Genomic DNA, 144179 nt, shown 5'->3' on the forward strand with positions numbered 1-144179 from the left:
ACATGTAAATTGTTGGATGCTCCAATAATCTTTGTTGCATGAAAATAAATGGTTCTATGTCTAAAAAGCCTAATGTCGTGCAATAGTTTGCAATAAAAGCGATTGAAAAGTAGGTCAGCGTATGTCTCTTCAGTCACGAGATGAGCCATCGAACGTTGAGCGCCATATTTATTTTTATCAAACCTATTTCAGCTGGAATCTAATTCTGCCTGACACATGATGTAATGACTCAAACAAGACGTAATTGAGCAGAGCGACCACAAGAGGGCGCTGCAGCCTGACACTAGAACTGCCATGCAATTATTTTTATTCTGGGACACATTTAAATCCACGTTCAAAACGTTTTCCTAAAAACCGTAATCAGAATTGTCCTTTAACTTATCAGGCATGTTTATTGTGAGCTTTAAGAGGAAATCAGTTTATCCAGCTTAAGTGAGTGCCTCCAAATGATGTAAACAGAACTACATTGAAATGAAAGCTTCCAAATTGAATATATTATCAAGAAAAAACACATTTATTGTGTGAGACTGTATCAAGTCAAGTCTTTTCCGTTGAAATAGTGTTTGTTTATCATTAGCTTGACTTAAAAAATGATAACAAAGTAAATGAAGAATAAAATTAATTGAATACGACCAGGCAGATTCTGAGGCAAAGAGAGATCAATCAAATGAATAAATATTTCCTATTTATGTTCCGGTACAATGAAAGGGAGTTGCATGCAATCACGTTTCACACCATAAACCTCCACGTCTACACTTTGCCACATATTGATATTGATAGACACTTAGAGGGAAACTTCTACAGCATATAGAATGAGTTGAATCATATTTGTTGCCGACGGCTACATGAGTATATGTTGAAAAGAAAAGCAGCTGACCTTGACTGAAGACACGTAATGTCACTGTCTGCCAATCAGAGGCAATGTTGCTGTGAGGAAATGGAAATGTCTTTCTTTCCTACCTCGCTTGTCTTATCTCTTATTATTTGATTGAGTTATGGTTTAGGAGAAAATAAATAGGGGAATTGGACATTAGTCCTTGACCTCTCTGTCAGCTTTCATCACCAACACAATTGAACATCTTAACTCCCCTGAATGCAGCTCTGATTGACTACACTCTCTTTACACATATGTATCGTCTATAGGGGCACTATGAGACAGGTGCTGACACATTGCATAGCAAAACAACTTCCCCTAAATGTTTTTATTAAACATAAAACAAGATGCTTAATATGTTAAGGTTTAGTAATATAGTCTATTTGTTATTGTTGTGTTAATGACATGGACCATGCAGAATAAAACTATAAAGCTGTAGCTTCTAATCTGAAAGCAGCTACAGTATCAGTGTCTGCACAGATAAGACACTTACTGTAAAATGACCAAACAAGGATTGCTACAAAAAAACAATCAAGGAATATAATATTTCTCTTCAATTTATAGTAACATAACTTTATTTCAATATCATGTACACTTGCAGTATTTTTCATACTTTCCCTGGGATAAAATCTCTCTTATGTAACCGGCTGTTTTTATGTGTACAACCTGGATCTGTAATTATGTTTGGAGTGATTATTACTAAATACTTGTATTATTGTATTGTGTGTTCCTGGCAATTTAAACCCTGTTAAACTGATGGAATAACTTAGTCTTATATAAAGTTTGATTTATAGCTAAGTACAATGAAACCATACCTGTTGGGTTGGGACAGTCTAAAAGGTGCTAAATGAAAAGTGAATGTCAGGACTGCAGCGGTATAAACAGTTATTCAAACAGTTCCTTTTTTTTTATAACATAGTTGTATTTATAGATTCAAATCAAATCCACAGATTGTTAAAAAAGGCAATTTCTTTTCCAAGAGAAATCCAGAAATCATTGCTCCTCTAATCTAGCTTCATGTGGAGCTGCGAGTGGAGGGATGTTGGTGGGAGGCCAGGGGGGGATAAGGGACAGGGATTCTGCTGCCAGCTGTCTCTCCAATCTCCCAGAGGAGACCAGATTACATAAAAAGCCTTAATCTGGGTTTAAGACCCAAGCCAGCGGTGCAGGTCCTCTCCAGGGGCAGGAGGGGGGGACAGGGAATAAAAAAAACTCAAAGATCGACGCCGGGAATCAAGCTAACATAGATGGCACGGTACTCATCCCCTTTCAAGGCTACACATTGGGTTTTGGAGTGCTTATGCTCCAAGATTTATTTGAAAAGTTGATGACTCTCATAGCTTTCTCTTTGATACTCTTGAGACTATTTTAGCACAATAATACAAATGTCTTCACTGCAAATAAAACTCAGAAACTTCCGTAGATTAACAAAAAACGATTCTGTTGGACCTCGGAGACAAACAGGGTCAGCGTTAAGAGCTGCGTTTGAATAGTGCACCCAGTCTGTGTTTTGCTCTTGTAGCATAATAGAATTAGGTCAAGGCCCTGTGAATCATTTGCCCCAATGGGCGAAAACCTTCCAGCAAATCGGCAGTTGTTTGAAATTATTCCTGCATTTTAAAAGCGAACAAATATCCACATAAAAGCTCATATTTGTTCCTGCTCGGCGCCCCCTTCGGATCATTTGAAACATATTGCACATGCATTAATTTTCTTGTCTCTTTGTTAATCAGGCAGGAAGTTGGCGGGGGGAGATGAGAACCACAAAGGGATGGCAGGGAATGTTTCATGACATCTGACGGGGAAAGTGGGTCATGCTCGGTGTTGCAGTGCTGCTAGCCTCCTCCTCTATGGCGGCTATTGAATTAATCACGCTTTACGCTCGGCTGGACAACGCAGTGCACAAAATGGCTCCCCCTCCACTCGCCTCCCATCTCTCTCTGCGTCTGCTCGCCACAGAAAAGACTTGTGCATTGCTCTTGAAGAACTTATATCTAAGGTCTCCTCTCTTTTTATCTCGTTATGCACTCCCAACAATAAGGAGATGCTGCTCTTATGCAGAGCCGCTGATGTGTAAATGATGCAAAAACACTTAACGCGAGGTCGAGAGGAGAAATCTGCAATGTGAAAGTGCATTTTCAAGATGTGGAAAGATTGAAAGGGCTAGAATTATTGATCATTAATGAATATTGTTGGTTTAAATACATAATATACTGAGGACTATCTGCCTCTTTGCACTCCTGTCTTTGACTGAAGAAGGCAAGTATTGCTACAGATATGGACGTATCTCATTACAGCACTCACTGCGTATATAAAACTAGATCCCTCTTGCTCAACTTGCGTTGGCCTTTTGTCCATAGTCGATTCAGTTCACAAAGTGAATGATGAATAAAACAGCAGGATTTATCCCAACATATTTAATATAATGTAGTTTCTCCTACAGCGCTGAGGCAACGTTTCTTTGTCATTTATGGTCATATGAAGACATTTTTTAAAAGGTTTAAGATGCGTATGTGGACAGGAAACAAATCAAGCTATTGCTGCTTGCACTTAAATTATGAATGATGTCACTGTTGGTGTAGGTAATGCAGTCCAAATATCCAGTATGAAACTTGTGTATTTTATTTAAAAATGGTACCACTTTGTAAATATGTTTTCTGCTCAAGCTAGGCACTGATAATTATTAAACATTTTTTTAAATCATCCACATTGTTTGATAGAATTGTCATTGATTCTGATCCTAATTTTAGACACTTATCAACAAAAACACTGAAAATCCACCATGAACAATAAATAAATGATATGAAAATATATTAATGTTATAGACATCTGTGAAATATTTACACTAAATGTATTCAGTCGTACGAGAAGAGTTTGGCAACATATCAGAGGTTTTAATACACAGAGATGCAGTCAGTTGTCAATATAATGGAGGACAGAGAGACACATCTGAAATCCTGTAGGAAAATCATTAAATGGACGGCCGGCAGTGTAATCTAGGCCAAAGCCGCCGTCATCTGTTCCACCCTAATCCACATATCTACAGATATGTCATTATGATGTTTTGATATAAACCCCCTGACTTTACGACAGAGCCTGAGCTGTGAGGCCGAGGTTAAGAAAAAATGAATCTGTAGCCAAAGAGCAACATTTCTCATTCGTAGCAAAATTGAGCAATACATTTTAAATGAGAGTCTAATGGATAAACATTGTTTTATCATTGCAAGGAAAAATGAAAAAGCTGCATGAAATGAATGAAAGATTACATTTTTAGGAGCGTATCTGGGAACTTTTCTTTACTTACTAAATTTGGTATTTCCAATGTTTTTGTGCGTGTGACGATTCAGTATTGCTAAGAAGACTTGCCCAAAAACGTATCCGAAAACAAAGTCGATCTGTACCATTCACAAGCTACAAAAACACGTGTGACGTTTAACAGCTAACTTTTTGAAGGCTTTATTCTTGTACTGTTGATAAACAGATGTGTTCTCAATCATTCAACGCAACATCATACTGAACATTTTAGATTACTTTTATGTAAGCTCAGGTTCAAGTCCAGTTTGGCAAGCAGCTGTTTTTCAGTGAAAGATGGTGAGTGAGAAAATGTTGGCTGAGAGAGAAGTAAGGTTGTTTTCAGGGTAAAAGGATATGGACAAACTGCGTACAGTTGTCAAATGACGTGCTTTTACTTCTATTCTCCTACCTTTCTGACGGTTTTCGTTATATTTGAAAGTCCAGACTTTATTACAGAGTTCTTAATATCCTCATCGCAGTTTCACTTCAAATACAAGCACCTTTTCAAAAAATGTAACAATGAAAACCATGTGTTGGTAAATAAAGACTAAATGCACACACATATAGGTGGCTCTATAGGACAAGTCACCATATTTTACCATTGTTTTCTGACGGTTTAGATAATGTATTAAAATTGTTTTACTGTGTTTTTCATGTTGAAAATTCTCATAAATGTACAGTTGGTCAGAATTATTTGTTTCCCTTCTTTTAAAAAAAAATCATTTATTGTTAAAGAGTCGCTCAGGCAGATAATGAAATGGACCAAAAGAGGAGGTTTTGTAATGTAGCCAATATGTTCGACCCACGTCCGGGGAGATCTCCTAACATACATGTTTGTGCTCCAATTAAGGCTGAACAAAAGGGAAATTAGAGCGCATGTAGGGCAGCAGAGGGGGAGTGCAAAGGGTGACCTCGTCGTTCCATATGTTTTCACGGGATCTGCTCAAAGCACCTCACTTCTGCATGAAGGAACCTCTCACTTTCAGACCTCTTTTGAACAACCCCTAAGTTTGTGACTGGCAAAGCAACAGGGGTGAGGACTGACAGGAGCAATGAAACAAAGGAAGATAAATAATTGGTCGCTCCTGTCAGAAACAGTAACTGAGGGAGATCTAGAAGAGGAGTTCCACTGAGGATTGGGCCCTCAGTTTGCTGGGATATGAGCAGCTCTTGTCTCGTCTGGCGCAGGCTTTTGTTGAATGCGGTGCTGTGCAGCAAAGTAGGGGGGGGGGGGTAGTCTACCCCACTGGCCTTCCTATACGCCACTATGACAGTGCTCTCAAGAGCTGTCAGCCCACATCAGCAGCGCAGCATCCTGATAGCTCAGCCTAAATCACAATCAAAACCACATCCTCACCACTACCAGTCAAATCAGAGAACGCAACGAGGAAGGAAGGCCAACTTTAGCCAAGTTAAAAGTACCTCGTGTTGGCTTCAGATAGTCCAAGTGAGATGGGTGGTCGGGGGGGCTGTTTAAGTGAGTCGGCAGTGGCACAGCTTAAAGGGCTTTAAGGGCACACCATGTTGTGCTGTGAATGCGGTGCTAAGAGCAGAGCGTTAAAGTCGGCCATTTTAGATTTGCCACAATTTGTAATGTGAGATCACTGCTTGTCACAAAGTCATGGCTTCCATACGGCAAGCTTTTCGCCGAGCAGTCATGCAGAATGGCTCCAATGCCCTTTTCTGAAGAGATTCCTCCAAAACCCCTTTGGCTCTATTTGAGTAATGCTGTAAGAACATAGATTTTTGACTGCGTTATTACCAAACAAAGGAGTTATTTATTGCCGTATTTCAAGTCGATTACAGCATTCGAGGTAACGACGGATGTCATTTTTGGTCTTTGACTGGCCGAGAATGAGGCCATCAGCATCACTAATATCAGTCTGACGGTAATTGGAATAACGAGCTTTGGGGGGGCTAATACATATATTTTCTATTGACCGTCATGTTACCAATCCTGCAGTGAAAATGGTCAGCCGGCTTCATTGTTAAACCGCGGATTTCCACTTGTTCATGTTTCACTCAGGGCTAATTCTTCAACAATAAATTCCCTTATGCTTGAATCTGAACAAAGACAATGACTGATCAAGAGACACCCAATAGCAAAAACCGACAGTCCATAAAATGTACTATTCTCTTGGGAAACCCAAAATATTTTCAGACTTCATGCAGTGCGCCCCGAGGATAACTTTGAACATTTTTTTAACTTAATCTGCTTCAAATAACCAAATTACATAACGCGTCAATAAGTCGATCTGTGTCACACCTCATTATCAGGATAACCATTATGCCTGACCGTGGGTAAGTTATCAAGTTAATTAATTATTGATAGCATTACCCGGCTCAACATGATCTTGTATTTCATGCAAGTTTTTAGCAGTTGGATGCTTTTTAAAGTCCCCATGGAATGTGTTGTAAAAAAATGTCTACTACCATCCTTGTAATAAAGACCAATGCTTACCTTTACCTAAGCTTTACCAAAAGGAATCTTTAAAAGGCCGTAAAAAGAGAGTTTACCTTTCTGTAGCGCAGGATACAGTAGATGACGACCACCTTCAGCGTTGCAAGATTAAAAATCGCAAAGAGAAAAGGTTTTTTTCCCCCCTCTGCCTTTCGCTTTGCCCAGGACAAACCGTGCCACCCTATTGGTCCAAACCACGGGGTCACATGAGCAACCACAGGAACACGTGACCGTTCTCGAAATGATATGAAGAAATGAAACCGGCTGGCATCCTCAATGAGCACAGTCTTGGTTGCGGCGGTACGATGCTCTGTTTGCCGTATTGTTCGGTGTCAAGTATAAATAGGCCGAATTATGAGGTGTAATCTGGGTGACCATCACCCACCGCCCTTGTTTGACGCCCCCATTCTCGGCTGCAACAAAAGGGGGGCATGCCCAGTGAGGCACGTGGGCATTGAAGGGGCACGTCTGGGGACGAGGTGAATTAGAAGTGTAGCTCCGGGGCAATCGTTCATCCTGAGGGAGGGTCGAGTACCCCTGAAATTCAGCAAGATACCGTCCTTGCCATTGTTGATCACAATCGACACACAAATAACCCAGCTATGTTCAAACAATCTTAAATTCAACGCCCCCAAAAGTGCTTTCTGTGCAACTTTTTGGTGAACCTCAAAGAAATAGAGTTTAAACCAAATAGAGTTTAAACCAAACAAAAACACGCACACAGCCCCAACCGTGCACAAACACACCACTGTTGCATGCGTACCCTCTCTAGCCTCTCTGCTTTTTAATCTGTTTCTATCCGTGAATGTGTGTGCACAGAATTACAGAGCTTTGGAGGCATCCCATCCAGATTTTCCAATCCAGCACAAATCCAGCCCCCATGTCAGATGGACAGTTGTGCGCAGGGCTTAATCTGACATTATTAGGCTGCAGAACGTTTAAGGAAGCTGCCAGGGAAAAGCAAACAGTAGGGTGTTGCTTTCTGGATTAGGGGCAAAGCAGAACAATAAAGAACGTGTTTCACCTCATGGTCAATTGTTATTTAGAACAGATGCTCTCCATGCAAAACCCAGTCCTATATCTAACAAAATAAAAGGATTTGTAATGAGGCTCCAAATATGCATGTGCTCTTAATTTGTTGTACGTATACAACGCACACTAGCCATGCCTTTACCTACCCAGCCAACTGTAAAATAGCCCATGGGATTAACTACAAATAGAGCATTAAATTTGCTCCACATTGAGGCAAAGAAAGAGTGTGGTTAAAAAGAGTGACACGTCAGAGGAGATTTGCTTTACATTTGAACTCATCTCCAAAACACAAAAACAAAACTGGTGGCAATACTTAGAAAAAAACAATAATTTAACTAACATTTTTTTGAGTAAATCCTTGTAAGTGCTATATGTAATCTGATATTAATTTCTGAGAAGTGCCATTTAATCTGTTTGAAAAGTGTTACGATGGTATTAAACCTAACATTAAAAGAAAAATATATAGTTCTCCATTGACTAAAACAACAGTATTTCCAAACCAGGCCAAAATGTAAAAATAGATCTTATTTGATGGCTATCCACTCTCATTCAGGGCCTTTTTAATAAATCACTGCTTTAGGTCAATGGTCAAACTGCTTACCGGTTAAGATGAAGGGAAGCTCCTTATCAGGGGAAAGAGGTGCAGTCTGGGAGTTTAGGACCAAGATGGCAGATTATGGGCACACTAAAGTCCAGACAGCTACCACCGCCCTATAAATTGAATAACCCCCCGCCCATGGCCTCCAGCAAGGTGATGAACCCAGCCTGGTCCAGCATGCTTCCCCCCCATTACCAAAGCGTGTCCTCATAGCCACCCATGTCCTATCAGCGTGCCAGGGTCCTAATGGAGGCAGAAGGGCGTGAAGGAGAGGGCGAGGTAGATCAGTGACAGTCAATTCAACTGATTGTTGGATGCAGGAGAGGGGTGACAAAAAGGGCCCGAGTTGACCTTGTTACTACCCATGCAGTGTGAAAAAACGTGTGCGAGTGAATGAAGATTTCCAAGAATTTTATATCATTTTTAAAACTGTATTCCATAGAGTTGGTAATTCAAGTAGAATTTGAACATTTGACCAATGAGTACTTTTTCTAGAAAGTCATTGAAAGTCCCGTGTGAGGCAAAGTAGGAGAGTCACGGGTCGTGTTGGCTTTGAGCTATGTCTACCAGACTTTTCAATAAAATCAATGCTCATGTTCCAGCATCATGTAACCATTGGCTGCCATAACACTGGACCATAGAGGCCGAAATGGGTATCAGTCCAACAGCTGTTTATATAAATTGCTTTCAATTGAGTTTTAGATCTTTTCATTCTGCATAAATCATACATTGGATCAAAGACATCCTGGTTACTGTTTTGTCTTATTACTGATCAGGCAAATAAGCTATTGAAAATGTATCACAAAACATATTTTGGTCCTGTTTTTGGAGGAAATATGTCAGAAAATCATAGCTTAACTTTAAAGTATGTAGTATAAACGTTGGTGTACCACTAGGCACTGTTCTGGGCCTGCTGCTTTTCTATATCCACATTATTTGGCATAAAACTTCCTATCTATGCGGATGATACTCAACATTATATTTCTGATCCTTAATCTCAATGGTATCCATATCAATTATATACAAATATTAGAAAGACTCCAATATTTAACAAAAACAAGTGTATTTGTTTCTTCTTTATACTCAGAATCAGAATGCCTTTATTCGTCCCACAGAGGGGAAATGTACATTTGTTACAGCAGAAAAGAGCCAAAGACAGCTTAATGTTAACTAAGAAGCATGCATAAAAAAATGATTAAAGATAAGAAATTACACAATTTACCAAAATACACATCCTTTTTTTCCCAATGGGGAAAAGTGTACAGTGGCGGAATGTATTGTTTTATAATGTGGCTGTAGTGATTGCTCTGTCGGTCTAAAGTGCAGATTAAAAACACAATATTTGGGCCACAGTCAGTGACCATTTTGACTTAATGTGGCGGTCATCTTCATGAGCGTGGTGGCAAACACTGTAATACATCAATATTGGAGCACTTCAACCACTGTGCTGTATCATGACTTCAATTTCTGTGTATTTGAAATCCCAAGATTTCAAAAGCATAACATCTTCTAATTCATATTAGTTATCTAGTTCTTCCATTATTTTAACTTGCACATTTCGGCAAAGATTGCTTTTTTATCATACCAAAGCTGCGCGTCATTCCATATTTAACAGATAAGCAATTGAATAAAAGTTATGGAAGAGCAGTCAGATAAATAAAATAGGTAACAGACAAGAACATTCAAACTTTGGAGGAACCTTTAAGGTATAATTTAGGTCTTTAAAAAAACTCTTCCTTGTCTTATAGTGCAGGACTTCTGCTAAGATGTCAAACTATAAAGATTTTTCAAATCACATTTAAATGAAAAATTCCATAAGGCTCTGCATGAAAGAAGATTATTCAGATGCACTTAGTATTGTGGATAAAGGCAATAAACACAGTGAAAGGAAGCTCTACTTAAACATAAATAAATATCGTCTCAAAAAGAAAGACGAAAGCCCTTTTGAACCCTTTTCTGTTTGGTAATTATCTAACCATATTCTTTTATGTTGACGGTTTATCCCCGATAGCCATAACTGCAGCACTCTTGTGTCGTGGGGACAATAAACCTCCTGTAAGTGTTCGACATGCTCTTAAAGCCCCCCCGCTCTTAACTCTAAAGCTGGACCACACAAAGCAACTCTGTGCCTAATGGAAAATATCGCCTGACCCTCTACACTGATGTGGTCAATGCAGCCAGTAATGGGTACACTGCCTCCTGGCAAAAACCCATGATGAGTGGACTTGTGTTTGGTGAGGAACTTTGACTCTCCTGCTTTGTTTGTGTACAAATAACTAGATGCAGATGCAGGATACAACATTCATTTGTTAGGAAGTGAAGTTTTTGCAAAGAAAACACATCACACCCACAAGGGCAAAGGTATTACACATTGATGAGCAACAACACTGCGTCACCAAGGGATGTTGTATTCCCATAATCAACAAGCTGTCTTCTGAGGGGCGATGCATTCAATATTAACCTCGGTTTTCTGTAGAGAGTTTGAAAATAACAGAAAATGAGTCAAACAAAGTTATTAATTTCACTTGTTTGTACCACTAGAAACCTTTACTTGACCCTGATGCTGCCAAACACTATTTGACCTCTCTCTGATCAACAGACATTCATTTGTCTCTTAAAATGAGGGAAGTCGAACCCAAAACTACAGTGGAAAGAAATGCAAGACACCTTTCCAAAGCTCATATGAAAATGGAGGAAAATAAAATTACAGGAGCACCTCAAAGAAAATAAATCCAGTTCCTCTTTTAATGTTACCGTGTTTCCCATTTAAGAAGATAGTTATAATATAAGTTTTGCCATTTCTTGTGGACAACTCAAACAGAATCTTTTCAAAGAAATGGCACTAACTGTCTTTTTGCAGCTCTAGTTTTGAAATTGAAGCAGATTACATTTCCCTCAGTTGACTTGCTCAGCAGATATAACAACAATAGGATGTTGTTGCCTTAATGTTTATTGTGTTTGCCCCTTCATAGATACACCTAGGTGTTCAAAGTTATCCAGCATTCCTTTGGGTGTCTGCTTAGATCCCAGGATTACCCTGGTGGTAATACAGGTCAGAACATTGGTATTGAGTCATAACCATTTCTGCACAACGGAAATCTATTTGTATCAACACAATGCATCGACACGTGTCCTCCTCGAACAATCCCAACAGGATTTAGACTTGTACCATCGGATGGGATCTGACATGTTAAGATGCCGAGCACATACAGCTGGGAAATCAGATGAGGATGATGAGCAGGGCAACATGTGCTGAACTATGGTGATATGAGCCAGGGGATTATGGGTACGGCAACCGGCCGTGCAAGAATACACATCTGGGATGGAGATGATTTACAAACAAAGGGATCTGATGATGGATAAATTGATGCAGATGGATGTATGAGTGGGAAGACCACGTACAAACTCATGGACGACTGGTGCATTGCAGTGGCAGAGCAAACCATTTTTCTTAGCCCGTCTAAAGAGCGCAGTGATAGAAATGGGACCTGACCATGCCAGAGGCTGGAGACGAGACACACACACACACACCCACACCCACACACACACACACACACAGAGGAACATCACTGAAGGACGCTTGTTTTTGACGCTAGCAAAGTTAGAGGGCCCACGAAACACACACACATTCGAGACAACCTCAGGGGCCTCAAGTGGCAGTGGAGTCGACTGAAACATCCAGACTGCTTTAATTAAATATGTATGGGCTGCAGATATACTGTAAATGCAAGAAGTACACACAGTTCATCAGGCGTTAATAATTGAATGATATAGGAAAAGGTGGTGCTATAAATAAATAAAACAAGGGTTTTTGGTGAATAGTTGGGCATGATGCTGTGCTTATTATAATAAAATATGTTCTTTTATATATTTAGACATGGTATTTAGGCTGAAGGGCTACAACTGTTGATCCATCAATCTTCTTTTTATTTTCTCAGTTACTTTTTCCCCCTGTTTTGTTATACGAGACGATACGATATACTTTATTGTCCCCGTAAGGACATTTGTTCTGGACTCCTTCCTGCAGTTCCGCATACATGTACATGTACATAAAGTATTCTTAGGTAAAATGTTAGATATTGCACATGTATAGCAAAATGGAAACCACTAGAACAATCACCCAAGTAGTGACTCCCATACTTCAAAAACAAAGCATCTCTTTCAATCAAAGGACAAAGTAGCTGAAAATACAATACAAATTAATAAAATACAAGTTTAGTAAGCCAGAATTGCTACCATGGTCCATTGGGTTTTTTAATAAATACATCTGGAGTTTTCAGGTTTTTTTGGCTGCAGTTCCTGCTGAGAAAATGCTCCTTTTATGATGAAAGATGAAGAGATGATACATCCTCGTATGTCCTTGTTGCTAAGCACTTGTTGCCATGCTGTTGCTAGCGATCACCTGTCAATCAAACAGTTTGAGGGTGACTGTAAGTGCTTTTGGATCTTTATGTAGAGGGAGCTTTTTATAGGTGTCACTGCAGCATGGCCCCCCACCGTGATTAATGATGTGACATATTTCTCCACACACACACACACACACACACACACACACACACACACACACACACACACACACACACACACACACACACACACACACACACACACACACACACACACTTCCCCGGCTGCCTCCTAGCTGAAGCTGCCAGTGTGGCAGAACCAGTTGCTTTGACAAAGGACACAAGTTCCCCTGGGTGTCAGTAGGATGAGGCCTTGATGCCCTGAATACACTGGAAGTGTCAATGTTTGCATGTGTGTGTTTGCATGTGTGTGTGTATGCAAAGGGCCTGGGTGAGCTTCTTATTCTATTCTTGTGAGGATCCAATGTGATCACAAGCATAGTAAGGCAATAAGGAGGGATGAGAAAATGGTTAATTTAAGTTATCGTTTAGTGAGAGTTTAAGGTTAAGGTAACATAATATGAAGTAACTTTTAAGCGAACACATTTATAGATGTTCAAATGGGAATTAGCATGCTCAGGCAGATTTAAGGATCTATACAACCAAAACGGAAGTATAAGATCCCAGAAGAGAAACACAGATTTAGGAAAACCAATCTGATATATGAAGGGTGTGTGGAGTGTCAAAAAGTGTCCGACATTTACAGTACAGTTTAGTTTCATGGAGAGCCTGAGTCACTTTAGTGAAGTGGTTTAGCTTAATGAAGTTCAGCTGAGCTAATGAGTGGGTGCTCAAAGTCTTTGCAATTTAGTTTTACAACTTTGTTGATCAGGCTTGCAAAAGAAATGGTATACTGCCATGTAACACTTTGTAAAGGTCATTGGAGTGAATTGTACCCAGCTACAATAAATAGTGAAAAAGATACAACATTTGCACCTTACATAGCTGCACCTCAAGCACTATCTTCTCCACTGAGGGTGTCATTGTTCTACAGCCATTGGATTCTAGAATGATCAATCACTTCACATAGCTAGTTTACGCAAACTTTAACAACCTCCCCAATAAATAAACAACTTAATATATAGTGGAAGGCTTTCTTTTACGGCATTATGTAGTCTCAAATATAATCTCTTTAAACTTGATCAGAGTCTAAAATTAAGGAAAGATGAAAAATGACAAAGCTATGGAAACCCTGTCTAAAATGTGCCTCGAATCACACCAAACATCGAAGAAACCAATTGAAATGCAAGAAACGTTTCCGCAAGTTCGTCTCTGTATGAAATATAATGGGCTGTTCCATGCTTTAATAAACCTGAACATTGAGATGATACCCTTGGTGTGTTTTCCTTTGATCAGGCATTGAACTACCAACCGCATTGTGTCAAATGTGCGTGGTGTCCTGCAGGATGGACGCGGATGCAGCACCATATGTGGAGCTGCTCTCTTAGCTTCTGCATGGCTGGATTTCATCATTAAAAAATACATTTTAACGAGGCCTTTCATTTTCAACTGTTCCCCCTCGAGTAAAGAACCAGCGCTTTTCACGGCTGCGTAAATGTACAAAAAAATAAAAAATAAATAAATACAACTCAGGAAGCTAAAGTCTTGCCAGGATAGTCTTTGATTTAAAATAAAAATAAATTAAACCTCAGCAGGGAGTGATCGTAATTCGTAATTATTGCCGTCATCATCATTACGTGTTGTAATTTGCATACACATCTCTGAGGGTTACTGTAAGGTTTCAGAAAAGCACTCGGCCGTGGATAATAGGTATGAACCCTGCAGCTCAGTGCTTTTTATAACAACGACATGTTTTCATTATTTACATTTCATTGTTACAGAATGCCCCACCGCGTTTGTTTAATACAGATGGTCTTGTACTGTAGATATAATAGGAGCTCATGTGAATACTCGCAATTCATGTTAAAGGGTCCTATTGTGCTCATTTTCAGGGTCATATCAGTATGTAGTGTCTCTGCAGTGTACACCTAGAACACACTACAGGAAAGGGAACACCCCAGAAAGCAGAATAGGGCCTCTTAGATCATGGCATATTTGGCGGAACGTTTTTTAATCTTAGCTCCGGACATGGCCATCAAATGTTGTATATTATTTATTATTCATTTTCCTCAGAGGATATATTCATTACAGCGTGGGTGATCTCCAGATGTGCCACCATGAGGTTAACATTTATGGGTTTGAATTGCCTTACTTGACAAATATGAAAAGGATTTCCATGATATTTACTTTACACATTTGGTGATCCATTAACTATTCCTCTGATACTAAAACATCCAATGGATCCCATCAGCTTTACCCGTTCTTTACGTTTATAATTTATAATGTGAGATGTAGTGGTGAGGCCAATGCCTATACAGTAGAACTATTGTGCCACTGATGCTCAAAGAAAAGTAGATCATTTGCAGACCTTGTTGCTGGTTGGGCTTTTAGGACGTAAAAACATATAAAATAGACATAATAAAGACTCTGCAAAAAGTGTGCATTTTGTATTTCCTGTTAAATATTTTTGACTGCAGCTGCTTGCCCGCCTGATATGTTGCTTGTGTTTCGTAGACAGCAGCCTAGAATAATCTTACTGTATATCTGCGCAGTGATGTGCTTTGGCCTCGTTTCACTGGGCTTCTTCTGGAGACGTGTGCTCTGCTGGAGGGAGACGTGATCTGAAGTTGGTTGACTCATAATCTTGGTACTGCCAAAGGACACAATGATATTCTGCAGGCTGCTAGCTCCCCTTGGTGGAGAGAGTTGGAACATGTGAGTAAACCAGACTCATGTTCAGGAGCAATGAGGAGAAACAGAACTCACACTGACATTTGGCGTCACATTTACAGACGTTAAATGATCAGTAAAGGTAAGTATAATAGGTCAAATTACTTATTATCTTATTTTATCATATAATAGGACTAAGATCAGCCTAAATGAATAAAACATCCTTTAAAAATGTTGTCATAATCAGCTTTAATTAGAAAAAATATCGTTTTTATTCACCTTTAGACCTTGAGAAAAAATTGTAAAAATGTCAGTTATTCAAAATCAGAGGCAAGCTTTAATCCTTTGGCGCTGTGTCATAACTTTAGGGTTTGTTCCTTCTGAGTAGTACACAGCAGAAACACATTAGCATAATAAACAAGGAAGTAAAACTGCATTTTATGCCTACAAGTCCGCCTGGGAGCGGACGCAGGAAGCAGCAAAGTGAAACTTGAACAACAATAAAGCAGCTGTAATAAATGATATTGTTTTAGTGCTTAAAGGCATCAATTTGGACCTTGGGTAAAGTTAGGAATTCATATGAGCACAATGTGTGACCTACAGGCTGGAAATCCTCTGGGAAGTTATTAGATGTTAAAGGTCAATCAAATTACATTCCTGATATCATTTTGAAATGCTAATCCAATCATAGCAGAGTAAACAAACCCCTGCTCAAATCTGTAAACACCACCTTTCTCAATGAATGCAATTTGATGTGGTTAAGTGTATATAATCCTAATTACGTTTATTTTCAAAATTATTTAAAATGGACAATATAGCTGGAAAATGATGTAGTTATAAAAAATATATATTTATAGAAAAAAGTGCTCAATAAGAAAAACAAAAGACTGCAATGAGGCCAAAATAATCTGACAAAATAGAATAAAATAACTAACAATAATAGAAAATATGAACAATTAGAAAACAGATAAGATATGGGAGGAAAAACTAGATTGTACAATGTTTTTATGTTATCTTTACCTTTTATATCGGTTTCAAATGTTACTTGCGAGCTTCAAACTTCCCTTTCTTAACTTCTGTGTTTCTTTTCTTCTCTCTGCCTCTGTGGAGCTCAGAAGTATTTTCCTCCTGCAGATGATCCAGATGTTTCCAGGGGGATCCCGAGGCGTTCCTTCATCAGATGGGATATGTAAACCCTGCAGCATATTCTTCTGTTGTCATGCTGTTTCTGTGCATTGATTATTTATGACATGTTTGGGATCTGTGAGCCCATAGACATTCAAACACCACTGCCTTGGTATTCTTATTCATATTTATAAGACCTTTCCATATTTAGTTAATATATGAAAAAGTTAAAGTAATATAAAGTGTAACAAATTCACATTTAATATGCTTGACTCCAAAACTTACTAAGAAAGTGATATAAATATGTAAGCACTCCAAATATTCTGCCTGCATACTAACAATGCTTGATTGAGTGTGCACAGCTAAACTAAGTATGGGTTGTGGGGAGGCAGCATGAAACAAATTGTGTCATTGCATCATATTCAAATATGTCAATTTCTTACATCTCTAGCTCCATTTTAAGTCACTTAATACTTCTCCACTACATCTCAGAGCGAAATGTTGTCAGATTTTCTCTAAATAAAGTTTAGGTCCTTTCAACTTTCTATTTGAAGCTTGTTATGACATTTTTGGTGCCATTTGATCCCAGAAAATGAAGAGCGAAGGAGCTCTCACTGCTTCTGATTTTGAATCAATATCTAATGTCAGAGATGTCAAACTGCATGACTTTGCTGTGAAAAATAAATCAGAGGCTGACTCGTAAAAGGCCTGACCGGAAGATTAATGATGTGTGACTGAGGGGGCAGCTTTTAAACAAGGTATTGTTTTTTCAAACCGTTTCTGGGACGATGCCAGTTTACAGCATCGAGAAGGCTTTGCAGAAGGTCGGGAGCACGACCTCTGTTAAGAGTCCATTCACAAGCAAGGTCACCTGTTTTATAGCTAATAGTATAGAGTATAACCTCATGCTTTTAAATGAAAATATACCACCATGCCTGGTCATTTAACCTTAGGGAATTCATTGTGCTTCTAACAGGGCTATTACAGTGTTATGACAATAATGCTTCAGCGATTTATAGTGGCAGAAATAGAGTTTACAATCTTCTTCTTGTACTAACTGTTATCTTTTTATGTCAGCAGTGGGGGTCAAAACGTCTCCAAAAGGGCACAAGATAAATCTAAAAAGATTATTAATCTTTTGATATTATAAAATAAAACTGTATTGATGCTTTGGTGACATTAACCAACTACGTTAATTCTTCTTTAGAACCTGTACTATTAAGGGGATAATCAATCATTATAATACAATTGATAACATATTGTATTCTAGGAAGGGCCTTTGTTCAGGATGAACTTTGATAATACCTTTGTTTTTACTTAAGTAAATATTGTTTTGGATTACTTTGACTTGTAACAGAGTGTTTCTACATTGTGTTTTTGCTTTTTGTACGACCTCTTGAGTACTTTGTCCATTGTTGCTAATAACCTTATCTGTAAAATAAAGGTAGTGAAAAGAACAATATTTACAGTAGTGTTAAATTAAAAAAAGTATGCAATACAAGTAAAGTAGAATACTTCACATTTAAATAGATTTAACAAAAGGCACCTGCTTATAGCATTATTGTAATCCAATACCGTCAAATGGCATGTCAAATGTAATCTGATTACATAATCAACAGTTGCCACCCAGAGTGTCACAGCATGCAGGTAATTCACAGTGATGAAATATGCACCCCCTCTCCTCCCCTTCAGTGTAGTGACAGGATGAGTCTCCTGAGTCCTGTGTGTGTGTGTGTGTCTTCTTCTCTCCCTTTTTATTAAATGCTCTAAAAACAAAAACGCCTGGATGAAATGGTGCTGAAACTGCCGCGGAGGAAAAGCACATTTAATTCGTCTTCAGCTGACATTTGGCGCAACACCGAGCACACTGGATGCACGCAGACCGAGGACGGAGTGGCGACAAGGGGCGAACTACCTGTTAGCTTCTCCCGGCTGCAGCGCGGAGGACTCAGAAGTGTGCTTTCATTTTGCCCATTTTCGCCTTTTCTACTGACTTCTTGGATTAAAACCGACGCGTTAGAGACGAAGCTGCTTGTTTTAGATGGAGGTAATGTGGGGACAGTGGTGACCCTGTGGGGAAACCTACAGTAAAACAGGTTAAAGAAGGAGAGAGGAAGAGGATCCAGAGGAGCGTGTGTTTGCGGAGACAGAGGAGGGTATGCCCGGCTCTCTGCACCCGGACCTGCGGCTGCTGTTACTGCTGGCCTGCTGCCACACACCGGGGCTGGTCGGAGCGAGTGAGTATGTTTACCATTTTCCCACTCATGTTCAATGTCAGATGGCATCAGACGTGAAGTGCAGAAACAACGCGTCCAGGTGATATTGACCTATATATGATACAGCTGTGTTTTAATGTAGAAATACACTTAAAAAATGCAATTTGTATCGCATTCAATTAGTAAATCAGTCTGTTATTAAGCAACACGGTAACACTTTACAATAAGGTACACAAAATGTGCTTAGTTACTGCTTAGTTACTGAGGAACTACTAGATAGTTAATGGTTAGTTAATGAGTTCCTCAGTGGACTGCGATTGAGGAACTGATGGTTAGTTACTGGTAAACAGACTGGGGGTACTGTATTAATGAATCATTCGTTAATGGTTACTTAATGAGGAGTTCCTGGGAGACTTTGATTGAAGCAATGGTCCGCTGCAGCAGGGCACTTTTAAACCTGCCATCTTCGGCTGGCTTGGGTCCCACACTGGATCAACTGGTGGAGGTGGATCCGACTCACGTTTTACTGCTTAAGTCATCATTATTTACCTTACCATTACTTAGGCCGTTTGGGTACGGTAAACTCAAGGAACTCAAACAAAAACAGTAGTTACCCATTACCTAATGATTACTTTACCGTTACTAAAACAGTAGTTACCCATTAACTAATGCTTACCTTACCATTCCTTAAGCAGTGTGTGTCCCCTCAAGTAAAGTAATGCATCAAAAACAGTAGTTACCCATTACCTAATGATTACCTCACCATTATTTAAGCAGTTTAACAAACAAACAAACCCTGTGCACTCAAGTTTACATTTTTATTTAAACAACAATCCAAAGCACACTAATAACAAAAAGGAGGTTGCTTTCAGAACTTGTGAAAGCGGCGTATGTCATGCAGCAATCTGCCTAAGGGGCCATCTTTGTGTTTATTTGCCAGCCAATGTGTCCACTCGATCAAAGCAAGATGACTCTTCAGAGTCTTCACTGTGCGGTTTCCTCGCAGTCTCCAGACCTGTGACTTGTAAGTTGACCAAGCCCGCTCAATGTTTTGGGTGTGGGCTCCTGTGTCTGGGTTCACAAATGAACGGCTGTGGTTCACAGAGAAATGAACAAAGCCACTTTCTGCGATTGCAGTGATGTATGCCCTCCACATGTCCGTTATCACGTGGTCCCTTGGCGAACGTATTTTGTGACCAGAGGAATTAAGTGGCGCCTTGATCTTTGTTTCACCAGCCTCAGGATAGGTCTTCTCCTTGTTCCTGTGATGCCCAGCATACCAAAGACCCATTTTCTCCTCCTCCACGTAGGACCGAATCTTCCCCTACCATAAAGCAGTGAAAAAGGACAACACAATTATATAAAAATAAACATCAGTAATTTCAATTGATAAACAAAGTCAAATGTGTTTGTTATTTGCGTTCTTTTACAATTTAAAAATATTCACTTCCTTTCTCAAAAAAGAAGAGAAAAATATTAAAATGTAGTGGTACAAACAGAAAAGGCTGTTTAATTTTATTAAGTTAAAGTTTGCTTATTTTGCTGCAAGAAACATGAAAAGGTGATAGATATTGGAATTAGATGATATATAAATAGATTATGCACTTTTAAAATGTTAGTAATAAAATGTAAGAATATGGATTTATTTCCTTATTGATTAATGATCTGATTGGATGAGATACTTCTTAGCTTCTAAATTCTTTTTTTCTGTTATTTGACTGTGTATACACTGTGGAGCTGGCTCTCTCTAATGTATACTCTGTCTTGGAAGCCTAAGCATGCCAGTCATAAGGGTGTTAATGACACAATTATAAAATTACATTACTTTGCTCAGTCATTTGTTAATCTCTGACTTTAAAAGATATGTTGTTATTTCACCTTGAAAAACAAAGTTTTTAGTTTTAGTGAGGCCAAAGGCTAAGGCTCTGTAGTTTATATACACCTTCCTTTTGTGGTAGAAGTTGCTTTCGTCCAGCATGACAAATTAATTTGGTCCTCCAAGTCTCTGCTTTCCCCTCCTTTCTCTCCTCCTGATTGCACTCTTGCAGACCTTCCTCAACTTCTGGCTCATTTTTGACAGCGTGCGACTGCTTCCTGCCACGCCATCCTGCAGCATGTCAATTTGCCTTAGCTGCAGTCCCTGGGAAAATCTGTTAAAGATCAATATAAAATTACTAAATATGAACAAAAACATATGAAGACGAATGCATTCAGCACCAGTGGCTATATTAATTATATAATTCACATTAGACATTTGTTATTACTCAAAATGAAACAGATAAAATTAATTAGCAACATTCAAATATTCTATCAAGTTTCCCTATATCAGAGCATCTACGCATGTATTTTTAAACTATTAGAATAATCACACATTGTGAACCAATTTTTTTGTTGAGGAACATTTTGAATGCAGGAATTTTACTGTAACAGAGTATTCGTACACTCTGGTACTTCTACTTTTACTCTAGTACAAGATCTGAGTACTTCTGTTTTACTCAAGTACAATATCTGAGTACTTCTACTTTTACTCAAGTACAATATCTGAGTACTTCTACTTTTACTAAAGTACCAGATCTGAGTACTTCTACTTTTAATCAAGTACAAGATCTATACTTATACCACCTGTTTATAGCCTATGAAAAAAACTATTAGAAAACGAAGGCTAAAGCTAATGTTAGCAGATAGTGACAATGTATGCTAGTTAGCTAGCTCAACGATTCCTTAAATAATATTGCGACAGAAACATTTTTCTGTTCACATCACGCTCTGCCGCTCCAACAGGGAGCTCTGCTCTGAACACCCGAACGGTAAGGCGATATGGGTCCGTTCTTATTGTGCATCCATGGGTAAAGGTAAAACCTTTATATATACAGTCTATGGGTAAAACGCATGTAGTACTGAACACGTAACATGAACGTGCCGGGCGACGCGGGCCCGTGGGTTAGATGCGCGTTCATAATGCCGAGGGAAATAACTCTCGAATATTGTCATCAGAGTCCGGCGCAGTTCCTGGGGGCTTGGTGTGAAAGCGACGCCAATGTGCCCCGCCACACCTCCAAGCCGCCTGCGTTGTGAATTGCCAAATAACTAGCGCTTAGTCCGCTAGCTCAATGCTAACATATAATGGATAACGGAATTGACGCGTCAACATGCTTAAAATAAACGTAATACTTACAGGCATTCATTTGCTGTGCTCTGAGGAAATGACTGATATTATTGATGAATTAATATTACCTGTACATTTATTTCATCCAGCTGAACAAGGATCATTTGCTCCTCTCAAACAGGGACAAACACCTCACTGACTTCTTCGTCGTTTTCCCTCTGTGTTTTTTACGTCGGCACTTCCTACAAAAGACAAATCGTAAATTCATAGTCCTTTTTTCCTGATAAAGAACTTATCTTTGTAACATTACATATCAGTAAACAGAGGAAGTCATCGTTAAAACTCGTGCTAAAAATGTAAGACTTAGCACTGCAGTCCGTCGACGTTTGAGTGTTTCTCCAGTTTCCTCCTTTTTGCAGAGTTTGCATTTCATTTTTCCTTGAAGCAACTCCCTTTTCATTAAAAGTCTATTTGGTGTGCAGTGTCATGATAACCTAAAACCATAGACTACTGCGGCGTTACTACTGCGTTACTGCGGCCCGTCCACAAACCCTAACACCCAGCGTAGTTCAACACACATCAAATACGACCGCACCAAACACCTCTCCCCCTTCCACCTCATCCACACACATAACCCCCCAGCACACACACAAGCCACTTTCACCCATCACTGAAATACTGGACGAAGAGGAGTTCCCACACCTTCCACAGGCTGAGGCCCCCCACAACATGACGGCATTCACAGGCCCAACTCCCTCCTCCAGCCGGACTCCAGAACACCGGAACACCCCACCCTCCACCTCCCCCCCCTTCCTACAGGCCATTTCCTGTCATCTCCAAACCATCACCGCCCACTACCCCTGCCCGGCTCCCTCATCCGCTCCTTGCTCCTAACCCCAACCCCCCTCCCCCAACAGCTACATTATACACAATCCCTACCGACGACCCATCCTCCCCCGAGCACCCCATCAGCCAGTTGCCAGGACGGACCAGCCCAGTCCCTCTGTGTCACAGAAGGGTCAACTACCACGGAAGATCCCCCTGCTACCTCTGCCTATCCGCCATCCCCGTGCTTTTACACCTCTACACCACAGGATCCATCTCAAAACACCACCCATAATCACCAGGACCGTCTGCAACCCTAACCCTAACCAGCCACCTCCGCTGATGCAGCCCCCCAGAGCTTCGTCTCCGCCACCACCACCTCCCCTACCACCCCAGGCCATCTCAACCAGGATTGCCAGGGGCCCATTAGAAGTGGAGGCCCAGGTTTATACACCAGCAGACATACACACACCCCAGGCAACACCCCTCACAGGCAACACACACACACAACCAATTCCAATGTCTCAGTCGTCCTCCCTGACACCATTTCTCCCATCTGCTCCTCCGCAACAGTTTGCGCTGGTCCCCACTGGGACTCCAATCAGGGGCAGGCCCCATCAGATCCTAGGTCCGACCAACTAACAGGAGGGAACATGATGACAGAGTCACAAAAGGTCAAACCAACCAACAATGCGACTCACTCTGATCCCTCCTGTACACTACCTGATGGGGCCCAGCCACCTGCTCACCCCCCTGTGGGGGCCAGCGCTTCTGTCATCCCTAATCCGATCCCCTCCACCCAACACCTCTCAACTCCCCACTCCCTCAGCCATGTATGCATGCAGATACCACCTACAAAAGAAAAAATCTGATTGGTCCATTCAAGTAACCAAACCGATACTCTTCATAGGGGATTCAAACCTGGCCAGAATCCCTAAACACTCACACTCCAACATCCAATTGGACAGTTACCCCGGTGCAGCAGCGTATAATATTATGAAATTACTCACAAAGACAGCTCCCATCCCCACAGTCAAAATGGTCATCCTCTCTTTTGGACTCAACAACAGGGAGCAGGATGCCCACCGCACCACCCTCAAACAAATCCGATCCATATTCCGACTGGCCAAAACAGTCTTCCCCGGAGCGACCCTCTACTTCCCACACATCCAATGCTCATCCTCCTTACCCCCCACGCATCAGTACAACCTGGACATCATCAATAACACCCGCTTCACTGACGCCAAACACCTTGCAGGCATTTCAGACGACATCTTCACCACCAGACAAGACATCATACACTGGTCCCCGGAATCAGCTTCACTCATTTTTCACGGCTGGCTACAACAACTACAACTGAATTTCTGATTACTCCCAAAACCAACCCGGGACACACCACAAACCCACTCACACAACACCCACCACACCCGGACCTGGGGTGGAACTCACCATCAACCCTTCTTAACTTGTCCAAACTGTTCACCCCCTCTGCAGCTCAACAACAGTTACTGCAGAGGGGCCTCACATTCGTCCCCCCGCATTCGACTGGGAGGAACTTCATAGGGACCTACACCAGTACCATAGACGCATCAAACTAATCGATTACTTTGACCCCAACACACCCCTCCAACCCAGACTCTTTATGCACCCCTCCAACTGGGAACCCCTTACCTCACAACTACACACCAGCACACAGACACTCATACACACAGATCTACAGGCCCTGCGCACACATCGGCCCCCACCGGACGTCCCAGACAATCTGACAGGGGCCGAGCGCAGGGCCCTCACACACAGTGGCGACTGGTCATTAGGGGCAGGTGGGGCACAGCCCCACCTAGTGTCAGCAGAAAGTATTACAAATAATGATTACAAAAAATGCAAAAAAAATATTAAAAAAAAATATAAAATATATTTTAAGATCATGTTTAATCATCTGATTCGTCTGTACATTGCTGTTTTAGTCTGTGTTCTTCTAATTAGTGTGTCTACAGTCACAGTGTGTGCCTATTGAGCTGTTTAGAGCCATGTGGGACAAAACCTGATCATGCCCCTCCCTCTCGCTGTGAAGTGAACGGTGACTGTAAAAACTACACTGCGCATGCTCAGAGTATTTTCCTATTTAATGTGTGGGGCAAAAAAATAATGACCATAGGGGCACTGAGCTGCCATCCCCACCATACGTCATCTCACATCATTCAGAGCTGTAAGTACGTGTGCCGCGAAAAAGTGTGGTGTGTGAAGAGGAGACGAGAGAGCTGCAGTGACGCATCCTAAAACCAGGAAGTAAGCTGCGCATGGCTTCCCTCGACAAAAAAGCAATGAGGTTTCTCCATAGGATTTTAGAAAATAGCTTGAAATAAGATCTGTAGGAAACGTACCTGTTAGATAAATGCACGTTTTGTTCAGCCGGATAACATCCACATGTCTACCCTACTTTTATAATTTTTTTATCATAAATCTATCGATTAGATTTATGATAGACTTTTGAAACTACAAGAACATAAGGAGGACTTTTACAAAAAAGTTATAGACATTTTTGTCCAGAAGGATAGGCAAATGGACTTAATCTTCAAGTCAAGGTAAGACCGCAATTTTATTGAAAATGGGATCTTACTAAGAGAGAACAATTCAATATTTAAATGATAAAATTACATTTTTTGGGTATCCTTTTGTTGAACTGTCTGTTTAAAATTAATCGAAGCATCAGACAAAAAAAGCTTTTGAAAATAATATTATATTTTGGTTTAGGTCAAAATATAATATTTGTAAACCTGAAGAGTCAGTGCCAGTGCCTCACCAGCCATGAACCTCACTGCACGTCACTGCAGAAGCTTATATATAGACATCTAAGTTTTTTTGTGCCCCACCACTTTTGTACATATAAAAACGCCACTGCTCACACAACTCGCAAACACCAACATCATCAAACCGGCCGATAAGGGCTCCAAAATAATAATCATGGACAGACACTCATACATTACTGAAGCACACAGACAACTACACAATGAGATACATTACAAACTTATACCAACATCCATACAACTACAGACACAGCAACTACTTCGGCCCATCATCACCTCTGTTGATAATTTGTGATCTTCTCGCTCCCAGGAAAGAAACTTAAAATAACGAGACTAATGGAGTCTCTGAAAAGGTTCAAATGGGTAGTTTAATTAAGTAACGTGGTTAAAGAACAAGCATGGTGAATGGAGAGACAAAGCCGGCGTTGTCTTCAGGGAGGCTGCAGCGAAGAAAAGGGACTGAGTTATCTTTCGTCCTGCCTTTTTATCCACGTCTCGTTGTCCCCCGCTGTGCAAATAGTGGGTGGCCCCCTACTCATTTGCCGGTTCGATATCGCGAGAGCACAGATGATTTCGACATTGATATTCTCTGCCTACTTCCTTAAGCATTTTCTCCTCATTATCTCTGTCATGACTTTCTATTTAATACCTTATAAACAGCTGTAATCGTTAGTTTAGAAGTCCTAGAAACACTTTCACGACATGCTACGTACTGACCGGATATGAAGGATTTTCAGAATAAAGCTTGGCATTGAGACTTTGAGAACTTCCGGGTTTTTTTCACAATAAAACAGCTTTTAAAACTGACGATATATTTTAGACTAATTATGCTATTAACATTGATTTTAATTTCTAACAATCCCTCCTTTCACACCTTTTAAGGTGTGAACACAATACTGAAATTAATGAGTTCTTCATCTGTAAACATTGATTTTAATTTTCTAACACCTCCCTTTACACCAACAAATTCATCTCCTCAAAACAAAAAGACTACCTCTTCGGCCCTGACAATCCACGCACCCGCCTATTTTACCTTCTTCCCAAAATCCACAAGGATCCCTCCACCTGGACTATTCCCTATGAGGTTCCCCCCGGTCGACCCATCGTCTCGGACTGCAACAGTACATCCTATAACATCTCCCAGTACGTGGAACACCACCTAGGCCCCCTTTCTATAAAACACCCCAGTTACATCCGAGAAACATACCATTTCCTGCAATTGATCAGACCCATGGTCGTCCCGAATCAAGCCTATCTATTCACCATCGACATTGACAGCCTGTATACCAACATCAACACCATCCTAGGCCTGCAAGGAGTGTCCTCCACCTTCACCCACAACCCGGATCACCTCAGACCAGACTCCCACGTCCTCCAATTACTCTCCATCTGCCTCAACAATAATGATTTTACCTTTAACAACCAACACTCCTGCAAATTCACGGGATGGCCATGGGCCAACGCTTTGCACCCTCATATGCAAACATCTATATGAGCGAGTGGGAGCGAGAGGCCTTGGACAAATGCACCCTCCTGCCATCCCTCTACCTCCGTTACCTGGATGACATCATCGGCATCTGGCCCCATCCCATTACCTCCATAACCACCATCCCTCCATAAAACTCAAACACACCATACATGCAGATGAGATTAACTTCCTGGACACAACACTCTTTTTCCAACCGCTCAACCACACACATAAGAAGATATACACCAAAGTGTACTTCAAAGCCACAGACACACACTCACTCCTTCATAAATCCAGTCATCACCCCAAACATACATTTGCCGGAATAATAAAATCTCAAATAATTCGATTCCACCGCATCTCATCCAAATTTTCTAACTTTGAACATGCCACACAAACACTATTTCACAGCCTCCGCACCAGAGGGTATTCCCAACGGTTCCTCCGCCGGATAAAAACCTCCACCTTGGCCTCCCTTGCTCTCACTCGCTCCTCCACCACCAGCCAGTCTCCATCCCAGGTCCGACATCCGGGAGAGTCCATACCCCCAGTCCCCCCTATACATCCTAACCCTAACCCCCTAGCCCTAACCCCTAACCTCACCATCCCATACCCTAACCAGGGTTTGCATCCCCAACCCCCCTGCCCTGACCCTTCCCATTCCCCGACTGGGACCGTGGACCTCCCGGAACCCCACATCCGCCCTCACACACGCCCTTCTGACCCAGACCCCCACTTGACGGACCCCCCCAGACTCATCCCCCTGGTTTCTACCTTTTCACACACACTACCTCCAGGCTACATCACACCCTCAAACGCAACTTCCGGACATTATAATCACAACACCCACACTTCACCCACCATAGGATTATCCTAGCACACAGAAAAAACAATAGCCTCCAAAACATACTGATACGCTCTAAATGTTCCACACACATAGTCGCACCACACGCACCTCACAGCCAACACTACGCCCCCAGAGAATTCATACACAACCATTACAGTCAAACTGGCTTCCCCACCCTCGGCTCCTTTTCCCTGGAAACCACCAACGTTGTATACATCATTACCTGCACCACCTGCCATAAACACTATGTTGGAGAAAACCGGTCATTCCATCCTCATCCGACTCAAACAACATCTGTATAACATCAGAGAGGGTCGTCTCACAACACCACTGGTCCATCACTTTCAGTCCCATCCCGCTGTCAGCATAATCATCTCAGGTCTGGAGTCCAATAACTGCTGGACTATTGGGCAGAGGAAGAGGGCGGAGAAATTGTGGATACAAAAACTGGGCACCACCATCCCGAGGGGGCTAAATAACAGCTGACAACACCTAAACATTCTCATACCACACAAACCACACATTACAACACCCATCCACAGACCAATAGGCCAGTGCACACAAATCATAACCATGAATCACAAACCCTAACCATAACTCAAAACCAGCGTAGTTCAAGATGTGCTGCCGCTGCCGGGCCAGACCGGAAGTTGAAGCACAGCGAATTCCGCCGTGGAGCGCACGTGTTCACACGATTCAAACCAATAGTTTTGATGTTTTGAATCAGGTATTTCATCTTCCTTGTTAAATTGACAAAGCACAGCTTCTGTATCTTCACTGATATACAATTAAAATATTAAAACCGTAATAAAGTGTTAATGCGCTGCAAATCGGGATCCGGCTGGAGCACTACGCAAGACACGCCCCTTCATAGCATTCACGTGCTACGATTGGCCATGAGCCTGTCTCGTGCATCTCGGCTGAAAATGGACATGAGGAGAAACAAACGAAAGAAGATGGGGTCCCGCAAGCGTTTCTTGTCAGAATGTAAGTATGAATTGAAATTTCTTTTTTATTTGAAAAATTAGTAACACTGCTTTGCGAAATCATCTCAATTGACACATGTATTACACTTTTTGTTCTGTGCTATCTGATTTGAGGTTGCTAGCTAAACCACGAGGACCCACCGTGACACAGTTGTTACATAATAATAATAATAATACATTACTAGGGATGGGTACCGAGCCCCGGTATTAAACGGGCCCCGGGGCTGAATTATTAAAGACCGTGGTACCGTTAAGCTCCGACATTATCGGTCTTTTTATCGGTACTGGAGACATCTAAAAAATATGTCATGTGTATTATTGCTACACAAACATTATATTGCAGTTTTAGTGTCGCCAACTCCGTTTCTAATACGCAAAAAGACTGCAAAATGCGTCATTTTTAGTATTTTCGATCTCTCCAATCCAGACGAGAGATCTCTCTCCCCCGCCTGCTTGCGAGGGGGCGGGGCAGTTTACACACACGCAGCTGCTACATGCAGCAACACACACACACACGGAGGAGATGGCGGAGAGAACGCGCTCCGAGGTGTGGTTAAACTTTACCCGTCTCGCTCGTTGCCTAAAGTGCAATAAGAGTTTAGCATGTCAGGGCGGTAACACGAGCAATTTGTCTAAACATCTTGCAAAAGTGCACCACGTTCAGACGGAGAAATGCACCGGGTTCGACTGTCTCTCTAGTAGCTCTGTAGCCCCATCCACGAGTAACGTTTCCACGTCAGGTGTTATGTATGCTAGCAGCAACACACGGAGCTAACTCAATGATTCAAACATGGGTTAATGATTAGAGGGAACTGAGTTATTTAGTTTGTTAAAGTTTCAGCCATTCTGTTCACAGTTCTGTCATCAGATTATTTAATATGATTTGTTAAAACGTTTCTGTTGATGTGAAATATTATGCATTTCATTTAAATAAAAAGCAATGTTAGTTTTGTTCACAATTTGTTAATTTTCATTTAATCGTTTATTTGAATAGGGACAATGCACATTAATGAACACTTTAGACAAATAATGCTTCAAGTAGGGTGACAGAAAGCCACAAGTGGGACAGAGAGTATATTTGTGTGGGACAATGTGGGACATGTAAATGTAATGTTGACGCATGAACTGTCAACGGGGGGGGGGGGGTACACTGTGGACCTCTGTCGCCTGTCAGCGCAACTTACATAATGCCGTTTAAAACATAATCATAATGGCAGAAAAGCGTTTTGGCCAATCAAAATGAAATATGCGTGCGGGACATCGTCTCAATTTGCGGGACGCACCAAAAGTCGTGAAAATGCTGTGCAGTCCCGCGCAAAGCGGGACATCTGGTCACCCTAGCTTCAAGTGTAAATATGCCGGATTTTAGCTTTGAGCTAATTTCCATCCGTCGTCCCTGACATACAACATATAGTTAGTTTACCTCATTTTTCTCTCCAAAAGAACCGATAAGAGTACCGTTAAAAGACCGGACCGATAAGCGGTATCGATAAAAGTAGTAGTACCGTTAAAACCTTAACGATACCCATCCCTATACATTACATTTATCAGGGTTGCCAACTTTGGGTACCTGGCTGGAGTGAGATTTTGATATCATCGGTTTAATTCGGTTTAATTACACATATGCGCACGAAATGACTGCTATCGTGTCAGCAGCGGGACCTTAGCATATATATAGGATATATATACAATATATACAAATACACAATAATGGACACAGACTATAAAGGGCACACAGTTTCATTCACTAATGAAAGTCAAACATGTTTGTTTCCACTGTTTTATTGTGTGCCTGTCGCGATAAGCAATTCATTGACTTATCGTACGATAAATAAAAATGAACTCGATAACTTTTCTGACCTCGATAAATTGCCATTTACATGAGGATGTGACAAGCAGTTTGAAAGGATGTACTTGAATTATTATTATATATTATCATTATGTCAGTGGTCTAAAATGGTCATACAACCGTGCCGACAATATTATCGTTTATCGCAATCATTTCCGGGAAAATGTATCCAACAAAATTAATTATCATGAGAGGCCTATACATGAAACACACACGCACAAACAAATCTACAGACTTACTCCAAACTGCCAAATATATTAATTAACACACTCACTCTCATATACTCTTTGACTCTATTTTGGCCTAGTAGAACAATAAGCAGCAGACTTTTACTTTTTTATCATTTCTACTGGATCTTAGATCTGCGCATGCGCAATACGGGTCGGCAGTTGCGGCTCCAGAGTATTTTTGTTGGGTAATCTATGGTAGGGCTAACCCATACAGTGGTGGGGCTCAAGTCAGTATCTGCAATGTAATTACACACACGCTCCCCCCGACAGTGAAACGCCACACGTGAGGTTTAGATTATTTCCCTGTCTCTCTCAATCCAAATTGAACTGTATGTAATAAAAAGGCACATTTGTCTTGTAGTAAATAAAAAGGGCGACCTGGAGCCAATCCTGCAATTTCCCCACAAGTGAAAGAGTTGACATGCTGAAAACCCAACCCCTGCAGGGGGGTCTGGGGGGATTCTCCCCCAGGAGATTTTTTAAAATACTAACATAAAATACACATTCTGGTACTCTCTTGAGAAGAAAAATAAATAAATCTATTACTACACATTTAAAAAAATGAATGTCTTTTTTGTTACTTTGTTCTGAAAGCTGAACCTGCTGCTCCTCACAGAGAGAAGAGGGAAGAGGCTGTGTGAATTACTTTACATTGTGGATAAGGGTGGATAGCCCCCATTGTTCTGTGTGTCAAAATGAAAGACAGCCCACACACCTATCAATCATCAAACCGTGGGGTCTTATTTCATTACGTGTTGACTATCAACACGTAATGTTGTATCGATGTATAGAGATGTACTACCGCAAAAGTATCGGGACTTCCTGCAACAACACCACGCCGTTATCGTGATTCTGATTGGCCAGAAGACATTATCAAAGATGTTCTATTGAAAAGACGATCACCGCTCCAGCACTTCAAATATTGCAGTACCCATAAGGATGCCTTATACATGCCGCAGTTTTTGCGTGGCTGTGTCTTTAGTTGTAAGCCCATTGGCGATCTGTTGTTATTAGCATCTGGTTAGCTAGCTAGCTATAAAGAGCTTTTTCTACAACCAGGTGGAAGAGAGCTCTCTCCTGACAGACTGAGAGGCTCAAATAACCTCAGCTCAGTGAGGTTAAGGCACACCTTGATATGATCATTATAGTTATATAAAAAAAAAGAGACTAAATGAAAAACAGGTATAAAATACTTTGACAGTAACAAAAACGTTTTAAAAAATAACAAGAATACAGTTTAAAAGGGGAGTGATTTGTAAAATATCCATAAAGAAAAAGAGAAATCTGCTTACAGGTCTGTTTCATATGGGTATTGGGAGATGTGTCCATAGATCTCTTCATTTTGCTCTCAAAGTGCACCAGATTGATGCATTTAACTTCAACATTTAAAAACAAATTTGCACACATCTTGTGTCCATATCTTTCTGTTTTGGTACATACACAACCGTGTATGCATGCATGCGCGAGTCATGGTAAAATATCTGGATTCAGAGGTTGCTTTTTCTTTGCACAGCATGAAAGAAAGGCGAAATGAATGGGCTGTGATTTTAGTTTTTTTAAGCAGAAATTGAGTTCAATAATTTGTACGGCCCTTGGAGAAAGTTGTAAAAATTGAAATGGCCCTTGAGAGAAAAAAGTTCCCCACCCCTGATCTAAATAATAATAAAAACCCTTGTACTGATTTGTAACTTAACATCTCTGTCTCCTATTGATCAGAGTATATTATAAAGAATAGCCAGTTAATTGAAGCATTATGTCAGATGGTATATTACGCTGTTTTTTCTGTTTCGAATAGTTCTCTCTTTTTTCACCATACGTGTGTTTGCATCCCTGAATATAAGTAGGCCTTTAATGTTAAACAGAACATGCTGTGATGTCGCTCTGTTCAGAGTGACACCAGTGTTTCCAAACAACTCCATCTCTGTTGGTCTCTGCACGCTTACATTAACCTGCAGTGTCAGATTTTTCAAAAAAAACAGGGAGAGCAGCTTCTCCAAACTGTTCCATTTAAAGGCTGCTGAGACATGAGGATGCCAGGCTGAAACTTGGCAATATTGATGCATTATAAATTAGAAACGGAGCAATCTCGATATAGCGTTAAATCCACATTGTGGATCGTCTTATCAGTTATCTCTATTAAACATGATTGGATAAAAGTAGAGCTGATTGCCCAAACCTAACTTCTGTATATAAAAGGTACACACCCCAAACACAATGGCTAACATTTAAACATTACTTTGAGCAAAGCTACACGACGAGTAATACCTTTACACTACACCAATTCATTACACAATTTTGTATGTAAGGATTACACTACCACTATATAACACTAGTACAATAATATTATCAATACTAATAAACCCATATCCAAACTGATTTCTGCACTACAGACATCATTAGGATAGGCAATAACAAAGTACTGTGTTTAAATAGTTAAATATTTGTCTTTTTTTCTGTTTCAGTCCTGACCCCAGAAGACGCCATAACCCGCTACAAGCGTGTTCTTGAGGCTGTAAACAAGGGCAACAATAAAACGGCGGCTTACAGAGCGGTAGGAGTGGACCGCAAAACCATTGCCGACACTGCAGGAATTGCAGAACTCCATGCTGTGAACCCGGGCATCTTCCAAGATATCCGGGGAACACTGAAGAAGGGGGAAACCCTTCTCCGTTTCTCGGAGATGTGCAAGTCTGCCATAAAGGACCAAAATTTAGAGGCGAAGGTCCAGGACTTAAAGACAAATGGAGGACTATTATCCATTAATCCAAAGGGGAAGGAGGAAGGAATGGATGTTTTTTTGCTTTGCACTTGTTTTTAGTTTTTTTTTATAAAAAGTTGTTTTTTTATTTTATTTTCATTTTCTTTTTTTTTATGTTCATCCTTGTTTGAATAAAAATGTAAAACTTCAGTGGCTGTAGATCCGTCATTGTCATCAACAGTGTTTGTTTGTTTGTTTGTTAAACTGCTTAACTAATGGTAAGATAATGGTGAGGTAATCATTAGTTAATAGGTAACTACTGTTTTAGTAACGGTAAGGTAATCATTAGGTAAAAAAAACTACTGTTTTTGATGCATTACTTTACTTGAGGGGACACATACTGCTTAAGGAATGGTAAAGTAAGCATTAGGTAATGGGTAACTACTGTTTTTGATGCATTACTTTACTTGAGGGGACACATACTGTTTTAGTAACGGTAAGGTAATCATTAGGTAATGGGTAACTACTGTTTTTGTTTGCGTTCCTTGAGTTTACCATACCCAAACAGCCTAAGTAATGGTAAGGTAAATAATGATGACTTAAGCAGTATAACGTGAGTCGGATCCACCTCCACCAGTTGATCCAGTGTGGGACCCAAGCCAGCCGAAGATGGCAGGTTTAAAAGTGCCCTGCTGCAGCGGACCATTGCTTCAATCAAAGTCTCCCAGGAACTCCTCATTAAGTAACCATTAACGAATGATTCATTAATACAGTACCCCCAGTCTGTTTACCAGTAACTAACTAACCATCCATCGCAGTCACTGAGGAACTACTCATTAACTAACCATTAACTACCTAGTAGTTCCTCAGTAACTAAGCAGTAACTAAGCACATTTTGTGTACCTTATTGTAAAGTGTTACCGTGACATTTTTAACAGTAATAACAGGCTGTAATACCAGTAGGAGAAGCAATTGGACTGGAGTTAATCCTGCAGGTGTTTCTGAAATACATCCTGTCCCTTATTGACTTATCCCTTGTTAAGCATTTTTTTCTTATTTTTGTCTAGCGTATTCTAAATGTCACCAGTAAACAAAATGGACATTGCATTATCATGGTTATCCTTATGCTGGATTTTGGAGAAAAGGGGAATTCATCTAATGTACAGCGTTCACTTCTTGAACATTGTCAATGTTCATACTGTAATTTGAGGAAAGCAACAACAAAATGATGGTTGTTTTCCATGTTTCAGTGCAAAAAAAACACCTTCCTGCGTAGTTTTCTCTGCACCGTTTCATTTATCTCCTTAACACCAATGGTCCAGTCAGTATTAACATCATCAACTCAACAGGTAACTACAATTCTAAGGAGGAAGCTTCTAAAAAAAGGGTTAATATGTCAAGCAGAAATATGGGTTAATAAAAACACAAGTGTAAACATCATATAGCTTGAATGAAGAGAATAAATTAAATTAATAATGTAATCATATTTAATCACATAAAGTAACTGAAGGGGTTAACACAGGCCCAGCTAGAAATTCTTTGATCTAAAAACATTCTGAGAATGTTACATTCATTGTTCTAGGAATGTTTTCAGCGGGAAGTTTTCTTTTGGTTCCCAGAACGTTCTTCTGAAAGGTAGGATAACGTTCTCTAAAAACATTCTTAAAATGTTTTTGATAACATTGTTAGAACATTATGCCCTACTATTCTTAAAACGTTTTCAGCAGAAGCTTTTATTTTGGTTCCCAGAATGTTCTTCTGAAAGGTATGATAACGGTCTCTAAAAACATTCTTAAAATGTTTTTGATAACATTGTTAGAACATTATGCCCAACTGTTCTTAAAACGTTTTCAGCTGCAAGCTATATTTTTTTATGTTGCCAGAATGTTATTATTTTAGAGAAGGATAACATGCTTTATGTTTAAAACATTATGCAAATGTTCTGTGGTAACAATTTACTACAATATTAAAAATATTGGAACATAAAGACATAATATTCCTGTAATTGTTCAACTCAAAATTCCTGGGTAAGTGGACTGACCACTGTAACTATTGGAATTTGACTATTAATACATGTAAAAGGATGATATAGAAAAGGGGAGCTGGGAGTGGAGGTTGGTTATGGCAGCAGTGGGAAACAGTTGTTCCAGGGTGGAGAGGCCTGGCTGGTCTTGGGAGTGTGGAAGGCCTTGGGTTCCTCCTGGGAGAGACACAAAAATGAGTGTCAGGCAAAAGCAGGCAAAGTTGTCAAAGAATATGCTGGCAAAAAGCTAGAGCGGCACGCAACAAACCGTTCACAGCAACAATCCGGCAGGGAATGAGTGCAGGCTGCAGGCTTTCATAGTGTGGCTGATGAGCAGGTTGCAGGTGTGGTTGATTGGAGATAGCTCCCAGCCGTGTAGAGCAGACCAGCAGGCAGGGGGGGGGGGGGGGGCTAATTTGGCCGTTTTCGCATACTTTTGATTTGTCTTACTAAACCCCATTAAGAAATGTTTGGCATGCCAATGTTTGGTATCTTTTTTTTTAAGGACAACCTCACCTATATAACCTGATAGTTATTTTTTTCATTTTGAGATACTATATGAACATTTTGGACCCAAAATCACAAAAAAAATTAAAAACGGATTTTGAAAATGATATTATTTTTTATATAGGTAACACAAACATGCACAACGAAACTATTTGAAAGCTGGAAATATATACATGGGATGTCACTATGATAATGTGAAAGTTTGATTGAGGTAGCATGAACCTATATACACATTTTATGAACAAATAACAGGTGTATCCATAGGCGTTTTTTCCTAATTTCTCAAGTTCTGTCAACAGTAGGCACAACAAAACATTTAAAAGCTTAAATAATGTACATTGGATTTCATTCTGATAAGGCAAAAGTGTTATTATAAATATAATACAAATATATATATACACATTATGTACAAAAATCTGTTTTTTCTGTCTTTATCTGTGCCACGCTTCAAAGCAGTTTCTGTCAACAGAGGGCAACATCACAGGCTCCTCCTCCTCCTCCATGTCAACAAACAAGCTTATAGCTTGACTCACGTTCAGAGTTCTCTTCATCATAGTTGAATCTTCAAAACTCTAAATCTATCTAACTATATCTAAATTCTCAATGTTTGTCTGTCACTTTACTTCAATCGCCGTCTCTCTTCGTCTCCCGCCGTCTCCCGCCGCCTGTCTTCGTATATCTTCGTCTCTCTCCATAGAGTGGCGAAGTCACGCCCACCTACTTCCGGGTAATGGGACCTTATTTCGGAAAAATTATTCATTGAAGTCAATGGGGAGAGAAAACTTATCTTTCGATCCCGTTTGAATTGTGCCATGAATTACACATATGATGTTTGTCAATCTTAAAAAATAATTTCCATGTCAAAAAAGTCACAGTTTGTCGTAAAACTGTTGAAATATAAGACTATGAAAAATACGTAACTAGAAAGACTACAAATCCCAGAGTCGCGTAAGTGATGTCACAATTGTTTTCCTCCACCATTCAGATACCTAAGATCAGCGCAATATAGATATAATCTATCTATATGGCGCTGGCTAAGATAAGATAACTTTAACAAGATGCCTGTGTGCTTAGTACCAGGTTGTTATTATACCAGCAATGGGTCTTGCTCGTTCTTTTGCTTCCCGTCTGATGAAAGGACCAGGAGTGGCTTGATCAAGTTAGCTACCTAGCTAGTAGCTAGCACGTTAGTTAGCATTACAGCCTTGTCATTTTTATTAGCCTTAACATGAAGTAACATTAAGTAACCCAAAATGTTAAACAGTAAGAGTAGTAGTCATATTTCGTGAACCCTTTGAATAGTACTGTCACCGGTGTGATCACTCTATAATACACTATTTAAGCCCGGGGGAGAAATGCTAACGCTAACGTTAGCATCGGCGATCTTCTCTACTTCATGCTATCTGCACAAATGGTTGACATTAAACATTAAAACGACCAGGCAGTTCAGAGAGAATCAAAGGAAGGCAGGCAGGCAGCTTTGCATGACATTCTTCAGGACGTGTTTCATTGTGGTGATAGTGAGGATAGTCAAATCAAATCAAATCAAATCAAATCAGGTTTTATTTATATAGCACATTTAAAAGCGATTTTTGGTCGAGCCAAAGTGCTGTACATGTAATAAAAACACATTACTACAAATCACAATAAACGACAATAAATTACAACAGATATATCTTAAAAACAAAATAAAAATAAAACACACGGAAAAGTCAGGAGTCGTGCTCCGCTCTAACTAGAAAGCCAGAGAGAAGAAGTGTGTTTTTAGTTTAGATTTAAAAACCCCTAGGGTCTAGTCAATCGTTTTGTTGACAAGACAGTAGTGACGGCCATCTTGGTGACGTGTGTTGTTGACCAGAGATGTAGTTCATTGAGCGTTTCACACAAACAAATGTGTTACTTCACAGTTTTACGACACATTTTTTTTTTTTTTACTTGCAAAATTATCTTTTAAATTGACAAACATCATATGTGTAATTCGTGGCACAATTCAAACGGGATCGAAAGATAATCTTTCTCTCTCCATTGACTTCAATACATAATTTTTCCGAAATAAGGTCCCATGGAGCTCCACCGGAAGGGGAGGGACTTCGCCACTCTATTCCCTGCCGTCTCTCTTTGGTTCCCGCCGTCCCTCTTCGTCTCGTTACATATCACTCCGTTTACCTGATTACCTCACCCCCTCCCTGGTAAATACATCCTGTTGAGCAGGATCTACAATTTCCAGTATTTTCCATTTTGTAAAATGATAAAATACGGCGAAGATATTAAAATATGTGCTTCCATTTTTCATACTTTTGAAATATATTTGTATTAACTTTATGTCATCGTATCTCCGTGTTTACTGGGTCTTTTTGCATGAAACAAAGACTGGCATATAGTTTCAAGCCAGTACTTTAGACGGAAACACACACACACATACATCCTGTTGAGCAGGATCTACAGTTTCCAGTATTTTCCGTTTCGTAAAATGATAAAATACGGCGAAGATATTAAAATATGTGCTTCCATTTTTCATACTTTTGAAATATATTTCTATTAACTTTATATCATCGTATCTCCGTGTTTACTGCGTCTTTTTGCATGAAACAAAAACTGGCATATAGTTTCAAGCCAGTACTTTCGACAGAAACACACAGCAATGTTGTCCGGACTGTTGTTTTTATGCGGCACCGGCTTGAACAGGTCATGTGATCTGATCACGCCGGCGTGACGGTCGACTCCAAAGGGTTAAGGGACGGGCAGTGATAGTCGGTCCGTTCTTCTATATGTCTGTCTTTGGTTTTCTAAGTGTTATTCGATCCATATGACAATAGAGATATGTGCATAAACAACAAAAACACTTCGGGTATAATGTTCGAACAATGTTATCACCAAACATTTTAAGAATGTTTTTAGAGAACGTTATCCTACCTTTCAGAAGTACATTCTAGGAACCAAAATAAAACTTCTCGATGAAACCATTCCTAGAACAATGAATGGTAACATTCTCAGAATGTTTTTAGAACCAACAATGTCTAGCTGGGAACTCAGACATGCCTACGCAAACATGCAATATCATGAATTACATGCTTGTTCTTTTTTTTAAAGGAAAATGTGGTGACATCAGATTTTTTTTAAACATCCTTTTCAAACAAATGCAACAAGTTTGTATTTTAAAGCGCACTACAAATAAATCTGACGTTGACCATGACCGTGTTAATATTTCGCATCCCAGGAACGTTTTATAAAAAAAGAATAACCTCCTGAAAACATTATCCAAATGTTGCTTTCAAAATGTTCTTCTTTGGTTATCATGTAACATTGAGGGAATGTTTTATAAAGAACATCTTTAATGTGTTAACCCAACAACGTCCAAAACACATCCTTAGAATGTTGCAGGCAAAACGTTCCACCTTTGTTAACATATCACATTAAAGGAACATTTTATAAAACCCTTTCTGTCATCTCAGGCCTCAATAACATCCTGAAAACATTTTCAGAATGTTGCTTTGAAAATGTTCTTCATTTGTTATCATGTAACATTGAGGGAACATTTTATAAAACCCTTTCTGTCATCTCAGGCCTCAATAACATCCTGAAAACATTTTCAGAATGTTGCTTGAAGAATGTTCTTCATTTGTTATCATGTAACATTAAAGGAACGTTTTATAAAAAAACTTTCTGTCATCTCAGGCCTCAATAACATCCTCAAAACATCCTCTGAATGTTGCAGTTAAAACGTTATGTCTTAGTTAACCTTAAACCTTATAGGAACATTATTTGAAAAAATAAACATCCTAAAAAGGTTCTTTGAACATCAGATGAAAACGTTTCTTTAAAACCTTATTAGAACCAATAGGTAACGTTAGCCAAAGTTGTGAGAACGTTCCTCGCTAGCTGGGGGGGGCAAACATGATGCCCAGGCCCAGCTTAACGTGTAGCTTCATCTTCATCTCTTTGTCTGGGTGATCTGGGGTGAGTCTGTGCATATTTCAACAAGACAAAAGCTGTTAGTAAACTGTCAAAACGCTTCATTGAGTCTACGAGGGGGAAAGAGTCTCAATGCAATCTCTCTCTCAATCTTGTTTAATTAGAAGGAATGCTTTTAAATCATCCAAACCACTGCTGACAGTCCTGCTCACTTTGTTTTTTATAATGTTTTTATGAAACGCAAATGAAGCCAAATCTGCATGCTTCTCCTTCACTGATGACCAGGAGGTGGATAATCCGTGTTTACGAGCCTCTGTATTGATTTAGCCAATGGAGTGTGGCATTTATATTTCCCCACATGGCCCTTACCGTCTCTGCTCGCCACATAAACATCTTAGCTTAACACAAGCTCAGCATTCATGCTCTTCGCCTCGAGTTTAATGAGGATATTCATTCATGAAAAACAACTGGAGGGTAACTTGAAATAAATCAGGAGGAAATGTTACCTCAGGCAGGAGGAACAATATGTGTGGAGAATATTTACCTTTAAATCTTTCTCCAGAGTGTAAAGAAGGATTTCTGAGACATCCATCAAAGAAAATGGAGAAAATCATTCCTCTTTAGATGAAGAAGCTCAAATACCTGAGCCAATGCAGCACACAGCTTAGACATGTGCCAACTGGGAACATAAATGTTTTAATTGAAAAGATTCAGGGCAAAGAGCTTTCTCCTCTCATTGTTGATTATCTTTTGATTAATTCCCTTGCTCTGATCTTCTCTGCAACCTGAGGATTTAAATTATCCCTTTCTTTTTTTAGGTGGTTTCACTTTTGCAGCATCACTTCCTTTGATGGTTCTTGTGGGATGTGGCTATACTCTACAAGCTGAGAGGGAATTACAATTCTCTGGTGATTGCTGACACTTGGGTCCAGTTCAAGCCGCTTTCAGATGACTTGGAGAAAGTTGAAATTTAGAGTCTAAGCATGTCACGGCTTACTGTGATATAATCCTTTTCATGGAAGGACTACAGAGTGGGTTTACCTGGCACAGACCCAGGGGCCAGAGGGGGACTGAAGTCAGTGTTCTAATGTTTTAATTGGATAATCAATCAAACGAGGGACACAGAACACCTACAAATGACCCAAACAAGAAGCATAACTACAACAAAGAGCCCCAAGGCCGCTTTAAAACGAGACAATACTGCTGCAAAGACATGCAAAGGACACAAAACTGCCAGAAACAAACAAAACAAAACAGAATGAAGAAAGAAAAAAAACAACAACAACAAAGAGCGGTAACATAGGTAGGTGCAAAACGTTGACACTGGTAGAAATGTTATCACCAAAAGATGCAAAGTTACCAGAAAGAGAAACAAAACAGTAACAAAAGAGGAAAAATGAAAGAAGTAAAACAACCGAAAGAAGATGGAAAATGACAACAAAAAGGGTTAAAACAACAACGAAAGCATGCTAAACCACGACACATTAACCTCTTAAGGACGAGGGTCCCCCCAGTGGACCCCACCCCCCCACCGTTTTCTTTCGAGACTGTGTCTCAGGGCTTCTTAACATTTATGAAACTATTAATGTGTAGCACCAGATTAACGGGAAGAATCTCAGCTAACTGAAGATATGAACCATTTTTTACCAAAACAAAACACAAGGGTATACCAAGCCTCTGAATTAGCAGTAAGCCAAAAAATGCTAACGCACTTAGCACAGAACTCAAGATAAAGATACCCGTTATTACTTATCGTAACTGCACATACAATATATCCGATTAAAGCTGAGACTCCACAGATTATATAGGTATAGTATCATCACTGAGCGATCCGAACTCAACAACTCGACAGGGGAAGCAAACACAGACATCACAACACGTACCTTTACGGAGCTTTTACGGGAGATCGTCTCACCGTAGCACCGTGTCAATCTGATCAAAAGACGTGTTCAATGGCATTAAAACGAGAAAAAATGCGGCTGAATTGGTTGATCCATAGGTTAATAATGTATCTGTCGCTTTGAAAAAATTATTTATAATCCATCATTCCATTTTTATGTAAATATTGGAGAAAGAAAGTTAGCTGCTAATGGTGTATGCAGCTTCCGGTTTTGGCCACGCGTCACTCTCACTCCTTATTTGTTAACATGTTGGTGTGTAGAGAACTTTACCTCGATTCCATTGGCTCTAGCGGTTATAAAGAGATTTAATTCATCAAAATCGAGCAAGGGGGGCCAGAGATATGGAAAATCCACCCAAATGACCCCAGAAGTGGGTTTCTTTTTGCTAAATCTCTCTAAAAAGGTCAAATTTCACTTGTTTTGCATCAATCTTGATACAGGGTACTGATTATATGTTGTACTTTGGATTCCTAAAGCTTTTAGTCTACTAACCCATCATCCAAGGGTAGTTTTCACTATAAGTAAAAAAGAATTTTTGGACGGACACTATAATTTACAGTTTTTTACTATGTTCAATCTGAATTTTCTTTAAAATAAAAAACATCTATATTGATTCTGACTTCTCTACATCCAACTCACAGGTTTATCATTACTTTGAGAACAAAGATTATTAATGTAACCATTTTAGAAGGGAAGATATGGTCATTTGTTCTGGGAATGTCATTTTCGAGCCTGAGACCTGAAAAACAGGGTTAACACAGGTTAAGACAAAAGGACCACAACAATGCTCAAAGTGATCCCAGGCAGAAATATGTACCACAAAAGATGCAACATGACCAGAAACAGAAGTAAAACAACAGCAACAACAAAAATCTGCAAAGTCACCAAAAAGAGAAGGAAAAGGAAATGGGTCAGTGTATGTTTTGGTCATTGGATTTTCTTTTCACAAATGGAAATTCAAAAACAAAAAACGACTGGATATTTGATTTTCGTTTTCAAATTGAAAAACCAAAATTGAAATACAAGACGTTTTTCTTTATCACGGTCAAAAAGGGATTTACTAAACTTAAAAAACGGGATGATTTTCATTTTCTACTTCTCAAAACAAAAAATAAAATCACTAGAAAACAGAAACAAAAAAAAAACCCGTTTTTTCATATTCTGCTACCGGAAGTTACCTTACAAAATAAGAGCACAGACGAAACTCACGGAAGTGATTTCAAAACAAAAGCACTCGTAGGCTATGCTAAAATCACACTTTGAATCACTACAGTATCCTGTTGAAGGAACTGTGATTATTATAAACAAGGAGAATTTAGCGATCACAATGAAAACGGCCAAGATACACTTTGAGCCCAGAAAATGAATGTTATTAAGGGCTGTAAATATAATAGGCCTATTTCTAAAATGGACAACATTGTTAGGAGATTTCAACTATACAGCGATTCTGCACTGCGGTCAACTCAGCCGTCTGGGTGACCAGGGGCCTCATTTATAAAGAGATATACGCTCAAAAAATGGCGTACGCCAGTTTCTACGCAATGTTTGCGATTTATAAAATACTAACTTGACGGGAAAATGTGCGGTCCTCCACGCAAACTCTAACCCATGCGTACGCACTAAGCACACAAACGGGAGAGACGAGAAACTGCGACACCGTTGGCAGAAAGAAGAATGGAGAGAAATATGTGGAAATAATACCATAAATAAAATGTTACCTCTCATTTATCAAATATGAAGAATTCATTTTCAAACATTGATTAAAGCCAATCTTAAAATGATTAAACAAACGCCTGTTTGAGACTCCTCAGTGCACACAAAAACATAACTTGGAGAAATAAATAAATACGGATATGTTATTTAAAACCACCTCGAATATGTTGTGTTATGAAATGTTTTCTCATAAATGATGCGGTAAGCAGGAGGACAGAATTACGTCTAAACTGACGCCGTTTTGCATTTCTATAGGTTGTAGATACGAGCATGGTTTTATATACTATCACGTTTAATCGTGTTTTATGCCGTTTGCCAAGACTTGATAAGTCGCTCGTAAAACACAGGAGGTATGGAAACTAAGAACACCATATGTGGTAAATTGTACAGCTATATAACACAACACATTAGTTGTATTTCCTTTAACTGGTGGATTATGGATATATAGTTGCTGATCGACAGCTGGAACACAAATCACCAAATACAACAAAAATAATTCAGATCCAGTCGTCATGACTCCACTCCGGAGGGATTCCCCGATCATTTCGTACAGTTTCTCATCAAGGGGGTGTCTCCTGTCCCCGGTACAAACACACTGCCTGAGGAAGGTTATGTGTATTTTTTTTGTCATTAACTTTTTTCGGACCACTTATTTATTTATTTTGGTGACGATCCGACCTCCATGCTGCTACTCTGGTTCAAACTGCATCCACCAAACAATATGATTTATCTCCACCTCCCCACAATAACCAAAATCTGACACGGTGTGAGATGTCTTTTTTAGCTGTTCTATCGTAATTTCCTGCGATCTTCTTCATGGAGTCAGTCAAAATGAATGAATGAATGGGCGTTTCTTTGACTATTTATAGGCAAATATGGGCGTTACGAGTCGATTGTGATTTATAAAGGGAAACAGGCGTAGGAAGTGCCGTACGCACTTCCCTCGCCGGTACGCAATGTTTTGTGAATCGGAAAATGGCGGAATATTGATGTACCTATTTTTGTGCTTTGTACTACGTAAGCAACCTTCCCACGTCAATCCTACGCAAGGCGTTATAAATGAGGCCCCAGATGTCCCGCTTTGTGCGGTATTGCACAGCATTTTCACGACTTTTGGTGCGTCCCGCAAATTGAGACGATGTCCCGCATATTTCCCCCCGCTGACAGTTCACGAGCGTCCATAGTGTCTCTCCACCCCCCCCGTTGACAGTTCACGCGTCGACATTGCATTTACATGTCCCACGGGCCACATTGTCCCACACAAACATACTCTAGAGCAGAAGTGGCTTGACACAGTAAAATTACTTCAATGTATTGTTGGTAGTAATATCCTTCAGCAAAGTAACACACTTTGTCACTCTGGTTGCCCTCTTATGATGCTGCTGTCTTTTAATATATAACTATTTTTCAGCCGCTAATTCGTTCCTCGCAGATTCTTCAGCCTCATCCTTCCATCAGTCCCAGTCAACGCTCAAAGTGTGTCTTGGCCGTTTTCATTGTGATCGCTAAATTCCCCTTGTTTATAATAATCACAGTTCCTTCAACAGGATACTGTAGTGATTCAAAGTGTGATTTTAGCATAGCCTACGAGTGCTTTTGTTTTGAAATCACTTCCGTGAGTTTAGTCTGCGCTCTTATTTTGTAAGGTAACTTCCGGTAGCAGAATATGAAAAAACTGTTTTTTTTTTTGTTTCTGTCTTCTAGTGATTTTATTTTTTGTTTTGAGAAGTAGAAAATGAAAATCATCCCGTTTTTTAAGTTTAGTAAATCCCTTTTTGACCGTGATAAAGAAAAACGTCTTGTATTTCAATTTTGGTTTTTCAATTTGAAAACGAAAATCAAATATCCAGTCGTTTTTTGTTTTTGAATTTCCATTTGTGAAAAGAAAATCCAATGACCAAAACATACACTGACCGAAATGTATGCAAAGACATGATGCATAGAGTTTAGTACCGTAATCACCAATTGGTTGTAAATGACCATAAAGAGAAAGCAAACTATCATTTTGGAATGAAACAACTCTTTTTGTGTCTCTTTCAGTCTTTGTAACAAGGAACCAGGGGTCTTTTACATTTCTGTGCCCAGGTGCCCATTGTCTCTGAACGCGCCCCTGCTCATACTGTATCTTAGTTAGCATGCACAGCATACTGGAGAGGGGAACCATTAGCTAGATTACACTGTGGCAGGCGATCAGCAAAATGTTCCCCGGCTCTGATTTACGGCCAGTCCACGACTACTTCCCTCCAGGAGGAACCCACAGACTGAATATGTGAAAAAACATGTAAACAGCGGCTGTCAGGAGGTTGTTTTTGTTTTTGTAACTGGTGGAGATGCTCATTGTCATTGTGTTGCTAGGAGCTGCAGAGAAGTCACATACTGTATATGAGGGTTGGAAGCTTTTGTTTGTCTTATAGAGCAGTAAAGGAAAACAGCATTGTTTTTTATTTAGAAACTGCTTCCATTGTGGAATATCTGAGGACAGATACAAGAGTTTAGGGTCCTTTATTTGACTTGTATTAAGAAGTATGTGGATTTATTATAACTATTCTTGAAACATGCATCATTTATGTAAGGGGGAATTCTCAGGGAATGAGCTACACAAATTCAGAGATGTTTTCATGAATTTCTAAGGTAAAACATATCCAATCTTTTTGTAAAATAGGATTCTAAGATAACATTTAGCCTTCGGTTTCATTTCATTTCATTTCAAACCTTTATTTAACCAGATTGGTCCCATTGAGATCATAGATCTCTTTTTCAAGGGAGACCTGCAGCAAATAGGTTCCACATGAAACATAAAACAATAAAGGACATCATACATTATAATATATTATATATTTGTTATTACTACTTGACATTATTTCGATTTTTAGAGAGCACATAAGCAAATACCATTATTATTCATTGGTGATTGAATTTTGTTATAGTTTGTTGCAAAGCAAAACAACATAAGACATTTTTATAAATATTGACTAAATCTTATTGACTGAATTCATTAATTTAAATGTTGAATGAATCCTTGATCCACCTGCAGATTTATTATAAGAGTTACAGTAAGTGTATGATGATAGCATATTTATATATCATTGGATTTGAGTGTTTTCCAGCTAAGGGGAGACATTACAATCCCAAATCTAGCTAAATATAAAACATTAAGGGACTGAGAAGAGGCTTAATGCTCCCTGAAGTGTTTAAACACTGATGAATGAGCATAAATAAATAATTTGGGCAGAAAAAACATGAAGGACAAACAAGCACATGCGAGTAATGATAATGAATAATTTCATAATTTAATCAATATCCATATTCTCCTCCCTGTTTTCCTTCCACCATTGACCTTTTTTCTCCTCCTTCTCCATCCATCCATCTCACTCTGCCCTTCGTCTGTCTTTTCTCTCCAAATGAACTCTTGATATCAACCTGATATAATTCCTCTCTCTTCATCTAACGTAAGAAATCTACCCTTGTGGGGGCGCGCTCATGTGATTGGCTTAGAATTGAGGAGACATCTGATTGGCTATAGATAGAAAAAATTACAAGTACGAATCGGGTCACCGTCAGGGGAGTCTCAAAAAACCCACACACGAATGCACAGCGATCCATGCACAGAAAGCGGTTTGTGTTTGCAGGTGCAGGGGATTTAAACGGAAAACAAATATGTGAGGATCAAAAATACATATGTAAAACTTTTTTCTGTATTTGGATTTTATTTACATGTATATGAAACGGAACACATTTGTGTGTGCATTGAAAAACACAAGTGTGGATCCAGAAATACAAGTGTGAATCCTTCTGTGTGCATGTGTGTATTATGAGACTGTTCTGAGCCCATACAGATGAGAGCGGCTGGGATTTAGCCGCCAAATCCTTTGGATCCTCTAGTGTCATTGGCAGTGACACGGAGCATGGTTTTTATGAGTGTGTGGGTGGAGGAGTGAATATTTCTGCGTGTGTTATTTTCATGTACATATGAGAATACCTCCTGTGGTTACATTACATTACCGCAGGTTTAAAAAGACTGTATGCATGTGGAAAGTGGAAATTGACACAACAGGAATGCTGGATATTCCTAGGAGAATGGAGAAGAGAAAGGAGGAATAACTTAATACAATTCAAACTAATTGACGGTTCAAGCACAGGCTGGTTGTTGTGAAGCTACTTGAGGCAACTTTGAATTACATTTTTATTTAATTAAATCCAGGAAGTTTAGTTTGGGTTATAAAACTGGAGTCAGAAAGCTTAAGAAGATTTAATGAATCAGTCTGTTTAAGCTCCTAATGTTCAAACCTTACACATGAATGAATCTACAGTTACTGATTTTTCTGTAGTAGAAGAAGAACCATTTTGCAATAACATGTTGCATATTTCACTTCACTTTGGGCAGCCTCAAATGAATCTATTTCTGTTTGTGCACCATGACATTCTGCTTCACCTTTTTTCATAACCTTGATTGCTCTTCAGGCTGAAAGGAAGAAAGTCGTTGCAGCCATGCTCCAAAATGTTGCAGTAAAATTGGAATAAGGTTTTAATTGAAAATCACTTACTGGGTGTAATGTTTGGGTGTCGACGTACTTTTGGCCACAAATGCAATGAAAATCTGTCAGAAACGGAACAGAATCTGCTCTAATTTATGGTTTAAGACCGATCCTTAGAATCAAAGAGCTTCTTTCTGCAGCCACAATTTCAACACTCTCAAAACTGACAGGAATTGATCAGCACGCAGTCCAATATCTACACCCACAGCATCAGGAAATAGACCAGAATGCATCTCAGCCACAGGACAGATTGGGTAGTCACAAATGTTGCTTTTTCTTAACTGAAAAAAAAGACTCCCACATAGTTCCTCTCGCTGTGCAGCCATTCACGCCTCCGACATGAGTTCAACAGGTTTATGAGCCCTTCTTTGGAAATGCAGGAAATCACGGATTGAAGGAGCTACAGATTATTTTGTATGAATGTTAAAGGGAGTATTTTTCTTTAATGATGAGCCGGTTCTGGCTGGTGTCCTGCAGGGAGCTTGCATAATGAGCTGGGGTTAGCTTGTTAGCCGGAGATAGAGCTTGACATTTACGGTGATATTCCACAGAGATTTTGTTTACAGTTCGGTGATGTTTTCACTGCTGCTGTCATTTATTTTGTGTTTGTGAGAACTTTATCAACAGAACTTCAAGCTTAAAACATCATGTGGAAAGAAATAAAAAATACTCAAATGCTATTAAAGAAAATTCAGAAGAATTGCACAGAAGCCAAATTAATTATAAAAAAAACCCTTAGCATGATACATATTTTTTACAACCGCAACTTGACATTTTTTTATCTTAAAATATAGCACCGAGTTGGTACACTTAATGTCACCGTTAATAATTAGAAGCCACAGAGCATTTTTCATTAATTATTTGTTGTCTGCGTTATCTTGTTTTGTAAAGTACCCTTAGATGATTTAAAAGGCGCTTTTAAAATGTAATATTATAATTATCATAATTATAAATAAATAAAACTCGCCGAGTTTCATGCTGGCTTCCTTGCCCACTTCCTTTCACTCTTACTTCCTTGCTAGACTTGTGGCTTGCTTCCTAGCTGGTTTTCTTACTTACTTGCTTTCTTTCGGACTTCCTTTCTTCCTTGCTCTCTTCCCTCCTTTGTTTCATACCTTCTTCTTTAATGCCTTACTTGATGTTTCTTTTTCTAACATGCTTGCTTGTTCGTTGCTTTCTGTCTTTCTTTTTTTCCTTGTCTTTTTGTGAAGTTGTTTATCCTCGAGCCTCACAATATGTACAGTAAACCCTTCTTATCACCAGATGTTTTCCATCAATCAAAGTAAAAGGTTATTATTATACTACTAAATAACCTCCTCCCTTCCCCCTGTCAGTGGAGGTCAAGCTTTTTGTCATGATTTAATTATATAAAACAATCTGTCACACTCTCACTGGGTCAGCAAAACCTTCAGATTTCCCATCAATTTCAACGTGCCCCCAGAGGAACATTAATATAAGTGTGGAAATCCAGCGTGTGTGTTTATCATGTTTTGCACAGGACCACATATTTCAACCATTTACTTTTAGACACTTTAATCCACAAAGACAGGAGATGGGGAAGTGTCTTGCTCAAGGACACGCTTGTAGGCATGACAGAAAATCAGTGTGTGTGTTATCCACATATCGTACACTATATATAGACGTGAATCAACCTTTTTTAATGTTTTATCGTAGCTCCTCTGTTTGACTTTCATCAAACTTTCATTTATGCAGGGGACCTAATGATTTGTAATTATATTATGAACAATAAGTAGACAGAAAAATCAATGTTGACAAAAAAGAATGTGTCCCGTAATTTACATTTGTTTTACTGCCACTCCGAGTTTTAAATGTCACCTATTATGCAACATGCGCTTATTATACATAAATATGTGTCCCTGGTGTGTAAGGAGAATCACAAAGTGTCAGCAAATACAACCCTCTCTCTTTTCCTCCTTACCCACATCTCTAAAAACGGGGGAACAACGGAGCTGATCCAGATTTGCTGCGGTCATGACGACATTACTCAAATGTGGGCTGGCTGTACGCCCACGGCCCTATCAGAAACGTTGCTGTATCTGAAACAATGCGTGATGTGTTTTGGAAGTAATATGGTCTGTGTTTACATTAGCAAGCATCGCTAACACTCAGAGCTAACCTGTACTGGAGAGTTGATGTGGTTTGGAACATAATATGGCGTTTAATCACGGCAACATTTAGCTGAGAATCTGGGTAGAAACCAAATTCTTCACAGTGGAGAATGCTCTAAAGGGGCATGGCCAGCAGCAGCTCGGTTACATTTAAAGGCCCAGACCCGGAATCAGCACTTTAGCAACAGGGCTGAAATACAGGGGTATGAGGCATGCTACAATGGGTGATCTGTTATTTTGAGCAAAACATTTCATAGACATGTTTTTTATATATCTATCCTTCGGTTCCAAGACCAAGTCCCTACAGACTGAGCCACTAGGAGACCTTTAATCATGATGAAAAAAGGTTTTGAGACAGTTATTTTAAGATACATTCATTTTCGACCTTTTTTAAGTGTTTGACTTATCATCTATAGTTCGATTTATCCTTTATATTTGCAAAGGACTTATGAGTTCTGATTGCCATATTTAATAATGTTTGATGTGTTTTTGTCATGTTTTACTGTTTTCATCTGTTTATGATATGCTTTTTAGGGTGTCCTTGAGTGTCCTGAAATGCAACAACAAATAAAATGCATTATGATTTGTTGTTAATTATTATTTTAGCATGGATAATGTGATTAGTTTACTTTTTGACCATGCAGCGTTTGATCTGCAAACTAGATGCACAGACTCCAAAGTGATGTCCCTAACAAGTCATAACATGTTGTGTGTATTGTGTGTGTGTTTGTGTTAACAGCGGTGCCAGCAGCCCCGGTGAATGTGTCGGTGACCCAGCTGAGGGCACACTCGGCCATGGTGACCTGGAACATCCCTCAAGGAGACACCGTCATCGGACACTCCATCACACAGCAGGTACAGTACAGGAGTATCATAACTGTGTGTGTGTGTGTGTGTGTGTGTGTGTGTGTGTGTGTGTGTGTGTGTGTGTGTGTGTGTGTGTGTGTGTGTGTGTGTGTGTGTGTGTGTGTGTGTGTGTGTGTGTGTGTGTGTGTGTGTGTGTGTGTGTGTGTGTGTGTGTGTGTGTGTGTGTGTGTGTGTGTGTGTGTGTGTGTGTGTGTGTGTATGCACTAAGCTCAAATATAGATTTTTCTTAATTGGTTTAAAAAAAAGCTTGGAAAATAATAACTCAATTTGTCTCACATCAAACTCCCCCTGATCTAACCCTCATCTGGTTGACGGCCAATTCATTTAGCAGGGAAAAATAATTAAGATATGAATTACGCATTTCTAAATATTGGATCGGTGCCATGCCCAGGGGCTACAAAACAGCTTAGTAAAGCTGTTTAGCTTGCAAAGTTGGATTATGTTTTATTATTTTGTGGTTGTCTTTATCTTCTTGCATAGGGGGATTATTTCTTAAAAAGCTGAGTCATTCAGGAGATCAGTATCTTTAAGTCCCAAGCGGTGTCTCCTTTCAAAATCTTTCATATGCATTCACTTATAAACATACAACTGGTTAATGTCAAAGCCGGCTGCTGGATGGTATGGGTACTTGTTAAAGAAAAAAAGAAGAGAATCTCCTGATTACAAAAGTTTCCAGCCAGAAAGACCTTGAACTTTTCAAAGCAAGAAAAAGCTTTATAATATAGATACTCAAAGTGTAGAAGTAAAAAAATACTCTATGTATTTTACCCTTTACTTTGGGTATAATTAAATTATATATATTATTAAAAAAGCAAAGTGTGATTTTCAAACTTGATTGATCATTTAGATCAATCAAGTTTGCATTTCTTCTTCTTTTTCATGACATTACATTTATCCGCTTGTGTTAGTAATTCTTGAACCCTGAAAGCAGGACAAACTGAAAAGAGTCAAGGGAAGCTTATAAAAGTTAACAGCATTTAATTACACAAATGATGCGGTGATATACAATGATGGTTGGACCAACAGCTGGCAGGGGGGAGTTGGTGGCTCCCCCCCTGCCAGCTGCCCCTGCTCAACAGCTGTTGGTCCCGTCCGCGTTGGGTCAGCTGGGAGCAAGGAAAGAGACCGATTCCTCCTGTGGCTCCCGGGTAATCAACTGTAGTCTTCTCCTATTGGCCGGCGTCGACGGGGGCGTGTCCAATGCAATTTCTGCCGGTTTCTGCTGCTGAATTACATAATTCTGATGTCTGTGGTTATTTAAACATTCCCTAATAAACGTTATTTCAGCGTCAATAAATGAGTGTTAAACCCAGTATGTTTAGGGTACAACATCATGTAATTTCACCTTCAATTCACGGTTTGAAAACGTAGCATTTCGCCACATGCTAATGCTAACCGGAAATGACGAAATTCACTAGCGGAAAAACGGAAGTCATGTGTGAATATTCGGTTTTTAGAATAAAACAGATTTAAATTAAATACAGTGTATTTAATTCAAATTACGCCATATCAACATTGATTTTAATTTATTACACTTGTATAAGCCATCAATTTCAGATATGTGTGGCTTTTCCAACTGTTTATCCTTACTTCTATCTCAGTATAACAGTTCATCTGTCGGTTTAGCTCTCTATTACTACGAGTCTGCTATTTCATCTAATAGTGCTTACTTTGTCTATTTAAAATATAATTTTCCATTACTTTAAGCTACATTTTCCCATTTTGAATCTATAACTCAAAGCTTTTTCAACCATTGCATTTAAGTTCTTCAATCATTTATCTCTGTGCTTACAGTTTTTCAGACACAGCGAATCACAATTACACCTCAATATGTGGATCTTTTCCTATAATCAAAATGTCACGTTTGTTAAAACAAGTTGCGTAACTAAACTTTTTCCACACTCCCCTCACGCATCTCCTCCCTGAGGTAAAAGTGCACCTTTTTGGAAATGAAAAGACATTTACATAAATCACCACATTTTGTTCCTCTCTCATCTCCCAAAGCTGCTAACTCAGCTTGCTTCATTCTTATCTGTGTTTTTACCACCCACACTTTGGCAGGAGGCAGAGCAGACATTATCTGCTCTGATTGGGAGTTGTCTCCATTAGTGGACATTATTCGGCAAGGACTCGTCTCACGGAGGGAACATTCATCTTTTTTTTGTTTAAGTCGTCTCTCGTCTGACTCAGAATCCATCAACCCAGTGGCATTTGCAAGAAAACCAGGGGATGCAAAACACAACCTCGGAAGGATTTTATGTAAAAGCAAATATTAATAGGAGATGTGATGGAAGCAGTTATCTGTGCAGGAGGTTTTATACTTGTTTTGCACTGTTAGTCATCAAAAGCTGCTGTGGATGAGGTTGAAAATGTGCAAAAGTGCTAAAAGAAAAAAAGTGCAGTTATATAAAAGGATGCACCAGGATTTTCTTGCTTGCGTTAGGAGATTATTTCATATGTGAAGTGAAGGAGGTGCAGGACGAGTCTTGAAAAGTTGCATCAGAAAGTTCAAAACCCCACAAGCTGCTGAGATTCACACATTATGCAACATCTCTGTCGCACGCACGCACGCACACACACACACACACACCATGTATACATCACTTAAGGGGACATTACATTGACTTACATGCATTTCCTGGAGACTTATCCTAACCTTAACCATAACCAACACATGCCTAACCCTAACCCTTACCCTAACCAAGTCTTCACCCTGAAATTAATGATTCCCCTCATGGGGACCTCCATTTTGTCCCCATAACGGAGGCGAGTCCCCACACGTGACTGTGTAAACAGATTTAGGTCCCCACAAGTATAGTAATGCTAGGCCACACACACACACACACACACACACACACACACACACACAGTAAGTTACCCAATTTGAAATTGTGTCGCTCTCTGAGATGCATGATAATCCTTATTCTGATTCATGAATCCCAAAGTGTCTGAGGTTAATGTAATGTTAATGGCGTAATTTCAACTAGGGATGAAGAGGACTTTTATTCCCTTTTAACACTTTTCCCTGTAAGACTGGTTTTTCCTGTAAGACCTTTAAAGGAAAGATGTGTTTTGCCACTTTAAAGGCAATGTTAAAAAAAGCAGATTGTCAGGAGAGCAAAAATTGTGGAGTTTACCCACAAGGATGAAAACGAGGCAGAAATGTAATAATGAGCATTAATCCTCAGGAAATATTCACACTGCCCTTAGCTTTAGACCATGTGTTGTCTAAAAGGATGCAGCCATCACTCATAGCTTTAAAAAAAAAAAAAATATGTCCTCCTCTGCTAATTGTCCCCGGTAAAAAACTAAACATGAATGTGTGCCTTATTACTTTATTAAAAATACATCTGATTTAAATTTCAGTTAGAGACAAATAAGTAAGGACCAGGCGATTTGAATTAGCGTTCTGTGTGTCCGTGTGAGTGTTTTACCACTTGTCTCTCAAGAGTGTGTAGGTGTCTGCTGCAGTGTGTTTGTGCAAGCAAGCATGAATGTTATTTCTTTGTTTTAGTATGGCATTTTTTTATTTTATTTTTATTTTGAGTTTTTATGCCATCACCAAAGAATCCTGCAGCTGAGTCACCGGTGTTGATTAACATTTAGCCTCGTTAAAGATATATTATTAATGGCCGTTCAGTGGGACAATAAAAGCTTCCTGGAGGAGCAGGAGACAAAACGCTGAGTCTCTGGTGATGCTGCAGACAGCTTGAGAGCCTCGAGCGGGCTGCCAGCTTCCTGATTTATTGACTCCTCTTCAGCTTTTAAAATGCAGAGCTCTGCAGCCACATTTGCTCACTGAGAAACTAGTGTCTCATTGAAAACTACATTTTATCGCCCAGCACTGGCTGCATCGTTGACTTTAACCTTGTAAAATAAAAAGGTTTAAAGATAAATTCACTAGCAAGGACCATGCCACAAACAGTATGGTGTTTGTAGGTTTAATACAAGAAGTAACAATTAATTGATATGGAGGGGGTGATGAGATGATGATGATGACGAATGACGTCTGTTGGTCTAGTCTGGGTTAGGGTTAGAAAAACAATTTTTTTCAGTTTTCTGGGTGTTTGTTACAATGGAGCATTGTTATCAGTCCACTCAACCACCTGATTTACACCCTGCAGCTCAGGGTTGTCTGTGTTACTTCGCAGAGATAATAATGCAGTATCATCAGAGTACTTAATGATGAATCGCAGTGTAGAGAGTAAAAAGCACAGCTGAACTCACGCAGCCCTGGGGGGCCCCTACATTGATTGTGATGGCAGATGACAGGGTTTTGTTCACTTTCACAAGTTCCTCTCTGCCGGTGAGGAAAGAGGCATACCAGTAAATCAGGTATGGATTTACTTTTTGGCCATTTTTGACACCAAGATGTCCACTTGTATTGTGTTGAATGCTGATGAGAAGTCTAGGAAGAGGGCTCTTGCATATGTTCAAGGTTTATCTAAATGTTTAGTGATATGAACGAGAGTAGCAACAGCATCTTCGGTGACACATATGCTAATTGGTATGGATCAAGTTTGTCTTTTGTTGTACTAATAAGAAAACAGAGAATAATTATTTCTAATGATTGCATGATGACTGAGGTAAGGGCTATTGGTCTGTAGTCCTTATGTTCTTTTGAGCATGGAATTTCGGGCAGTGGTTTTATGTGAGAAGTTTTCCATGAAAGAAGGATGGTGTGCGTGTCAATGGAAGCCTGAAAGATCGGTTGCCACACTGGAGCCAGCTCAGTAGCAACGTTTTTCAGCAGAAAACCGTTGCACCCTTCTGGCCCAGCAGCTTTCTTGGCTTTCATCTTTTGTAATGTCCTTAGTCACACTGTAAAAGATGGCTGTGTTATTTACAGTGTTTGTGCACAGTAAATTACTGTATACCATTTTAGAGTATAATACCGTGTTTCCAACCAAATATTACAGCAACTCTGGAGTTACTGTAGAAATATCAGTAGTAACGTCCCAACCGTATAAAATCACAGTAACCAATGATGTACTGTAGATAATCACAGTAACCAACAATGTACTGTAGAAGATCACAGTAACCAACAATGTACTGTGTCAGCTCTGTCTTTGGTTGTTATTGTTGATGTTTTAGATTAGTTATACTGTGCTCTGGAATGATTGGTGCAGATGTATATATAACTTGTGGCTGGGGTACTAAAGGATCTGTGTTGATATGAAGTGTTTTCTTTTCCTTAATTCCGTTTCCAAAATATGACTGCTTGCCATCAGATCCTGTAGTAGAGCTACTCGGAACACTGGATTTCTTTAATGCAGCAAGAACCTTCATTTTGGCCATGGTGGCGGCAATGTCTCCTTCTAGGTCCAGTTGTTATTTTCTTCTCCTCAGCTCATGTTCCTGTTTTTCCAAAGCATGTTTCTTTTGAAGTAGATTTTGTAAAACCATCAGGGCGGCCACTTCCGCCTGAGCTTTTATATAAGCAGATGCAGTGCTTGATAGGCCTGCTCTGGATCTTGAGCCATGAAAAGTCAATTTGCTATTTCCAATATTTAACAAGCTGTCCACTCCATCCTCATTTTCGTTGTTATCACTCATTTTGCATGTTCCAATATGCACACAACAGTATTCACAAATGTCAATCTTGTCACAGACGTGGTGCCTGATCAGTGATCACAACTGTGCACGTTACAAACAATTCCGGAAATCCAAACCGTCGCCGATATCCAGAGGTGGGAGTAAGTCCTACATGTGCAAGTCATGAGCAAGTCTCAAGTCTTGACCTACAAGTATCAAGCAAGTCCCAAGTCACTGTGGTGAGAGTCAAGCAAGTCAAGTCAAGTCATTGCTCAGGTCAAGCAAGTCAAGTCAAGTCATACGAAATTCTGATGAATAAGCCCAGTTTCCGCATTTAAATCAGACAGTGGTTATGAAAAGTTGAATTTTATTTCCAACATTAAAGTTAAAGCTTATTTTCACAACGGAATAGTGTATGAAATAAAAACTAATGTATAAAAATTAATTGAAAATAAATTAAAATATACATCCAAAAATGTAAACATTACTGTCATACTAAACATTAGGCTACATCAAACCATGAAAGGTTATTCAAACTATTCAAGTATTATTATTGTAGTATGCCACTAAATACTTACATAACTAAACATTACATCAAGCCATGGAAACGTATTCAAACTATTCAAGTATAACGGTTTTCAAGCATGCCTGACATTTATGGAACATGGATGTCTCTTTGACTTTGTGGCAAAAATACTAGCTAGTGTGAATATTCCTGAACCAAACCAGGTGGAATTTCACAAGCAGCAAGCTGGTAACGATTTTGCTGCATAGAAACACAAGGTGAATAGCCACTTACAATGCTGCATTGCATTTGTAAAAAATTTAATTGGTTAGCACTTTGTCACTCAATTGTGAGCGATGGGGTCGCATTATCACCCCGCCATGGCTGAACACACGTTCAACAGGTGCACTTGATGCAGGGACTGCCATAACTTTAACCGCCACCTTGAACAAAGAGGGGAGGGTGTGCCTGTTCATGGCCCAAAACTGAAGGCAGCTTTGTCCATCACAAATGTCCAAATAGTGGTTCAGCTGAATTTGGGGACTGGAACTTGAGTCTTTCTTCTGTTTTTTGCGGTATGCTGAGAACAGCCCAGGCTGGCTGTCTGGCTCTGCCATTGTCATTTGGTCCTGCTCATCGGTGGTTGGGGTGGTCGGGGTGGTCTTGGTCACCTCTTTGAGAATCCAGTCTGATAAACAGGGGTTGAATACTGCATACCAACAGTCATAACAAGTGGGTTATCATAAGAAACCATGTCCTGGCAATCTATGTCAATTTATTTTATAACTCATCTCATCTATGGTGTGATATTAAGTTAGATTACCACCAAAAATATAACATACTTTTTATCATCATAGTCACAGCCTCCTTGATGTTTTCAGTGACCAAAACATCATGGGTCAACCACATGGTGCCAAATGAGGGATCCAGCAGAGCAGCTTTTAGGAATATAGGGTCAGAGAAGGGTAAGGTTGCTCCATCACTCTCTTCATCTGCCATCCTCACATTGACAAAGATCCCTCTGAATCTTCTTTGGAGTGATCCTTGCAGCCCACGGATCAAGCCACCCAAGTAGCGCACTTTCTCTTTTTGATTTTCCAGGTGGTGATTAAGAGAAAGGATAGAGGGTACCACAGCACTTATGGTCACAATTTGTTCTCCTTGTGTGAGGTCTGTGGCTTCCCCAAAAGGCTGAAGAACATCCACTAGTTCCCCAATCTGATTCCACTCTCTAGCTGTGAATACTGTCTCTTTGTGTCCCCCATCTTCAAGAACTGTAGACAGTCTCAGGTGGTCACAGTTGAGCACTGATTTCAGTTGCCTCAGTGTAGAATTCCAGCGTGTGGTAACAGAGGCAGGGATTCCACGCTGCCCAAACTCCTTCTCAAATTTCTCCTTGAAGGTGGTGCTTGTATGGAGCAAGGAGCTCAACCTGGAAGCTTTGGCGAGAGCTGCATTGATTAATTTTGTCTCTTTAAGGCCATCTCCTATAACCAGTTGAAGAGTGTGTGCAAAACACTGAAGTCTTGTCTGGGTTTTTGCGCTCAAAGAATGTTCAACCCTCTCTTGCTCTTCCACTGTCAGGTCATTCCATATGTCAGAATCATCAAGGTCATCTTCTTCATCTCCCTGTCCTGGAAAACATGTTGTGAAAGCTTTTTTCATATTAGCAGCGTTGTCACAGATGATGTGGTCAACTTTTTTCTTGATCTGGTACTGTTCACATATTTGCTCAAACTCTTCACAAATTCTTTCCCCTGTATGGGAACCTTTGAAGCGGTTGCACGCAAGCAACTGGGATCTCATCTGAAGATTGTCATTGTTGAGGTCGATCCAGTGTGCTGTGACTCCAAGAAAGCCTCTCATCCTACGGTCTGACCATATGTCTACAGTCACTGACACATTATCTGCCTTTTCTAATTCATTTGTTAGCTTCATTTGCCTATCTGCCACCAGACCGTCAAGCTTTGATGTAATTGTTCTTCGACTCACTGGAGAGTACCTGTTGTCCACTAGTGACAAAAAGTGATGAAAGCTTTGATGTTCAATGATGGACAATGGCATGTTGCAATTTATAATGAGGTCTGACAATATTGAGTTTGTTATGGCTTTCTGCTGGGGGTGGTTGCAGTTGTATAGCGGCACAGTCCTTGATTCGATGAATTGGGAGATAGGAGGCTGGCTAGGATCACCAGGCATTTTGGTTTGAATGTACTCTTCATATCTGTAGACAGTAAACAGAAGAGACAGAAAATTGATTTAACCCACACTATGATCTTCATTACATACACAGTTAATCATTTGAAATGATTTAGACTGATGACAATCATATTAGATTAATATTAATCCTAGAACTGCAGACAATATAGCTAGGACTCAGTCAAAAAGTCTGTTCAAAAAGGCAGAATTCCAGGTAAGAAAATCATAGAATGGCATTTGCCATTACACATATTTAATTTAAATGTCTGTTCACACTAGAACCGCCAACAGCGTCAGCACCTACATAGATATCATTTTCAAATCATTTAATTTGTTCCTCTTCATAATTTCCTTATAAACTAAGTAGGACGATTTAAAACTCACTTAATTGGGTTAATTTAGAAATTGCTTCAGTTTATCATCATAACAGATCAAAAAGTTCAGATTCATTTTACAATAAATCAAGGAATGATGCACTTCTACAAACAAAAACAACATAATTAAAACATTTTTAAACAAACTACTAAAAGTAGATGAACTACATTATTCAACAGTTTACAGTAACTTCTGATAATAACACAGGGGAAATAAACGAGGCATCTCTTTTCCTCTCTCTCTCTCCCTCTCCTGACAGCACGTCAGTATCAGGGTTAGTACAAATGAATCCCTTGGCGGTTCTAGTGTTCATTTACCATTTTGTCTTCTCTTTGTAATGCTTAATCGATTTGAAACCAAGTCTCAAGTCTAACGTAACTTAAACTTAACGTTAGCTTCCTAGTTAAGCTAACACAACACATGCACGTACCTTTCTCTGTGGGTCTTTTTATAGTGACAATGAAGTTAGATGTGGTGGTGGTCGTGTCACTGCACTTTATGCTGCAGACCCTGCATACCGCTGTCCTCTTCTTTTTGGCGTCATCTACAACATAATCTTTGAATCCAAATTTCACAATTTTCGGAGTAACGCTAGCCGCCGCCATGTTAACTGCCGTCTAGTGGGTTGCCAGGTTTGCGCGCACGGCGCTATAATCCCCCAATCACATTTCGAAAAAACTAAACGTAATAACTCACTAAAAAAACAAACGCAAATATTTTATTTTAAAAAGTCAAGTCCTTTCAAGTCATCGGTCTCAAGCTTAAGTCAAGTTTCAAGTCATGAATACCAAGTCAAAGTCAAGTCAAGTCTTTTATCAATGTTAGTCAAGCAAGTCTCAAGTCAAAAAATATGCGACTCGAGTCTGACTCGAGTCAAGTCATGTGACTCGAGTCCCCACCTCTGCCGATATCGGCATAACCAGCACGCACAAAACAGGCCAAATAACAGTCCCCAATGGACTAACGGCAGCACTTCCAAACTGTGTTCCAAAATAAAAATACACAGAATGAACGCAATTGTGCCTTCCGCCTCAACTGGCTGTGATGTTCTCCAGTCAATCAGTTTCCGCCTGCGGCCACGGTGAATTGTGGCTTTTCCGTTCCACTCCTATGAGGGGGAAACTGTCCAAGTGTTCAAACTCCGTGATCCCGAACGTCCTGGCTTCGTCTGCTTAGGATCCGGTCCATTCCGTCCCGTCTTCGGTGCGGCGATCCTTTTCTGTTGACTAATGTAGCGGCGCAAACTCCCTATGAGTTATGCCGCTGAGAGGCTAAAATGTGCTCTTTGCTGTGACGCGTTCCATATAAGAGTCCGAAGTCATTCATAGTCCATAGCGTTTAATAAAAGGCAAACAAACAATGTACAACTCCCGACCTGACGGTCAACAGAAAGTATCAGAGCGCCATTCACCCTCTTCCTACATCATATTCTCCAAACCGGCATCCAACAGGTGACTAAATACCAATAAACCACACCCACGTGACCATTGCCGGAAGTGATAAACAATAAGAATTAAACGCGATGCAAACAGAAATACAAGATAATAATACAAATAATAAGTAAGGCAAAAACAAGCATTTTGGCTCCTACAGTAACCATCAATGTACTGTAGCAGATCACAGTAACCAACAATGTACTGTAGATAATCACAGTAACCATCAATGTACTGTAGATAATCACAGTAACCATCAATGCACTGTAGATAATTACAGTAACCAACAATGTACTGTAGAAGATCACAGTAACCATCAATGTACTGTAGATAATCACAGTAACCATCAATGTACTGTAGATAATCACAGTAACCATCAATGCACTGTAGATAATTACAGTAACCAACAATGTACTGTAGAAGATCACAGTAACCATCAATGTACTGTAGATAATCACAGTAACCATCAATGTACTGTAGAAGATCACAGTAACCATCAATGTACTGTAGATAATCACAGTAACCATCAATGTACTGTAGAAGATCACAGTAACCAACAATGCACTGTAGATAATTACAGTAACCAACAATGCACTGTAGATAATTACAGTAACCAACAATGTACTGTAGAAGATCACAGTAACCAACGATGTACTGTAGAAGATCACAGTAACCAACGATGTACTGTAGAAGATCACAGTAACCAACGATGTACTGTAGAAGATCACAGTAACCAACGATGTACTGTAGAAGATCACAGTAACCAACAATGTACTGTAGAAGATCACAGTAACCAAAAAAGAAAGAACCAACCGAAAAACGCCATTTCTAGAATATCTAGAAATATCTCATATCTTAAATAAACCAACATATTTTTCTTAATATACATAATCTTGATGCAGTGTAATTACTAGTTTGTCCATACTAGATATTTTATATACTTAGTAGATATATATTTTTAAGACCCTATGTCTTTGCAAACCGGAAGAACTACAACTGTGGTGCTTCCGGTTTCTGAGATAATGATTTTGGGGTTTTCATTAGCTGCAGGCCGTAATCATCAAGATTTACAAAAAATAAAGCCTTGAAATATTTCATTTTGTGTGTAGTGAATCCATATAATATATGAGTTTCACTTTTTGAATTGAATTAATGAAATAAATTAACTTTTCCACAATATTCTAATTTATTGAGATGCACCTGTATAGTGGCTTGGCCAAACCAAGTTGAAACCAAGGGATAATTAATAGTAACAGAATACACAAAGGACACTGACAAAAACCCAAATCCCCCCTTTAACATGGAAGCAGGTGGTTTGTCCCCATCTGTCCCAATTGGCTCCTTGCAGTATTTATGAGTCCTCAGCGCTCGGCCACGCCCTTTGCTGAACCAGGAAGTAACCTCCCCCAACAGCCACGGTAACTCAAGAGACAAAGAAAGTAATTAGGCTTGTTTGAGACAAGCGAGACCTGCGCAGACCTACGCAATTGCGATCAACGTCTTGCTAGTGCGTTGCATGATGGTTAGTCATTTTGTCCGACTTGCTCTGGAGGCTCGCCTACATGAGACGTTGAAATCTCGCGGGACAAAGACGCCCGCAGACTTGAGAGCGAGGCGCGGCGAGGCGCGGCGAGGCGGCGCAGTTTCTCTCCACGGGCTGCGGAAGCGAAATGCTTGATGGGAAACGACTTGCTGGTATCTCGAGCTGAGCGCTCATTGGTGGGTTTTACCCCGTGCTGGGGATGAAACTCTCCATTGGCTCGGCAAAAGTGTGTTGTTGTTTTGTGTCAGTTTTACGTCGCCACTTCCATTCACATTTTTCATCATTGTTCCACAATGTTTATCATCATGAAATTAATATCTATATATTTTATACTATACTTGCACTGCTTACCGTTGTCATACTTTATATATCTTAGCATATTCATACAACACACTGTTCATACTAGGCTAGGCTACTGTGTATATCTAGTGTATTCATACCCCTCACTGTTTATTCATCATTCAATTCATTCTATATTTTATTCTGTAGATTGTGTACATTACTTTTCACTTTACTGCTTTGTGCACTCCTGGTTAGAAGCTAAACTGCATTTTGTTGTCTCAGTACCTGTAATCTGTGCAATAACAATACAATTGAATCTAATCTTGAGCAGGAACAAATGTATTTACTTAGTACATATCTGACATTAACGATTAAACACATTTGTGCATGAAGAGAGAAACTTGCTCTGTCATAGGCCTACTGGGTCAGGCTACAAGGAAGTGGAGAGGAAAATATCACAAAGAGAATACTACAGGATTGCTGGGAATATACAAAGTTCCAGCAGCGTGGGTTTGGCTGGACAAGTAAGGAGAGAACGAGGGCATATGGAGTGGAGACCATAAAGTTTGCCAAAGCAAGCCCATTTAGCCGTGTTCCCCCATGGCTTTCCCCAGAAGCTAATATAGATTGTGAGTATCATAGAAAGGAAAAAAGAGTGGCAAATAAATGAAGTGGGAATTAAAACGAGTATGTACCTGAATGAAAAGTATTACAATTACCTCAAAATGTATACAGATGGATCTAAGAAGCAAGAATGCGTGGGGATAGGCGTGTATATACCAGAATTCAAAATATCAATCTCAAAACGAGTGTCACATAACTTATCAGTTTATACAGCAGAAATACTCGCAGCAATTATTGGGCTACAATGGGTTGAAGAGGTCAGACCTGATAGGGTGGTGATATGCACAGACTCACTCTCTGCTTTGAAAAGCATACAGTCGACAATAACTGTTAGAGAAGATTTCAGAGAAGGGGAATAGATGTGCAGTTATGCTGGGTGCCTGCACATGAGGGGGTTCAAGGGAATGAGCATGCTGATAAGTTAGCAAAAGATGCGTTACAGAAGGAAATAGCAATACCAGTTTCACTTGGAAAAGGAGAAGGAAAAGCAATAATTAAGAAGAAGGGTATGGAAATATGACAGAAAAGGTGGGAGGAAGATCAGAAAGGGTATACATGGTATAATTCCACAAGTGGTGATAGGATGATATGGTGATACACACTCTTGTACAGTAGGTGGCGGTATGCACCTTAAAGTTGTTTGCAATCCGCCAAAAACCGAGAGAAGAAGAAGAAGCAGACTCCGAGCTGTCCGACTTCAGGCGAGCTTTTTGAGACCTTCCTCGGCTGCAATCGGCTATTCTCGTCTACTTTCGAGGCGAGCCGCAGCTCGTCTCAAACAAGCCTAATAATACAAACAATTTTGTCAGTTAATTTATGTAATCAAAATGTCTTACACGTGTAAGGTTTGTAAGTTCAGTACAGGGTCCATTCCTGCATGCATTTGGTTGTTTGTATTCAAAGTGTTTTAAAGTATTGTGTATTATCTAAGAATAGTGATAATGTATTTGCCAAACAGTGCCTTTTGTTGTGTCTCGTCAAATGTGTTAGTTATGTTTATGTATTATGTCTGTCATTTCATGTTTAGTCAGTTCATGTTTATTCACGTCATGTCAGGTCTGTCTATTTATGTCATTCATCTCTAGTTAAGTCCCCGTGTTTCATGTCGTGTCTCGTTTCCATTTCCTGCTTCATTTTGTACTTCCCTCTTGTCTCTCATTTCAGGCCCTGTTACTTCCTCCCTTTGTGTGTTTTCCCGCCATCGTCGGTGTCTGCCCCGCCCCGGATTGTTTCCACCTGTTCCCACTCACCTCATGTTTAAATAGTCCTGTCTCCCCTCTGTCCTGTGTCAGTTCGTGTTTGTTCCCATGTGTGGTCGTGCCAGGCCTCAGCAAAGAGAGGATCGTTTTCACTCACGTCAGGTTTTGTTGTTTTGTTAGTTTAAGTTTATCTTAAGTTCTCTTTTTGTTATGCTTAGTTTTTTCCTCCTTGTGAGCGTTTTTTTTGTTATTGTTACATTCAAGACTGTGTCTCTGGGTCGTGCATTTGGGTTCTCCAGTTTGTGTCGAGGTCGTGACACCTTTTCAACTACAGCACGTCTCTAAAATGGCTTGGCAGAAGAAATGGCTTCATATTTTTTGTGTTGATTTGTTATCGCCACTGTTTTAAAAATGCAATCTCCATGTTTTTGGATATTAATATTGTTTGTTTTATGGATGAAAATATTTATCATTTAGCACAAGAAAATACATGTTCTTGATACCGTTCAACAATTAAGAATACATTGTTAAAATGTATTGTTTGCTGTCTCCCTGCAAGTATACTATAATAAATTGTTTTACAGTTACAATACTGATACTGTAACTTAAAATGATAGCATTAAAGTTTCTATTTTACAGTTGAAATACTATTACCGTAAACAAAAATACAGTACTTCTTAAATGGCAGTGTTTTATTTTATAGTTAAAATACTATTACCTTAAACAAAAATACAATGCTTGGAAATTACTGTGTTTTATTTTACAGTTAAAACACTATTACCGTAAACACAAATACAGTGCTTGGAAGTTACTGTGTTTCATTTTACAGCTATAATACTACTACTGTAATACCAAATAAAGTAAATGCTATTGACTGTGTTTCATTTTACAGTTAAAACACTATTACCGTAAACACAAATACAGTACTTGGAAGTTACTGTGTTTCATTTTACACTGTTACTGTAAATAAAAACTTGTAAATACTGTGATTACCTTTACAGTATATAACTGGCAGCAATTGACAAGTTACTTACTGTAATTCATTTTACAGTAAGTAACTTGTCAATTGCTGCCAGTTAAATACTGTGAATTTCACGGTACGTTTCTTACAATGCACATATGATTTATTATTTGGATAGAGTTGTATTTCTTTAGTGAGAACAACTAGTTCTACACAGAAGTTTATATAATCATTTGTAACAGTCGTTTTTTCATCAAGTGAACCTTCCTGAAAAAAACACGAACGGAGACAGGTAGAGCGGATTAGGGGGTATAGGGATAAGGGAAGGGAGGGATGAAGGGAATTAGGGATGTCGGGAAGAAGGAATGAAGGGATTGTACCTAATTCACCAGCACTTAATATGGTATGATTTAGCGTGAAGTGAATATATCTGCACTTTGCTTGTTGTTCGGAGTTTGAATCTTTATGGTTTTTGCACTTATTGTAAATATCTTTTAACAAAAGCGCCAGCTAAATATATAATGTAATGGGTGTAGGACTGTCGGGTTGAAGGGATGGAGGCATAAGCGATGTCGGCATGAAGGGATGAGGGAAAGGAGGAATGAAGGGATGAGGGAAAGGAGGGATAAGCTATGAAGGGATAAGGGATGGAGAAAGGCGGGATGTAGGGATGAAGGGATTGGTAGATTAGAATTGATTAGAGATGGGGTTCAGGCATGCTCCTGAAGCTAAATTAACAAATGTACTTAATTTCACTAGCAAGGACCATGCCACAATGGTATGTTGTTTGCAGGTTTAATGAAAAAAGTAAAAATGAATTGATATGGAGGGGGTAATGAGATGATAATGACGAATGACGTCTGTTGGTCTGGTCTGGGAGGATGTTCTGTGGTCCGGGCAGAGGGAGAGTCAGAGTTGGGGTTTTGTCTCCTGCGTGGTCCGGCTCGGGCTGACTATGGTCTCCCAAAAGAGTCAGATTAAATAGAGCTGTGTGTGTTTGTCTGAGATTGTTTAGGTTGTTGTGGATGTAAGAGTGGTATAGTTGATATGACCAGCGGCCGAGGACATGGATGGTAAATCCTAGCCTGTTTTGTAGATGCTTCTGGAACCAGAAACGTGTGGACGTTTTTCCTGTTTCGGTGAGAAAGAGTAGATGTTGGTGTTGCGTGGGCAGTGTGCTGCGGTATTTTATCAGCAGCTCGTATGGACTGAGATAGGAGTTGAGGCGGAAGATGTAGATATGTAATGAAATTCCCAGCTGGTCTGTTTTACTTCTTCAGTGTGGATATGAGTCAGTCATGTGTGTGGACTTGAATTGGAAATGAGAGGATGAATCAGCAATGCTATTCTGATGACCTGGAATGTGTGCTGCTCTGAGGATGAACTGGTGTTGAGCTGAAATTAAGGTGAGTCTGCGCATGAACTGTATGATGGCTGGAAAGCGAGACCGGCCTTTGTTAAGTATCTCTAGGACTGCTTTGTTATCAGTGTCGATGATTAAACATTCCCTAGTCCATTCGTGCCCCCAAAGAATGGCGGATATGACGATCGGGTATAACTTGTGAAGCGTAGACGAAGAAGAAAGCGCCTGGGAATTGAGCTATGAACTCTGGTGGTCAGGCGGAAGCAAACCATCTCCCTGCGTAGTAGCTGCCGAAACGTATGGAGGGTTGGATAGTTGGATATCCTCGGGTTTCGTGATGAACTCTTCGGGAAAGAAGGAGATGCCATTCCAAGAAGCCGAGAAATCTTGCCAGAGACTAATTTCCATTTTGCATGCCTCATCTAGAACAAATCAGTTGTTTATAAAGGGGGCCGATGCCGCTTTGTTCAACAGGTAGAATAGAAAATATTTAGCTTGAGGGATTATGCAAATTGAATAATTTGGGTGGCCGAGGAGGGCTAACAGCTGGCGTTTCGTGCATCTGTCTGCCTGCATATAGTTTGACAGGAGAAGAGTGATGCATTGTATTTTCTCTAAGGGTGGAAGCCAGGAAGGACAATGATTCCAGGGTGATGCCTAAGAACTTGATGAAGGTTCTAGGCAGGTTTTGCCGTGGCCAGGTAAGGAATTTCACGGCGGTCTGGCCGTGATGCCTCGAAAATAATTGTACGTCCTATGGCCACCATGGCATTTGTGCCCCTCACACTGTTAACATCTCAAAGTTGCTTTAAAGGCGTCAGAACAGTGGTCTGGTCTCTGAACTGCATTATGCTGCGTTCACACCGGATGCAATGCGTATATTAGCATTGGTCTAATCGCTCGAGTTTCACTGCGGCTGTCAGCTGTGTTTACTCCTGTCATTCAAACAGGACGCGCTGGAGAGGGGGCGGGGCTTATATCCATGTAAATACTGTGGTAGAAACCAACTACAACAAAATGAACATATTTTATCGTGATTTAAAGGACACCTATCATGCTATATTTGAACAATATATTGTAGGGCCATACCTATATAAAGTATATAAATATAGTTTTTTTTTCAAAATACCAAACAGATCCTGCATTTTAGCCATGCCTCATTTCGCTCCATTTGCTCTTTCCAGCACTGTTTTTGCAGGGGGCTGATTCTGTGAGCTGCAGCTGACCACGCCCCCCTGCAGGAGAGGGGAGCATGCTCTGAACAGCTGCTGGGCTGTCAGAAGAGGGGGGAGATCTCCGTCCTCCGTGTTTTATTATATTATGATATAGAGTCGTTATTCATTTGTTTTAAAGCTCAATAAATAACAAAGAAGACCTTTGACCGGCACTTTTCTAATTTTGTCCGTAAGATTTAAACTTTAACGGACATCTTGACCGGCGAAAAAAAACTTAGGTGAAACTCTGCTGCACAGTCCCCTCGTTCCTTGGAAGAGGCGGAGAGGTGGGTGTTTGTCATCTGCTGGTGGACTAACCGGAGATAATTACAGTGCTTGCCTCGACGGGGAGGGATTGCATTGAATTAAAGCAGCAGGAGCAAACGCTTGCCTCGGGGAGGGAGAAAAAGAGCCCCAGTGGAGAATAAACAGAAGGGCAACCATGGCAACCATGCGCGGGAAGTCTTCTTCGCTGCTTTTGTGGCAGACTACAGCGCCACTTACAGGCCTGGCATATGTACTACAGCGTCTCCAGCGCTTTCGAGCGGAAATGGCCGGCCGTGGCCCAACCCCACATTCCCCTGATAGGTGGAGAGTTGGCCCAATAGCCGTAGCGCCACCGTCCTGACGTCAGTAACGTGTTCAAATCTGGATCAGTTTTTATCAGATCCGTTGCAGCCCCTTTTTTAGAGATTTGGGTATGGAGGAAAATAGAGAGGGTTGTGTTTTCTGACACTTGGTGAGTTTCCTGGAACACCGGAGACACATATTCATGTATAAAAGACGTACAAAAGTGCATTTTGCATGATAGGTCCCCTTTAATTGTAATACACGTTTCAAAATGATGCCTAAGTAACAACATACTGATAACGGTTAGTAAAAACCATGAATTAATGCTTTGACAAGTGTGCAGACAAGACGGCAGGCTAAGAACCTTTTAAAACGTGTGTTTGTCTGAATGGAGATCGGATCGATCAGGCTAAGTTAACGTTGTAGCTGCTCCGTCCACACTCACAACAACATGATACAGACACAGATACAACAGTGACTGTATTCGCCATGACACAGACAGTCTGTGTTCGGTTCGTGTATAACTTTTCTCCAGTTTCTGAACAGATATGAGGAGCTGTGGGCTATATGTGCTAACAGCTAATGGCTGATGTTTTGGTTTTCTGATTCAACGTCAGTGACGGCAGGCTGAGATCCTCACCGCTGATTGGCTACCGCAAGAACGCGTCACGCGAATTTGACGCTCGAGTTGAAACATTTTATGAAAGAGACTCTTGTGCACACACACACGCACACACAGACTTTTGCATTTCAAAGTATTGCTTGTTCATACAGGTGAATGTTTGAGCTTCTCTGTGCACTACTGAATGATGTATGTGCAGAGTTTGACCCTTGAAGGCTGTTTCTTCTGCTCTGAAATGGATTATATTTGTTACATATTAATAGAATTTTAGATTTTTAGATTTTATTTCGGATTTGTGAATGGGAGAAGTAGTAGATAGAAAACATACCTAACACTAATTATTCAAAGTAGAGTATTTCATTTTATATACGGTAATACTAAGGAGGCATAGGCCTGTATGATGATATAATGTTTGACATTATTGATATTAAAAAAGCGATTTGTTTTCCATGTCATTCATGTGTTTTTCTTATCAGAAAGTGTAGTTATTTATTTGAAAGCTCCAAATCCAAATGTTTCCCTCAATGGCCTTTGTGCCCTGGCATGTGGCCTTTGTGCCCTAAAAAAATGTGTGACACTAAAGGCCAAATGGCCTTGCTCCTAAAATGACAAAATTCCAAGCCTGGCCGCGGCCCGAAGTATTTTATTATAAGTGAGTTTAGCCCGTGATGTGAGGGTGTGGATGGTGAAGTGACGACGAGAAAATTGTCGAGATGATGGAGTTCATAGGGGGGTCTGTAATAGTTGGTCAAAATCCAGCACAGAGCTGGAGTGAATCGAAAATCCTGGGAGTGCTTCTGCAGCCAAATGTGAGGTGTACCGAGAAGTAATGGGCTCCCGTCAAGCACGATCTGAAGAAACGCCAGAAGTCTGGATGAATAGGCAAGATTTTGAATGCGCTGTTGATGTCTGCTTTAGAGAGCCATGCTCTGCGGCCTGCTGAGTGGATGAGGGTGATGGCATGGTCGATGTTTACATGTTGCATCGGCTTGGAATGACGCTGTTATTGCTTGGGATGGTTGAGATTATTTTTTTTTTTTCCAGTATTTTCAGGTGGTACAAAACGCGGTAAAGGGAGGATTTTAGAATGAGCTGTGAGATGTGTTAGAGAGTACTTCTAGACCTGGATGGAAACCGTGAGTGAAGCCAATCGTGAGAAAATAAACAAACCAGCGTATCTGGATGATTTTTAAGGCAGTAGCTAGAACATTTACCTTAACGGGTGTGCTGAGGGGCCGTGCTAGTCACTCAGGTGTTGTTGGGTTGTAGGGGCATTCTGCCTTACTGATAGAGAATGTGGCCTTCCACGTCTGCCCACACCCTTTGATACGGGGGCGTTGGCTGAGGAACGTTTGTCGTAAAGTCCTTAGCATAGAGGGGAAACCAGTTGGAAATGAAAGTGCTGGATGAGAGTCGCTATTTGGTTAGCGTGTAGCATGGCCCCTAAGGTTACTGGACAAGGCACTTGTGCTACTGACTTAGCTGCTGAAGGAGGAAGGTAAACAGAAGCCGGGATGCTGTAGACTGCTGAAGGGAGAGCAGAAGAAGGGATGGAGGGATGAAGGGATGTATGTGCAAGGGGAATATTGTGAGGACTGGGAACACAGGGATGAGAAGAAGGTTGAAATTAACTGAGACATGTCAGAGACACTGAGAGAGCAGGCACACCAGGGCGCTGGTGACTCAAGCTGTGTCCGTGGAAGCTAATGGAGGCCTGTGACTTCAAGGCTTTATAATGATTAAACAGTCTAACTTTGTTTTCTTTTCGATGAAAATGAATGTCGTGTTTTTTCAGGAAATGTTGTAGTTGGATGACAGTCCACTAAATACTTGTGTTTAAAAAATTATCTGGTAAAATGTATACTTACTAAACATCTTTACTCAAGTAAAAGTAAAGAAGTATGTGGTTCAAAATGTACTTAAAGGTCACCTATTATGCAAAATGCACTTTTGTATGTCTTTTATATGTGTCCCCCGGTGTGTAAGGAGACTCACAAAGTGTCACAAATACAACCCTCTCTCTTTTCCCCCTTACTCTCATCTCTAAAAACAGGGGTACAACGGAGCTGATCCAGATTTGCTGCGGTCATGACGACATTATTAAAATGTGGGCTGGCTTTACATTAGATTCCTGGCAACGTTCCGCCCACGTCCCAACCTATCGTCCCCTGTCAGAAACGTTGTTGTATCAGAAACAATGCGCAACGTGTTTTGGAAGTAATATGGTCTGTGTTTACATTAGCAAGCATCGCTAACACTCAGAGCTAATACTCTATGGAGAGAGTATGTGCGTTAACGCGTTAATAACGCGTTAACGCAAAAAAAAATTAACGCCACTAATTATTTTAACGCGATTAACGCATGTGTACTTTTTGTCCTCGGCCGCCCCGTAGTTTCAGAGCGCATCGAGTTTAAAATACCATCTACTGTACAAGCTGATGCTGACAGCCCCGTTCCTGCCGCCCGCTTGTGGCAGACCACACTTCCACGCTCACCGGCAGGCCCGGACTGGCCATCGGGAGGACCGGGAGGGTGTGTGTGTGTGTGTGTGTGTATGTGTGTATGTGTGTATGTGTGGCGCGACTCGCGCGAGCGAGGCACACCTTACGTGTTGTTGTTGTTAGCATCCGGTGCTAGCTAGCTGCGCTAACGGATATAAGGAGCTGTTTCAATGACATTTCGCCGACAACTGCGCCGAGCACTTGACTTTATGCAGGTAGCCAGACAGTGGGACATTGTACGAAAAGTCAGCACACTCAGCACGGATAGTACGCGCAACATGATTGCAGCTCCCGTTCGAGCATATATGCCTTGAGCTGCACATAGCTCCAACGATCTCCACACACACACACACACACACACACACACACACACACACACACACACACACATATTATTGTATGAGAGAGGTTCTTGGTTGAATTGAGGCGAATATTTGTAATGTTCAGAGGTTGTTGTGTTTAATATTCATGAGAATATTTGTCATTGTTCAAATGATAATAAACAAACATATAAAGCATATTTATCCACTCATATGTTGATAAGAGTATTAAAAACTTGAAAAATATCCCTCTAAGGTACATTTAGAACAGATAAAAAATGTGCGATTAATTTGCGATTAATCGCGATTAACTATGGACAATCATGCGATTAATCGCGATTAAATATTTTAATCGACTGACAGCCCTAGTAAAAAAGTACTCACCTTGTGGTAAAACCGCGACAGAAAAAGCATTTGAGCTCCATACTGTTTCAGAAATAATCCTTGATGTGTTTTGGAACATAATACGGCGTTTAATCACAGCAGCGTTTAGCTGAGTTTCTACTTCTCTCTGCTGTAACGGCCCGTCCACACAGCGGCGTGCGATGAAGCTTCAACGCTTCTGCCCATTCACTTTGAGGGAATCCCCCGGTGCTTTACGACCAGTCCCTATTTACCTACCGGGATACAAACCGGAGGAGCCAGGCATGGAGGGAGGTGGCAGAGACAGTGGGTGAAACTGGTAGGTTGTCATCATATAAAGTGTGACATGTAAAAGCTTTTATGTAATTGACAGTGATAAAGGGATTTGGTTTTCATTAATGGAGGAATAATTTCGTAAATTGTTGGAGTAGAACACTTTTCTGGTGGCTGAATAGCCCCCCTCTCCGCGCCGTTCGTTGGATGAGGCTGGATCTCTATTAAATTAAGAAAGGAATTGAAAACACCGGAATCAAAGTTATAACAAATTATCTGAGTTTACTTCTAGTAGGAAACCAAACACATATACAAGTTATACAGAGTACTCGAGCACTCCGGGCTTCAGGTTTGTGACGCGGTTTACAGGTAGACAGACCAGCCTTCAGGAAACGAGAAGTACAGACTTCAGGTTTGGGATGCGGTTTACACGTCTCTAGACCTGCCTTCAGCAAACCAGAAGCATTTTACACTCAAAAACATCAGTATTTCTATCTATTTTTGGGGCGGAGATGGGTCATCTCTTCCTTCCCACTTTTCTCCCAAGCGAATTAGAGAACCCCTGGGGAGGAGCTGTTTAAACTGCTCACCTCCCCCAAGTGTCCTGATTGGCTGGATTCGCTTCTGGCCGAGGTCAATCAGAGTTCCGAACAGAGAGTGAGATCCTAAATTTCACCAGGTCAAAAGTCAATGTTTATCTCTACCTTATCTTACTCTACATTCCTTTCCCAGGGGATCTTTTCACCTAAACTATCCCCCTTCAGACATTTAAACTTTTCTCCACCTATTTAACGATGTCTTTAATGACTTAACAACCGCATCTGGCTTTTATGGATGATAAGAAGCGATGTTGGTGTGTTGGAACACAGAATCTCTGGATCAGTGAGTTTGAAAGTAAGAATAACATTCCTATTCTAAGTGACTTATCAAAACCCGTTTGTGATTACCTAAAACAGTTCAAACAATACATGTTCACTAAAATACAGTGTAGAATCACATCTTTTTACTTCAAAATTCAAGAAATTTACTTTATTATTTCATTTCATTTTATTAGACGAAGTGTGCAGAAAGAAATGGAAGACACTGAGGGACAGGTTCAGGAAGGAGAAACAGAATGAAAAAGAGGCGAAAAGAAGCGGTGCAGGGTCTTCAGGGGGATATAAGCCCTGGCGTTTCACGGCAGTGATGAGTTTTTTAAACCCATTCATCATTGACCGTGAGACGTCCAGCAATGTCCCCTGGCAAACCCTGCCTCCATCCACCCTGGTGCCAGAGGAAGAGAGCCAGGAAAGCCAGCTAGATGACAGTCAGCCAGCCAGTCAGCCAGCCAGTCAGCCAGCCAGTCAGCCTGCAAGCAGAGGCAGGGGAGACAGGACAGGAGGAGGCGAGTGTTGAGGTCCGGGGGAAAAGGGGAAGGGAGATGTCCTCCTTCGAGAAAAGTTTGCTGTCTGCCGTCGGTCCTATTCTGTCCATGCCACCACCACCAGTGGTGGTGGAGGAGGACGAGGACCAGTTATTCTTCCGGAGCCTCTTGCCCACCATGAGACTGATGTCAAGAGCAAAGAGGGCAAGAGTGATTCACAAGGTCATTTTTGAGGCAGACCAGGAGGAAGAAAATTGATTTTTGTTTTTCACACATACTGATCCACACTACATGTTTTTACACTCATCACTCATCACACACTTCACTCACAACATTACATAAATAAAAGTATGTTATGGCTATACTGTGTCTTCACTTGTTCATGTGGTTTGTCAGTTGCAACATACCAGAAGCTTCATGTATGTCGATATATAATGTGCTGTCTTCTGTAATTGTTCATGTGAAAACCTATTGAAATTATGAGTGGTTTATCAGTAAAAACAGAGCTGAAGGAAAAAGGTTGTTAGTAATATCATAATATCAATTCAAGAAACATGTTTATTAGGAATGTTTGATTTTAAAATGGCTCATTTGGAATATTTGCTTTTTAAAGAAAATATGGGTAGCTCTTAAAAGAGCTTTTGGTTTGGAGACAATGGTGACCCTACACCACATTCGCCTGCCATGGCACTGCACCCTCCTCATTGAAATAGGAGCTGAAGGTCTCCCGCAGTTGGAGCGATCTGCGTGTGGCATTGTTGGAGCCCATCCTCGGTGCATCACGCAGGGTTGGAGTAGCTGGAGCTTCATCCGTGGACTCTGCGATAGGTGTGCGTGATTTCCTTCCTATCGTCTTCCTGCGGAGGAAGTTGTGCAACACACAGGTGGCCTTCATACACAGCTCTGTTACCTCCGGGCTGGTGGTGATGACACGCCTGAACATTCTCCACTGGGTTGAGAGGATGCCAAACGCACATTCAACCACCAACCTGGCCCGGCTGAGGCGGTAGTTGAACATCCTCCTTTCACGTGTGAGGTGACATCCAGGGAATGGACGCAGCAGGTTGTCCAGCAGCGGAAAAGCCTCATCTCCAACCAACACATGGGGAAGAAGGCCCAGCCGCTCTGCTCCTGGGATGACAGTGTCAGGTGGTAGCTGCAGACAGCTGAATGCTATGGTCCTGTATGAGTTACCGGTTGCCAGGTACCTGAGAAAAAAGTAATATACATGATTAAAAATATATATATGTCAGACCCCACACACACAGATCCCCCCCCACACAGACCACATACACATACACAGACCAGACACACACACACACACACACACACAGAGACCACACACACAAACCACAGACACACACAGACCCCCCCACACACACACAGAGAGACCACACACACAGACCACAGACACACACACACACGCCATGTACACAGGGGAGCAATACTGTGTTTACCTAGCTATCTTAATTAATGTCATCTATCTGAACTCAATCACAGACTTCATTCATCATTCATCCATGGCATGCATTCTCTCTCTTTCTATACAGAGTCATATTAAAGAAGTAGAAATACACAAAACGTACCGTAGGCAGATGGCGAGTCGCTCGGCGGGTCCGATTGACAAACGCATGAGTGTCCGCCTTTGTAATCAGTGGACCCACTTTGCCGAGCAACTCGTCGAACACGTCTTTGCTCATCCTGAAGTACTGCTGAAACAGGTGGTCATCCAGATGGAGCTCTTGGACCAGAACGTGGTATTCCCCCCGTTGCTGACGTTTTCTGAGTATCGGATGTACCCAACAGCGACGCACACTACATGGCCTCCTGCGAGACATTGCATATACTAAAGCCACCCTTGCTACTACACTTGCTACCCTTGCTACAAAACCGGCATCCATTTTGGCAATAGTGGAGAAGAACCAGGCTTTTTTGCTTTGTATGTCGGAGGCGGGAGATTCATGTGATTGGTTGTTGGTCGCGTTGCTCGCGAGAACTCCCCAAGCTTCAGACACGCCCACCGCCAAGCTTCATCGCACGCCGCTGTGTGGACGGGGCGTAACCCTTCTCTTTGCAGCTCTGCTGCATGCACGCTCTAAAGGGGCGTGGCCACAACAAGCTACATACCCAGAATCAGCACTTTAGTAACAGGGCTGAAATAGTATGAGGCATACTACAATGGGGGAGCGTGGCCACAACAAGCTACATACTCAGAATTAGCACTTTAGTAACAGGGCTGAAATAGTATGAGGCATACTACAATGGGGGATCTGTTTGGTATTTTGAGCAAAACACTTCAGAGACATGTTTTGTATAGATATGGCCCTATAATATATTGTTAAAATATAGCATTATAGGTGAGCTTTAAGTAAAAAGTACCCATAACTACCAACTGTTTTATAGAGTAACTGACTTCACTTTATATTAATAGAACATGAAATATTCTATTTCAATTTGTAATAATGTTATAATGTGTGTGTGTGTTTGTCTATTTGTGTCTGAGTGTGTCTGTTTGTGTGTGCAGAATGACAGAGACAGCTAGTGATGGCATGATTGCTTTCGAAAACCCCACATTATAGCTGTCAGTCGCCGACACCTTCTTACAGAGGACAGGCAAATCTAGCTGCAGCTTGACCCGTATATTTTCGCACGCCGTGTTCTCAACACATATTTTTTTAACATTTTTAACATTTTCAACATCGTGGATACATCCTTATATGCTCCCGGCAACACACTGAACGTCAACTTTGCCTCCTTATTACACTCACCCCTACTTTAGTGGGAACACTGAGTCTGCGTCTTTGATGCACACAGGAATAAACGCAGATCATACTCTGGCTGCAGCCTTGACCGGCACTTGCTTTTGATCAAAGTCAATGCGGAAAACCCGCACTCACACAGGTAGGTGGAGGTGAAGGGAATGAGCACTTTTACAGCCTTTTTGGCGAGGTGGGGGAACTCGGTCTCCACAGACAGCCACAAGTGGGCAAGTGTCACTTTACTCATCTTTTTCTCGTTATTTTTTGTCTCACGCTGCGCCTCCCCTGAAGCTCTCTGGCGCCCCCCAGGGGAGGCGCGCCTCACACTTTGAAACCCGCTGACCTAGACGACCTCATAGTCATGGCTGGGTCCCGGGAACAGGCAATGTTTTGCACAGCACAATTGATCACACACCTAACCAAATTAGGCTTTGCGATCAATTGGAGAAAGAGCACCCCCATACCTCACCAACAGGCGTTGTATTTGGGAGTGGTGCTTGATGCAGACGCGCTACGCGCCACCCTGTCAGAGAGCAGACGTGCGTCCCTTCTCCGGCCGGTGCACAGGCTGCGACAGGGGGCAACTGTGACAGCTTTAACTGTCACAGCTGGGTCTCATGGCGGCTGTTCACATTGTGGTCCCGCTGGGGTTACTACATGGTGGTTCTCCAGTCTGCGTTTGGATCCCAAGAGGCAGAAACGGCAGTTGGTGACCATCCCCCCCTCAGTGGAGGGCAACCTCCGGTTTTGGGGGTCCCCGGATCACGGGACGGGTGACCTCCTACATCACAGTGTTCACGGACGCATCCAGAACAGGATGGGGAGGGACCTGCCTGAAAAGGGCTATAGGTGGGCGCTGGTCTCTAACAGAAACACGACACAGCAACCTCCTAGAGCTACGGGCGGTAGTGTTAGTCCTCCAGCATTTCATGCCCCTAATTCAAGGGAGACATGTAATGGTCAGGAGCGACAACAGCACCACAGTGGCTTATATCAACAGGCAGGGCGGAGTCCGCTCTGCCGCCTTGTTGACCACAGCGGAGAAACTGTGGTTATGGGCTTCAGAGGTTAATGAGTTTGTCTTACTGTTTTGCCAGTATCCTAAAATGTAAAAAGAAAAACAAGTTCATGCATGCTTTGTAACACATTATAAAGTAAAGACTTAATCATTCTGAACTAACCTGAATATTTTGAGGATTTCAAGGATTTGTCGAGGTGTAGAGGAGGATGATATTTGTTCATTAATTCTCCATTTAAGTCTACTTTCTAGCACCAGCAGAATATCTCTCTTTCTTCTGTTTCTACAAAAATGAATATTGCTGGTGTTACCTTGCCTGCAAACCTTATTTCCCCACAGTGAGACATTAAGGGCTGAAGGGAAGTTACGGCAGAGGATTTTATTTGCATTTATAAAGCCTGTCATGTAATTGTGAAACAATAATGAAACAGTGGTGCAGTGGTTTTTTATTACCTGTCCTTGTGTTTGCACCAGAGGCAGGACGGCCTCATGCAGCGCTCCATCCGAGAGGTGAACACCTCCAGCCGCTGGTGTGTGCTATGGGACCTGGACGAGGACACATACTACAGCGTGCAAGTGAGGGGGGCACGCACACACACACACCACACACACACACACACACACACACACACACACACACACACACACACACACACACACACACACACTCCAATTAAATTCAAAGATGTTATTGTCATATGCCCATAGCTAGAGTGTAGAAATGGCAATGAAATTCTTCTGACCTGAGCTCTTCCAACAATGCAACATGTATAATAAAATACAAAAATTAAAAATTAAAAATTGTGCAAAAAGTCTATATACATGTAAATAGAATATGATATGTACAAGAACAGAATATGAAATTAAATAATGTATATTAAGCCAAAATTAAATATGGCATCACACACATGCCTGCAGTGCATGTAGTTGTGATAGATTTGTTATTATTCTTTAAAAAGCAGATATTTAGGTAAAATGAGCATAAATACCAGATTCTTTGTTAATAGTTCACCATATAGCAAGTCATAAAAATCATAAATATTGGCATTAATAAAGAAACATAGGCCTTTTAGTACTTCACTTTTATACTTCTTAACTCCCTCTCGCTGTTTAATTAACATAACTCATCAAACTCTTTATACAGCTCAGAGATTCCTAAATTAAAGCCAGTCCTCCTTTCTAAATGAGAAGTATCTACTGAGACTCCATTATCATGACTCTATTAAACTTTTTATAATCCATTACAGCTTAATAGACTGACGCCGATTGTCCTTCAGCTGAGGACTCGGTTAAATGTGCTCGTCAGCATGCAGCCATCCTGCAGAAGTGTCATTGAACAATCCCCGATGGCTCGCTAGCACCTATGATCTTCCCTCAGAGGACGGTAAAATGTTCCCAATGGAGTTTGGTGGAGCTTCATCATCAGTAGGGATTTTTTTTTGTAATCTAAAGGACAGTTCAAACTTGCATTTCCTTTCTTTTTTTGGATACTTAATCCTTATCCAATTACTTATTTTGTGTTTTACTTCTGCTTTGAACCCCCATGTGCCTTGAAATGTTCCTCAAATGTCTTTCAAAATAAAACGTGTTGTCTTTAACCTTTGGGTTTATTGTTTGATAGGCACAGAAACACCCCTTTCTGTGTAAATGTGCCTCTGTGATGGATTTCTCTCCTTGTATACTTAATATTGAATACAATCAAACTCCACCGCAGTTGCCAGATACATCTTAATGTTCAAATTTGAATGAGACACACGCCGACAACCTTGTTTATTCCTTGCTTCATCATTTAGCCTTATTTGTTGAAAATGAGTCCCCAAATGAGTGATTAGCTCAAATCTATATTCACTCTTTTATCTTCTCTATATAACCTCTACACTCACAGTGCTGCTAGTCCTCCAACAATCACTCAGGATCCCAGCCAAAAAAATCAAAGCACCATTTGCTGCTCGCTAAATATACCCTCACAAGCCAGTTTCTGCTCAGCGTTACTGTTAAGTCCGGGATGAGGAAAAGCAAAACACACCAGTTGAAATTGGTAATAATTATAAGGAGTTTATTAAAGGTCCCATGTCATGTTTTTCCGGTTATTACCCGTCCCCTTGTGTGTTATGAAGGTTTTTCTGCATGTAAACGGTCTGCAAAGTCAAAAACCCTCAAAGTACACCCTGTAGCGAGTAAAACTCTAACACAGAAAAGACCTGTCTATGCTGCCCCAAAACGCCTCGTTGGAGATTTTTATTTTTCCATTGTTTTCTTCCTGGGTATGGTGACGTGCCCATACCCAAATGGACCAATCCGTGGAGCCGTTACGTTAAGTCCGTGGATTGGTCCAAATTGACCAATCCGCGGACTTCCTCACACACACACTCAATCTTTTCTTAGCTGCAGCTCCGCCGATTTCTCCTCCCTGAGACGGCGGGACGCGGCGAGGCTGTGAGTCGGTGTGTGAGCACACACACAAACTCCCAGCCAGGCTGCGGGTGTGTGTGTGTGCTCGGGCTGGTTTCGCTGTGTCTCGCTGTCTCGCAGACGGCCACTGGGCTCATAAGGAGGGGGGGTCAGGAGCTCCAACAAGCCGTTTAGGTCAGAGAGTGAATACACATACTTTACAGAGATGCTGTATGAGAAACCAATGTGAGTTTGGAAAATTGCACAATATAAATCTATTTTAGTATACCTCAACAATGGAATTATGATCAGTAGAAATGGCCATGACATGAGACCTTTAAATAATGATGTAAGAAAATGGAAGGCAAGCAGCCTGGAGCAAACAAAAAGGCCAAAAGGCGCAGGTTTAAATGAGCAACCAACAAAAGGAGGACTCTAATAAGGGAGTTAAATACAAAGAAATAGATACTAACAAACAAAATAGCAACAAAACAACCCTCACTATCAAAGTGGTACAAACTAACAAAAGGAGGCTGTAAGAAAAACACAGCTATACTAAAGGACGACCAGGAGATGAGTAGCCAATTACATCAGGGCAACCGCACAGCTCATTTACATATAACACAGGCAAAACAGAGTTAACAGGACAGGGGAGGTGGCGGCCGTAACAGTTACATAATGTCATCCTCTGTTAATGTGAGCAGGGAATGGGAAATAACTGCACTTCTGTGAACAAATGAGGAGTACTGTAAAGATGCTTAAAATAAACTCTATATTCTTTGGGGGTCTCTAGGTGCAGTCTGTTGGGCCGCATGCTGACAGCCAGCCTAGCCGAGCCGTCCACTTCAGGACTCTGGAGAGGAACGACCACTATCCAGCCGGAGTCCTCGACCAGCGTAATTAAATAAATAAATAAACACACACACACACACACACTCTCAAAGTGCACCAGATTGATGCTTTTATCTTCAATATTTAAAAAAAAATCTTCCCAGGGGAGCTTGCCCCCGGACCCCCCTAGAGGAGGTTAGGTCCACGGTGTTTACATGCTTATTTATACAATATGTGTGCTTATGCTAACATCATAAGACAAAAGTTGGTTCCGTGTTGTGTGTAGTGAGAACGCGCTAGAGTGAGGGGGGCCCCCAAGCCAAAGCTCGCTTAGGGCCCCCAAAAGTCTAGGGCCGGCCCTGCACACACACACACACACACACACACACACACACACACACACACACACAGCCGGCCCGACCCATTAAGCGGCCGCTTAGGGCCCCCCTAGCAACAAAAAAAAAATGAAAAAAAAAATCTCAGTACACCGTCGCCGTGATAAGTATGTTTAATTAATTGTGTTAATATGCCTAGATTGCCTACTCTCAAAGTCATGTATTATATTATTGAGTCAATAATATAATACATTGACCGTGCTTTACCTGAACCTCATCATGACACTAGAGAGGACGGCAGGATTGTAATTTCCCGTGTTCAGTGAATGCAACAGAGGCAAGACACCAGACCAACCAGAGAGTTGAATAGAGTGGCGAAGTCACGCCCATCTACTTACGGTCCATGGGACCTTATTTTGGAAAAATTATGCATTGAAGTCAATGGGGAGAGAAAACTTATCTTTCGATCCCGTTTGAATTGTGCCATGAATTACACATATGATGTTTGTCTATGGAGCTAATTTCCTGCCATAACTCCACAAACAAACTAAACAGGTTTTACTAATGCCTCATGATTCACTAACAAACACAATGTGGTTTGCAAACACAAAACACCATCTACAAACTAATGCATTTAGTTTTGCAAAGAAAAAACGTGTCTATCAAATAAACACATACCATTTTTCTAATAAATCATGTTTCAGAGACAAATTCAGCATAGGTTTTACAAGTACACAAATTTTTTTTACAAGTACAACACTTCTGTTTACAAGTACAAATCTTGTTTTTACAACTACAACACTTTTTTTTACAGGTAAAAACTTTTTCTTCTCACGGCGGAATATTACTGCCAAAAGTCACGTGACTCACTCACGTGACTTTTGGCAGTAATATTCCGCCGTGGTTGTGCTCATACACATTCACACATGCTCACTCACACATGCTCCACGGCAGCAGGGGGCACTACTGAGTCCATTGGGAAGGCGGGAGGTTGAGCAGAGAATGGAACAGCCCTTGCCAGCCTGATGACAGCGGTGTTTCTCGCGATCCAGCGATCTGAATTTAGCGATCACAACGAAAACAGCCAAGACACATATTGAGCCCAGAAAATGAATGTTCTTAGGGCTGTAAATATAATAAGCCTTTGTCTAAAATGGACAACATTGTAACTAAGGAGATTTAAACTATACAGCGATTCTGCACTCGGTCAATCAGCTGCTCTTCATTTTCTTTCCTGCTATATTCAATGAGTGATACAAATATGTTTTACCATACGTTCTGAATAAAACTGATACTGTTGGACTCGGTACTAGTTGACTGCTACCAGAAATAAAAGGAAGTACTTTACTGTGTACTTTGTGAGTAATCCTCTGTCAGAGTCCCCTCCATAGTACATAATGCATGTTTTTTGCTATCTTTGATGAATGATAAAAATAAAATGTTACCATTAGTTCTTAATGAAATTGATACGGGTTGACTTTGTATTAGTAAGCCTACTACTAACAATACATTGAAGTACTTTTACTGTGTATTTTTTGAGAAATACTCTGTCAAAGTCACCTGCTGAGAACAAAATCAAGCCACTTCTGCTAAGTTTGATGAGGGAATTCTTTTTTGTTGCCATTAGTTCTTCGTGAGATTGATCCTGTTGGACTCAGTACTACTGAAACTACCCCCACAAGTACTATGAAGTACTTATTGTGTACTTTTCCAGTAATCCTCTGTCAATGTCCCCTCCTGAGTACAATAATGCATGTGTTTCTTTTGATAAGCGTTAAAAACCTTTTTTAATAATTTACTATAATTTAGAAAGGTTTTTGTGAGAAATCATTTCAAAAGTAAACTTATTTTTCATTTTATATTTCAATTTGAAATGTTTGCACACAACATTATTAATTTATACATTTTTATAAACATTTTAAATTATGAATCCATTAATTTTATTGTATTTCCTTGAGGCTGGGGAAGATATCCAGCATGTGGTTCAACATGTAATACAAGTATATGTACAACATGGAAAAGTTTAATAGGAGGATGTGGATTTCTTTTCTCTCACCTTGTAATTACACAATCAAACAATCTATAATTTAGCTCTGACCTTCACAAAAACATTTTGTTGAATTGGACATATTTTTCCAAGCTCTATTGACAGACATGCAATGACTGGGACTGATGGAAGAATCTGAGAGGAATGAACTAGGAGCAGAGAAATAATCATATTTAAAAGACAGCAGCCCCATAAGAGGCCAACAAGAGTCACAAGGCAAGGCAAGGCAAGGCAAGGCAAGTTTATTTATATAGCACCTTTCAACACAAGGTAATTCAAAGTGCTTTACAAAAATGGAAGACATTTTAAAAATGGCATTTAAAATCAGTCATTAAAAAGGAAAGATAATAAAATAAACATTAAAAGAAAAAATACATGAATAAAAGTTAAAAGTTACAGTGCAGTTTAAGATGTGAATAGTTCAATTAAAAGCAGCGGCAAAAAGAAAAGTCTTCAGCCTGGATTTAAAACTAGTAAGAGTTGCAGCGGACCTGCAGGTTTCTGGGAGTTTGTTCCAGATATTCGGAGCATAATAACTGAATGCTGCTTTACCATGTTTAGTTGTGACTCTGGGGACAGAAAGCTGACCAGTCCCTGAAGACCTGAGGGTTCTGGATGGTTCATAATTTAGCAGTAGGTCAGACATGTATTTTGGGCCTAAACCATTCAAAGCTTTATAAACCAGCAACAATATTTTGAAATCTATTCTTTGACACACAGGAAGCCAGTGTAAAGACTTCAGAACAGGAGTGATGTGATCCACTTTCTTAGTGTTAGTGAGGACTCGAGCAGCGGCGTTCTGAATTAGCTGCAGCTTTCTAATAGATTTTTTAGTGAGGCCTGTAAAGACACCATTGCAGTAGTCGAGTCTACTGAAGATAAAAGCATGGACAAGTTTTTCCAAATCCTGCTGTGACATTAGTCCTTTAATCCTAGATATGTTCTTTAGGTGATAGTAGGCTGATTTAGTAACTGTTTTAATGTGACTGTTGAAACTCAGGTCAGAGTCCATGACTACACCTAGATTTCTGGCTTTATCTGTTGTTTTGAACATTGCAGACTGAAGCTCAGCGCTAACTTTTATACGTTCTGCCTTGGCTCCAAAAACCATTACCTCAGTTTTATCTTTGTTTAATTGGAGAAAGTTCTGACACATCCAGTCATTGATTTGTTCAATGCACTTACTCAGTGTTTGAATTGGAGCATAATCTCCTGGTGAAATTGTTACGTAAATTTGTGTGTCATCCGCATAGCTATGGTAACTTATTTTGTTGTTTTTCATTATCTGAGCCAGTGGTAGCATGTAGATGTTAAAGAGAAGAGGCCCCAAGATGGAGCCTTGAGGTACCCCACATGTCATATTTGTCAACTCAGATGTGTATTTACCTATAGAAATAAAGTTTTTTCTGTCCTTTAAGTAGGACTCAAACCAATTTAGAACTGTTGCCGAAAGTCCCACCCAGTTTTCTAGTCGGTCTAGTAATATGTTGTGGTCAACAGTGTCAAATGCAGCACTGAGATCTAATAATACTAACACTGAAGTTCTGCCACTGTCTGTGTTTAAGTGGATGTCATTGAAGACCTTTACAAGAGCAGTCTCAGTGCTGTGGTTTGGACGAAATCCTGACTGGAACACATCCAAACAGTTATTTAAATGCAAGAAGTTACTCAACTGTTGAAATACTACTTTTTCAATGATTTTACCTAGAAATGGCAGGTTTGATATTGGCCTGTAATTGTTCATTACTGAGGCATCTAGATTATTCTTTTTTAAGAGCGGTTTAATGACTGCAGTTTTCAGGGCCTCTGGAAAAATACCTGAGTGAAGAGATGTGTTTACTATATGAAGTAGATCTGAGGCCATGCAAGGAAAAACATCCTTGAAAAATCCTGTTGGAATAATATCAAGGCAGCAGGAGGAGGATTTCAGAAGTTGAATAATGTCCTCTAAGTTTTTACCATTAATCTGATGGAATTGTGTCATGGTGTTTGAATTGATATTAGGTGGACATAGGGACAAAACATTTGCTGTACCTGATGTAGAGGCACTGACTGCTTGTCTAATTTTCTGAATTTTGTCAGTGAAGAAGGAGGCAAAATCATTGCACGCCCTGGTGGATAGAAATTCAGAGGCTACTGACACTGGGGGGTTAGTTAGTCTGTCGACGGTAGCAAACAAGGCACGTGCGTTGTTTTTGTTTTTGGTAATGATGTCAGAGAAGAAAGACTGTCGTGCGTTTTTCAATTCCAAATTATAAAGGCCAAGTCTCTCTTTATAGATTTCAAAGTGAACCTGGAGATTTGTTTTTCGCCACCTACGTTCAGCTTTTCGACACTCTCTTTTTTCTGTTCTCACGGTCATGGCCTTTCTCCATGGAGATATTTTCTTGCTAATCACTTCCTTTACCTTAGTTGGAGCAATGGTATCTATAACATTTTTAATTTTTGAATTAAAATGATCTACTAGCTCATTTACTGAGATGTTAGCAGGGGCAAGTGTGGATGAGAAATTCTGAGTAAACATTTCCCTAGTATTTTCAGTTAAATATCGCTTTGTGGTTACCTCTTTCTGAACATTTTTGTGAACAGAAATAGAGCTCTCAAAGAAAACACAGGAATGATCAGAGAGTGCAACATCAGTCACCACAACCTTTGAGATATTCAGACCCTTTGAGATAATTAAGTCCAGAGTGTGCCCCTTATTGTGCGTGGGCTCCGCCACATGCTGAGTCAGTCCATAGTTATCAAGAACACAAAACAGTTCTTTAGCCCCTCTGTCCTGGGGGTTGTCAACATGGATGTTAAAATCACCAACAATGACTAAACGGTCAAAGTCAATACACACTATAGACAGCAGTTCAGTAAAATCATCAAAAAAGCTTGCACAGTATTTGGGTGGTCTATAGATATTTAGGAACAGAGCTCGAGAGGAGCATTTCAGCTGAAGGGCCACATATTCAAAAGAAGCAAAGTCCCCATAAGATGTCTTCCTGCATTGAATGGAATCATTGAACAAAATAGCAACTCCACCCCCTTTCTTATGCATTCTTTCCTGACTCATAAAACTAAAGTTGGGAGGGGTTGATTCGATAAGAACAGCTGCACTGTTATTTTGTTCAATCCAAGTTTCCGTTAAAAACATAAAATCGAGATTGTGCTCAGTGATAAAATCATTGATTAAAAATGTTTTTCCTGCCAAAGACCTGACATTTAATAAAGCTAGTTTAAGTTTGTTAAATACACTATCAGTAAAACATTTTGTGACAAGCTGTGGCTGACATGGAATCACTGCTAAATTTGATAACCTCACACAAACGTTTGAGCACTTCCTGTTTCTAAGCTGATTTACCGCTCTTAATCTATTACCTATCAACACAGATATCGGCAAAGCTACTGGCAGGCAGGGCCCCGGCATGTGCTGGAAAGAGTTGAGAGTGCCATATGCCCTTGAGCCTGGACCCAGCACATATCAGTAAAAGTTTGTTGCGTTTTGTACACACACATCCTTATCAGGCTTCGGAGACTGCAGATGCTTTCTTGAAGGGATGGGAGGTGGTTGACATAGGCACAGTGATGAAGACGGGGGAGATGGTGCGCGTCTCTGCTTCGGTGATTTTGGTGGGCGTCGTTGAGGGGCGGGGGTAAAGGACATGCTGCCAACCCTGCATCTCGCCTTCATGCGGTCATCGAACTCCAGGGGGGAGGGCGAGGGTGAAAGGGTGAGCGGAGAGTAGAGAGAGCTGGGAGATGAATGAAGAGTATCCTCCAAGGCGTTGACAGGGGGGGTGACGGGCAGTGGAGACTCCTCCATTTGTGTCATAGGTCTCCCATAATCAGAACATTCCTCAGGCGGGTGCAGTGATACTTCTTCAGGGTTTTCTGCGCAATTTGTTGTGTCTTTCTCCTGTTTTGATTCCTCTTGCCGCTTGTCCTTGGCAGAGGGAACAGATTGCTGACGCAGGCAGTTGAATATGTTAGAGATAAACAATTTCACTCCTGACTTGTTCAGGCAAACTCCATCTGCCTTAAAAAGATGTCTGCGATCCCAGAAAAAGTTAAAATTGTCAATAAAATGGACAGAATGGTCAGTGCAGGCAGCTGAAAGCCACATGTTCAATGCAAACAGTCTGCTGAATCTCTCCACTCCTCTTCTGACTGGCGGTAGAGGGCCACTGATGAACACCTCCGCATTTAGAGAGCTGACAGTTTCCAACAGACATTTAAAGTCTTCTTTCAGCGCTTCTGACTGTTGTTTCACAACATCATTTGTTCCAATATGTAGTACCACATTCTTCACAGTCGGATGTTCAGCCCCAATATGCAGGATCTTCTCAGCCAAGTCGGAGACCATATCCTTGGGGAAACAGAGTACTTTGGTGTTGTTCTTACTACACAGACCTTTTACATCTCTTACAGCAGAATCACCCACAATCAGAGTTTCAGGCCCAGCCGTTAGCTTTCCCTCTAGCCTTTTACTTTTGGAGTAGCTATTGGTCCTTACCCTGCTGTGTGAAGAGGACGGGTTATCCAGGTCATCAGAAAGAGATCTCCGGTTCTCGGTCAGTGGAGCGTATCTGTTCTGGATTGGCACACTTGGTGGTTTAGGAGGATTGTTTGTAGTTCTCCCTTTAGCAGCTGTCCACGGCTGTTTCCTAGTATGAATAGGGGTTGAAGAGGCACTCTTCCTGGGTGATAACAATGCAGGCCAGCCGGTCGCATCACAGATTTCAGAGCGCTGGGCTCTGCCTGTTATTCGTCCTCCCAAATCCCATGGAAATGATTTACTCTTAGGCTTAGCACCCAGAGAGTTCCAGGGAGGACTACCACTTGTAGATTTATTACCCAGTACACAGCCCTCCTGTTCCTTGGAAACCTTGTAGCTGCTAACTAGCTGTGAGTTAGCATACCCTTTTCCATTATCTTGCAACACTGGTAAAGTGGTGTTATTCCCACAACATAGTCCATTCACTTCCACGTTAACTTCCAACCGTTGCATTTTCATTTCCAACACAGCCATCTTCTGTTGAAGTTTGTGGAAGTCATCTGTAGAGAACGGAGGCATTTTGCTACCAACTAGCTTAAGCTAAATAGCATGCAGTAGCCTACCAGGCTTTAGCTGTTGCTAGGCCACGCTACTGTAAGACTGAGGTCGTCGTAAAAATGTTGAAATATGGCTGAAACCCTCCGTCTATTTACGATGAATAACTGTCCCAGTGATAAGTTAATGTCCAGGAGCCGCTGCTCGAAGTTTTCAGAGAATAAGAATAGGAAAATCAGCATAAAAAGTAAGCAGAGGCAAGAGCAAGCAGAAAAGCGTCTGCACTGTAAGAAAGATAACAGGGGTGCGTCACTTTGCTGAAGGATATTTGTGACCAGCTATCCAGGCCAGACTCTAAAGACTTTCCAAGGTGTGAAAATGCTGCTGCTGGAGTACTGACTGGAAGTATTGCTGATATCATGTCAACCATCCTCTTAAAGTACTCTGTCCAACAATATCAGTCTCAGAAAGGTGTTTTAACGCTTATTCAAAATAGCAGAGAAACATGCATTATTGTACTCAGGAGGGGACATTGACAGAGGATTACTCAAAAAGTACACAGTAAAAGTACTTCATAGTACTTGTGGTACTAGTACTGAGTCCAACAGTGTCAATCTCACGAAGAACTAATGGCAAAACATATTTTTTTCCCTCATCAAACTTAGCAGAAATGGCTTGATTTTGTTCTCAGGAGGGGACTTTGACAGAGTATTTCTCAACAAATACACAGTAAAAGTACTTCAATGTATTGTCAGTAGTAGGCTTACTAATACAAAGTCAAACCGTATCAATTTCATTAAGAACTAATGGTAACATTTTATTTTTATCATTCATCAAAGATAGCAAAAAATATGCATTATGTACTATGGAGGGGACTCTGACAGAGGATTACTCACAAAGTACACAGTAAAGTACTTCCTTTTATTTCTGGTAGCAGCAGTGGCGGCTGGTGGAAAATATTTTAGGTGGGGCTGTGGAAATGGTGATCAAACAATACTAGAGGGGTCCGGGGGGATGCTCCTCCGGTAAAATTTTTGAGAAAAGACCCCTTAAATCATGACTTCTGGTGATGTTAGAGGGGGGGAGAAGGACAATTTGAGGCTTAAAAATATGAGAAGACTGATCAATACCTCCATAACTTCAGTGTGGTTAGCTATGAATCTTCCAAAACTTCCAAACACCTTGTCCTGGACATAGTTTATACAGCATAAACTGTGCAACAGTACAGTAGGCCCACACAAACTGCAGAACACCGGGGCTTTGGGAACACTGATTTAATTCCCATTTAACCTGTTAAGGGGCTTTTTTCCCCCTTTTTTTTTCTCACGAAACTGTGTCTCAGGGCTTCTTAAAATGTAATAAACTATTCATGTGTCCTACTCAGAGGAAACGCATCTAACTGATGATATGAACCATGTTTACCGAAACAAAACACAAGTCTCATAAGAAGCGTCTAAATGAGCCCTGAGCGAAAAAATGCTAACGCACTCTAGGTATAAATCAATCGATATACTTATCGGATATGCACAAACAAGTTTACAAGCTGAGATTCCACATATTCTAGAAATATAAGTATCATCACTGAGCGATCAGAACTCGTGACAGGGGAAGCAAATACAGACATCACACAACGTAGCTTTAGGTAGCAAAACATGGAGATATGCTCACCTTTTGCAGAATAACAATTCTGATCAAAAACGAGAAAAACGCAGCTGAAGGTTAATCCATAAATTAATCCAATGTGTCTGTCACTTTGAAAAATGATTGATGATCCATAATTCCATTTTTATGTCAAAAACTGAGTTTTCATTAGCTGCTAAATGGTAGCTTCCAGAGTGTATGACAGCTTCCTGTTTTGTCTCCTTGGATACGAGTCCAAACAACTCACTGACTGCACGGGGCGCTCACGTAGGAGCCCTGTGACCATCATATTTGACGACGCTGATTGGCTGAAATTATGTTTTCGCGGCATAGTTTACACGTTACAGATAGCAACAGTCAGCTGCTAGTGGCTGCTGCTGCACTGGTTGAGGGCTCCTCTCTTAGCGCCCAGACGAGAGAAGGTACACGGGCAAGGCCAGGCAGGAAACATGTGACTTATCAGTAACTTTAGACATCGTAACACAATTTTAAACAAGATTTTATTGTAGATTATACATTTTACTGATACCAATTATATAATATTTACCTTGTTCATTAAAAATAAAAATATATATGTTTTTTAAAATATATTTTTTATTTTTATTTTTATTTTTTAATATGGGAAGAGGTGGGGCGGCCCTAGCGCCCCTATGGACCGGCCGCCACTGGGTAGCAGTCAACTAGTACCGAGTCCAACAGTATCAGTTTTATTCAGAACGTATGGTAAAAGATATTTGTATCACTCATTGAATATAGCAGGAAAGAATATGAAGAGCAGCTGATTGACCGAGTGCAGAATCGCTGTATAGTTTAAATCTCCTTAGTTACAATGTTGTCCATTTTAGACAAAGGATTATTATATTTACAGCCCTAAGAACATTCATTTTCTGGGCTCAATATGTGTCTTGGCTGTTTTCGTTGTGATCGCTAAATTCAGATCGCTGGATCGCTAGAAACACCTGCCATCAGACTGGCAAGGGCTGTTCCATGCTCTGCTCAACCTCCCGCCTTCCCTATGGACTCAGTAGCGCCCCCTGCTGCCGTGGAGCATGTGTGAGTGAGCATGTGTGACTGTGTATGAGTCAGTCACGGCGGAATATTACTGCCAAAAGTCACGTGAGTGAGTCACGTGACTTTTGGCAGTAATATTCCGCCGTGAGAAGAAAATGTTTTGTAGTTGTAAAACAAAGTGTTGTAGTTGTAAAAAAAATGTGTGTACTTGTAAAAAAAAGTTGTGTACTTGTAAAACCTAAGCTGAATTTGTCTCTGAAACATGATTTATTAGAAAAATGTTATGTGTTTGTTTGATAGATACGTTTTTTCTTTGCAAAACTAAATTCATTAGTTTGTAGATGGTGTTTTGTGTTTGCAAACCACATTGTGTTTGTTAGTTGTTAGTTATTCTTGAACCCCGAGAGCAGGAGAGACTGAAAAGAGTCAAGGCAAGCTTATACAAGTTAACAGCATTTAATTACACAAAAGATGCTGTGGTTTACAAAAGAAATGTGCTCGTTGGTGGTTTGCTCCTGCCAGCTGTTTTGTCCCCTCCGCGCTGGGTCAGCTCGGGGCAAGGAGAGAGAGAGATCCTTCTTGGGTCTCCCGGGTAAGACCTGTAGTCTTCTCCTATTGGCCGGCGTCGACGGGGGCGTGTCCAATGCAAATCCTGTCGGTTTCTGCTGCTGAATTACATCACTCGGATGTCTGTGGTCATCTAAACATTCCCTAATAAACCTCATTCCAGCGTCAATAAATGAGTGTTAAACTCAGGGTGTTTAGTGTACAACATCACGTTATTTCACCTTCAATTCACGGTTTGAAAACGTAGCATTTCGCCACAAGCTAATGCTAACCGGAAATGACGAAATTCACCAGCGGAAAAACCGGAAGTCACATGTGAATCTTCGGTTTTCAGAATAAAACAGATTTAAATGAAATACAGTGTATTTCATTCAAATTACGCCACATCAACATTGATTTTAATTTCTAACAATCCCTCCTTTCACACTTTTTAAGGTGTGAACACAATACTGGAATCAATGAGTTCTTCATAAGACTGCTTTTAAACTGACGGTATGTTTTAGACAAAATTATGTCATAAAACATTGATTTTAATTTCTAACATAGTGAATCATAAAGCATTTGTAAAACCTGTTTAGTTTGTTTGTGGAGTTATGGCAGGAAATTAGCTCCATATTTGTCAATCTTAAAAAATAATTTCCATGTCAAAAAAATCACAGTTTGTCGTAAAACTGTTGAAATATAAGACTATGAAAAATACGTTGCGTAAGTGATGTCACAATTGTTTTCCTCCACTAAGAGATAGCTAAGATCAGCGCCATATAGATAGAATCTATCTATATGGCGCTGGCTAAGATAAGATAACTTTAACAAGATGCCTGTGTGCTTAGTACCAGGTTGTTATCATACCAGCAATGGGTCTTGCTCGTTCTTTCGCTTCCCGTCTGATGAAAGGACCAGGAGTGGCTTGATCAAGTTAGCTACATAGCTAGTAGCTAGCACGTTAGTTAGCATTACAGCCTTGTCATTTTTATTAGCCTTAACATGAAGTAACATTAAGTAACCCAAAATGTTAAACAGTAAGAGTAGTAGTCATATTTCGTGAACCCTTTGAAGAGTACTGTCACACCGGTGTGATCATTCTATAATACACAATTTAAGCCCGGGGGGGAAATGCTAACGCTACATTAGCATCGGCGATCTTTTGCACTTCATGCTATCTGCACAAATGGTTGACATTAAACATTAAAAAGACCAGGCAGTTCAGAGAGAATCAAAGGAAGGCAGGCAGTTTTGCATGACATTCATAGTGAGGGTAGTTAATCCTTTTTTTGACAAGACAGCAGTGACGGCCATCTTGGTGACGTGTGTTATTGTGCAAGACCGGAGATGTAGTTCATTGAGCATTTCACACAAACAAATGTGTTACTTCACAGTTTTACGACATATATATATTTTTTTGACTTGCAAAATTATCTTTTAAATTGACAAACATCATATGTGTAATTCGTGGCACAATTCAAACGGGATCGAAAGATAATCTTTCTCTCTCCATTGAATTCAATACATAATTTTTCCGAAATAAGGTCCCATGGAGGTCCACCGGAAAGGGAGGGACTTTGCCACTCTATGGAAATAAACATCTGTCTTATTGGCTGATTACCTATCCTGTGAGCTGTGACAATGTTTAAAATAAACTGTCAGTCGGACTCAGAGTTTTTGAAGATGGATATAAGAAAAAAAATTCTTAAAAAATACGACAATTCTCAAGTGGTGGCTCACACAACAAAATCAGAGCCAGCACTTGAGCCAGGTAAACAAGGTATGTAAATGTTAGTAAACTTCCAAGTTATGCGATCATGTAAGCAAATAAATTACAGCTACGTTGACGTCACTTTGAATCGCGGGGGTAAGCTAAACCGTTAGCAAGTAGCTATAGCTAGCCAGATATATTAAATAAACACTTTGTCATACAATCTAAATGTAATGTTTTTTAGCGTTACCTGGTGATTTCAAAGAAAGCTCTCTGGGAAATGTTGACTTACTGTTCGACATGAAGCTAGAAGCTACCTTACAGTACACAGTTGATCCGGAGTCCTGTCAGTTAAAGTGTTTCATAGTTAGCTTAGCTAAGCATCAACCTAGCACTGGATGTTATGTGACAGTTTTTCTGAGAAAAAGTCAGCTGAAATGGTGGCATAGTTGCCACTGCTTTACGTGTCAACAGCATGTTTGAACGTATTTGCAGCAGTAAATGTGGCTGTTTGGCCACTGACGTTGCCATAACAACACCTGAATTTAAATGTGCAACCTCTTTTTGTGACAGATTTTTGCATGAAATTATAATTCTTCTGAATGATAATCCATAACGAAAAATCTGTTTACAGTTCTGTTGCATATGGGTGTTGAGAGATGTATCCATAGATCTCTTAATTTTGCTCTCAAAGTGCACCAGATTGATGCTTTTATCTTCAATATTTAAAAAAAAAATCTTCCCAGGGGAGCTTGCCCCCGGACCCCCCTAGAGGATGTTAGGTCCACGGTGTTTACATGCTTATTTATACAATATGTGTGCTTATGCTAACATCATAAGACAAAAGTTGGTTCCGTGTTGTGTGTAGTGAGAACGCGCTAGAGTGAGGGGGGCCCCCAAGCCAAAGCTCGCTTAGGGCCCCCAAAAGTCTAGGGCCGGCCCTGCACACACACACACACACACACACACACACACACACACACACACACACACACACACACACACACACACACACACACACACACACACACACACACACACACACACACACACACACACACACACACACACACACACTCTGTTACAACCCGGCTCTTGGGCTGTAACAAAAAGTTGGGAGTCGAGACGAGGGGCATGGAAATATAACAATTATTTAATAGTAGTTGATACAAAAACTGACAGCCGCGACGAGAGGCTCACACGGGGAGTGTGCGAGAGGAATGAGAGAGCCGCCTCCCGAAACTCGATGGGCTGTCTTTTAGCTTTCTGGTGGAACTCCATGGGACCTTATTTCGGAAAAATTATGTATTGAAGTCAATGGCGAAAGAAAGATTATCTTTCGATCCCGTTTGAATTGTGCCATGAATTACACATATGATGTTTGTCGATTTAAAAGATAATTTTGCAAGTCAAAAAAAAAAAAGATGGTCGTAAAACTGTGAAGTAACACTTTTGTTGTGTGACACCGCTCAATTAACTACATCTCTGGTCTCACACTACACACGTCACCAACACCAAGCTGGCCGTCACGTTAGCACATTTCACCTCTTTCTTTCAGAATGAGGCGAAAAGTATTAAACGAGGAGAAAATCACGACAAGTCTGGGCATGTTGAGAGCTGTATATACACAAAAGGGGAGTTTGTCGGTTCCGTAAGAGCCGAGGTGAGTATTAAACAAGTGTAATTTGTAACGTTAATGTCAGCTAGCTAACATTAGCTAACAATGTACACTCCTGTGTTTTGTTTGAGCAACTAGTTTTCTCGTTAAGAACTGCGTGATCGCTGTGTATGCTGTGGATAACATTAGTGTTGGCAAGGACAAGGTACACAGAAAAGGAGTTGCTAAAACAAAACACGAGAGTGTACCTCGTTAGCTAATGTTAGCTAGCTGACATTAACGTTACACATTACACTCATTGAACACTCACAGAAACCTTGTACAAGCCGGTCCCGCATGCTGGCTCTTACGGAAACCGACTAACTCCCCTTTTGTGTAATAGCAGCTGATGTTGATGATTTCCACCTCCTTTAATACTTTTCACCTCATTCTGGTGTTGGTGACGTGTATTGTGCGAGACCAGAGATGTAGTTCATTGAGCGGTTTCACACACAAATAAGTGTTACTTCACAGTTTTACGACAAACAGTGACTTTTTTTACTTGGAAATTATTTTTTAAGATTGACAAACATTATATGTGTAATTCATGGCACAATTCAAACGGGATCGAAAGATAACTTTTCTCTCGCCATTGACTTCAATACATAATTTTTCCGAAATAAGGTCCCATGGAGTTCCACCGGAAAGGGAGGGCTCTCCCGCAACATCTTGCAAGAAACAGCGTCTGAGAGCTACTTAACATTTAAAAAACTATGAATGTGTCATACCCACTTAACGGCTGTCTTTTAGCAGCTACCCCAGGCCCAGGTGCAGCTCATCAGTTATCAATCACCCACAGCACTGGAACCTGCAATCACAAGTAGAGAGAGCGCCAACAGAACGCCTAGTGGTGTGGAGGGGTCATCACAATATGTAAATATGTAGAGAAACAAAAGCAAGCCGGTTTTGTCTTAGAAAAAGAAAACTCCCTAATTGTTCACTTTATATGTGTATTTATAAGAAGAAATAGTGGCAAAAAGAGACATCAAATAATCTAAAGTTAAACATCCAAAAACAACACCTTCATCAATACTTCCCCTCTCTTAATTACACAAAAAATAATAATATGACAACAATCCCCTTGACCTGGACAAGAAATAACACAATTTCACAGCAAAAGTTTGATGCTTTTTGAGGTTCTTGCTGAGAATTGAATGAGAAGATTGACACCAGTAAATGCTTTACATTTAAAGATACCGTCAGTTGGCTAAGATAAATATACAGACTGAAAACTGTTTTGTCTTGTAACTCTCACTTTTTAATTTTCCTTGTTTTATTTACATCAGCATACTTTCCTTTGTATTAACTGCCATTTGTATTTATATTGTTTGTTTTTTAGCTGTTATAGTCCATCTCAGAGCTCCCCTCCTCTTTTTGTCCTTGTTGATAAAGCATGTGAATGTCATCTGTCCTCAGATGAACCTGCGATGGAGGGGCTGGGTATGACGACTCACCTTCAGACCGGAGAGCTGCTCATCGTCACCACGGTGCTGCTGCTGTGGGCAGGTCAGCTTTATCTCTCTGTTTACCAGTGCTGGAGGAAGTACACATATCCTCTACTGCAGTAAAAGTACTCATTCCAACCTGTGAAAATACTCGTTGACAATTGAAACCTTGTAAGAATAATCAAGAAAATGTTCTTACAGAATGGCCCCAAGGACTATTATATAATTTAAAGGGGACCTATCGTGCAAAATGCACTTTTGTACGTCTTTTATACATGAATATGTGTCCCCGGTGTTCCAGGGAACTCACCAAGTGTCAGAAAACACAACCCTCTCTATTTTCCTCCATACCCAAATCTCTAAAAAAGGGGCTGCAACGGATCTGATAAAAACTGATCCAGATTTGAACACTTTACTGACGTCAGGAAAGTGGCGCTACGGCTATAGGCTCTGTGCACAAGATGGCGTCTATCAACTTCCGGCGGGTGGGTGTGGGGGCGAGTACTTCCGGTTTGAGTACAGAGTCTTTACAGCTTGACAGTTTGACAGTTTCTTATGACACACCAAGAGCAAGAATGAGCGGATTTCGGGGTAAAGAAAAGCGATTGGCCTTCCAGCGGGTAAGAAAGTCGGCACTACATTGCTGTGTGCCACTGTGTACGAATTCGGCCCGTTATAATCGGGAGATAAGTTTTCATGCATTTCCCATTGATGCTGAGGTAAAGGCTCAGTGGCTGATCAAGGTCCGTAGGGACAATTTCAGCCCCACAAAAAATACCAGTGTGTGCAGTAGGCATTTTCGACCAGGAGACTTATTGGTCACAGCGGGAGGACTGCACAGAGTACAGAAAGGAGCTACACCTGTTCTCTTTGCATGGAATAACTACGAGCTACCTACACCAAGACGTAATGTTTGGGAGCGTCGGCCGAGGGCAGAGAGCCCCACCCCGGACTTGACAGCTGAGTACGAGGTGGAAACAGTTGCGCTGCCTGATCATGAGTACTGTTTAAATCCCGCGACGGCAGTGATGGCAAATCAGGTGGCCGACGAGAACGAAGCCTTGAAAATGCAGGTTAGGGAGCTCCAACACCAGCTGGAAGTGTTACAACTGCGATCTCGTTTCGGGATACAACGCCTGGCAGGGTCGGACGAGGACATTCGTTTCTACACCAGGTTTGTTTATAAGGCTATCAGGATGTTGTTATGGCCACTAGTTTGAAAAACACCTTTCATTTGGGGAAGCTAATTTAAGAAACAAAACAATGTCTAACATGAACAATATTACATTCTTAGATTTGCCACATACAAGCATTTCCTTGCCTTTTGGAAATTGGTGGAGCCAGCAGCCAACACCAAGATGGTGCGGATCACCAACGCCAAGGCATCCTCTGCCAGCAGCTCGGATTCCTCTCAACCAACAACAACGGTATGCAGCATACAAGCATGGATGTATATTAATAATTATGCACGCTGCGCACTATACCACCGTTTAACAAGTGCATCACATCACTCACACACATGCCACACACACACACACACACACACACGGAAAATGTGTTACAACTGTACCCGGTCTCCCTATAACAGTATCTACAGTATGCCTAACACTTATTTGTTTTCACAGAAACTTCCACCCATAGATGAGCTGCTGCTGTTCCTCATGCACCTGTCAGTGGGCCTACATCTGAGGGATCTAGCAGAACGGTTTGGCATTCACCGCACCACAGTCATCAGAATTATTTCCACCTGGACACACTTCCTGTACCAACTGCTTGGAAGCCAACGTCTGTGGATCCCACGCGAAGTTGTCAGAGCTCACCTTCCACCAGAGTTTTCAGCTTTCCCTGACACACAAGTGGTGCTTGACTGCACTGAAGTATTCTGCCAGACTCCATCATCTCTCCTGCTGCAGAGTGAGGTGTTTTCAACGTACAAGTCACATGCTACATTCAAGGCCATGATCGGCATGGCACCACATGGTGCCATTACATTTGTGTCTGGCCTGTATGCAGGATCTATGAGTGACCGGGAGATTTTCAAGCTGTCTGGCATCGTGAGCCTGCTCACACCAGACATGGCAATAATGGTCGACAAAGGGTTCCTTGTGGACAATCTGGTTGAGTGCAAAGTTTACCGGCCTGCCTTTCTGTAAAAAAAAACCCAAATGAGCAGGGAGGATGTCAGGCAGACTCAATCCATTGCACGTCTGAGGGTCCATGTGGAGAGGTGCATCAGAAGGGTCAAAGAGAACAAACTCTTTGACAAAGCCATACCACTGTCTGTGTGTGGAAGCATTGAGGAGCTTTTCAATGTGGCTTGCTTCCTGGTCAACTACCAGAACGGACCACTGGTGAAAGCATGGGCAAGCCTGGGCAGCAATGATTAAAAGATTTCTTGCTCCCAAACCAATTGTGTATTTCATTGTGGTCGTTACAAAAAGCAGTCATACCATACTATGTTTAGGTACTAATGAATTATAACCTCAAAACAAATGCACACAAAAATAACATAGGACAATACATAATATAATAAATCCACAATATGATAACATTTTACAGATTCATTTAATACACTTTTACAAAACATAGGTTGATGTTATATCGGGGGGAAAAAATACATATTTAAACATTTCAATTAGTCTCTGCATATTTAAGTAATGCTAGTTTATGTAACAGATGAACAGATCAATGCAAGATAAGTTAGTTAGCATCCACAACTTTTGTTAATGAATAACGTCATATGACATTAAATGTCTGCCAATAAACACCCCTTTCTTCCTCACATAGGTCCTTTGACTAAAGGATCTTTTTGACTTATAGAACACACTTGGTTCTGGTTTTAGCAATTGAAAGAACTATATACAGGAAAATATTCATGTTAGATCAGTAATGTAGTGTGATGTAGTGTGGTACACTAATGTAGTGTAGTGCATATCAGTCCATGTAAAAATAAAAATAATCTCCCTTCTCCCTAATGGTTGTAGCCACCTCGCAGTCTCTGCAGATACGCTGTATAAGGATATCCTCCTCTGCAAAAACGACAAAATCGCACCACTCCATCCCTGTGAGTAGGAGCTGGCCTTGCACCTGCCAATAGTAGCTATGAGACTGCTTCAGTTTTAATGTGCCACTTTGCATTTTTAAGTAGCTACAGTCCACATAACTTTTTGCATTTGGGCATTTTATTTCAACAAGTCCAAAAGGTGGGCTCTCAGTTGGGTCAAACACCAGACCGTCAGGAGATGACCCTAACCAGGGGGCATCTGGGTGAATGACAAACAAATCAAATCAAAAAGATTTTCCTTGCCATGAGCAATGTTGTCGCAAGTGACAGTAGATGGAGGTGCTGTTGGTGACTGCACACAAACTCACAGGTGGTAGGCTCCAGCCTATAGCCATCCACAGGTAGAGGTGGTGGTGGAGGGGCATCTGGGTGACGCACTATAACCCGGCTAAGAGGTAGTGGATGCTGGTATGAGATAGGGCTACCTTCCTGAACTTTTCCAAAGGTGGAGTTAACCAGTGGCACGTCCACACTTATAGCCATGGTAGTGATCAGTGGTGCGATGTCTGCTGAGAAGTCCTTGTATACCTCGCTGACTTTGAGGACATCTGGGTCTGGCAGCTCCCCCCGCACGGCCTTGTAACGTGTACTCCTTTGAACATGTTTATATAATAATTAGGACTTTAAGAACAATTTTACACTCAGACAACAATCACAAAGTTGTTGCAGGCTACATACAATTACTTAGGACAATAGATATTACCTTACACCGTCAGCAACTGTAAACTGCTTTGGCTTAGTGGAAATGAACACCATGTCACTCACTCTGCCTGGTTTCACACCCTATTAATTACACAAAAGAATTGTCAAATTCATTGAAATGGTCATTGATGCAACATACTAGATCAGCTCTTGGCACAAAGGAAATACTCATTAAACCGTGGATTGGTTGTGAACACATACTGTACTTACCATGGTTCTTGGCTTGTGCCATCGCTGCTCTGTTTCAGTGCAGCTGAGGACAGGGGGTACAGCAGCCAGGTTGAGTGTGGAGTAGTGTGCGGTCTGGAACAGCAGTGCAACATTGTGGTTGCAGAGTGCTGTTCCAGCTACACAGGAACACTTTGCCACTGCAATCTCCACGGGTGAGCAGTTCTCAAAGACAATCTACACATTAAAATAAAATGTCAGTCATTTTACATTTAGAACACCGCTTCAATACAACACAGAAAAATGAGAAAGCTGAGAGCAGGCTGATCAGGCAAGTAGTAGGTGTGGGAAAAGGCTAAACCATGTCAGGTTATCAGTCACATCACATACACAGAAGTTCTGCTGTTTGGAATACTGTAATTTAAGGACATTCAAACAGATAAACTTTCTCAGCTGTCTCAATTTATTATCTTATTATATTATAACTACATAAAATAGTGTTAGTAGAACGTTGAACAGCTTAACATAGATGTAGGGTACAAAACCAGCACTTACCTAACACTGGCCCATACAAATAACTGGACCCTACATGGATTATACTAACCATACAGTAAAGAACAGCAGCCGTCACAACCAGTTTCTGGGGTTTCCATGAAAGCAGAGATGGTTTTCAACCTCTCATTAATAATCTTTGATGAAAGCTAAGTTTGGGTTTAGCTAATGTATTTATCATTTTACACGAGAGGGTTACAAAACGAAAATAAATCTGTAGCCCCTTCATGCTACACACACATAGCTAGCTACCAGTTGATGTGAGCTAATTTATTGTCACTATGCAATCTGTTGCAACACGTCAGCTAGCTGGGCTTTTTTGAATCCTAAATCACAGGTTACCTACTCTAGCCACATCAAAACCCCAGAACATGAACCTGATTGAGGCTTTGAACCGATGAACACTTTTTATTTTCCTCCCTACTCTGAGATCGTGAGGCTTTTCATGCTTCCTCATGGACCTGTAACAGCTAGCCCTGACGCTCACTCTCCCTGAAGGTAGATCTTTGTTTGAAACTGTGGGGAATTGGACATCATTCATGTTATCCAAAACACGTAATAGTACATCATTAAAACGCTTTACACTGTATCAAGACTGTCAAGTTGTCAAAGTTAGCCAGTAACTACAGCTTTGTTTGTCACTTACCTTCATAGTTGTTATCTACCCGCTCTACCGTAGACCGGATGTTAACAAGCGCCCACTCAATGAACCGGAAATGGAAATACGTCATCCCGTGCAACTAGCCTATTGGGCCAACTCCACCAATCAGGAGGAGACAGCCACGGCCATTGCCGTTCGAAAGTGCTGGAGACGCTGTAGTACATATGCCAGGCCTGTAAGTGGCGCTGTAGTCTGCCACAAAAGCAGCGAAGAAGACTTGGTTACCATGGTTACCCTTCTGTTTATTCTCCGCTGTGGCTTTTTTTCTCCCTCCCCGAGGCAAGCGTTTGCTCCCGCTGATTTAATGCAATGCAATCCCTCCCCGTCGAGGCAAGCACTGTAATTCTCTGTCCGTTAAAGTTTAAATCTTCCGGACAAAATTTGAAAAGTGCCGGTCAAAGGTCTTCTTTGTTATTTATTGAGCTTTAAAACAAATGAATAACGACTCTATATAATAAAACACGGAGGACGGAGATCTCTTTTTCTCCCCCTCTTCTGACAGCCCAGCAGCTGATTAGAGCACGTCTCCCCTCTCCTGCAGGGGGGCGTGGTCAGCAGAATCAGACCCGTAGACAGCAAACAACACATAGAGCGAAATGAGGCATGGCTAAAATGCATGATCTGTTTGGTATTTCGAAAACAGAAACGTATAAATATACCTTATATAGGTATGGCCCTACAATATATTATTTAAATATAGCATGATAGGTTTCCTTTAAAGGTGGGGTAGGTAAGTTTGAGAAACCAGCTTGAGATACACTTTTTGTTATATTCCATGGAATGCTCTTAACATCGCGATAGCAATGAATATCTTAAGTGCTTTGAAAAAAAATCCATACAAAATGTCATCTGTGGAAGCCGTAGTACTGTAAAAAGTACGACCAATCATTTTAGCCGGCCCGGCTAAAATAACTGGATGGCCTACCTGCCTGTCAGCCTTCCATCTGTGCACAAACTTATCTCGTTGCCTCATTGGTCATGTGCGCGTTAAGAATAACCCCTGGCAGCCGGGAATGATCATCCATGATGCAGATATGTGAATTGAAACAGAAGCAGATGACAATATGAAGAAGTGAGTCACCCTGCTGCTGCTGTGCTCATTGGTCATGTGCGCATTCGTGTGTGTTGGAGGAGGGGCTCTGTAAGGAAGTAGCAGATTTCTTCCGGCTGTGTATTTTCAAAATCTAGCGATCTCGAGCTGGTTTCTCCAAAATTACCTATCCCACCTTTAAGGTAACTATAATGAAAATACTTATTGTGCCCGGGTGAATATAGTAAAAAAAAAAGCTATTCAAACCCAGGTGCCTATAGTGAACAATGCTATTTGTAACCAGGTAACTATAGAGTGGTGCAGGGATGACGTATTTACCTGGAAGTAAGCTGCGCATGGGTTCCCTAGACAAAAAAGCAATGGGATTTCTCCATAGGATTTTGGAAAATAGCTCGAAATAAGGTCCTTGGAAAACTAACCTGTTTGATAAATACACGTTTTGTTCAGCCGAAGTCTACCCTACTTTTATAATTTTCGAATCATAAAACTAATCGCCAGAAGCTAAATGCTAACGTTATGCTATAAACGAACTACAGCAGGGTCGCACGACTTCAACGTCACGCCAACTTAAGATCGATATTCAAAAATACAGATTCAAAATTGTACAAGTTGCTTTCAAGCAGAACAGGGCAAACAAACTTAGCGGGAGTGTGTACGTGTTCGGCGTAATGACGTATAACGTCCTCGACAACTTCTGTAGTCCTATTCAGCCACTTGTTAACAACCATCGTTTTTCAGACACATAAACAGCTAAAACATCACCAGTGGGGTCACTGCTGATGTATTTAATGTCGTAGAACAAAACTTGATCCGTCTCTTAAATTTGTGTCAACCACAGACCTTATTTTGAGTTATTTTCCAAAATTCTATGGAGAAATCCCATTGACTCCGAGACGAGGGAACCAGTAGTGGTAAAATGCGAACTCACTTCCGGGTTTTAGGACTCGTCACTGCATCACTCTGGTGAACAATGCTATTTGTAACCGGGTAACTATAGTGAACAATGCTATTTTTAACCGGGTAACTATAGTGAACAATGCTATTTGTAACCGGGTAACTATACTGAACAATGCTATTTGTAACCAGGTAACTATAGTGAACAATGCTATTTATAACCGGGTAACTATAGTGAACAATGCTATTTATAACCGGGTAACTATAGTGAACAATGCTATTTGTAACCGCTGTGGAGCAGGTGAGCAGCACCAAATTCCTGGGTGTGACCATCACAGATGACCTCACCTGGAAAAACAACACCACCGCACTAGCGAAGAAGGCCCAGCAGCGCCTGTACTTCATCTGGAAGCTCAAGCGAGCCGGAGCACCACCCCCCATCATGCTGTCTTTCTACCGAGGCGCCACTGAGAGCATCCTCAGCAGCTGCATCACGCTGTGGTGATGCTGCACCACAGCTGCACCCTCTCAAACCGCAAGAGCCTGCAGCGGATTGTGAACTCTGCCCAGAGGATCATCGGTGCCTCACTCCCATCACTACAGGACATTTATAACAACCGCCTCACCCGCAAAGCACTCAGCATTGTGGGCAGTGTTGGGCAAGTTACTTCCAAAATATAATACATTACATATTACTTACTACTGTCTTTTTGAAGTAATAATACAATATTACTGTCTCTGAAATGTAATGAGTTACACTACTTTTATATTACTTTTGAGTTACTTTCACCAAAATAACCGCAAAATAATGGCTAGGTATTTTAAATGCTAAAATGTAGTGTTGTGCAGCAACTGTGTAGGCCCTTAAGGCTACTAACAACTTTTATTACAAGGCTTACCCCTAGATTCCACCGGGTCCGTCTGTGCCGCGGTTTTGGTCCGGCCTCCTCCGGCGTCATACCCTACCAGGCGCGTTTCAGAAGCATTTCAGAAGCGGAGTGTCTTGCCTGCCGGCTCGCAGTTTTTGTTGATTTGGGCATATTTCCTGGACAGGCTACTTTGTACAGACAAAGTTAATAATAACTGTAATATTCCAGTTATAAACGACATGAATCAAAGATGTGTTGCTGTATTTTAGTGGTAAAAAAATGCATTCATCATCATAATTATTCTATATATATATAATTTACACAGTGCCTGTAAACCGGAGGAGAACACTGGCATTTCTCCTCCTACTTGAAAGACTACGGAGGGATAGGGTCTGCAAAGTTAGTTTGTGTGTGTGTATATATATATATATATATATATATATATATATATATATGCTATATATGCTCTGAACGTTCCACTTCCTGCCTGCCCGACCTTACGTTACGGCTGCGCCGCGACAAAAATAGGATTTGATCCTAATTTTAGAGGAGCCCTGCGCCGAGCCGCTTCTGGGCCGCTTCTGAGCCGTAACGCGCCGCGTGTGGTGGAATAGCACCCATTGACTAGAGTGGCCGTGAGCACCGCGGCGCAGCCGTAACGCGCCGTAGACGGACCCGGTGGAATCTAGGGGTAAGTTGAATACTCGATTCTGATTGGTCAATTCCAGGATCAAGAAAAGAGAAAGTAAAAGACGGTGCACTGGACGTCAGATAAATGAACAGAAGAAGACAGACAAGAAGTAAACACTAACAGGAACACGGTATGGGCTCTGCAGTGTTTACGGACTTGTTAGTGGATCAGAAACTGTGAACAGAGTTGGACAGTGCTGCCGTAAAGTTGTTGTTGTCGCAGTTCCAGCCGTTGGTGCGCCGTGGAACGGAGTTTTTTTTTTCTTACCCCTCGATTCCACCGGGTCCGTCTGCTCCGCGTCACGGCTGCGTTACGGCTGTGCCGCGGCGTTCGCAAAGATCGCGGCCACTCTAGTCAATTGGTGCTATTCCACCAGACGCGCCGCGTTACGGCTCAGAAGCGTCCCAGAAGCGTATCGGTGCTGGGCTCCGCTCAAAATAGGATTCAAGTCTATTTTTCGACGCGACGCGAGGCATGGCAGAGGCGCCGGGCAGGAAGTGGACCGGTCAGAGCATCCGGCCCATCCCCAAAATAAACTAATTTTGCAGACCCTATCCCTCCGTAGTCTTTCAAGTAGGAGGAGAAATGCCAGCGTTCTCCTCCGGTTTACAGGCACTGTGTAAATTATATATATAGAATAATTATGATGATGAATGCATTTTTTTACCACTAAAATACAGCAACACATCTTTGATTCATGTCGTTTATAACTGGAATATTACAGTTATTATTAACTTTGTCTGTACAAAGTAGCCTGTCCAGGAAATATGCCCAAATCAACAAAAACTGCGAGCCGGCAGGCAAGACGCTCCGCTTCTGAAATGCTTCTGAAACGCGCCTGGTAGGGTATGACGCCGGAGGAGGTGAAGAGCTCGACGAAAACACTCGTGAAAAGTGATGTTTAAAACTCAGTTAATGGGGCTCATTCACTGGCGCTTCCACAAACAACCAACATAATTGTTAGATTCAAATGAAGTAGCCTACATTATTCAAGTTTACATGTTACGAACTCAGACACTTAGGATGTAGGACCCAATTGCACGACCCGGGAGACAGAGGTAAAGTATTAGTAAGATACTTTATTTTCCAAAATACAGCAATGAACAACAAAAAAGGTAACTATCAAATCTCTAACCGAGATGACAAAAATAGAGGAACAAAATGAAAGCGCTCACGTAGTGAGGAATCAAACTTTACAAGAGTACAAAGAGCATAGACCTGACCATAGCAAGAGACAATACGAACTGACAAAGAACACTTGGGAGACAGGGGAATATAAGCACAGGGTAACTAGACACAGGTGGGACCAATCAGGGGCGGGGCTGACATTGATGAGCACAGGAGACACAGGTGAAAATAATCAGGAAGCCTGGAATGAGAGAAAGCAAACGTAAATAACATGCATCTCTCTAGCATTTCTGTCGGTGCACAACATTACATTAACTTTGGATAATAACACGGGAGAAATGAGCGGAAGCGCTCTCTTTTCCTCTCTCCCCCTCTCTCTCTCTCCTGACAGCCTGTCAGTATCTCATGCAGCTCACTGATCCAGTAATGAGTGACCTGACAGTGAAGAATAAATATATTTATAACTAGTTCCAGAGGTAGATCAAATAGCTAAGTGTGTTAGGTCTAACTCTTGTGTGTTTTGCTCCGCTCACCGGTCCGTCACAGCGGGTGGAGCTGCAGGATTTCTGCTTCACACACGTTGCATACCGCTATTTTATTGTCATTTTCAGACACCTTAAAATACTGCCAGACTGGTGAAGCCATTTTGGCGAGCTTGTTTTGCCGCACACAGATAAAAGTGTCATGCATTTTACATGAGAGCACCGATCGATCGGCAGAGAGTGAGTATTGGCCGATATCGCCACGCAAAAACTGCGGCATTTTTACAGCTCCTTATGGGTACTGCAATTTGTGAAGTGCTTTCCTCTGTGGTGAAATTATCAGCACTGCATTACGGAGGAAAGCGGCAGAAAGTCGCCTGGAGTTAAAGAGAGCGGGGCTGCGTTGCGTGCATGGCTTCCTTCTGCAGGTAACGGGGAGATGCGCTCTGGCGGCGGTCTCGTTCAGGATCCGAAAATACAATTTAAATATTTTGCACATTTATTCCACTTATTCCTAGTGTGCCACTGATTACGGTGGCACGCGTGCCAGGGGTTGCCGACCCCTGCATTACTGTAACGCGTTACACCCAACACGGATTGTGGGTGACTCCACCTACCCCTCCAACAGCCTCTTCAGCCTCCTGCCTTCAGGGAGAAGGTTCCGCAGCCTCCGCTCGAGCTCCACCAGGCTGAGGAACAGCTTCTTCCACCAGGCGGTCAGGATGCTGAACTCTCTCCTCTCCCTCTGACATCTCTCCCTTCTCTCCCCTGACCTCTCCACCCTGCCTCCCACCTTTCCCCCCTGCCCCAAATGGACCTGGACTTTAACCCTGTCCCCCGTCCCCACACACAACCTTCCCTCATCCAGCACCAGTCACTTTTCTACTCATCTCCGCTGCTACTGCACTGCAACTGTACTTCAAACATCATTTTTATTTTGCTCTAAGGAATACTTGCACTAATGTCACATTCATGTTTCTGTTGATTGTGTTTTAAATAAATTACATAGTACTTATACGTACCTATTACTACTTATTACTTAGTTTTTATACCTCTTTTATCTAGGCCCTTTTTTGTAACTTGTTATATGTATGTCAAACTATGGGACTGCGAGAAACGGTATTTCAAATTTTCTGTATGTATAACACATGTGGAATTCTTGACAATAAAGTTGACTTTGACTTTGAACTATAGTGAACAATGCTATTTGTAACCAGGTAACTATAGTGAACAATGCTATTTGTAACCAGGTAACTATAGTGAAAAATGCTATTTATAACCGGGTAACTATAGTGAACAATGCTATTTGCACTGTCCAGGCTGTATCTAGCATGGCAGAGACACATGCACCCAGGTGTCCATAGTAGACACGCTATTCACACCCGGGCATACATTTGATCATGTTTTTAATCGATAGGTATTCTTTGGTATGTCATAAGATTAATCTAATAGCAGGATTTTGCTTCTGTAGTGTTGTTGATTTGAGGCTCATTTCGAACTATTACCTAATGATTATTTTTGGAAAGAAAGAGTAATAATTCCTCTAAACATAAAAATAAGCTGTTTGTAGTCCATCAAATGCTGGGACTGTATGCTGACATCACCTTAGACCAAACGATTATTTGATTAATCAAGAAAATATTCAGGAGATTCAACAAAAAAATGTTGTTAGTTAGCCCCCAAATAGCTGTTTGCTAAGGTGTAGATCAGAATGTTATTGAAATATTATTGACAGATCATGTTTTGATTAACGTTTTTTATACTTTCTTCTTTCCTCCGCGTCTTCCTTATCCTTCCCCCCAGCCGTCATCGCCCTTTTCTGCCGACAGTACGATATTATCAAAGACAACGACTCCAGCAGCAGCAGAGACAAAGCCAAAAGGCCGCTGGTGCGAGCCCCCCCGCCCTACTACAACCCCTCGGCCGGCAGCTCGCCGATCTACCACAACGGAGCCGTGCACAGCAGCAGGGTGACTCACTTCTTCATATTATCATCTGCTTCTGTTTCAATTCACATATCTGCATCATAGATGATCATTCCCGGCTGCCAGGGGTTATTCTTAATGCGCACATGACCAATGAGGGCACGAGATAAGTTTGTGCACAGATGGAAGGCTGACAGGCAGGTAGGCCATCCAGTTATTTTAGCCGGGCCGGCTAAAATGATCGGTCGTGCTTTTTACAGTACTACGGCTTCCACAGATGACATTTTGTATGGATTTTTTGTCAAAGCACTTAAGAAATTCATTGCTATCGGGATGTTAAGAGCATTCCATGGAATATAACAAAAAGTGTATCTCGAGCCGGTTTCTCAAACTTACCTACCCCACCTTTAAGTCAGATAATGCTGTTAAAGTAATCACTCAGTTCTCTTAAGATGACAAGGTGACCTTTTAAAAAAAAATCAATAAGCACACACACACACACACACACACACACACACACACACACACACACACACACACACACACACACACACACACACACACACACACACACACACACACACACTTCTAGAGGCTCAGAAGAGATGATAGATCATGATTTGTCAAACATCCTACTCATCATGCATTCAAAGTCCACTTTAATAACCAAACACTTCTCATACATTTTGTTTAAAAAGGTACTTAATCAAACTATTAGTGCTGCCTACTTTTCTTTTGCTCCTAAATTAAATTACTCCTCTAATCACTTCAGCTGCATTTGAGAAATAAAAACTATTAACCCTTAATTTTCTTACATTTTACCTTACATACCTTTGCATTTATTACAGCTGGTCCTAGCTCTTTAATGCAGGTGCATTATGTTCAAAGTGATTACCCTCAAACCTGTGACTCCATGTGCCAAGGATTTACAACTGTTTTATCCCTAATTTCTCCAAAATTCAGCCTGATTTATTTGGTATCTTTGGCATTTATCCTCGAATTTAATTTGAATTACGTCAATTAAAAATAAACTGTCTTCACACACAATGAGTTTATAATGACTATCAAGGTTCATTTAATAATCAATGAAATCTAATGGGAATACGGCTTGAACTGTGTGGTGAGGACTAGGGGTGTTGAAAATAATCGTTTCTACGATGCATTGCGATGTGGACGTGGACGATTCGGTATCGATGCAGTGACGGAAGATAACCGATTATAGTGTAGTAACGTTGCTTCCTGATTTTCCGGCCGCGGCTTTACTATAACGTTTTTTTTTCTGTCACTTTAATATCAAATCGGTCGGTGACGCAGAGATCAGGGAACAGACGTGACAGCGGCACCAAACACGGAGCAGTCTGCTTTATCCACCAACACAAGAACACCAGTCCAGAACCAACAGCAGAAGGACCCGCTCTGAATCACTCCGTGTCGCTGCGGCTCAGAGACATTAGCCGCGTTCACACCGGAGTACTTTTCACCGTACTTTTCGCGTTTAGTTCCGTTAGTACCCCTTATGTCGCGTTCACACCAAAAAGAGCACTTAATCTCTGGAACTTTTACCCCCATTTTTAGTGCCTGCTGAGAGATCGTACTTTCCTGGGGGAAAAAAGTGCCCCAGTTCTGTTTGGCTGGGCGAATTGCAAACCACGCCTCGTACAACTCTGAAATGTTTTGTAGAGCCGCCATTGTATTATCCTCGCATTAGCATTATTAGCATTAGCATTCGCCCAGCGCACAAACGCAGAGAGACTAACTTATGGCAACACAAAATAAAACATGGGAGCGGTGGAGATGAGGTGTCGGCGTTCTGGCGATTTACTCGGAAGGCTTCAGTAGAAGCTGCTGGGAGTCCCAGCAGCTTCTACTGAAGCCAGTCCCCAACTCCAGGGACTTCCGGCCGGGGACTCCGGGTGACAGTATACGCCGTGAAGTTGTTTGCTGCCTGCCAGTAAACCCAAAGCAGAAGAAGTCGAAGTGACGTCAGCGGCTCATTTGCGTAATCTTCCCTCAGGGAAAAGTACTCCGGTGTGAACGCGATCTGTACTAAGTGCCCTGGGGTCATAAGTGCCGGGGCTCTGAGTGCCGGCACTAAATACGGCAAAGTGTGATGCCACATTCAGGACATTCAGTGTCCTTTTTTTAACAGAAGACCGTTGCTAGAAGCTGCAGCTAGACTGCAGAAGCATTAGTTTTTGAGGATGGAACAACTTCACACACAGATATAGGGAGGCTAGACCTATACAATTAATTTATTTTGGTTTATAAATTAATGTCAAGACATTTATGTTATTGATTTCTGAAGCACTTTCTAAATAATAAAAAGAGAGTTCATATGTATTTACTGCATGTATGCATTGATGAAAAATAAGCCATGTGCAGTAATATAGAAAATTGAGGATGCAACGCATTGGTATGAATCGTGATGCATCGTGATGCATCGGGATATCGAATTGAATCGAATCGTTGACAGGATAATCGTAATCGAATCGTGAGACCAGTGAAGATGCACAGCCCTAGTGAGGACGCATGTTAATTAAGAAAGATGTTAGATTTAGAGGCAAAATCCAATAAAAGGTTGCTGTTTGCATTCGTTGCCTTAGGGCTGAGATAAGTGGAAAACAAAAATAAAACATGATTCATGTTATGTCAGGCGGCCTCGATAACAAGGAGGGCCTCATCATCCTCCCAACAATAAGAACTATTTATTTTTGCTTAAACCTGAAGCAATTAAGGGAGAACTTTTAAGTGAACCTCTGAAATGTCATGGTCATCAATTGGCTCATAAATCTTTAACAAGCATCATATGCAAAGTGCATGAAGGCCATGTGGCGCTGCATGTGAAAATGACCCACACACTCAGATTTATGATCATGTGTGGTCCCTTTTCTGCTTATGAATCATGTGTTTATGTCCCTCTCCCTCACCTTTTTCTTTCTTCTTTTTTTAGCTCCACAGAGCCTCCTCCTCCATCAGCATCATTAGAGTCTGACTTCCTGTACAGCAGAGGACGGCTGGAGTCACAGATGTGTGACATGAGGAACTCCAGTGGGATTATCCTGACAAAGAGAGGATTTATAGACCTGACTGAGAGTCTAATTTATTGTAATGTATGGGAAAGTGAGAAGCACTCAATGCAAATTAACGTCTGGTGGAAATGGACAAATACTGCCCTCTTGTGGCAAGACTGCAACATCGAAAAACAAACTGGAAACACATGGACTGCAGCTTTTTAAAGAGCTTTTCAAGGAGGATTTCAGCACAAAAGGATGCATTCTGACCTGCAGGAAAAATACATTCCTAAAATTATTTTATTTCTATGACTTTCTCTCGCTGATTTAAAAAACCTTTTGTGATGTGCCAGCATGTTGGCGTCAAAATAATTCAAGGGTTCTGCGTCAAGTGTGAGACAACATATGAATGCAAGAATGTGCGTGTGTGTGTGTGTGTGTGTGTGTGTTTGTGGGTTTACTTTCCGTAATGTCTGCATTTCAATTAACTTCATATGTATTTCTCATCTCCTTGTTAATAGTAAGATGTCAACCCAGTCTCACGGCATTTCGTGTTATAGTCACGAAATGAATTTAATCTATTGATTCGTGTTCACCAACACGATTTTCCCTTTTTTTTCGTGTCACACAGAACAATTTTAAAAGCAATGTTATTATGTAATGTATGTAATGCTATTGGTAGTATGTTTCGTGCCTGCACCACGTATTTTTGTCCGGTCGGGTCTTGGAAGACCGGAAGCTGTGTGGTTCATAAAAACATTTTCTTACTCAATGTCAAGCCACGATTATTGTAAAATGTCTGACTTTTTTTGCCGTCCGTGAGGAAAAGAAATGGGGCTCAGAGCCTCAGAATACTGAAATCTGTATTTCCTTCTAATTTGTTATTATTTGGTGCAGGCACGAAACATACTACCAATAGAAATACATTGCTTTTAAAATCGTTCTGTGTGACACGATAAAAATGGGAAAATCGTGTTGGTGAACACGAATCAATAGATTACATTTCGTGACTATAACGCAAAATGCCGTGAGACTGGGTTGAAGATGTACACTATACTAACAACAAAAATAGTGTATTATATGTAATAAGAATATATTCATATTTTCATTTGAAGATATTGGTAATTTAAATGTTATTCTGACAAATCATTTGAATATATGGGATGAAGCTTTCATAAATAGTTTAATTAAATTAACAAAACATTTGACCATTTACTGTATTTAATATAGTCAGCAACATTTTTATAATGATAACATGACAAACTGATCAACAAATGTATCAAATTAAGTTAAAAAAAACAATAGTAGCTTATTAGAATGCTTCTAAATCGGCATTGTAACCAATATTCAATTTCAAGGCTACAAAGCCTTTTTGTGTTTGTTTTTAAAATCAATATAGGTTTTTTTGGTATTGTGGCAATGTAAATGGCATAACAAATAGGTTTACAGGAAAATTAGATACAATCCAGATTAGAGTTATGAAAGCAGCCATAGGCAACGTGTTTTAACAAAAAAATGTTTGAATAAGATTAGTATTCCTTACATTTAACCAAAACATAGTTTTAGTGATGTTGCTGCAAGATCTCTGGCTAAAAAAGAAAAAGTAGCAACATGATCAAATGAAGTGGAATTTTATGGCCAGAAAGACATGTTTTAGCATCTTAAAACACATCTCTCCTACTCCGCTACTTGACTTGTTTTTACCATACAGCTATTACATACAAGACAAACTACCACAATAAATCATTTCTGAACGAGACGTAGCGTCAGTCTCGCATGCAAAGTTCATGAAGGTTAGACTTTGATAAAGGAAGCAAAGCAATTCAAATCTCATTTACAATGCTGACCTGGCCAAGAAGGCAGCAACGTTACACATTCTTACACATAACACGGACATATAAAATACAGAGAACACAACTAAGTAAACAAAAGACAAAAAGCAGTCACTACATTGGCACATTTGGACAGTAAGGTACACTACTTATTACTGCAAGAGCAGCTGGTAGTAAGGACCTCAGACAACTTCAATTTAAAACAGGCTATAGGGACAAGTGCCATCAGTTTGAGGCTTGATTGAAGGTCATTCCAAGACCATGAACCATAATAAAAAAGACTCCTTTTCCCAGCCTCAGTACATGGGAAAATATAACAGATTATAATTGTTATGTATTTTCTTTATTGTCTATGTGACTTGAAACTAAGCATTCTTTTTGTGGATCAAGTGTCAGATTATAATTTATCTGTATTCTCCAGTTTCAATAAAAAATTGAAACAAATAGAGAGCCGAAGTCCCTCCCTTTCCGGTGGACCTCCATGGGACCTTATTTCGGAGAAAATATGTATTGTAGTCAATGGCGAGAGAGAAATTATCTTTCGATCCCGTTTGAATTGTGCCACATATGATGTTTGTCAATTTAAAAGATAATTTTGCAAGTCAAGAAAAAAAAAGTTTGTCGTAAAACTGTTTTTTGTGTGAAACCGCTCAATGAACTACATCTCTGGGGCCTCATTTATAACGCCTTGCGTAGGATTCACGTGGGAAGGTTGCTTACGTAGTACAAAGCAAAAAAATAGGTACAGAAATGTTCCAACATTTTCCGATTCACAAAACATTGCGTACCGGCGAGGGAAGTGCGTACGGCACTTCCTACGCCTGTTTCCCTTTATAAATCACAATCGACTCGAAATGCGGCGCAGCTTTTGCAGGCTTCACGTAACGCCCATATTTGCCTATAAATAGTCAGAGAAACGCCCATTCATTCATTTTGACTGACTGCATGAAGAAGATCGCAGGAAATGACGACAGCACAGCTAAAAAAGACATCTCCCATCATGTCCACCCAGACCAGTAAATCGTTTTTTTTGCCTATTTTCAGATTTGAATTATGCCATAGTGACGTTTTACGAGTAAAAGTGGGGTTTGAGCCTGTAATCTTGTGTGAGGTTCTCCATGTTTCCTGTGAAAAGGTGAGGACTGGGTTATCATAAGGGGTGACCCCATTTGTTTGCATAATAAAAGCATGGATAGAAACCCACATTGGGGCTTGTCCAGCTGTTATATATATTTTTGATAGCTGTTTCAAACAGAACGCATAGTGATACCAATCTATATGGGAAAGGCCTAGGCCGCCGTCCTCTATGGCTGCATAAAGTTTTGTGCGATTTATATACGGTCTTTTGCCATCCCATTGAAAGTTGTATACAACTTTGTTATATTTCAATAATGCATTGCCTGGCAAGCTTAATGGTAGCATATAATTTACATAGTTAATTTTAGGGACTATTACCATCTTTAGAATATTGATTTTTCCCAAGAGTGATAATCCCAGTTTAGTCCAATTTTGTAAAATAGGTTCTATTTTTTCGATTAATGGGATTAGGTTGTTTGTCATTATGCCTTCCAGCTGTGGAGTGAGCTTGATACCAAGATATGTTAATATCTTGCATGGCCGCCATGCAAATTGCCATCCCTGTCTAACACTAGGTGGGCAGAGTCTCGATAGGGGCATTGCCTCAGACTTTGACCAGTTTATTTTGTAACCTGACACGTCTGAAAAAGAGTCGATCACGTTGAGGATGTGAGGCACCGTTGTTGCGGGGCTTCTGGTCAGTATCAAAATGTCATCCATACATGAGCAGCTTGTGTTCCTCTCCACCAGCCTTTATGCCCACTATTTTGTCATTTTGCCTAATAGCAATTGCTAATGGACCAGCGCAAAGATTAAGGGAGATAAAGGACAGCCCTGCCTTGTTCCTCTATGAAGCTCAAAAGGGGGGGATTTCCTGCCATTTGTTACCACAGATGCCTTAGGATTTTGATATAATAATTTGACCCATTTAATAAAAGATGGACCAAGGCCGAAGTTCTCCAGCGTCTGGAAAAGAAAAGTCCACTCTACCCTGTCAAATGCTTTCTCAGCATCAAACGAGAGAGCTACAGTTATATCAGGTTCATTTCCAGCTTGCCACATAAGATGAAGCAACCTGCGGAGATTGTCAGACGATGTCCTATTTTTAATAAAGCCCACTTGGTCTGGATGGATACGTTTTGGTAGACAACCCTCCAGTCTAGATGCCAAAATCTTGGATAGTATCTTAGCATCAACATTAATCAGTGATATGGGTCGGTAGCTACCACACTGCTGCGGGTCCCTACCTTTTTTATTAATCAAAGTGATTAAAGCAGTTTGCATACTGTCTGGGAGGGATCCCCTCTCTAACGCATCTCTAAAAACTCCAAGTAGCCTTGGGGCAAGTAAATCTGAGAATACTTTATAAAAATCAGCTGGGATGCCGTCCTCCCCCGGGGATTTACCATTCTGTAAGTCTTTTATGGCCTTTTTAACCTCCTCTAATGTAATGTCCACTCCAATTTCACCCTGTTCTACGTCTGACAGGGTTGGGCATCTTATCTCAGATAGAACATTTCTTATCTTCTGACACTCAGGATTGTCTGATTTAGAGATCTTGATAAAAAATGTTAAATATAGTGTTAATGTCTGTCTCGTCTGTCTTCAGATCGCCCCATCATTTTGTATTGCTGGTATTATTGATCGTGTATACTGCTGCTTTGCTCTCTGCGCCAGAAATCTCCCTGTTCTTTCCCCTTGTTCATAATATTTCTGTTTAGTTCTCAATAATTCATATTCTACTTTCTTCTGTAATATGGAGTTAAATTCTACTTTTAGTTTGTTTAGTTCCAAAAGGGTAGCGTGGTCAGGCTGGGAAGAGTGTACATTTTCCAATTTTTTTATTTCCCGCACCAATTCCTTAAGCCGTTGAACCGATTTCCTTTTCAGATATGAACAGTGTTGAATCAGTCGACCTCTAATGACTGCCTTAAATGCATCCCACTCCACGGCTGTGTTTGAAACTGATCCTTCATTATTCAGCCAATAATCCATTATTTTGTTTTTTATAAATTCCAGGGACTGTCCATCTCGGAGTAGGGATGTATTAAATCTTCACCTAGTGGGTGGGGTTCTTGGCATTTGACCTAAACTAAACGCTATCCCGACCGAAGCATGATCTGATATTAAGATGTTACCTATGGACGTTTGTTCTGTAATAGAAATGAGTGACTTTGAGATAAGAAAATAGTCTATCCTTGAATAGGATGTATGTGGGTTGGAGTAAAAGGTATATTCCCTTTCCAACGGGTGGAAAAATCTCCATACATCCACTAATCCCAACTCTTTTTCCTTTGCGTCAATAGCTTTCTGAGCCCCTGAGGGTCGTAGTATACCCCGCCTATAGGTTTTATCAACTTGAGGTCCCTAACTTTGTAAAAGTCCCCGCCTAATATTATATACGAGTTTCCGAATTGTCTTATAGTATTGCTGACGTCTATAAAGAAACCTGGCAAGTCCGCTGTTGGGGCATATATATTCATAAAAGTACATCTAATACCATATAATTCAGTATCGATAGCTATCCATCTCCCCTCTTCATCTGATTGTTGTTAAAAGTATTTTAATTTTGAGATTCTTTCGTATCAAAATGGCAACTCCCCTTTGGCTAGAGCAGGGGTCGGCAACCCCTGGCCACTGGTTACGGTGCCGCGTGCCAATGCTGGCACGCGGCACCGTAACCAGTGGCACACTAGGAATAAGTGGAATAAGTGTGCAAAATATTTAAATTGTATTTTCGGATCCTGAACGAGACCGCCGCCAGAGCGCGTCTCCCCGTTACGGCCCGTCCACACAGCAGCGTTAAAAAAAATCTTGGAGGTGGGCGTATCTGAAGCTTGGGGATTTTTTGCGAGCAAGGCACCAACAACCAATCACATGAATCTCCCGCCCCCGACATACGAAGCAAAAAAGCCCGAAGTAAACTGGATATAAACTCCCCAAACAGGCGAAAACATACCACTGTCTCTGCCACCTCCCTCCATGCCTGGCTCCTCCGGTTTATATCCCGGTAGGTAAATAGGGACTGGTCATAAAGCACCGGGTGATTCCCTACCGCTAATTTCTCCTCCATGTTTTGGAATATGAGGAAATGACCTGCGGTATGTCTCTCCCAGCATACACGCGGTTTGATTGGCTAGCGCTTGAACTGTCAGATTTGCATACACGGGATTTGATTGGCTGACGCTTCCACCTCAGCTTCAAAAGTTGAACATTGCTCAACTTTGAATCCTGAAAATCCTGAAAATCTCCGCTCTGCTGCCCACAATGCAGTTCGGCGAAAAGTGAGGCAAAGTGACGTCACCCCATTCAAAGTGAATGGGCTGAAGCGTTCCAAGATTTTTTAACGCTGCTGTGTGGACGGGCCGTTACCTGCAGAAGGAAGCCATGCACGCAGCGCAGCCCCGCTCTGTTTAACTCCAGGCGACTTTCTGCCGCTTTCCTCCGTGGTGCAGGGCTGATCGTGTCACCACAGAGGAAAGCACTTCACAAATTGCAGTACCCATAAGGAGCTGTACAAATGCCGCAGTTTTTGCGTGGCTGTGTCTTTAGTTGAAAGCCCAGTTCATCTGCTCATCTCTCATTGAAATAATATGCTACAAAGGGGCGGACTGGCCATCTGTGTGTTAAACTTTCCTGTCGCCTCCCAGACCGTAGTCGAGGAGGGCAGAAGCAACAAGCTTCAGGTTCAATAACCCACTTTAGCTGAAATGACTGGAGAGAGGCGAGCTCTTCTTGGGAGGCCGTTGCATTTATTTAGCTGTTCTTCTGTTTCACAAAATACATCACAGACCTCTGTTTTTCTGCTGCCTCGTTTCAGTTCCAGAAACATACACACGCTCGCTCACTCTCGCTCTACCATCCACACATGCACACGCCACACCCCTCTCTCTCTCTCTCTCAAAGGGACAGCGATCTCATCTCACTCTGCATGACCCTAATATCATAACATGTGTGTTCTGGAGAATCACAGAACGGACGATCGTCCTTATTATTATGCCGTTTAAACCAATTATTTAAATGTGTTTGTTAAATTCGGTATCATGTAAGTTGCGCTGACAGGTCCACACACTGCTTCCCCGCAGCGAGGCCCCCCCGCCCTCCTGTTGATAGTTCACCAGCGCCAAGCTCCTCAACCACCCCCCCCGTTGATCATTCTCGATCGTTGGCACGCTGATAACAATTAATTTTTTTAATGGCACTTCATATCAAAAAGGTTGCCGACCCCTGGGCTAGAGGATCCAGCACTATAAAAAACCTTTCCTACCCAGTCCCTCTGAAACAACAAAGAGTCTTTTTTTTCCAGGTGGGTCTCCTGCAAGAACAACACAGTCTCACGGCATTTCGTGTTATAGTCACGAAATTAATTTAATCTATTGATTCGTGTTCACCAACACGATTTTCACATTTTTTTCGTGTCACACAGAACGATTTTAAAAGCAATGTATTTCTATTGGTAGTATGTTTCGTGCCTGCAACACGTCTTTTTGTCCGGTCGGGTCTTGGAAGACCAGAAGCTGTGTGGTTCATAAAAACATGTTCTTACTCAATATCTTACCCTAAGCCTAACCCTATCCCTTTTATTTTAAATTGTATAATGTCTGAGTTTTTTTGCCGTCAGTGAGGAAAAGAAATGGGGCTCAGAGCCTCAGAATACTGAAATCTGTATTTTATGTCATCTTTTTTTCCTTCTAATTTGTTATTATTTGGTGCAGGCACGAAACATACTACCAATATAAATACATTGCTTCTAAAATCGTTCTGTGTTAGAATACTGAAATCTGTATTTTTTTTAATGTGTTTTTCCTTCTAATTTGTTATTATTTACATTGCTTTTAAAATCGTTCTGTGTGACACGAAAAAAATGACGAAATCGTGTTGGTGTACACGAATCAATAGATTAATTTCGTGACTATAACACGAAATGCCGTGAGACTGGCCAGATCCGTTTTTTTTAAATACAGTAAAATCTTCTTTCTTTTAGTGGCTAGGTTACCCTTAACATTTAATGATGTCAATCTAACCAGATCACCCACTATCCATTTCCAGATACTAGATTCTAGATACCAAGATTATTTGACAAACTGCAACCAGAGCACACGTTAAGAGCTCCAGCCATACTGAAACATTCCCCTGTAAGACGACAGACCTAACATAAAACACAACACTGTTAGACAAAACACATAAATGACATAGAAAAACTACGACTATGAGCCAAAGCAGAACATGTGGCTCTCCTCCTTTAACTAAACTTCTCTAGTGCATCCTGTGAAAAGGATCCCTGAATGAATAGAGTACGGTATCCTGCGTTCTTGGAACTGCTTCTTCACCATATCAAACTTCCTACAAAGTACCTCCTGAGAAAGATCCTGGAAGAAGGAGATTCTGTTGCCCTGCCATTCGACTCTCCTCTTGCCGCGGGCGGCCCGTAGAACGGCTTCTCTCTCTGGCGCTGAATCTCAGTAAGCGGACCAAAATGTGTCGGCTGCGCCCGTCATCCTTTTTCGGTCCGACGCGATGTGCTCGCTCCAGTTCGAATCCCGTATCCACTTCCAGGTCCAGCTTTTCAGCAAATATGCTAAGCACAAAACCATGTAGGTCCTGTTTCTCAGCATTTTCTGGTATGCCAACGATACGAACGTTATTCCGCCTCCCTGCATCTTCTAAGTATGTCACTTTATCTTGGAGCTTTTTCACGTGTGCTGCGGTGGAATTTATGCTAGGACCTCGGCTGTTGCTAACGTCCTCTAGGTTAGAAATCCTGGCTTCAGCCTCTGACATCCTTCCTCCAAGCTTCTCCACCGTGCTCTGTAGTACTTCCAGGCCCATTTTCACACTGCTCACATCTGCTGCAATTCCTCTCAGGAGGCTGTTGATGCTTGTGTTGATGTGTGCTGATTTTCTCGCGTCCAGGAAGAAGTTTAAAGATTAAGAGACAAATGAGTCTCTGAAAGGGTTCAAATTGGTTACTTTAATTTAAGCAGCGTGGTAGTGAAACAAACAAAGGGTAGTTGGGAGACAAAAGCAGATGTTGTCTCGCAGCTGGTACCAAGGGAAGAGAGCGAGCACACGTTGATTCTCCCGCCTGCATCTCTCCTTCGCTCCTCCTCTCTGGGGGCTGTGACGTAGGGGGCCGCCCACCTCGATCTTCACAGGAATTCGTCATTGTTGTCAACGTCTTTAGATACAGCTTTTCAAAATAAACTTTACTCTGAACTGTTTTCAGAATAAAACAGTTTTTAAAGCTTACTATGTGTTTACGCTAAATTACATCATTGAATATTGATTTTAATTTCTAACAATCCCTCCTTACACACCTTTTAAGGTGTGAACACAATACTGAAATCAATGAGTTCTTCATCTGAACTTTGCATAGTACATATCTCATATCAAAAACATACAATCATAAATGGAATGGTTCAATAACCTTCATCAAAATTACAAACAATACATTGGTTGGTCTTCTAATGTAAAAGTTTTCCCTTGTGCATAACTTTTAGTTTTAACATTCAATATCACTTTTTAAAATAGCAGCAACTTGTGGTATTAGAACATTTCTTACTCCCTCCTTTCACAGAAACCGTTCCCATACCACATTCAGTGTTAAGGCACTTGTTTTACAAAGTATAAAAACATACTATTTAAAAATCGCATCACTAATAACAGTATAAAACATAAAAGTTAGAAACCTTTTTGGAATAGTGCAAAGTAATACCACTTTGTAGCTGGTTCTTCATTCTAATGATTTCATCATTTGAAATACAGATGAAGCGTCTTATTTTGGACAGTTTAAAGTGCGAGGGTCGTGATCGGTTCATGCACGTTCCGTGATGGCCGGCCGGCCCCCAGTCAGACTTGATACCGCCCCCATGATAAATACATTTAATTATTGTGAAGCCAGCTGCAATGGATCATTGATCCACCAGGGGGTGCAGTGGGGTTCCACACTGGAGTCATGTGAAATCAACTTCTAAATAATAGATGTTGTTTAGTCGGAAAAAACGAACGAGCCGGCTCTCCCGATTTTTAATCCTAATTTAATCATCATCATTGATGTTTATGTTCACCGAATTGACATGAAATCACTGACAAATATGAATATTCTGTATTCAACTTCATTGAAACGATCAGGATGGGTGTTATTTTTCCCCACAATGACCAAGTCGCTGCAAATGATCCCATGTATTACATGTACATGGCCACATTCTCAACAAAGTTACGTAACGAAACATTCTGTATTCCTTGCTTACTTTTTATTTAATGCTTTATAACAGCTGGAATAGTTCGTTTAGAACAGGCACCTCACTCGCAATCTGCTCCTCCGCAACGCCTACCACCTACCTCCGGCTGAAATTATGAATGTACAGTAAGGCATAGTAATCATAGATAACACGGCAGGCTCCGTTACAGTTTGTTTTCATCTGATTTCAAATATTTCAAATGTCTGAAGTTAATAAATACATTCTCAGTGTTCAAGTCAATAATAGTCATATAAGAAAAGTACTGATCTAATAACAGAGATTTTATAAGGACTTTTCAATGTTCGACATCGCTCATGTGAAATACAGTAAACTGGATGTTGTGGTGCCGAGAGGCGGGGTATCAAAAGTACAAGCTAAACTTTTATTTAGCATCTGAACGATCTGAACACACTTGTAAACAACGTGATGCCCGGGAAGCGAAGACCCGGCGGAAACAGCTGGTCTGGTTCACTAAAATGTCCGTGTACAGTATATCTGGTACTAATGTATAGCGGATCTTTGTTAAGATCCATATGTCACGGATAGATATTATATATAGAGATGGGATGGCAGAAGGTGCTATATATATATATATAATTCCAAAGCTGGTAAAGACCTTTCAAATTTAGCAATAATAGTCATATAAGAAAAGTACTGATTTGTTCTTGAATATTATAATAAAATAAACACCGGCTGTTGTTATGCCTGCTGTAACGTTTACTTTCTCCGTTCTCCGCTTAAGTAATTATTACTTCCTGGTTAGCTTTCCGCTCGAAATTTAAATCTGAAAATGGCAAAATAACGGAGAAAAAAACGTTCACAGAGAAGACGACAACAATTGTCACTTGCACTTGTCATTTAGCATCTGAACACACTTGTAAACAACGTGATGCCCGGGAAGCGAAGACCCGGCGGAAACAGCTGGTCTGGTTCACTAAAATGTCCGTGTACAGTATATCTGGTACTAATGTATAGCGGATCTTTGTTAAGATCCATATGTCAGTAGAGATGGGATGGCAGAAGGTGCTATATATATATATATATATATATAATTCCAAAGCTGGTAAAGACCTTTCAAATTTAGCAATAATAGTCATATAAGAAAAGTACTGATTTGTTCTTGAATCAACTTTTTTATGGAAAATGTTTTATGTAATTTTATTTCATTTTAAATAAAATGAAAGACATTCACAGTTAATGTAATTAGATATACATTATTAATGCCATACATTTTTAAATGTAATTAGATATACATTATTAATGCCATACATTTTTGCATAAATATTTATTCAGTATGATAGCTGTCTAACAGAAGTTAAATCCATTTCTCACTTATTCTGACAATGTACTTAACCCCAAATAAAAGAACCCAATAAAAATAGTTGTTAAATAATAGTGAAGTCACGTTGTAATAACAATAATTCATCTCTCTCGGTTTTTTTTGTTTTCTTTGTGTGCTTTGCCAAAAGCCACTGTGTCAAGTGTCCTAGTTGGGTTACCGTAACGAACAGCAGCCGGCTCTCGATTTTTAATCCTAATTTAATCGTTTATGTTCGCCGAATTGACATGAAATCACTGACAAATATGAATATACTGTATTCAACTTCATTAAAATGTTATTAACGTGCCTAAACTCAGTAATTCACTAAAAATTACTGATCCCTCCGCGACGCGGAGGGATCCCTGGGTCCCTTGATCCCTGGGTGTTATTTTCCCCCATAATGACCAAGTCGCTGCAAATTATCCCGCTTATTACATGGCCACATTCTCAACAAAGTAACGACATGACTCCCAATATTAATTAAAATGCTTTTATGGATTTAGAAAATATTTTTATTGATTTAAAACATAGTTCTATGTATTGATTTAAATTTACATGCATCCGCTAAGAAAAATAGTCCGTTGTTACCGTTTTTTAAACAGTCAGAATGAAACGGCAGCTCTCAGCTGTGTGTTCACACTCCTAACTCTGATCTTTCTTTTCCAACAGTTAAGTTAACTGTAGGTTACTCTGAGTGACAAGCTTACAGTTAGTGAAGTAACACTTTTTTTTTGTGAGTCACGACCTCGCTGTTTCATTCTAACATAACGCTCCAAATATGACTGTTTCCACTCGGACTTCAATACAGCAACACCATTGTTTGGTTTCCATGGTAGCGTGTCTCTTTAGTAGCGTGCACTCCTTTCCTGTAAATTACAGGTCCAGCCAGGCAAAACAGTAATATGAAATATGAGCGTTAGTTTTTAACTGAAATGATCAAATAAAGTCAAAATGTCACAGTGTTTACAAACATTGACCATACCGTTCACCAGCCCCCACCCCACTCTTTGTTTAAAACGAATTGGCCATCGGAATGTGTGTGTCCCAACCCCCCCCTGTGATATCTCTTCACAGGGGGGAGAGAGTTAGACGCTCGTGAATTGTCAACGGGGGGGGGCCTCTCTGCACGGAGGAGCCGCGGAGAAGTGAATCACAGTGATCTGCTATTTTAAAGTAAATTCAACACATATCGACCCTAAATATAGCATATATTAAGAACGAGAAAGTGTTAACATCGTTTTTTGTAAACATATGACCAATGTGCGAGGGTGATGACATCAGAGCATCGTCCTATGGGCTTAGCCCCGGACAGGTACAACAGGTATTCACTCAGAGTTACTCATTTACATGTCAAAAAGCAACATACAGTAGGCGGGTGGGGGATGGTGAACGTTTACATTTTTCTACAGCAGTGGTTCCCAAACTTTTTGTGCCCAAGGCACACCAAAGGACAAGTAAAAATCTCAAGGCACACCTATTGCGCGAAATAGCCCTTATAACACGTGTTATCACTCATATCATGTAAAATATCTGTAAATGTGCATAATTATTTACTAATGCCAAATAAAATGTATAGATAGAACAATCAGTGGTTCAAGTTAGTATATTCCTCAGTGTAACATATCCACTAGTTGCAAAGCTTAAACATTTTTATATATTTTTTTATTTTAAGGGAAAGGATGTTTTCACTACTCAGTTTGTCAACTATGTTACGGACAAACTTGATGTCATTACAATCATTTGATTAAGTCCTGCACTTCAAGTAAAATCAAATTTGAAAGGCTCTTGAGTCTATTCTACCATATATCCAAAGATTTTTTAAAGTTTAAAAAATAATTGTATTAAAGTTTTGTTTTTTCATGTGATATGTTCAGCACTGTCATTAAGTTTAGGGATATTTTGTATTATAAAACTACCATACAGGTCATTTTGATAGTTTTAAGAGATGTCATGTAAAACTCCAACCTGTGTAGATATACATTATACTATAAAGGATATCAGAAGCACTATTTTAGATATTTTAAATTTGAAAAAATGAGGTGCAACATAGTTGACAATGAAAGTCAAACATTTGACGCAAATAACATAGTTGACTGGACACATTATTAACCATCAGCACTATGTTAATTTCAAGGCAGAAGTGCAAAATTCCATTGATAATGATGTGTAATGACGTCTACATGTCGTACAAATTGTCAACTAGGTTACCTGTCAACTAAGTTACTACAGTTATTACAGTACTGGGTAACTCAGTTGACAGGTAACCTAGTTGACAATTTCCCTATTTTGACCCATCATTTCAATGGTAGGCCTTGCCTGGATGACCACATGTCATTTTCTTGAACAGGTTAACATCACATTTGCACATATAATTGAATTAAAATCATTAAACAATTGTAAACCATAACAATGTACGTAACATTGTTGATTGTCAATGAGTATATTAATTGACCATGTGCTATTATACATAAAATATTGTAAAAATGTAGAGGACAATCACCACAGTGTGTTCAAAATGTCTGCCAAAGAGGAACATGGCATCATGTGATGCTGGTGACATGGTATTGGGACAAACAATTTTTGAGTTAAAGGGGGAAGTTCTGTTATGGCGCATTTCCACTACACGGTCGGCCTCGGCCACACTCGGTACGGCTCAGTACGGCTTGGCCGCGTTGGGCCTTAACAGGGCCGACTCACTTCATGCTGCGCTTCCATTACAGTTTAGGAACTGGGGTAGTTACTATAGTAACGCAGTGTAGGCGGAGCCGTAACGTCATCTTCAATGAGAAATCCAGAAACACAACACAGCCGTTAGCTGTGAGCACTCGGAGCTCACAGCTCCTTATATATGTTCAGAAACTCGACAAAAGTTAAACAAGTACACACCACAGACTGCCTGTGTCATGGTGAATACAGTCGCTGCCTTATTTATGTCTGTATAGGCCGTTGTTGTGAGTGTGGACGGTCGGGGCATATACTGCGTTAGCTTAGCCAATCTCCATCTAGAAAAACACGAATTTTAAAAGGTTTTTCGCCTGCCGTCTGTCTGCAGACTTGACAAAGCATTAATTCATGGTTTTTACTAACCGGTATCAGTATGTTGTTACTTCGGCATCATTTTGAAACGTGTATTACAATTAAATCACGGTCAAATATGTCCATCTTGTTGTAGTTCTAGCCCTCTTGCCAGCGCTCCTCTCTCTAGTTTAGCATACTCAGCCCGACTCAGCCCTGTTTGTTGGCCCCGATAGAACCACAATTTTCTAGGGCCAGAAAAGAGGGGAAAAAGTGGCCCCGCGCCGTGCCGCGCCGGAACGAGGCCTAGTGGAAGCACAACCAAAAAAGGGGACGGCACGACACGGCACGCTTAAAGCGAGCTACGCGCTGCAATGGAAATGCGCCATTAGAAACATAGTTGACAGAACTTTTGCGGACATTCATATATTAAGATATTTAAATTATTTAAAGGGGGAAATCAATTAAAAATATGTTATTATTCTTTAGTATTTAGACTTTTGAAATAAATGAATCATTTTTTAAATTTACTTTAATGGTTTTTATTCATTATTTTGAATCCAAGACACCCTCAACTGAAAAACGGACATAGCAAAAACTGACAATTTAAGAACATCATGACACATTTCAAGCTAAATAAAGCATAGGATGCACATAATGTTTGTGTGATATTATAACATGCTTTCCAATAATAGGCAAAATATGATATTTTTGAAGAAAATAGTTAGAATAATTATAATTATCATCAATGGACATCAATGGACATGGAATGTACCCTAAATTGTAGAATCACTCAGCAGTTACATACACCAAACCTTCCAGTTATATTCCTATCAATATTATGAAGGCTTTTACAGAAGGGTTTGGTCATATATAATTCATAGCCTGAATTATATAACATTTTATACCTAAAAACATGGTGAAAATTGATATTTTAGGGCTGTTGACAGTATTTTCTGATTTATGGAGTGATACAAAGAGATATCCAAAATCCCTTCTGTAAAAGCCTTAGATACTAATATGACTACAAAATGAAACAATAATTTTGATCCTGGCTTTATCCAAAGTTCAGATTTTGGTTCCTGAAATGTGTTAAAATATGCGCATATTTCATGAGATAATGGTTCATTTGGATATTTAAACATGCTATTTCAGAAAACTTGTAATACAAAAAACAATTGCCTTATTGTAAGTAATTAACTGGAGAAATATTTAGCTGATATCTTTAAGTTAAAAATACCCTATTCACCTGGGGTGTCTCGCCTTAATTAGATGTTTGATAAGTGCAGATCACATAGTAAAACACGTACACAGATACATTATTTTGTATTTTTATTAAATTCGACAATGTCAATTTCACTTTCCACTATGTCCACCGTTGTTTTTCACAACCAATGGCAGAACTTTATTGAGGCCTGTAATTAGTCAACTACAGGTCTCTTGAGTCAGTCTTTTTCTTCCAAAAAGCTTGTGACAAGATGTTATTGCTCTTGGGGCATTAAAAACAAGATTTTAACTTTAGTTTTTTATATAATATCTGCATTTTCTATTGTGAAAAACTAAGTCTTAGTTATTTAATATATAGCGCCATCTCCTGGTTAAACCCTGAAATTGGAGAATAGTGGGAGGGCCTAACATTCCTGAATACTGGTCTTTGGCAGGCAACTGGCTGGCAACTGGCTGGCAGTCGGCAGGAAGCTGTATGCTGGAGTCCAAAATAAGAGGCTCCATCTGTATCACATGATTTGGACATTCTTTGAACAATCTCATCATTTATCATCCATATCATTTAACATCATTTACACACTGTCTTCATTTTCATCTATATCTGTATATGGGTTGAGTCGTCTTGTTCTGCTAGCAATTGAAACTGTTCCCTTATGAGAAATGTACCCTCCCCCTTTCATACTTTTTAAAGTATGAAAGTAATATGTTCTCTAGAAAAGGCCGTGGTGATCAATCGATACGTTAGGGTGCGGGTACATGGAATGCAACTACAACATCTAGCACTCCCCTGGGCACCCCTATGCTATCCTTGTACACTGTGGAGCCTAAACTCCCTCCTTTGACTGGTCTCTTAGCCCTACTGGTTTTGGGGTGTTTCGCCATGTTGATTAACTGCCCCACTGTCATTGGTACTGCATATAAAACATCACTGGCTGTACAAGTGCACAGGTCCCAGTCCAATCCTGTGGCAAGACTGCGTACAAGGTTTTAGTTCCATGATACCACCCAACATCTACTCTGGGATACGGCATTTCAGACAGTCATTTGTGGGAGAAGATTTTGGTCAGTTACAACAATTGGAGAATTTCATCACTTATGGTTCCTACTTCAGTACCTTTGGGTGGTCTGTTCTAATGCAGTGATAAAGTTCCTTAAATGGTGTGAAAACCGGTGGAATATCAATAACTCATTATACTAATTTATCTTCAATTCTAGTCTGTTTAAAGAACTATGCTAACCCCTTTAACAGTGTGTGGAACCTTGGGTGTCCGAGCATGTAACAGTTACTCCCTCCTTTATCAAGGATTTTAAAAACAGAAGTTATTTCATTAATGGTTTGTAGTTCAATTTAGGAATTTTCACTTATGGCGGATAAGTTTCTACTTTAAATAACATCTCTAAATTTCAGGTCATCCCTGATTAAATGGATGACCATCAGGAGGTGGTGGCGCTTGTCTTTTAAACTCATAATTTGGTGCCGTGCGCTCCCTGTGAAGCTGCAAGTAAGATTTAAAACAACTTCTGGGTGGGTTGAGTGACCCCTTCTCCCTAAACGATATGGGTTGTCAAAAATATGCATCATTGCAATGAGTGATCCAAGGCCCCGCATGTATTACTCCCAATTATATTGCTTTTTCCACAATTAGATTTGCAATCGCTCTTTGCCCAGTGTCCTTTAAAACTCTACATCTTGGACAAACAAATGTTATTTCCACCTTAACAGTTCTCCTATGGTAATAACTATGCTACAATGGCGAAAACAATACTTTAGATTGGGATACTATATTTGGCTTGGTATCAGCTCTCCCTTTAACATCGTCCAACAAACACAGATTTGTCTGCTCTTATAGAGTGGTCACTAAAACTATCCCTTTAGCTGTAGATCAATATTGTAACACATTAGATCTCTACCAAATTCACCCATGAATAAAATCTCTTAGGAGTACAGAGTAGAACATATTTTTCAATCTTTCCATCATGGAAACGAATTATTCCCTAAGTCCCAAAACACTCACTGCTTAAAGTGTAAAGTGTGATGAATATTTCCATCATGTCTACCCCTTTATCTCACAGTACCCTCAGTGTGTTTTAGGATTAATTCCTCATTTTACTTTAACAGTTTCCTCTTTATTACTATTTTAATTTACCAATTTATTAATTCATGGCTAATAAATCTTTTTGTCTTTTCACATTTATCAAATCAATTCAAGTTTGTTTGTGAATAAGTGTGTTTATGTATAAACTCACTCACTCCCGTTTTCCTTTTTCTCCTCCTCATGTTGTCTCAAGCCACGACCCCCTCACATTCTGTTAGACCATGCCAACTCCTCTGGTTCTGTCTTCTCCTCAGGTTCTGTCTTCTCCTCAGTCCACCAGCTCTTGTATCCTTCCGCTGGTACTCTTTTCAGTGGCCCAACTGCTTTGCATTTCATCTCCTTCTTTACAGTCTCTTCGCTGTTGTATGGAGGACGTATTCCGCTCTCATGTCCCACACTCTGCTCTTGTGCCAAATCTTGTGGCTCAGCTTGGAACTTCATGTCCTGTCTGAGGGACTGATGAGAGTATGCCTCTTTATGTCAGCATGCTGTTCTGGTTCTGGATGCCTCGGGTGGAGAGGGTTCTGGGTGCAGTCTTGTCGTTGTTGGTTCAGCTCTGGTTCTCTGTCTGTTCGATGGAGAAGGAGGAGGAGTCTCCTGTAGTGAGGTCTTTTGTCTGATAGGGGTCGTAGCAGTCTGACAGGCAGAGAGAGAGAGTCCAGGTCTCGGGACGTATTACCTATAGAAATTCTAACACACTGAGGTAAAGTAAATCCAACCTTCTCCACTCTATCTTCTAATCATACTATCTGTTTTAGTTGTTAAATGTCATCTAAACACAATTAATGTCTACTAATAATTTTACTATATCCCTAAACATTGTTTTTTCTCCCACTGTAACACGTCTACTCCAAATAACTCTTTCAGGAAACCATCTTCTTCTATAAATTGAAATACTTACATGTTTCAAGCACCACTTATTTCACACACTATAAAAGGACGTCCCCATATATTCTCCAATATTTTAAATCTCACTATTACTTAGCAATAGTCACTTTTGTGACTGGATACATCTGTGCACAGTCGCCACAATCTGTTGGGGAATTTTGTTCATAGAGTTTGTACATACAGTTGTCCTCGTGGGTTAGTACCCTGTTTCTACTGTAATAACTTTTCAATAATTTTGCTCAGGTCACCAGTCGGTTGTCCATAGTCTTAACGGGGGGTGTTTCTGGTACAGACTAAAACATGGATCCAGTGTATTTGGAGATTCCCCTAAATTGTAAATCCCAATCACTTAAATATTCCGATCACTTAAACCCATCTCATCATTTGATACAAGAACTGCATATAGGGGGGGTGAATCATCTTGATTGTAACCTCCTCTTCTTTGGGAACGAGTATTTCTAACTCCTCCTCTTGTTGCTCAACTGATCTTTTGGCTCTGGGGATAAGTGAAAGTCTCTGAAACACAGCTGGTGTTTTGTTAGTGATGTGGGCATTTTCTACGAGTGAACTAATGGATCCATAGGCTCTTCTCAATACCCCTCCTCGACTCCTCTCTTCCCCTCCTCCGGGACTTGACCCGGAAATCAATCAAGACACGCCATGTTGAAGGACGTCCCAATAGCTGAAATGCACACGGAGGAGTCGAGGAGGGGTGAGCGAGGAGGGGTGCGGGAGGAGACGAAAGGGAGGATACACGAGAGCAGACTACGCGGAAGTGTTTTCACTACTCGCGGATAAAAGCCCCGCCCCCACCTTCACAGCTGGTCGATTTCAACTCAGGAAAACGGAGAACTGGAAGAATGAGTGGAAAAGCGTCCCATAAATGTATAAGTGCTCACAGCTCCGTGGGAATTATTATGTGCAATTCATTTCTTAAGGTTATACTAACAATTTAAGTCATGTTTAATGATCTTGAACGCCACTAAAACATAGCTATTAAGAAAGCTATTTCATAAATGGCTAGATCTTGATAAATAACAATTATTTGTTTTGTTTTGTGTTAAAATATTGAGTAGTTAAATTATTTAAAATGCACAGTCCTGAATGTGGGTTTGTGGTGAATGTGGGGATCTACAGGACACACATGTTCAGAGTAAAGGCTTTCACATTATTATAATTACAATTTTATTGAAATGTACATTTTACACCAAAACGGAACACAAAAGCAGGACCAACCATCATACATTGAATTCCTTGACTAACAAGAGAAAGATTCATCATTTAAATACATATTTAACAACAAATGGGCCGGTTCTAAAGGTTATTCAGTTAAGCCCGATGAGAGGGGATACAGCTGTGCACATGTCATCATTAACAGACGTCGTTTAAGAGTGACGTTTGAGTGAACGAGGACATCCCAATTAATACCTGAGGACTCCTCTGTCCTCGCGTCACCTCCTCGTGTCTCTCGCTCGCATCTTACGGAGGCGGAGCTAAGACGCAAGGAAGGGACGCGAGTGAGGGAAAGGAGGAGTCGAGGAGGGGTATTGAGACGAGGCTCATGTCTTTCATGATATTGTACTCCCCATCCAACCAGAAAGGTGCCAAGTGTAATGAGCACAATCAACAATGCTATTCTGACTCTTATCCTTAGGGGACCCCACAATTGCTTTGGCTTTGTTCTTGACATCATCTCTATTTTATCCATGGTTTTGTCAGTTACAGAATGTAAATGAGTCCAAAACTAACGTATACGAAAATCGGAACAGAACGTGGTTCTTTTTGGTGTAAAACAAAAAATAAATGTTCACTTTAGTGTGCAATCTTATACAAATCTAAAGACAATTCGTCTTTCCTGTAGTTTCTATCTTAATCTTATTTCTATTTATTGTTTTGTTCCAGCTCTGCCAAATCAGTCCTAGCTTCCAATAACTTCTCTGGAAGTTGCCAGTGAAGGGTGACAATGTGTGAGGTGGTGTCAATTTGCTCCTTTTTCTTTACCTTTAAACCGGAGCGCGTGTGAAGTTCTTTACAACTTGTCACGGTTCCGACCACCGGGGATCAGCCCACTCTGTTTTTTGTGAACTTTCACCCTCACCCAATCACCTGGCCGAACAGGAGTCTCTTCTGATGTGTCGTCTGGTATCTGTGCAGTCTTTCCTAGCCTGTGTAGACAAAAACTTGGATAATATTACTCAGAGCTCTGACATATTCATCCACTTCTATTTGTCTAATATCTAAAACTGGACCACTCCCTCCTTGGAGGAGGCCCAAGCTTTGGTATACCTTTTGTTGTTATGTGACCTATTGTTGACAACATGTTATTAGTTATTAACTACAACGTTACCGAAATCCATTATCTGACTAATCATGACCTTCCCTCCTTTGAGCATAAAATGCTCAATTAATATCGCAATGATTACTCTATTATGAATAGGACATGGAAAAACCCATAACGTCGTAGCAAACACATATAAATCCTCTGTGTACCCACAAGGCGTACAAAGATGTTGTGTGATGTATCGTCTTCCAATGGTATAAATGCACATTGACTAAAAATCTGCCATTAGTACAAAAATATAGTTTACTTCTTGTTCGTTCAATAATGGCTTTTGTCATGGTACTATGTATCAGTGTTGCTGCGAAAAAACCACACTGGTGTTGCTAATACGTCTTAATAGTTCTAGGATTAGAGATTGGCTGACACTGTTAAACAAACAAATCATGACAAAATAATATTTCTTTAAACTAGAGGGAAATACGAACTACTCTCACAGAGGGTTGCACGCAGAAGAACATGAAGGGCTGATGTCCCTCACTTAAAAATAGATATTGCCTTATGCACTACTTTATAAATCCGCAAATTCACTTGAACATAAATAAATGAAGACTGATTCTTGAAACTGTTGTAAAAAACCCTCCAACTTCTTCATCCAAGCTCAGTGTTATGTTATTTAGTTGGCAGCTCATGCCTTAAATCAGAAACTTCAGACCTATTATAAAAATGTGTTTATGAGAGAATTTAATCTGACTCCATATATTCCTCAACTTAATAAATGAAGTTCCCCTTTAAACACAGCCCCGGTCTTCTGACAGGGTCTCTCTATGTACTGGCTGGTAAATGTTGTGCCAGTTTCTGTCACTCTGTCACTGTTCTCCCGCTAACAGTCACTCTCTAGTTCTGCTGGGTTCTTGTTGACTTCTTCACTGGTTTGAGACAAGCGATCTTATTGAAACACCTCCCTTTGTAGCCAGACTTCACCACAGCAGAATCGAGTTTCTGTTTTCAGGTCTCAACAGCTCCACATCAGGTGTAGCCTGAACTGCCCCTTGAACTGCAGTCGATTTAAACAGGAGGACTTGGTAAGGACCCTCCGTCTTGGGCGAGGACTAGGCTTTCATCTTCATCTTTTGGGCGTAAACCCATTTTCTTGACCTCACTAGCTGTGTGAACACAATAGTTTTCTGTGTGGGGGAACAACATCACTCGTAATCTCTTTCCTTCTCATAATTACAAAAATAGTCTGCTAAATGTTCTACTATGTTTTAATCTTCTTATACTAATCTGTGGATGATTTATATTTAAATGTAATATGCTACTCACTATTGTTAAATAACATTCAACACATGCATGTTTGGAAATACTATTCCTCATTTTCATCCCTGAGACCTCCTGCCTCTGTTGTAGTCATGGAAACCTCCCCTGGGGTAACTGTGTGAAGGGCCGTTGTTTGGTGCAATGTTCTGGTACTTGTAGCATCCTGTGGTGCGGACAATCTCTGGACCAATGGCCCATTTGGCTGCAACAGTAACATCCCTCAAACCGGAATCCTCTTCCACGTCTTTGTTGGTTCTGCATCTAAATCTCTGGCACTACTCGAGTTTGAACTGTTGGAGGTGTCTGGCCTGCCTTCTCTGGTTCTATGGCCATCTCTGAAAACTTCTCCTCCCTTCTCCTTCTCTTACAAGCCTCAATGTCTTTCTCAGCTACCTGCATCTTCAAAAGTCTTATCTGTATCGCTTCCTGCTCTGTCTTTTGTGATTCTCTTTCTCGTATGTTCTCTTCCATCAGCTGTTTGGATTTACTGGTTAGCACTCTTACTTCATACTCCAATTCTTTGACACTTTTGTCCGTGGAGACTCCATTGAACTGCAATACTTCTATAAATCCAACACTTGGGGAGGGAGGAGGGACTTCGGTCAGGCTTAGATACAGCTTTGGAAGTTGGATAACTTCAGCGTCTTTAGTTTTTTCTGCTATGTCTTCCCTCACTGGCAGGTCTGCTACTTGGACCACATTTATGCTGTCTGTCAATAGGCTGGCATATTCCAGATGGAGTATCACACTTGTAACTCTTATAAACCTTTGTTCAGCTTCCCTCCATACATTTAGCTGTTGTAGGCATTGTTCATGTTCATAGTCGAGTACTGCTCTTCTATGGGCCAGGTTGATCATCTGCTGGAATCAATCCTCTTGTTTGCCACTGTTTAAACAGTTTCTCTATTTGGTTCCATGTCTTCTGACTATCATTTGGATATGTTGTAGCATCTGATCTGATGTTTACCCTTTCCTTGATGTCTGCAGTTGAGCCTGGCACTGCGAATGCTCTTAACTTGGTGTCTTTTGGTGACATTTTCCTTAAGTAGTTGGATATAGTTATTAAATGTATCAAAGATGAATTACTAATCTACTGAATAGTACCTTCGTTCCTGATAGAAAACATCCTAGGTCATCCGAACTTAACTTCAAAATCTGGCAATTTTTATAAAGTAAATAAAAATCAGACAAATTTTAAAAATCAGACATTTTAAAAATAAAAACTGTACAGTGTATGGTCCTGGCTTTGAAATATGAGAAATAGAAATCTTCTGAAAATCCAACTTTACAGTGCATAGTATATACAAAAGTGCATGAAATTATGCTAATGTCATAAACTGTGTTTACTTCAAGTATATGGTGTTTGGATATTCTCCAGTCTAGGTTGAAAGACTATTATGTAAGGTTTCTTATCTCAAGATCAGGAACCACCTGTGTGATGAAGTATGTGTTCATCTATAACACTTGAAATTAAACTTCAGGATATAATTTTAATTTATGTGTGTTGCATTTACAAGTTTTTTACCCCTGTCTTGTGCAACAATTCTGTACAACCAGTAGAGTGCGCTGTTGTAATTTTTCAGTTTTTTCCACCCTTCTAAAAACGGACTTCTTTTTAACAAGAAGCTTATTTTCTTAATAACTACCTTTTGATATGGGAAGGAAATTCACTTTATGATTAAACAGTAAACATAAAACCAGCCATCACATTTGCAAACACGATTTAAAAAAATCAGATGGTGCTGGTTCCAATCTCCGAGAATTGTTTACAAACACCAAACTCCCACTCCAATATATTTAGATAACCTGATTTATCAAAATGTACTATTTTCTAAATCCAACTGAGTCAAGAAGAATGGTTTGTTTTTCACAAGATGGAGGTCAGAAAAAGGACTTGGCCTCATGTGAGTGGAACCACATGGATTACAAAGAACAAAGGAGTCTTTTGAATTAGCATTTCTCGAAATGGCGACTGCCTTGTGTTTTGTTTGAAATACAGTCAAAACAAGATGGCTACTGATTATTTCGAACTCTGACCCCCAGAACAAAGAGATGTTGAAATTAGCCCATGTGGTTCTCACTGATAAGTTCAAATAATGGCTTGGTGATCTTTAAATGGACAAATGGAAACCCTGGTGTGGTATGACAAAGTTTAAAAATACAACACAAAACTACACTTTATATTCAAAATAACATTTCGATGAATATGGGCTTTATCCTAGAGATATCCTATCTTAAAATGAGGAGCCCTTACATCATAAGCCTTAAACCTATCAACGTAATATTTGACTTTATAGTCTGGTGATTATCTGTTGTTGTTTAGACACGCTAGTGTGGGACCAATATGGAGACCTATCAGCTACTATTAACAGACCGTCGTCATGTATAACGTAATGCTGCTGTAACTCCTATTACCATAATCCACTCCGCAATATCTTGTTTTAAAACACAACAGTATAACACCTACTAGCCGCACTAGCTTTGTCGTCCGAAACGACTTTAACACCCTCAGTGTCTTTTAATATTGTCCTAAACAATTTTATCGTCCAAAACGACTTATATCGGCCGAACCGACTTTAAAAGATTAATATTAAAAACATGCAGTTGGTTAATGAACAAAGAAAGGAAAATACTTACCCTTGGTTTGTCTCAGAACAGCGCCACGTGATATGTATTTGCTATAAATGTGGATATTTTAACATTAAACTAGGCAGTCCTTCTCAGGAGTCCAACTTACCAGACAGACACACACTCCTAATTATTTACTATGTAATCTATTGAAGATTTTGAATAAACAGGTACTTCTTTACCTTTCCGAATGGGCCCGAGTGTATGTCTGCCGGCATTGCTTCAAGCTCCTTTGAAAAACTGCATCTTCTCTCCTGGTGTCGAGATCACGTCGGGGTTTCCAATTGTTGATGTGTGCTGATTTTCTCGCGTCCAGGAAGAAGTTTAAAGATTAAGAGACAAATGAGTCTCTGAAAGGGTTCAAATTGGTTACTTTAATTTAAGCAGCGTGGTAGTGAAACAAACAAAGGGTAGTTGGGAGACAAAAGCAGATGTTGTCTCGCAGCTGGTACCAAGGGAAGAGAGCGAGCACACGTTGATTCTCCCGCCTGCATCTCTCCTTCGCTCCTCCTCTCTGGGGGCTGTGACGTAGGGGGCCGCCCACCTCGATCTTCACAGGAAGTCGTCATTGTTGTCAACGTCTTTAGATACAGCTTTTCAAAATAAACTTTACTCTGAACTGTTTTCAGAATAAAACAGTTTTTAAAGCTTACTATGTGTTTACGCTAAATTACATCATTGAATATTGATTTGAATTTCTAACACTTGCAAATTCAGATTTTGTGTCGTCGGCACATGTTGCCTGTAGCTTCCATCTCTGCCGGGCTCTTCTTCGGATTCCTTGTTGTTCGAGGTGGATTTTGCTTCGGTTCCTGCGACATCCTGGCTTATGCCACTATCTGAGACTATTTTAGTAGAGTTTGGTCCAGTTTTATAACTGTGGCATGGGGTCAGAGTAGCTCAGCGGAGCAGAGCAAAGGGCTAAGCAGCCGGAAGTCCGAACTGCACTACTTCTAACCTCTCTGTAAACCCGCTTCACACCTCGGATCACTTTTTCACATAATTCTCTCTACCCCTTTCCAAACATAACAAACTAATCTCTTCTAATTCTGCACCTGTCCGCCGTAACCTTCGTTCCCTCTCCCCCTCTACTCTTACCTCATCGGTGCTCTCAGCCCTCCCTTCGTCTGACTCGTTCCAACTGCTGCCTCAAAACTCTGCTGCAGAAACTCTCCTCTGGACTCTTTCATCCTCTCTGGACTCTCTCTGTCCTCTCACATCTCGGCAGGCTCTTCAGTCCCCTCCTGCTCCCTGGCTAAATGACGCACTGCGTGCTAATAGAACCATCCTTCGGGCAGCTGAGCGGAAATGGTGGAAATCCAAACACCATGACGACCTCCTACTCTATCAATCTTTCCTCTCCTCTTTCTCATATTCGATCTCTCAGGCAAAAAGCACTTTCTTTCAAGATAAGATCCATTCTTCCTATTCCAATCCCAAAAAACTATTTTCTATCTTCTCCACCCTCCTCGACCCCTCCAGAGCCCCTTCCCCCTCCTCCCTTCTTCCAAGCGACTTCGTTAACTACTTTGAAAAAAAGGTTGATGATATTCGCTCTTCTTTTTCCGACTCACCATTACTCACCACTGGTTCACCAGTCCCAACTTTCACCCACACATTAACCTCCTTTCCCCCTCTCTCTCCAAGTGAGGTTCTTACCCTCATTACCTCTGAGGGGATAGGGTCCAGAGGACAGGTGGTAGGACGCTACCACCTGTCCTCTGGACCCTATCCACTCAAACCTCCTTCAGACTATCGCTCCTGATATTCTACCGTTTCTCACCCATCTCATCATGTTTAATTCCATAATCTCTGGCTTTTTTGGCGTCCGTCAGGAACTGAATTTCAAAATAAAAATAACTGGAAACAGACGTAGGCCTATATGGGACATTTCGAGCATCATTGCGATACACAGCCACTGAACTGATTACCCAAGATCCTCAGCTATGGTTTAAGCTCAGTGATTGGATGGTTTAGCCGCAATGCACGTTGGGATATGGTGTTAATGCGATATGAAATCCGAAAAACATTTCAGAGTTTAGGATGGCCGAAGACACTACACTACCCATAATCCCCAGCTATCGTTTGGGACTACAGTCCCCGTGATTCATCTTCAAGCTCTGGGATTGGATGTTGGAGTGGCAGTGCGCCAAGGTTACGTCGAGCGTCAAGCTCTTTGAAATGGAACGAAACCACGGCAGACTATCCAAAACTGGATTCGAACTACACATGCTGGCTATTGTGTTTCGCAAAATGTTCTATGGGACTTCTCTACTGGGAACGTTTTCGTTTTTCCCACAATTAGAAGTTGCCAGTATTAAACACATTGGTGTTATCAAATGTAAAACATAGGCTATAATTAATAAATAGGTGAAAATCGCTTGTGTCCATAATGGGAAGCATTAATATATACCCACATGCCAGCTCATTGTTACTTTGTAATTCTACTCCACTACAATTCAGAGGTTAACCTGGTACTTTTTACTCCACTACATTTATTTGAGTTACTTTGCAGATTCTGATTAATGATGTGAAATATAAACAACCCTTAAAGCAGACTTTAGTTACACCTGAGTAAAATTCAGGGAAGGTGATTGTCAAGTGCCAACAATCAGGCGAGAGATTTGATAGTGGGTGCATGAGAAGACTAAACATTTATCTGCAGATCCCTATAAAGTATATTCATTACTCGTTATTCTATACTAATAGTTAATTAAAGACTGTATATAATAGCTATTTTGCACATCCCTTTCAAGATTTTTAAGGTTTATTGACATATCATATACACAACTATGGTGTAGTTATGCAATGAATGAAAAACTTGGGTCGCAGGTTCCTCAACAGTGCATTAAAAGACATCTATCAATATGTGTGTACCTCCACCATTAAACTGTCATATTCTGCACATTTATTATACTATCTACATACATAAGAGTATAATTAATATGTATAATATCAGTTAAAATAAGTGCTTCAACATAGGCTGTGCACACAAGGTAAACACAGCCATAATAACTTTTTATTATTAGTGTAGGACACTTATGTAAGTATAACATCTGAAGATGTGTAGTTTATTCATGTTTTCACATAATTTTACAGCATATTGCAATATTATTTCACATGTTTTACTTCTACACATTAATATCTGATTTACGTCACGTATTCAATTTCCGTGGCAGTTCTTCCAGTTTGTCTAGAAGTCTTCTCATCAGGGCTCTATAAATAAATAACTACGGCAGATGTGTAATATGTAATGCAGCCAAACCGTGTATTACAATGCCATTATGTGATGACTTTCAAAGAGAAAAGCAAGCACACTCGGAATAAAGTATTATTTTCTTTTTTTAGATGTTTTTCGGATTTCATATCGCATAAACACCATATCCCAACGTGCATTGCGGCTAAACAATCCAATCACTGAGCTTAAAGTGGACCTATCATGCTATATTTGAAAAATATATTGTAGGGCCATACCTATATAAAACATGTCTGTGAAGTTTATTTTTCAAAATACCGTCATGCATTTTAGCCATGCCTCATTTCGCTCTATTTGCTCTATTCCAGCCTTGTTTTTGCAAGGGCTGATTCTGTGACGTAGCTTTAATGCAAATGAGCTGCAGCTGACCACGCCCCCCTGCAGAAGAGGGGGGCGAGGCACGGCCCCGGCACGAGCGTCATGTTACCATGCTTGCTGTGAATACGAGAGGAAATCTGCATATACTTTACCCATCAAACATGAATAATCATGACACATTTTATATAAACTGTCGGAACTTTATTGTCAAAATCAACGGTTCAATCACAAAAGCTTTTACATAAAACGCTGGAAAAAATGGAACTTACCTACAGAAGATTACGTTTGTTATTATAACTTACTCAATATGATTTTAGAGGATAAAAAATACTAATAAATAGGAGAATAAATACTAGTGTTATCGGCTAGGGCGTAGCTTTACAGCCTTCACACAGATCGCTATTACAGCAGTATGTCTGAACAGGTTAGCAAATGCCTGATAGTTTAAATAGAAAAGACTGCGGAGCTTACAAAATGAAATAAAATGTTACAAAAACATGTAAACACACAACCGATTACTGTGTGGGTTTGAGGCGACATTGATACGGCGAAGCTACATGCTACAAGCTACATGCTACAAGCTACGTAGTAGAGATAACTTTATCAGGAAAAACACCGCTAAATAAAAAGGAATGCAAATATTAACATGGAAAAACCTACAGCTTCCAAATTGGATGTGTCCTGGTCCCGGATGGTTGGTATTGATCCAGTTTTAGCCTTAGTTTGGAGGCATATCCTCTTTTCACTTGAGTGAAGTTCTCAAACATGTCCGAGGTAAAATGTTTAGAACACACAAGCAGACATTTGCCGAGGTATTCTGGCACATTCCCCTTGAAAATGAAGTCCAGCCACAGATTCTTGTCTTTTTCCAGGGATGGCATTGCAGTCCCTTGTCCCGATGTTTGTAGCCAACAACAGCACAACTTTTAACTGCCTTATACCTCATTCACACCAATGCAACTCCGGTTCAAGCTCCGTGCTAGAGCTTTTCAGGATCAGAACCGGTTCTTCGGTTTAGCTCCGGCTCTTTTCACACCGCCCAGAGTCCGACTGGTACTGCGTCATTGCGTCATCGTTTGCGTCATGACGTAACCATTTGCGTGCCTGCTTCATAAAGCCAAACCGCGCGGAAACCCCTCACAGCTCACACCGACAACAACAACAATGGTCGATTGTGTTGAAGCGCTACTCGTTTTGGTTTTGCTCTGTCGAAACGAAATGGAAGAAATGGGACGACTTTACTACCAACTTTACAGTCGTTACATGCTACATTCAAAACTACTTTACAATTGTAATCATCAACTTCAACGACGATTCCGATTCCCCCCAGCCTCGACGTAAGCGTGACGTATGCGGTGCTTTTGCTCTAGCCGGAAAAATGTTTGGTGCTTGAAACAAACCGGATTCCGGAGCTAAGAGGCTGCTCCGCTGCGGTGTGAACAGGAAAACCCGGTGCTTTTCAAGCTCCAGCTCCGAACCGGCCCTGAAACACCGTTGGTGTGAATGAGGTATATGACATGCTGGCAAATAACACAGATGCGACGGGGGGAGATTCAGCCTGCCGACGGCCCAACCTCTCATTCCCATGATAGGTGGAGCGTTGCCCATGTAGGCGGAGCGTCACCGCCCACTTTTCCGGACTGACGTCAGATCGGATGGAAAAATGTATCAGCTCCGTTGTAGCCCCGTTTTTAGAGATTTGGGTATGGAGGAAAAGAGAGGGTTGTATTTGCTGACACTTGGTGAGTTCCCTGACACACCGGGGACACATATTCATGTATAAAAGACGTGCAAAAGTGCATTTTGCATGATAGGTCCCCTTTAATTTAGAGGTTCACCATTTGGTGAAGTTTCCTCAGTAGTTACAAGAATATATAAAGGTTTGGAAGTAACGACTAGCACTAGGAGTTAATTGACTTATGATTGTTTTTGACAGGTCTCATCTCAAAGTCTGTATGTGAGTGATGACACGAACATGGCCTTGTTTCCTGGAGCATCAGGTGTTTTCAACTCCTATGATCTCACTCCCAGAGGTCACTATGAGGTGCATGGTGAGGACGAGGTCCCGCCATCAGCTTCAAGTAACATGGGCCAACGATTTTCCTTCATGCAAACACCTGCAACTGGTTCTGCTAGTTCACCTGCACAGCGGGCTTCAGCCCCCCCAAGGGCCACTGTCTCCAAAACATTTCAAAGGTAACCTTGAAGTCGCTTACTAAATTACTGTGAAACGTTATTTTAAAATGTACTACTTACGAGATGGGAAATGAATTATAATTTAATTTAGTTGAAAAAGATAAGATTTGAAATGATGAAATTATAATTTCAACTCCAGTTTCCATTCTTTGTATAATTCGTAGTTATTGTGTAATAATAGTTAATACCACTTTATGCACATTTTAACATTATTCCCTAAAAAATGCTCTACATTGTCTTTTGTTGATGTACTGATATGTATTAATAATTGCTATGATTATTAATGCCTTCAGTGTCATAGCATTTATGCTGGTAAGATATTCTTACAGATCAGTGAACCTTGCTGAGCTGGTTGGTGGGAGACTGAGTCCCAGCAGAATGGTGGTTGTCCGGTTTTTGGAATGCGAGGCTTCCATTCAGGGGATCATTGGAAAGGTGCAAGATGCCATTGGAAGTCATGACCGCATTATATTAATTGATGCCCAGGGAAATGAAATGTTGGAGTCAGAGGGAACAACAGGTGGGCAATATTAATGAATTATGTGTATATTACATGCCACAATACTACTCGTGACTGAACTAGCCACTTAAGTTATATTGTTTTTTTCTACTCCTAAGGATCACAATACTGGAAACAAAGTGCAAGAACAATTATTGCTGTAGCAGAACGGGACTTTCAGGAGTTGCAAGGCACAAAGCGGAGAAGAGTGAGGTATCTTATGTATTCATATTACTCGTATACATTATTCAATCATTGAACTACATTGTGTTTTTCTTGGTTTTATCCTTAACCTTTCTTATTCTGACTATTAAAAACAACAGTTTTTTATTTCAAATCAGCACATATCTTCTGGCCATTACTGCTTATTTATTAACACTTTTGCATGCTGCTAGTGAACGGGTTCCCCCACCAAAAAAAAAGTGCCTGTCAATAAAAAAACTAAAAACTTTTCCCCATAATCAAGATTAGCAATTTACCTTGATACACCCTATTGCAATTTTGCTGTCTTGTTTTGAACTATTTATAACATTTAATATAAACCCCATAGAAAACAGCCCTGACTTGGCCAAGCTACATTCATAAATAAAACACTTGCATTTTATAATATTTCAAACAAACGGTAAGGCCACGATTAGCATAAACGATTTAACAGTACCATTAACTATGTGTTATGTTGTTTCTGTTTAACAGCAGAAACGATGAACATGCTGCAGGCATTGGAGAAGTGACAGAAACAATTGAAGAGCTGGTACTGGCATCACAGAGCTTATCAGATGTCACTGCAGCAATCAGAGAGCTCACCAATCTGACTGCCACTCAAAGAGTCACCCTGAGTCCTTCCCAGCTAGATCATCAAGCAAGGTTTTTGCTGTGTTGTTTGTTTGACTAAGTATGCAATGGATACTTGAATAATTTTCACACACATAAGGTAACTTTAAGTCCATTTAATATTGTGTCTACCATTGTACAAAT

At 40.6% G+C, this 144179-nt stretch overlaps 3 protein-coding genes across 3 annotated transcripts; 2 read left to right on the forward strand and 1 right to left on the reverse strand.

Annotated features, from left to right (window-relative positions):
- The first annotated feature begins 18311 nt into the window (after nt 1-18311).
- Nucleotides 18312-112213, forward strand: LOC117469234 (fibronectin type III domain-containing protein 5-like). Its single transcript, XM_034113615.1, has 8 exons — nt 18312-18474; nt 18609-18761; nt 51009-51124; nt 78633-78734; nt 81343-81445; nt 96786-96875; nt 108880-109046; nt 111952-112213. The coding sequence occupies exons 1-8, from the start codon at nt 18312-18314 to the stop codon at nt 111991-111993; spliced, it is 936 nt and encodes a 311-aa protein (XP_033969506.1). The 3' UTR covers nt 111994-112213.
- Nucleotides 97604-99773, forward strand: LOC117469362. The gene is made up of 3 exons (XM_034113795.1): nt 97604-97988; nt 98109-98241; nt 98440-99773. The coding sequence occupies exons 1-3, from the start codon at nt 97843-97845 to the stop codon at nt 98965-98967; spliced, it is 807 nt and encodes a 268-aa protein (XP_033969686.1). The 5' UTR covers nt 97604-97842; the 3' UTR covers nt 98968-99773.
- LOC117469363 lies at nt 99406-101986 on the reverse strand. Its single transcript, XM_034113797.1, has 4 exons — nt 101947-101986; nt 100791-100985; nt 100582-100661; nt 99406-100470 (listed from the first exon to the last, which is right to left on the reverse strand). The coding sequence occupies exons 1-4, from the start codon at nt 101950-101952 to the stop codon at nt 100098-100100; spliced, it is 654 nt and encodes a 217-aa protein (XP_033969688.1). The 5' UTR covers nt 101953-101986; the 3' UTR covers nt 99406-100097.
- Nucleotides 112214-144179: the final 31966 nt, after the last annotated feature.

The sequence above is a fragment of the Trematomus bernacchii genome, unplaced genomic scaffold (assembly GCF_902827165.1).
Source record: "Trematomus bernacchii unplaced genomic scaffold, fTreBer1.1, whole genome shotgun sequence".
Lineage (NCBI taxonomy): Eukaryota > Metazoa > Chordata > Actinopteri > Perciformes > Nototheniidae > Trematomus > Trematomus bernacchii.

Coding starts and splice junctions, on each gene's coding strand:
- LOC117469363 (XM_034113797.1), bottom strand. Junction 100,662..100,790: donor GGCACAAGCCAAGAACCATG/GTAAGTACAGTA, acceptor TGTAATTAATAG/GGTGTGAAACCAGGCAGAGT. Junction 100,471..100,581: donor ACAGTTGCTGACGGTGTAAG/GTAATATCTATT, acceptor ACATGTTCAAAG/GAGTACACGTTACAAGGCCG.
- LOC117469234 (XM_034113615.1), top strand. CDS start 18,312: ATGGTGCTGAAACTGCCGCGGAGGAAAAGCACATTTAATTCGTCTTCA. Junction 78,735..81,342: donor ACACATACTACAGCGTGCAA/GTGAGGGGGGCA, acceptor GGGGGTCTCTAG/GTGCAGTCTGTTGGGCCGCA. Junction 96,876..108,879: donor GGTGCTGCTGCTGTGGGCAG/GTCAGCTTTATC, acceptor CCTTCCCCCCAG/CCGTCATCGCCCTTTTCTGC.
- LOC117469362 (XM_034113795.1), top strand. CDS start 97,843: ATGGCAAATCAGGTGGCCGACGAGAACGAAGCCTTGAAAATGCAGGTT. Junction 97,989..98,108: donor GACATTCGTTTCTACACCAG/GTTTGTTTATAA, acceptor TTACATTCTTAG/ATTTGCCACATACAAGCATT. Junction 98,242..98,439: donor CCTCTCAACCAACAACAACG/GTATGCAGCATA, acceptor TTGTTTTCACAG/AAACTTCCACCCATAGATGA.